This window comes from Emys orbicularis, chromosome 1 (assembly GCF_028017835.1).
Source record: "Emys orbicularis isolate rEmyOrb1 chromosome 1, rEmyOrb1.hap1, whole genome shotgun sequence".
NCBI classification, from domain to species: domain Eukaryota; kingdom Metazoa; phylum Chordata; order Testudines; family Emydidae; genus Emys; species Emys orbicularis.
In genome coordinates, this window is record NC_088683.1 from 104,774,343 (window position 1) to 104,910,112 (window position 135,770).

At 43.2% G+C, this 135,770-nt stretch overlaps 5 protein-coding genes across 8 annotated transcripts in view; 3 read left to right on the forward strand and 2 right to left on the reverse strand.

Moving 5' to 3' along the window:
- The window catches only part of LOC135879053 (natural killer cells antigen CD94-like), a 15,389-nt gene extending 10,567 nt beyond the window's left edge, over window positions 1–4,822 (forward strand). The window contains exons 5-6 of the mRNA XM_065404869.1: window positions 1,277–1,386; window positions 4,672–4,822. Coding sequence (XP_065260941.1) covers window positions 1,277–1,386; window positions 4,672–4,822 — 261 coding nt within the window. The remainder of the gene's footprint in view (window positions 1–1,276; window positions 1,387–4,671) is intronic.
- Window positions 4,823–17,664: 12,842 nt separating this feature from the next.
- Window positions 17,665–34,961, forward strand: GLT8D2 (glycosyltransferase 8 domain containing 2). The gene is made up of 9 exons (XM_065423348.1): window positions 17,665–17,683; window positions 21,205–21,300; window positions 22,676–22,844; window positions 24,115–24,232; window positions 26,858–26,942; window positions 29,228–29,340; window positions 30,056–30,222; window positions 31,805–31,917; window positions 34,789–34,961. Exons 1-9 carry the CDS (start codon window positions 17,665–17,667, stop codon window positions 34,959–34,961), a joined length of 1,053 nt encoding a protein of 350 aa, XP_065279420.1.
- Window positions 34,962–35,569: 608 nt separating this feature from the next.
- Window positions 35,570–56,287, reverse strand: TDG (thymine DNA glycosylase). Of its 4 annotated transcripts, none has more exons than XM_065402141.1 (10): window positions 56,155–56,287; window positions 50,084–50,232; window positions 45,757–45,974; window positions 45,171–45,240; window positions 41,634–41,769; window positions 41,464–41,546; window positions 41,286–41,380; window positions 39,959–40,130; window positions 39,496–39,624; window positions 35,570–37,898 (listed from the first exon to the last, which is right to left on the reverse strand). In XM_065402141.1, the coding sequence occupies exons 1-10, from the start codon at window positions 56,265–56,267 to the stop codon at window positions 37,765–37,767; spliced, it is 1,299 nt and encodes a 432-aa protein (XP_065258213.1). In that variant the 5' UTR covers window positions 56,268–56,287; the 3' UTR covers window positions 35,570–37,764. The 4 variants fall into 4 exon arrangements, with proteins under 4 accessions (XP_065258213.1, XP_065258238.1, XP_065258230.1 ...); XM_065402166.1 differs by lacking the exon at window positions 56,155–56,287 and adding an exon at window positions 56,031–56,146; XM_065402158.1 differs by lacking the exon at window positions 56,155–56,287 and adding an exon at window positions 54,411–54,461.
- Window positions 56,288–56,370: 83 nt separating this feature from the next.
- LOC135890656 (ubiquinol-cytochrome-c reductase complex assembly factor 6) lies at window positions 56,371–60,632 on the forward strand. Its single transcript, XM_065418060.1, has 3 exons — window positions 56,371–56,534; window positions 56,938–57,088; window positions 60,093–60,632. Exons 2-3 carry the CDS (start codon window positions 56,981–56,983, stop codon window positions 60,186–60,188), a joined length of 204 nt encoding a protein of 67 aa, XP_065274132.1. The 5' UTR covers window positions 56,371–56,534; window positions 56,938–56,980; the 3' UTR covers window positions 60,189–60,632.
- A 9,571-nt stretch (window positions 60,633–70,203) lies between these two features.
- HSP90B1 (heat shock protein 90 beta family member 1) lies at window positions 70,204–85,917 on the reverse strand. The gene is made up of 18 exons (XM_065421194.1): window positions 85,754–85,917; window positions 85,098–85,197; window positions 83,562–83,703; window positions 83,364–83,480; window positions 82,561–82,892; window positions 80,668–80,779; window positions 79,579–79,692; window positions 78,726–78,842; window positions 77,098–77,235; window positions 76,935–77,012; window positions 76,778–76,843; window positions 76,058–76,327; window positions 75,162–75,407; window positions 74,542–74,678; window positions 73,538–73,616; window positions 73,296–73,451; window positions 72,170–72,268; window positions 70,204–70,479 (listed from the first exon to the last, which is right to left on the reverse strand). The coding sequence occupies exons 1-18, from the start codon at window positions 85,800–85,802 to the stop codon at window positions 70,450–70,452; spliced, it is 2,382 nt and encodes a 793-aa protein (XP_065277266.1). The 5' UTR covers window positions 85,803–85,917; the 3' UTR covers window positions 70,204–70,449.
- Window positions 85,918–135,770: the final 49,853 nt, after the last annotated feature.

Genomic DNA, 135,770 nt, shown 5'->3' on the forward strand with positions numbered 1-135,770 from the left:
CTCCTCCTCATACTGTGCTGCCCAGTCCAGCAGTCTGGGAGCTGACTTTGTTTGTGAAGACAGAGGCAAAAAAAGCATTGAGTACATTAGCTTTTTCCACATCCTCTGTCACTAGGTTGCCTCCCTCATTCAGTAATGGGCCCACACTTTCCTTGACTTTCTTCTTGTTGCTAACATACCTGAAGAAACCCTTCTTGTTACTCTTAACATCTCTTGCTAGCTGCAACTCCAAGTGCGATTTGGCCTTCCTGATTTCACTCTTGCATGCCTGAGCAATATTTTTATACTCCTCCCTGGTCATTTGTCCAATCTTCCACTTCTTGTAAGCTTCTTTTTTGCGTTTAAGGTCAGCAAGGATTTCACTGTTAAGCCAAGCTGGTCGTCTGCCATATTTACTATTCTTTCTACACATCGGGATGGTTTGTTCCTGCACCCGCAATAAGGATTCTTTAAAATACAGCCAGCTCTCTTGGACCCCTTTGCCCTTCATATTATTCTCCCAGGGGATCCTGCCCATCCGTTCCCTGAGGGAGTCAAAGTCTGCTTTTCTGAAGTCCAGGATCCGTATTCTGCTGCTCTCCTTTCTTCCTTGTGTCAGGATCCTGAACTCGACCATCTCATGGTCACTGCCTCCCAGGTTCCCATCCACTTTTGCTTCCCCTACTAATTCTTCCCTGTTTGTGAGCAGCAGGTCAAGAAAAGCTCTGCCCCTAGTTGGTTCCTCCAGCACTTGCACCAGGAAATTGTCCCCTACACTTTCCAAGAGCTCTAGAACAGTGCTTCTCAAAGCCGGTCTGCCACTTGTGCAGGGAAAACCCTTGGCGGGTCGGGCTGGTTTGTTTACCTGCCGTGTTCGCAGGTTCAGCCGATCGCGGCTCCCACTGGCTGCTGTTCGCTGCTCCAGGCCAATGGGGGCTGCGGGAAGGGCGGCCAGCACATCCCTCGGCCCGTGCCGCTTCCCGCATCCCCCATTGGCCTGGAGCGGCGAACCACAGCCAGTGGGAGCCACAATCGGCCGAACCTGCCGACGCGGCAGGTAAACAAACTGACCCAGACTGCTAGGGGTTTTCCCTGCACAACCGGCGGCCCAACTTTGAGAAGCACTGCTCTAGAATGAAAGGTGTCATGAAACTGCACATTATTATTATTATATTATTTTATTTATGGATTATTTCCCATAAGAGCATTGGGACAACTGGTTACACGTTTTTCTTTCTTTTGCCTTCATTAATATTATCCTGTCAATCTGATTCAGTTTTGGTCTTGTGTCTTCCAGACCTTTATTATGAACAGGATGAAGATGGAAAAAGGCTACTACTGGCTTGGACTCAGTAAGGGGAAGGACGGATGGTTGTGGGTGACTGGTGCCGGGTTACCAGCAGAGAAGTATGTTGAATCCATTCCCTTTTATTATTATTATTATTATTTATTTATTAATTTAAAACTATTTGGATCAAATAAGGATTCTATTGTTTATGCAACGTCTTTACTGCACTAAACTAAAAGATCATAGGTCTGAAGAGACCCCGGCCCATCTAGTCTGGTATTCTGTTTGTGGCAGACAAGGCCGTCCTTAGGATTTATGGAGCCCTATGCAGTATTATTAAACTGGTGCCCCTATGCCTGATTGCAGCCTGGGCTCGCATGTGTATTTTAGATAAGGATGGTCTTTTGAAGGATTTATTTAAAAAACTATATGTCTGAAAATCGAAGCATTTAAGGCTAAAGATGAATACTCAGATTGTGCATCTAAAAATCTATGCAAGGATTTTTTAGAGATGTGATTTTATAATCTTCAGCAACACACTAATGAAATATTTTTAAAGACAATTTTAAACTAAGGTCCTGTAGACTAACATTCTGAATAAAGAACAGGAGTACTTGTGGCACCTTAGAGATTAACAAATTTATTTCAGCATAAGCTTTCGTGGGCTACAGCTCACTTCTTCAGATGCATAGAGTGAAACACACAGACAGAAGATATTTTATACATACAGAGAACATGAAAAGGTGGAAGTACGCATACCAATTGTAAGAGGCCAATCAATTGAGATGAGCTATCAGTAGCAGCAGAAGAAAAAACTTTGAAGTGATAATCGAGATGACCCATAGAAGGTGTGAATAAATATTACAGTCATGCACAACTGTTTTTTCAGTAAATTCAGAAACTGACAGTATATACCTGGGGGTTGGCAAATGCCTGTTAAATGGCATCATTACCACTTGAATGGCTCTTTAACAATTTCAGTGTTGTGCTAATAGGTCTGGCAGGCTGGAGGCTTTTTCACTTTTAAGTACTAGATCCCCGCGGAAGGAAGACTCACCAGGCTGCAGCAGCCAGCTGTGGTGGGAGCCTGCAGGAAGGGTCAAATTAGAACAGGGATAGGAAGAGGCGGGAGGGTCGACACTAAGACCCTAAGGACAGCCCTGGTGGCAGAAGGCAGTACTTGATGCTTTTGAAGAAGGTGAAAGTCCCGCAGAATGCAATCCTATGTTCAACGTTGCACAACTGGAGCAGGGGTCTGAGCATGGGAGAAATTCCTTCTGTCCCCCACAGGTGATCATTTCATGCCCTGAAACAAGATACTGAGCTACAGCTACTGTTACTGCTCATGAAATTATGCTATCTCTTTTAAAACCAGATGCATCCGACGAAGTGGGTATTCACCCACGAAAGCTCATGCTCCAATACGTCTGTTAGTCTATAAAGTGCCACAGGACTCTTTGCTGCTTTTACAGATCCAGACTAACACGGCTACCCCTCTGATACCCTATTTAATTACTTAATCTATCTGTTTTATACTGCTGCCCACCACTGTAGTATCTGGGGCCAGATTTGTAAAGGTATGTAGGTGCTTAAAGATGTAGATAGGCACCTAGTCAGAATTTCAAAAGTGCTTAGGCACCTACTTCCCATTGACGTGAATGAAATTGGGTGCATAGATGCCTAGTGGGATTTTCAGAAGCACCTATCTGCATCTTTAGGTGCCAAATACCTTTAGAAATCTGACCATCAGTGCCTTCCTTGAAAGACCTACACCAAGCGCAAAGTCCCTTGTGGACTTCATAGAGTTGTTGGCACTTCTCCCTTTTGGGAGTTAAAACTCTGCTTAGGCTTGGGGTATGGGTTTTGTTTTACATTTTGTTAATTTCCTATTTTTGGTTGGTCAGTAGGTGGAGGTTTAAGGGGTCAGTGTTTTGAGTGTTGTTCTTACTGTAGAAAGGCTTTTTCAAAGAGGAAAGTTTTGCAGCATTTCCTTAAGACAGCCAGTCTCTTGATTTGCCTGGTCTCCCCTGGAAGATTGTTCCATAGCCACATCCCGTTGGCTCAGAATACTTTGTGCCCAGCTGTCATGTGCTTTGTTCTGGGATTTGTGACCACATTGTCCCAGAGGGGGACAGCGATCTCAGCAGTTCATAGACCAAAATTTGATCTTTGATGGAAGCTAGGGCTTAATTCACTAATTGCTTTGACAAATAGTACCAAGGCCATAAACTGACAGCTGACGAGGAGCCAGGGAGGGGCTTGAATACAGGCCTGATGTACTCACAACTGCCTAAACCATGGAGAGGGGAGGCAGCCACATTCTGTACCAACTGGAGCCTGTACATTCTCTTCACATTCAGCTATAGATACAGTGAATTACAGTAACCTGGACTGGATGTGACAAATGCATGGCTCACTATTGCCAGGTCCTCATCTGGAAGGAAGGAACTAGCAAGCTAACAGTGAAAGGGGGCAGTTTCAGATACTAATGCTCCTTGGATCCAAGCTTAGTAAGGAGTCCAACTGGCCCCTGACCTTTTTTACCACTTTGAAGAATGGGGGCTGTGTGCCTTCAGTAGAAGGTGGTGACAGTGTCTCGACTAGTTCTTCAAAGCATTTTCCCTCTCCAGCCAGCATCACTTGGGTCTTGCCTGCGTTCAGCTTAAGCCAATTGTTCTTCATCCAAGAGCTGATCTCTTGTAGACATTTTGACATTTTAGGAGTGGCCGTGGTTGCATCAGTTGATATCGCATCCCCATCTTAGTCTCTTCCTTCTCAAGATTATGCCAGTTTGGATCAGTACTTTCTGCCCACTTATTATCTGTAGTATCATAGAACCTAGGAGCCCTAGTCAGGACCAGGGCCCCACAGTACAAACATTGTACAAAAAAGCGGTCCCTGCCCCAAAGAGCTTACAGTCTTAAGATTCCTCCTGTAGTTTGACTTGGAAAGAGGATTCTTCATTTCCTTTCCTAACCTGTTGTGTAGAGGTGCCTGGGTTTGTTCTAGATAACCTGCAAAGAAAACATATTGGGCCTTTGCCAAAAGTGGCCTGAAAGGGTTCTGTTTTTTGTTTTGTATTTTATTTTAAATCCCCCCCCCCCATTAGAAATTCAGGTCTTGTCTACCCTCTCTTAACGGAGAGACTCCATGGACAATGGAAGAACTAGTAGGTTTATGACATCACAAATACCAAAGTCATGCAACTTGAATAACTGAGGTGGGGGCAGGGCAGAGCAGGAAATCCTTAGCCAGACTTTTAAAAACTGTTTGCTTGCTTCTGTTAATATCTATTTAACTCAAATGGTTGGGAGGAAAACTCTCTTAGTGAAAGCTGTTATTAACATACCCAACTAGCACATCACTGGAGTAAAATCTGCTTCTTTGACACTCTCTTCCATTAGGCTTCATGTTACTGGCACCAGTGGCAGTCATAGCTGTGTTGTTTGTGGCGTGGACCAGATTCTGGCTGAGAGCTGTTTCAACCCCAACAAATGGATCTGTGAGAAAGCCACCATGGAATTTCCAACTGTGAAGAGAGCCTCACTGGACTGAAATCCCCTCCCTGGTCCCAACAAAAGCTTGGTATAAATAGGGCGAGGAGCACTGTTACACCAAACACAAATGTAATACTTTGGGCACAACGTAAGATTTGAGGCTAAAAGACTGAATAGGCCAGAGATTGAACTTCTCTTTCCCCTTGAGCTAGTCCCCCACAGGAGAATCCCTAAAGGTGTATGTAATGCAGTGATTCCCAACCAGTGTGCTGTCAGGCCCAAACAGCTGTGCTTGGAATTTTTTGAAAAACTACATAAGAACAAGGGGGGGGGAAGCCGCCTTCTGATTGGCCATCTGCCTCACTGCCCCTCCTTGTCCAGGGGTGGAGCAACCAATCAGAGCTTCCTCTCTTCCCTCCTCCTGTCTTGTGTGAGCAATGGATCAGCTCTTCTGCCCCTCCCCTTCTCTCCTGCAGCTGCCAGCCGGAGGTGAGGGAAAGAGCCCCTGGAGATCGAGGTATGCCACGGCAGAGAAAAGGTTGGGAACCACTGATGTAATGTACAAGGAAGAGGGAAAAAAAAAAGTTAAAAAATCTTGGCTGAAGATGGAACCTATGCCAAAGCCTAGCTACCCAAGCTAAGAATCTTCAGGTTAATGTCTCCTACAGCATCTTTGTAGAACTATTGGTCTAGTCAACATCACATCCTTAATACTATATTTTCCCAAGCTCCTTTCCAAGCAGCAGCAGCAGCGTCTGTAGCCGCCCAGGCACCTTCCACCTCTCTGGCTTGTACAGAAAAATTGAATTGTATATTACATAATTTTTCTTCCCCCTCAAAGCTCCTTGGGGCACTATCTGTTTCTACCCCTCCCTCCCACTGCAGGGCCTGCCAATGAACATTTCCCCTTTGTTTGAGCGTAACTCCACTTATATTTGCTGTTCGGGACCACTAACTTTTTATTTGACTGAAATAGCCAAGTACACAGGCTGTTTGTTTCAGGGAGGTCTTGTGGTGAGATCTAAGAATCAGGAGCTGGAGAGCTGGCTTCTCATCCTGGCTATGACACTGATTTCATAGAATATCAGGCTTGGAAGGGACCTCAGGAGGTCATCTAGTCCAACCCCCTGCTCAAAGCAGGACCAATTCCCAACTAAATCATCCCAGCCAGGGCTTTGTCAAGCCGGGCCTTAAAAACCTCCAAGGAAGGAGACTCCACCACCTCCCTAGGTAACGCATTCCAGTGCTTCACCACCCTCCTAGTGAAATAGTGTTTCCTATTATCCAACCTAGACCTCCCCCACTGCAACTTGAGACCATTGCTCCTTGTTCTGTCATCTGCCACCATTGAGAACAGCCGACTTCCATCCTCTTTGGAACCCCCCTTCAGGTAGTTGAAGGCTGCTATCAAATCCCCCCTCATTCTTCTCTTCTGGAGACTAAACAATCCCAGTTCCCTCAGCCTCTCCTCATAAGTCATGTGCTCCAGACCCCTAATCATTTTTGTTGCCCTCCGCTGGACTCTTTCCAATTTTTCCACATCCTTCTTGTAGTGTGGGACCCAAAACTGGACACAGTACTCCAGATGAGGCCTCACCAATGTCGAATAAAGGGGAACGATCACGTCCCTCGATCTGCTGGCAATGCCCCTACTTATACAGCCCAAAATGCCGTTAGCCTTCTTGGCAACAAGAGCACACTGTTGACTCATATCCAGCTTCTCGTCCACTGTGACCCCTAGGTCCTTTTCTGCAGAACTGCTACCTAGCCATTCGGTCCCTAGTCTGTAGCTGTGCGTGGGATTCTTCCGTCCTAAGTGCAGGACTCTGCACTTGTCCTTGTTGAACCTCATCAGGTTTCTTTTGGCCCAATCCTCTAATTTGTCTAGGTCCCTCTGTATCCGATCCCTACCCTCTAGTGTATCTACCATGCCTCCTAGTTTAGTGTCATCGGCAAACTTGCTGAGAGTGCAGTCCACACCATCCTCCAGATCATTAATAAAGATATTAAACAAAACCGGCCCCAGGACCGACCCTTGGGGCACTCCGGCATTTCCTGTATGGCCTTGGGTCTCTCTCGGCCATAGTTTCCTGATACCTGAAACTGGGATAATGATACTTCCCTACCTCACAGGAGTGTTGTGAGGCTTAAGTCAGAAATGGCTGTGAAGCACTCAGATACTACAGTGTTGAGTGCCATAGGAATGTCTATAAATAAACAGGCATCCATCTGTAATTATTTTGCTCTGGAAGGGTGGTAGCTATTATTCATACAGGGCTCTGTATAAAAATTGTGAAGTCTCATAAAACAAAATTGCTGTTCATTTCTCACGCACACACAAAGTATTCTTTGCAACCTGTAACATATGGGTTGAGATCCTTTGTATTAGACTGTGGAATCCATATCACTCAACCTACAACAACCCAAAATGAGGGACGTGAAAAAAATCATTCATGCAGGAAGTTTAGAATGCTGTGGGATTTGTTCCTTTTGGGTAAATACCGCTTTCTATAACCGCAGGGCAATGATTCTGTATTCCAGATGTAAGCAATTTTTCAACCATGAAAATGAGGAGACACCAGGTTTTGAGTTGTGCCAGAATGTTCCAGAACGCCGTTCTGTCACTTTTTTTTGTGGTGGAGTTGAGTTTGGCAGTGCACTGGGGTCGGGTGCCTCTCACTAGCTCACTCCACCCCAAGCCAGGGAAAGGTGCTTTGACGGATGCACTGGGGACTCGGCCAGAGATCCATGCTGCTGATAGATTGCCAGTGCCAGCAGGGAGCCTCTGGTGGTGTCACAGGACGGTTTTTCTACATTTTTCCCATGGCAAACAGATTTCTAGGATCCCTGCATATGACTCATACTACTTCTATAGTGCAACCATCATTTAGAACAGTGTTTGTGGGTTGGGACCCCAAAATGGGTCTGTGACAGCACCCCCCATAAGGCTTTATGGAAATATGCTTATGAATATATATGACATAACTGGAATATGTTCTGTGCTACATATGCCATGTAACATATCTATGTAAAGGTTATGATCTACTGAATCTATTAATCCTATTTGGATGCATGTATCATTTTTGTACTCAAAGTTATGAATATTGGCCATGTACTGGCTTGATTTCTAAATAACCTTAGTAGAGCATTTGGTCAGTTCCTGGAGAAAGATTTCACAAAGTTAAGTGCCCAATCAGGAAGCACTTAAGGAACAATGCATCTTGGAATGCTCCAATCCACATAAGAAGTCTTCCTGGAGACATTCAAGATACCATGTGGGCAATGGCTTCTGCCTGTAAAAACTGTGAGTCATGCATGGGCATGTGACTTGCCCAGGTGACTCCAGAACTCCATCTTGGAGCTGGACTTTGCATAGGAGAGAGGAGGGGGTCTCCACCCACAAGAGAAAGTCTATTTAAGCCCATGGGAGATCCCTCCATTTGGTCTTCAGCTGGCTAAAGAGAGAACCTCTCCACCTCCAAAGATACCTGAAAGAAACTGAAACAAAGGACAGTGACTGCAAGGGGTGTAAGTGATTGCTGGACCCAGACTAAAAGGAGCTTAGTCTGTAAAAGGAAGCATTCTGGAACTGGTGAGGATTTTATCTGTATTCAGTTGGATTAGACATAGACTGGCGTGTTTTATTTTATTTTACTTGGTAATTCACTTTGTTCTGTCTGTTACTACTTGGAACCACTTAAATTCTACTTTCTGTATTTAATAAAATCACTTTTTTACTTATTAATTAACCCAGAGTATGTATTAATACCTGGGGGTGAGGGGGCAAACAGCTGTGCATATCTCTCTATCAGTGTTATAGAGGGCGAACAATTTGAGTTTACCCTGTATAAGCTTTATACTGGGTATAACGGATTTATTTAGGTTTAGACCCCATTGGGAGTTGGGCATCTGAATGTTAAAGACAAGAACACTTCTGTAAGCTGCTTTCAGCTAAGTCTGCAGCTTTGGGGCAAGTAATTCAGACCCTGGGTCTTTGTTGGAGCAGACGGGCATGTTTGGTTCAGCATGACAGGGTGCTGGGGTCCCGCGCTGGCTGGGAAAGCAGGGGCAGAGGTGGTTTTGGCACATCAGGTGCCAGCTCCCAGGGGGTTTCTGTGATTCAATCCGTCACAGGGTCGCCACCCCATTTTAATGAGGTCGCCAGGGCTGGCATTAGACTTGCTTGGGGCCTGGGCCCGAAGCCCGAGCCCCACCGCCCTGGGCCAAAGAGCTCTGGGTTGTGGGGCTCAGGTTACAACCTCCCGCTTGGGACTTAAGCCCCTGGACTTCTGCTTTGGCCCCTCACCCTGGGCGGTGGGGCTTGGGCTTTTGCTGTGGCCCCTCACACAGGGCGGTGGGGTTCGGGCAGGTTCAGGCTTCAGTCCCCCCTCCTGGGGTCATGTAGTAATTTTTCTTGTCAGAAAGGGGTCGTGATGCAATGAAGTTTGAAAACCCCTAATTTAGAAAAAAAAAACCACAAAATAAATCCCTTATTGTCTTTTAAATCTAGTGGATTTAGTCCATACATTTTGATTGTATAAGCATTCTACCTTCTTTAAGGCTTACACTAGAAAAAGAGACTTCATTCACGTGTAGAAAGATAGTTTCTGAGTGACAAGGCACACAAATGTGCAGCTTCTAATTTGGGATAAAAAGCATATTAGATCATCTAGTCTGACCTTCTGTATATCACAGGCCACCAGCACCCATATACTAAACCCAACAACTGAAATTAGACCAAAGTATTACAGCCCACAGGAGTCTAAACTATTATGTGCCACAGGCAGAGAATAGGAGGGGCTGAGGTGCACCACTGCCCAAAGTCCCCACAATCGTAGAGAAATGATGAAATGAGATACAGTAGACTCCTGTTTATCCAAAACCCTGTTCTCCTAATCTCTGCATTATCCCAATCCCTTCCTAGTTCCTCAGCCTGAGGTATATGCTTCAGAGGGCATGCATCTCAGGCTGGGGGACAAGGAAGGGATAGGGATAATGCAGAAGTTTGGATAACAGAGGAGAGACTCCCAGCCAGGACTGCGAGGAGGAGTCCCCCGCACTGGGTGTGGGGAGTGTGTGTGTGTGTGTGTAGGTGTAGGAAGGCCACCCTGCTGCTGAATGGCACCTGTTCTCTCAATCAGGGATGGATTAGCCTTTTGTGGGCCTGGTGCCAAACATATTTGTGGGCCCCCATGGGCGAGGGGCCAGCTGAGGGCAATGGGGCATGGTGGGGGGATCAGTCCCTGGAGCAAGGGGCTGGCTGGGGGCAATGGGGCACGGGGAAGGGGGGTTATGAGGAGGTCTGTATGAGGGTGGGGACTGAGGGGGAGTCTCTTGTGTGAGGCTGGGTGCAGTGGATCTCTCTGGGCTGGGCTGAGTGATTCCAGGGAGCTGTGGGAGAGGGGCGGTCTCTCTGTGGGGCTAGGCTGGGGGGGTGCCGGGCTGGGAGGTCCCAGGGAGCTGTATGTAGGGGGAGGGGTGGGCTGGGAGCAGTGGATCTCTGTGGGACTGGGCTGGAGGGGTCAGGCTGGGGGTCCCGGGGCGGGCCAGTCTCTCTCTCTTTCTGGGGCTGGGCTGGGGTCAGTGGGTCTCTGTGGGGCCAGGCTCAGGGAGTCCTGGGGAGCTGTGGGGGATGGTGCCAGGACGGGGCCGGTCTCTCTCTCCACAGGGCTGGACTGGGGGCAATGGGTCTCGGAGGGGGCAGGCGAGGGAGGTTTCAGGGGAGCCAGGCTATGGGGTTCTGGGGAGCTCTGTGTGTGGGAGGCATCCTGCAGGGGTCTCTCTTTCTCTCTGTGGGGCCAACTGAGGCCCTGTCTGGGATGGAAGCAGCCGGGCATGGCTCTGCCTCCCGCCCGGCCAGGAGGAGGGACCCGCCACCAAGACGCTGGGGCTGGAGCCATGTCTTTATGGGCCCTTTCCAAGTGTGGGGGCCCAGCACCGTAAACCCGGTACTGCTCTCAATGATCTAAACACCATATTATCCAAATTAAATCTGTGACCCTCATGCTATTTGGATAATAAGTAGCATACTGTATACCCCGCTAACTCTGGCAAGTGACCTCTACCCACAAACTGCAGAGGAAGGTGAAAAAATGCCAGGGTCACCGCCAGTCTGACCCGGGGGGAAATTCCTTCTTGACCCCACATACGGTGATCAATTAAACCCTGAGCATGTGAGCAAGAATGAGCCAGTGAGAATTTTTGGTGTCACCTCAGAGCATTGGTCCACTCTGTCCAATGTCCCATCTTCAGCCATGGAAATTTCTAATGCCTCAGAGGAAGAAGACCAACCCCACCCCCTCCACAGAATACATTATCCCCCATCCATCATCATTTTTTACCCATGGACCAAAGGATGGGGAATGTGAGAGGTAGCAAATTGTGCCAAATGTAACCCCACCCGTTATTTTGCTAACCCTGGACTTGAGGATAGGAAAGGTGAGATGTAGCAAATTGCAACAGGCATACCCCTTCCGTCACAATATGCTACTCTTGGACTAGAGAGTGGGAAAGGTGGGAAGTAGCAAATTATGACTTTAGCAGTTTGTAACATTATACTAAACTGCTACCTGACATATTGTGCTATCAGTACGGATATTCTTTTGCTGCCCTGTCACAATCTGCTACCTCTCACCTGCTCATTGGCCGAGAGGTAGCAAATTCTGACATAGGTTTTTTTTGACTCTACACTGGCTATGACGGAACATAGGTCACGTGATCCTGGGGGCTCCTCAGCAGCCCTCTCCCCCCAAGTCAGACATCACAGGGGGGGCCTGAGCACTTGGTCATTGGGAGGAGAGGGCCTGGGACCCCCTGGCCGCCTGCTGTCCCCAGGTGAGGGGCAGAGCTCAGGCTGCTGTTCCCCTTGCAGGCAGGGTCGGGGGAGGTTTTTCCCTGTGCGCTCAGCTCCCTTGCCCCACCTGGGAAGGAGCCTGGCCACAGATCAGTGGGGGTGGGGAGGGGTGTTTTGAATCAGGGGAATATTCTGTCCCGAACTGCAAGCACTTCTGGTGAGTGGGGAAGGGGCTCAGAGACCAGCTTCTCTGTGGCCTGGACAGGTCCCCTCTGGCTCTGCCGTGCTCTGTCCTCCTGTGAGAAATGTCACTGGCCCAAATGCCTGAGCTCATGGCCCTCTGCTGTTTGGCCCAAATGGCTGAAGTTTTTCAGCCACTCTGGAGAAATTCCCCCTCCAAAACTTCCAGCTCAGGGCAAATGCTTGAAGCAGAGCAGGGCCAAGCCTTCCTGCCCTGCTGCCCCATGCGCTCACTTCATGGGCAATCAGCCACCTAGGGCTGATCTACACTAGAAATGTATATGTGCATAGTTACCTCTCTCAGGGGTATGAAAAAACCACCCCCCTGAGCGACATAAGGGTTGCAGGCATAAGCGCTCAAGTGCACAGCGGTATGTTGGCGGGAGACGCTCTCCCGCTGACAGCTACCGCTGCTCATTGAGCTGGTTTTATTATGTCGACAGGTGATTTCTCTCCCCTCAGCATAATGTGGCTACACGAGCGCTCTTAGAGCGACACAGCTGTATTGGTACAGCTGTGCCACTGTAAGATTGTAAATGTAAACATTCTCTTAGGCACCCACCTTTGAAAATGTTGACTATTCAAAGTCCTTATCTGACCCTTTCTGGAATTCACCGATCTCCACCTATCACTTTAGCAAAGAATTGTAAGGTCTTCAGGGCAGGGACTGTCTACTACTGTGTTTGTACACTGCTGAGCACAGTGGGGCCTCATTCTTGGTTTGTCCTCAGGCACTACTGCAATAAACATGATTATTATTAATAATAATATGAGAACTGACAAACCTGTGAGGGAAACAATGACTTGTAAAATATTGAGGCTTGAGAGAAGCAACCAGGCTGTTCTATTGAGCACATCTATTAAAAAGAGAACGGAAATAGAGAAAGTTTTACAAAAGGTGTTGAGACTCAGGACCCATGGAGTGGGGAGGGGATGATGAATCTCAGAATCTGCAAACAGGCCTTGATTCTGTGGGTGTGGAGTGATGGCGTGAGAGTATAAACACAAAGCAAACAGATGAGCTAGGTCCCCCTCTTGAGAGTGCTGCAGCTTGGCTGCCAATTACTCTAATCCTAGTAGTAGGAGTGAGATCTCAGGCTCCAATACTGCAATGAGCTTCACACATGCAGACTCCTGCACCCTCATGGAGCCAGAATCTCTTCAGTGGGCCTAGAGGGAAATGGAAGATAGATGGAACGAGGTGTGGGTGGGACTGAAGAGACCTGGGCTTACTACCAAAAAGTAATATTTAATCATTTTTTCCCCAGCAGTGCTAATGAGGTGCTTAGCTATATGGTCCTCTCTTCCGCTCTGGTCCTGCAAGCACCTCTTCACAAGTGGAACTTTATACCCATAAAGAGCTGCTTGTTGGCTCAGGGCATAAATCACACACAGACAATACAGTTCAGGCATTTACTTGTCTGGTGGGCTTTTTAAAAAATCTATATTCTAAATTTGGTCAGGCCAGATTTGGAATTTTGGTTTGGTCTAACTCTAGTTTCCATAGAAAAACAAAGCGGTTTTGAATGCTGATAACTGGACATGAAAAAATTCTATCTTCAGAGGCTCCCTAAAATCTTGCATTTTGTCTCAAGCTGTATTAATACTTTTAAAAGAGTTTAGAATAGTATGTACAGTATGATGCTACTGCTATAGAATGAGCTGAGGGGTGAAAACATTATCTGATACTTCTTTCAATATCTCCTCCTGAAAGCCCCATGGTTTTATTGTAAAGAAAATATTTTAATGGGGAAAGAGCATTTGACTGGTACAAGGGGAGGGAGGAAATTCCAAGCACAAGAGGTGGCATGGAAATAGACATGGAAAAAAGAATAGGAAAGGGTTCAAAGAGGGTTTCAGGAGGAAAGGTCTATCAGCATATAGTAAGAACTTCGACATTCCAAATTCCCTTTTTGTTCAAACCAAAACCCCATTCCATAATTTCCCCAAGATTTGGGAGGGACAGAATTCAAAATCACAACCCACATTCAGAGCTGAATTTTGTAAATGTCCCCTAGTTTTATAAAGGGACAAACCAACATTGTGGAGGTGAACACTTTTGAAAACATTAGCATGTTTGAAATGCACATTAAATTTTTACATCTTGAGCTTGACTGTAATGGAAACTATGATAAAACAATAGAAAAAATCTGTAATCCAAAAAATAAAAATAAATTGTTTCTGTTACAGTAGTCCAGTGGCAAAGTATCAGTACGAAAGATTCCAGCAAAATTCCAAGGGTAAAAGCCTGGCCCTGTTGAAGTCAATAAGAGTTTTGCCATTAATTTCATGCGGGGGAGGGGGATGAGAGAGATTTCACCACAAATGTTCAGGCTTTGCTGTTATTGAGATTCCAGTTACATTTAAAAAGAAAAATAAACTAACCTGCCAATAAGGATGCTAAGAAAAAAGCCAGCCTAATAACCTTTAATCCACAGCGATTGTTAAAGACACATATCATGCTGTCCTTAATTGTGAGTATTTTCTAAGAATTAATATGCTTATTGATGTCATATTAGTGTTCACAGTAGTCATGTAGTATGTTAATACATTGGATTTGTGCCCATTCTTCTTACTTGATTCTTGCTTACCAATAGTTACTCTTCATCATTACCAAAAATAACAATTACATAAAAATGTTACTCGAGACCATGCGATTGTTGAAGTTGCTTCTGGAGGTATTTGCTTTTTCCCCCATCTGGACTTTTGTTTCCTATGGGATTTATTTGCAATCTACCCGATGAGGATCTGAGGGGAGTTTGCCAGATCTGGGGCTGCATCATTCAGCACATCTGGAAGTGGTTTATGGGGCTCTTTCACTACGCCAGTGCAATGTCTGGATTCTGAGCAGCTTCTCAGAGGCAGAAAAAGGAAAGAAAAACCAGCACCGCTCCAAAGTACACTTGAAGGATTTGAAAAAGGATTCCCAATTTAAAAGCGTTACTGTGGCCCTTTAAGGCTCATGTACCTAAGATTTCCAAGGGGAGTCATGGGCAAGGCACTTTTGGCATGAGCGCTTGCAGTTTTGGGTGAGCTAGGAACCGAGTGTTGTCGCCCTGCAATTCTTCTGGAGAAAGAAGCCGTGAGTGCTGTGCTGCGTTTGAAAGGTAAAGACTAATTCAACAGGAAATATCTAAACAGTAATGTCACTGTTTCATATGCAGCTTTCCCTGCTGCCGCCCCTCATTTTGTTATATGATCTGGCAATTGTGTCTAGAGACGTCAGATTCCAGTAATCCACGTTTAGGAAAACTAGGGGTAAATGTTTGCAGAGTAACAAGTTGAGTTCCTTTCTTTCTTGAAAAGCTACAAAATGCAGATATTAAGAATCTTTTCAAATATTGAACTAAAAGTTTTGTTATATGTGAGTCTTTCCAGGTTTGGATTTTAAAGATTAAAAACTTGGAGCGATTTGGACTGTTTTAATTATGTCTGGAGCTAGTGTAGGGTTCTGACAGGCCAGCTGCACATCGCAGTGACTGCAAGTTACATTTACAGTTTGGGACAAATTCTGTAAGATCCTATTGAAATCAATGACAAAACTGCCATTGATTTCACTGAGGCCAGGATTTCACCCCAGGAGTGAGAATTTTGTCCACTTACAAAAATTACTGATTCAAATTTCCAGACTAGAAAGGAAACAATATTTGTGTTCTGTGCACAGGAGAGGAGATTTCTAAAGGCAAAGCTCTTCTCTTGACTGATCGCCTGATCTACTTACATATGTAAATCAAGGGGGTTCTGTGCATATGGAGAGAGCAGAATATTGGAGTCTAGATAAACAGTGCAGATCTGATAAGAATTTAGCCCTAAAATAACTTTTACCTTACACTATGTTTATTAATCTGTCTTTTTCAAACCAGTCGCAATATTTACATGCATACAGACTGTTCTGTTTATGTGTTCTGTTTAGAATTTAACTTGTCAATCAAAATTGGAGACTGACTCGAGATCTTTCCGTAAACTCAGAATTAACCAATAAGACATAACTGTATTTTGTGACTCAGCTTTCAAGAATTCATACCACTCTAGCCTCCTCTCCCTTCTCAATGAATCAAAATGAATTATATTTAAAAATAATAAACATAATATCTGTAGCTCCAGGCATGAAAATATGGAAAAAGGGGGTTGAGATGCCAGGAACAGCTACAGTGCTAGAGGGAGAAATGTCACACACGTACATTGTTTTCTTTTTTGCCTGTGGTGCTGTGTAGTTCTTGTTTGTTTTAATTTTTGATATCTTATCTCATGTCTTCAATAACTTGTTTCCTGAAGTTTCAGTTTGCTTTCATAGGTTTACAGGCCTCAGGCGATTGGAATGTAAAAAGAAATTCCCGTTAAACATATTGCTCCAGATTATGACTGACCCTCCATAGGTGTAGTAGAGGGGCCAGAAGGCTAGCAGTACTTGGGAGCCTGAGCAATGTGGGCTGGCTAGCATCAAAGGCAGCTCTTATTAGGGGCAGGAGAAAGGCCTTGTGCTCCCTGTACACAACTAATCATCCTTTTTGTTTCCAAATGTGTGCCTAGTGTGGTATTTTATTTTTAAAAAGAACTGTTTACAAGGGATTTTTTTAAAGGCCTATGTCCAGGGAAGAAAAAAAATAAGTAATATTTTTTTTTTTAAATGATGCAACTCAACATCTCTATGATGAGCCCATCATTAAAATCAGTGGGAGTTGTGACAGGTCTAAATTTGGACCCATAAATTTAAAAATAAATCATAATCTGCTTTTTACTATTAAGATTTTCTAAACTCATACCGCTTAAAGTACAAAGAAAAAAGTAATTTAGCTTCTAAAATACAAGGAAATGTGGGATTTTCCCATAAATGTCCATTAAGGGAATTTAATACTTTCCTCAGAGGCATCTGATCCTGGCCACTTTCAGCGCTTGACTACAATGACAATTTTAAGGAAACTTCTAGTTGCTCCAGCACTATAGATGATGTGGTTAAAATGCTAGTGGCCAGTCTTCACCAATGCTCTCCCCTTGTTGCTACAACCTGTTGAATTTAGGGTGACCAGATGTCCCGATTTTATAGGGACAGTCCTGATATTTGGGGCTTTTTCTTATATAGGCGCCTATTACCCCCCCACACACACACACACCCTGTCCCGATTTTTCACACTTGCTATCTGGTCACCCTAGTTGAATTATGCTGTCCCCTGGTTGCTGCCACCAGTGAAATTACACTGATGTTATAGCAGTGGGGGAAGAGTTCCCTACAATTGTCAGTGCAGACACAGCCCAAGCCAGAGACAGGATTCTAGGCTAGATAGCTCCTTTGTCTTATTTAGTACGGCAATATCTATGTTGCTGTGTGATTGATTATAACAAGATCTAGAAATGGCATTATGGTGTTTACATTTGTTGTTCTGCTGTACGGGGAGTCAAGGATAATTTCAATGGATTAAAATACCTACAGATGCATTTTGTAAACACATTGTATATTTGCATATGTTTTATTTTCTGTTTTACATTAAGAAAAATCTGTGTTATAAAATGTAAGTATTGCTGATATAAGTGACTGTACTGAGTTTATCGAAACATTAATTGTTTCGCTATAGTTATATAGCTTTGAAACTGGTTCATGTATTTAAAACATTTTTGCTTTATAAATTCTGGATTATATAAGGTCATAAATTATTGCCCAAAACATTGCAAATATAATATGTTTTCATGAAAAGCTTTGCAAAGTTAGGATCCAATCCTGCTTCCATTCAAGTCAAAGGCAAAACCTAATGGTGCAAAATTGGGCCCATAAAATACTAAAGAAATATTCATCACTGTGTTTATAACTTCTCTCTTTCTCTCTCTTTTTTTTTTTTTTAACTACAGATTGCAGTTCTTAACCAAAGGAACATATGGCTCTGTTAAGGAAAAGTAAGAAAGATTCAGAATATTTCAATATCAAATTGATTCACATATTTTTTTAAACAGCTAGATAAAGATCATGTAAAAATTTTACAGGAGATTGCATAGGAGGGTTGCATGCTAATTTATTACTCCAATTCTGCAAAGCACTTAAACCATTCCTAACTTTAAGTTTATGATGAGTAACCCCTTCCCTGCTCAGCAAAGCACTTAAGCGTGTGCTTAACCCCATTGAAGTCAATGGGAATACTCATGTACTTTGCTGTATTAAAGGCTATAATGACAGCATCTAATCCTGACACATGCTTAGCACCTGCAAATTCCATTGAAGTTAATAGGCCAGATTCAGAAATGACATGTATGTTGTATCCACCACGCAAGGTATTAACAAACTTTAACAGAACCTTATTTACAGTGGAAGTCTCTTTTCCAAGCTGTAACTGCACACCCTGTAACTCTCCCAGCCTCCTCAACTCCTCCCCCCTCCTTCCTGTTTCCTGTCCTTTCTGACTCCCAACAGCCAGTGCTCCCAGTTCCAATAATCACATGCAGCATCTAAACACCACAATGTAATGTGGTGTAAATTAGAAGTTAGTAAAAGTGGGTGAGTCTAAACTGTTGTAATTTATATACTGAGTGTCTGGTAATAGATCTAAGAGGGAGTAAATTAAACTGTGTGGAAGAGGCTAGTTTAACATACATCTTTCTTACATTTTCCTGTTATGTGTTTTCCTGTTACCTGCCTCTCTTCCAGTCTTCGGTGTGGAAATTATACAAATATAGACTTTCTTATATCTGCTCACCGATGTGTAACTTGCATCATCTTGCACATCACTTCTGAATTTGAATCAATGGAGAAAATCTTGAGAGGTGCCACTCTGTGTTGGCCTGATTGACACTGAGAACAGTGAGGCTGTAGAATGGCTTCTCATCAGGTTCACAGTTAGGTCCGTTGGAGTTATAGAAGCTCTTGCATGTAAGCACTTCCACCTCCTCCTATACCCGTTTGCAGATCCTGATCCTTCTGTCTTCCTCATGGAGGAGCCATGGAAGCTACTACTGCAGTGTTGAGGCAATATTAAACCGTATGAAGCACTATGTAAGAGCAATCCAGGGACTGGGGCTCACTCTGAGCCTTCCAAAAAGTGGATGGTTGGGAGTTTGAAGGGGCTATGCTAGCTCCCAAATTCCAGTTTTCTTGGAACACGGAGACCCTTATTGTGGATGAGTCCTTCGCTTTCTTGGCTAACAGTTCTGTTGTGATGCTGTCAGTTGGTTCCATAGGCCGCTTGCTTCCCTTGTTGTCAGTCAGCTGGGGAGTATCTGCTCTCCATCCCCCATGCAGGAACATCTTGAGAGGCACTGCCTCCCACTTGACATCACTTATCAATATAGCAGAGGGGATGGAGTCTTGGAATTCTGCCTCTGGGGGAATGGATGGATCTTTTTGGGTATGGAGCTGCTCCGTGGCCACTGTTGAGAAGGAGGGCTCCACACTCAAGACATGATTAATGCCTTTGGGTGCTGAGTTTAGCTTTCCTGCAGAGCTCTGGTGGATTTTATGCCTTCTCAGCACCACAGTTAGGATTTGGCCCAATGGGATTCAGGGTTCTCAATACCTCTCAGGATCAGGCTAAAGTGAGCCAGACTATGCCTTCACTAGCTCCATGCAACCCCACTGAAGTCAGTGGGTGAGATCCTCAGCTGGTGTAAACAAGCATAGCTCCACTGACATTCTTGATCTATGCTAATTTACACCAGCTGATGATCTTGCTCAAAAGATTTGTACAGGTGTAACTGAGGGCGGAATTCTGTGTTCTATGTTTTTTGTATATTTTGCCCATTCTGAGAACATTTATGATGCTACATAACTAACAAAATAGAATTGAAGATGACATTCGGCAAGTTCATTGATGATGATGATGATGATGCTTATTTACCCTTAGCGTTTCCAGTAACATCCTACTCAGTCAGGGGTGATTTATGTTAGATTGCTTAAGCATTCAGTCCAAGGCAGACTCTGGTAGAAGCTGAAAAATCCAAATATACAGTAAGGCATTTGCTTTTCACATGCTTTGATTTTGCTAAGTAAAGTACTTGAATCAAAATATTTATACCTTTGCAAATATTTTGGAACATGCAGTTTCTGTGGCATGCTGAGTTTATTTTTGTAATGCTTTTAGAGTTATCCTCAAATAGACCTTGAATAGCTGAACTATTTCATTGAAATGATCTAAAATGCTTCACTGTTTGAAGGTCTACCCAAAGGGGTTTTGGGTAAAGGAAAGGGACAGGTAGGGTTAATTCTGAAATCCTATGGCAATTGGAGGACCACAGGGTAGCCAGAAAAAAAGTTCCAAAATCACTTCACGTCTTTTTATACGTCTCTTACACATTTTAAAATCAGTACATTCAATTATACAAATAAAGAAAAACCGTGCACTTCTTCGTTACCCTCTAGATATGTGTATTAGACTTCCAAGTGACCTCAGAATCATGTTCTCTTCCTCATCCTTCCACTTTCATCCCCCTCCCTGTGTGGTCAGTTCCTCCTTAGCTTAGGACCTAATTCTGCAAAGAGTTATTACTGAATGTAGTGCTTATTACCACATATACCCCAGGCTGCATTACCTTTTCCAAGCAATGTCCGCTGGGGATAGGGTGACCAGATGTCCTGATTTTATAGGGAGAGTCCCGATTTTGGGGGCTTTTTCGTATATAGGCACCTAAAGTCCCCCACTCCCTGTCCTGATTTTTTACACTTGCTATCTGGTCACCCTAGCTGGGGATGATGGACAGCACCCTGTCCCCCGCCTGCCTGCTGCTCCCTCTGCCCACCTAGTCCCACCCATGTTTGTGCCATAAAGAGCATTTTTTGAGGGGTAGAAGAACTGTGAGGTCAGTATCACAAAGGTGGCTGAACCACTATTCTGTGTGGGATAGAGGATGCTCATAATGGTATGAAGTATATAATACCCCACTTTGGGGATGGAAACAGTTTGCAGCATCACTATAGAAAGTGTGCATAAGACCAATCCCCAACAAGCCTGTATCTTGCTGTCTGTAACTATGATGAAAATGGATTTGTCTCAAATACAAAAGCAGTTAAAATCATTTTCAACAATAGTTAAGGAGAAAATGGGGATAGAACCTATGGCTGCCAACCATTTTCAACAGGTAATTTTCCTAGGGTGAGCAGCCCTTGAATAATAGGCTTAATGATTTAACAGTTTTCCTATTTTGGAAGTACTTGCAATCAGAACATCCTTGAAAACCAAAACATCTGGAAAGAGCTCACCACAGATTACTGATTATACTGGACACGGGCTACAGTGCGAATTTCTAAATAAATCTTAAAAGCAGTTTCTGTTATTAATTCGGTCAAATAGCAAGTGAGATGAGATTTTCAAAACAAATACAGGAATACAGTAAATGGCAAATATGTAGCTGGTAAAATAAAAATACAGGTATTTGAGCAATTAGCATTAGTTTTTATATTAACTTTTAACCAGTTGTCCTCTTTATTTCAGTTAATCAGATCTTATTATTCCTACTTGTTTTGACCATCTGTGTCATTCTGTATAATAAAGTTCACAAGGTGCCATCTACATTAAATAATGAAACAAGTAAGTAGCTCATTATTTTATTCTGTTCAGATTTCATGGTAACTGAGCACTGGTTTCTGTTCCTGCTGTAGGATAAACAGGAATTTATAACAGAATCACTTGTGTTATTTTGATGTAATCTAGGACACAGAACTTTTAATTTCTAGATCAGCTGATTTGAATAATACCAGGTCAGTAGTGGCTAAGAATCTCCATTGTGATTCAGGGCCTGATCCAACTCTCCTTGAGGCCAATGAGAATTCTTCCGTTGACATCAATGGGAGCTGGGTCACATTCTCAATTTTTTGCAGAGCCTAACAGAGAAGTCAATTGGTAACAACCATGAGGATGTGTTTTAATGATGGGAATCTGCCTGCTTGGGAATAGACTGAGACCACTAGTTCATTTCCAACAGGCCATCAAACAGAGGCAGCAGGTAATAGCCAACCTGAGCCAGCCAACCACTGACTAAGGACTTGTCTATACCAGAAAGTTTTTCTGCTTTAACTGTACTGGGTGCAATTATACTGGTGTAAAATGTAGGGAATAAACTGTACCAGTATAAGCCACTTTTATATGGCATAACTGCTTTCACACTAGGGATTTTACCAGTATAACTATGTTGATTTATAAAATCCCACTCCTAAATGACACAGTTACACCAGTAAAACTTTTAAGTGCAGATCAGACGTTAGGGGTGAAAGACTTCATATCGTAGTCCAGGTCTAAACTACAGACTTCTGCTGGCATAAGTCAGGGTGTGAAGAGGTGTGATTCTTGAGCAGTGTTTCTCTAACTGGGGTCGCCGCTTGTGTAGGGAAAGCCCCTGGCGGGCCGCCCCTGCGCCACTCCCAGCAGCTCCCATTGGCCCGGAGCAGCGAACCACAGCCAGTGAGAGCCGCGATCGGACGGACATGCGGACGGAGCAGGTAAACAAACCGGCCCGGTCCACCAGGGGCTTTCCCTACACAAGCGGCGACCCCAGTTTGAGAAACACTGTTCTTGAGCAACATAGGTGTGTTGGCAGAAGCCCCTAGTGTGGACACAGTTATATTGGGAAAACCGTGTTTTTAGAAGTATAGCTTGTTTAACTGGTGGGAGGTGATTATAGTGTACAAAGCACAGCTGCATCCACACAAGGAGAGCTTTGACGGTGTAGTATATTCCTACATCAATAAAGCACTTCTAGTGAAGACTTAGTCCTAGTATTTATTTTGGTATTTATGTGCACTAGTGTCAGTACTGTTAATCGTGTTCCCCAGCTCTTCACCCCTTAGCAGCTTCCTGAGCATTGTAACACTTTTGCTCTGTTTCTAGTTTATACAATTCAGAGACTAGGTCTGTTATAAAATGGTGCTGAATTCTGTACACTAATTTGGGTTTTTGCTATATGCAGTTGATTTGGAGAGTCCTGAGGAAATGGAAGAAGAAATTCCAGTGGTGATATGTGCTGCTGCGGGTAGAATGGGTGCAGCGGTAGCAGCAATCAGTAGCATCTACAGCAACACCGATGCTAATGTTTTGTTCTACATAGTTGGCCTAAAGAACACAATTCCACATATCAGGTAATAGTATTTACCAAAAATTATTCATTCTGCTGCTTAGTTAGGGCCTAGGGTGACCAGATGTCCCGATTTTATAGGGACAGTCCCGATTTGGGTTTTTTTTTCTTATATAGGCTCCTATTACCCCCCCACCCCTGGTCCTGATTTTTCACACTTGCTGTCTGGTCACCCTAGTTAGGGCCAGATTGTTACTGGGCTTTGCATTGGTGCACAGGGATTGGGGGAGGGCCCAGGGAGTCATTCCTCCCCCCCTGTGCAAAGGCCATCACAGTCACAGATCCTGCAGTCCCCTGAGTACAGGGATTGCTGCCTGCTAGGGGCACCAGCCACCCCAGAAGGGGACTAATCTAAGCCAGGTGATGGCCACAGCCCCGCACCAACCAGCGGCGGAAGGGAGGCCATGCTGCAAGATGGTACAGTGTGTGTGTTTCTCCTGCACAATCCTTCCTGAAGCTGCCTCTGGGAAAACGTGGCTTTGCACTGCTCCATAATTCAGGGCTGTGCCTTCAACTTCAGAAGAGAAGAACAGATAGAGTGGGGCTAACATAGAAAAAAGGAGAGGTAAAGGTTATAAATATGGGGTTCAACCATGGTCATACAAAATTGTAGATATTGTTTAAAGTGGGGTGGATTGAACCCAGGTGCAGACCAAGGAGGAATGAGTCCATCAATGTAGGGGCCATCTCAATGAAGAAACAAACTCATTCAGGAGTCTCTCTCTTTAGCATATTTATATAGCCTTCATTACTTTAGTTTCTTTACAATCTTTAATGTATTTGTGCTCCCAACATATCTGTGAGGTAGAGAAGCACTGTTAACACCATTTTACACATAAGTAACTGAGATCCAGAGCCTCAAAAGTATTTGGGCTTCTAACTTCCTTTGAAATCAATGGAAGGTAGGATTCTAAGTACCTTGGAGGAACTGGGCCAGATAGAATAAGTGACTTGCTCAGGATGACACAGGAAGTCTGTAGTGGAGCAGGGATTCGAACCCAGGTCTGGTAAGATCATTAAAAGATGCAAATACCTGTCAAAATGAGGCTCAAGAAGAGAATCTCCTATAGAGCTGGTCAAAAAATGGAGTAAAAAGTTGTGAAAAAAATTATTTAAAAAAGTATTTTTTTTCATTGAAAGTTTTTTGTGTTTTGTTTTAAAACCAGTAGTCTTAAATATAGCCAGGGCATGTGTCATTAAGCACTTTGACGTTTCATACTGAAGGTCTCTGTGGTTTTCTGTAACACACTTTTATCATTTCTCTTTCATCTCAGAAAATGGATTGAAAATTCCAAACTGAAAGAAATAAAGTATAAAACTGTGGAGTTCAACCCTATGGTACTAAAAGGAAAAATAAGACCAGATGCATCACGCCCTGAGTTACTCCAGCCTGTGAGTAAGCAAATACCATATATCACCAAAACAGAGCTGTCATAGTCTCCAAGATTTTAATGCACATTGAAGACTTCAAATCTCCTCTGTGCTCTGCTCCTTCGTACAGAACCACTGGGGTATTAGAGGAGCCATACCAATTGGTAATAACGTTGGATGGTTTTCTTATTAGACTAGCACACCTCCTGTGGCAAGTGCTTCTACTCCACATTGTTGCTCTTTTGCTCTATCTCCTGAGGTACAACTCCCTTTATATGTTGTAGGAGATCCTTCCAGGTGGATGACCTGACTTGATTAAACCCTGGTCTGACCTGGTTAAATCTAGGCCAGGCCATATACTTGGGCTGGCCAGTGGAGAGACCAAACTTAACTAGCACTTTAGAGAGCCATAAAAATAACACTTCTGTAGAGATGTAATCAGAATAATTAGTGTTACTGCCTTGCCCACCAAGACTGTAACTCCTAACAGATTACATTTTTTTCTTACACATCACTCAGGCCTTGGCTACACTGGCGGTGTACAGCGCTGCAACTTGCTGCGCTCAGGGGTGTGAAAAAACACACCCCTGAGCGCAGCGAGTACAGCACTGTAAAGCGCCAGTGTAATCAGAGCCTGCAGCGCTGCACGCTCGCTCGCAGCGCTGCAAGCTATTCCCCTCGGAGAGGTGGAGTACTTACAGCGCTGCGAGAGAGCTCTCGCAGCGCTGGCGGCCAAGTGAATTGCCAAGTGTAGCCAAGGCCTCAGAAAAGGAACCAACAACTAAATGTTGAGACATCACTCATAGAGAGGAGATCGTTGCAGCAATGTCCCCGCTAATTTGCCCATCTTCCTGCATGGGACGTTATCTGTTTGGGAGCTTAACCCTGGGGTTTATTATTATAACTTTAAGAACTTAAACTCAGCTGCAACCCTGAGCTGACTGTGTTCTGGGCTAGTGACTCCCTCCCAGCGTAATTTAGAGCCTGAAGGCTACTCTAAATTACATTGGCTGCCTACAACTGCTATTGACTGATGTGGAAGACAAGGACTGCTAAAATGCAAGGACGCTGCAAACGTGTCCCCTTTCTAGGGTTGCCAACCCTCCAGGATTGTCCTGGAGTCTCCAGGAATTAAAGATTCATTTTCAATTAAAGATTATGTCGTGTGAAGAAACCTCCAGGAATACATCCAGCCAAAATTGGCAACCCTCGCTACGCTCTTTCCCTCTGCAATGCCCCCTGCTCCCGCAGAAGGAACTGTGTGTAGTGTAGGATTTGCTATGCCAAGCCTATGCCACTGGAGGTGTCCCTTATGCTGGGGTGAGTCTCCTGTGCCTAGCTATGCTGCCTTTAGGAAGGCTTTGTACTGAGAGTGCTGTGAAAAGCTGCTGCACTGCAGTGGAAGATCTGGGTAGCGTTGCCAGATGTCTGGTTTTCGACCAGAACGCCCGGTCAAAAAGGGACACTGGTGGCTCTGATTGGCACCGCCGACCAGGGCGTTAAAAGTCTGGTTGGTGGCACACCAGGGGCCCGGGGCTAAGGCAGGCTTTCTTGGAGCCATGGTAAGCGCTGCCGGGACCGCCCCTGCACCCCAACCCCCTGCCCCCAGCCCAGAGTCCCTCCTGCACCCAGATCCCTCATCCCCGGGCCCACTCCAGTGCCTGCACCCCCAGCCGGAGCCCTCACCCCCTCCCACACACACACCCCGCACCCCAACCCCTTGCTCCAGCCCAGAGCCACTTCCTGTGCCCCAAGCCCCTCATCCCCGGCCCAACCCCCAGCCAGAGCCCACACTTCCTCCCGCACTCTGAACCCCTCGGCCCAGCCTGGAGCCCCCTCCTGCACCCCAAACCCCTCATCCCCGGCCCCACCCCAGAGCCTGCACCCCCAGCCGGAGTCATCACCACCTCCCGCACCCCAACCTCCTGCCCCAGCCCAGTGAAAGTGAGTGAGGGTGGGGAAGAGCGAGCGACGGAGGGAGGGGGGATGGAGCGAGCGGGGTTGGGACCTCAGAGAAGGCATGGGGCATGAGTGGGGCCTCAGAGAAGAAGTGGGGTAGGGGCGTTTGGTTTTGTGTTATTAGAAAGTTGGCAACCCTAGATCTGGGCCATTGTGAATAAATACTGACCACCGGGCTTATTACATTTTTAAAGTTAAAGTGGCAGGATAAATCTCTGAATGTAAACACCCAAGCAGACTGAGTCTAATTCAGGGAGAAAGGTGATCTCCTGGGACTTCTCTAACATTATCTTGTGGCATTGTGGGTCAGATGCATGCATGTTGTGTCAGCATTGACTTCATCTGAGTTATACCAAGGAAGAATATGGACCCCATGTGCTTTAGAATAATCCCAACATTTGACAGAGAATCTACAGCTAATATTTACAAAGTTTTTGGGAGAAAGCCTGGCCCCTCTGAAGTCATTGGGAGGAATTTCCCATTGACTTCAGTGGGGCCAGCATGACATTGTCTTAAAGAAAATATGGAGGCAAGTTTAAAATTGTGGCAATCAGTAATGGTAGTTGGACAATGTATAGTGATGAGAGGACTAAGTCACGTTTGAATCCTGAAAAAGACATTCAAGATGACTGCATTAAGCCACTGTGCCACTTACAGTCTGTCATTTTGATTGTTTTTTTTTAACAGCTGAACTTCGTTCGATATTATCTCCCCCTGCTTATCCACAAACATGAGAAAGTCATATATTTGGATGATGATGTGATTGTGCAAGGTAAGCTGTCATCCAAAAATTCTTGGAACGTAGCAGAAGTTTGCAGCAGGAAGTTCAACTGCTTTATTGCTCACCAGGAAAGATGAGCTCTATTTAAAATTGAGGATGTGGCCTGGAGTACTACACTTATGACAGCTTCACACTCACCCTTACATAGTATTTAACAAAGGAAAATCAAAGGGACAATTTCTACTTTTGGATGTTTGATCCTGATCGTAGGTGTGTGGGTGACGTTCAGTGTTTATTGCATCTGATCAGTTGCTGTGCATGAGTGTACAAGGCAATTCCAAGAAGCGTGGTTTCACAAGAACAGGCAGCAATACTCCTCTCTAAACAGGACTTGACGTTTCCTATTTTGTTTGGTCAATGTGAAGCTGACCTTGAATCCCCACAAATGCTAGCATCCTTACCCCAAATAACTGCTTATTCTTGAGAGAGAAGAATTTACTCAGATCAGGTTGTAAAAGACCCTGGATCCTGTTGTTCTGAGCACCCTCAATTCCTATTTATATCTATGGGAGCTAAGGGCACTCAGCACCTCACAGAATCAGGCTTATTGATATTAATATCTTATGGTTAATAAAGACAAATCAGAAAACAATTCAAGTGCTGGAAAATCCCTCCATGCCCATACAGCAAAAGCTAAGTAGAGGCACAGTTATCTTTTCAGATGGATTTCTCAGTCTGTTCATTCCTTTCTTTGCCACTTTCTCTGTTCTTTCTTCCTGCTAGTGTTGATGTCTTCTCTTGCTTTATCTTTTTTTCCCCTTCAGCATTCTTCCACATCCCTGTTATTTTGATAGCACCTTTCATCCAAGGATCTCAGAAGCACTTTGCAAATGTTAATTAATTAAGCCTTATGAAACCCTTATGCAGTAGGGTGTCCAAGGACATTGGGTCAAGTTAATCCCTGGAGTAACACCTTTGAAGTCAGTGGAATTACAACAACAAAGAGTTTGGTTCATTTAGTTTTCAACAGATTTTCTGCAGTTTTTCTTGCCTTCAGATGTAGATTTCAGAGCAGCAATACTTAAAAGGGCACTGTTGACCACTTTTTAAAGTTGGATTTGTTTTCTTTGCCTTCCCTTCACTTTCAATAAGCTTGATAATGCAATTTCTTCCACATTATACTATCTGGGGAAAAAATAGATTTCCCCCCACTTACATACACCTTTCCAATGGAGTCAAAATCTCTGCCTTTTTTTATCATCAGTGATGTTAGCAGGAATATTAAACACCGTGGAACAAATTCTGAAGTCTTTGCCTAGTCAAAGCTCCCTTTGAAATGAATAGGAGTTTTGCAGAGGAAACACTGAACATGGATTTCAGGATTTAGCTCTATGGAAATAGTATTTGTTAGCTAAGTGCTTTCTGCAAAGCAACAAGAGGTGCACACACTGAATTTTGGTGTGTCACACCAAAAACACTGCTTTTGATTTTCTTGTTGTTTTGTTTTACATCTCACAAAACAGAAGCTGTTTAGAATCTAGAGGAAATTCCTTCCCAGATCATAACAATTTTAAGGTAGGTCAATTTTGAACCATAAATAGGTTAACAGTGTCCCTTTAATTCAAACACTGTACCATTGTGGGACATGAATCCTATTTCAGGTTTTCAAACAAATTGGTGAGTTGCCCCTACAAGATGATGTAGTTCCTGCTCATTTCCAGGATTTGTATTACCTCATGCTAATATTGCTTTATTCGGGTTTCCTAGCAAATGAAAACAGAATTATTTCATCATTAATATAGCCAGGAGCACTGTGAACATTTTAGCTGCTGGTGTTAGCCTATGAATATTATGAGCCCACTTTTCAAACAGCGAGGCCTAGTATCTTAATAAGATGTAGCGAAATAATGCCCTAAGGAGAAAATCTGCTCCCCTGAACAAAAACCCAGGTAAAAGGGCATTGTGCAGGGGACCAAAGTGGGATGTAAGGGGAAGGGGACACAGTCCCCCATCCAGAGGCAAGGTACAGACATGCACATCTGTGCAACCAGGCTACAGCTCATGTCTCATGTTTGGACCTTCAAATCAGCATATAGACACATAAAGTATAGATGAATACATGCAAACATAGGATTTTGACTTCCAGTTACAGGACCCATGTTTGAAACCAATGTCCGTAGAGCAAAATTCTGCCTTCCTTACGTCCAGGCCATCCCTTGAAATTGGTAGGGTTGTACCAGTGTAACGGAGAACAGAGATTGTCCTAAACAGTCTGAAAGACAGATCCATGGCAACGAAACAAACCCATTCTTAAACTCCCAATTCTGTATTCGCAGGTGACATCCAGGAACTGTACGACACAAAGCTAGCTCCAGGCCATGCTGCAGCTTTTTCAGACGACTGTGATTTGCCTTCTACTCATGAAATGGTGAGAAGTGTAGGAATGCAGGTAAGATGTTAGTTTTAAATTCAGATTGTTGATGGATTTTTACGTACAGATTTAACATGATTTTCTTCATCCCCAAATGAAAGTTTTCTCAGGGTAAAGTATAGTATTAGGACTTAGGTACATAGTTTAGTAAGGGGAATTGTTTCCTGTAATCATCTCAAGATGTGCTGTCTCCTGATTCTTTTGCAGTATGTTTTGTATTTTACTAAACTCTTCTTGTTTCGCTAGGTCACTTGTGCAACATATTTAGAAAAGAGTATTGATAGGATTGATATTAGACTTTCTGATAACTGAGAGGGAGTGAGGGTTGAACTTTGTGGGCTGCTCAAAATATATTGTTTGAAAACCAAATCCGGAGTGGTACGGAACATCTGCAACTGCCATTAAAGTCCAGTAGCCTTACGATAACCACACTGGTTTTACGCTAGATCACCTACAGTAAGGTGAAGAGGAGTGGGCCAAAAGACAAAGCCCTGTAGGACTGGCATGGAAATATTGCTAACACATAATGATTAGAATATCCTGTCCTTTAGCCTTGTGCCTCACACTGAAGGCAAGGCAGGTAATAATAATCTAGAAATCCAGTTCTCAGAGCTTATTGTTCAATGCCTATGTATTCTGCATGTGCATGAGGTAGATACAGCTGCATCTAAACATATCTAGACATAAATTAGATTTACAGTAGACATCTATATATAATTTTCCTTCTTTCTAGAACACATACATGGGATATCTGGACTACCGGAAGCAAACAATTAGAGATCTTGGCATCAGCCCCAGTACCTGCTCCTTTAATCCTGGTGTAATTGTGGCTAATATGACAGAATGGAAGCACCAGCGGATTACAAAGCAATTAGAAAAATGGATGCAAAGAAATGTAGAGTATGTACAGATATCGAAGTCTTCACTTTATCCTGACTGAATGAGCTGTTTAAAGTTGAATTTTCTGTTCATTTTTCAAAGGTCCATTACTTAAGGTGTGCTTCCCTTCACAGATCGTAATGCAAAATAACTGTTTGTTGCACAATTTCCACCTGTTCTAATCCAGCTGCAGTCACGAACAACATAAAGTGACCACTTGGGACTCTGCAGACTTGTGCTGACTCAGCAAGCCAGGCCTAATCCTGAGAGGTGCTGAGCACATGCAGTTTTCATTGTGGGTGATCAGCCCCATTCAGGATCAGGCTGTTTATGGGCAGAGCTGATCTCTCTTTCTTGCAGTGGGATCAGAGTGGAAAGAAACTCTCTGCTCTCGCTTGGGGCCCTATAAGCTGCAATGTCAGCAATACTGGAAAGGGGACACTTTTTTTACATAACCCAAGAACCATTTCTTAAACACCAACAAAAAGCCCATTTTTCTTCCTAAAAAGATAAACCATAATTTACATAAACCGCTGAAAATCAGAAAAAGACCCAACCCCAAGAAGCTGTAAAAGTGGCAACTCCACTATGAGAAGTCATGGGGATCGGGGACTTTATGGCATTCTCTTTAAAAAACAATGTATGGTCAATGACATGAGTCTATTCACAAAGTATTTGTGGTATCAATCCATTGTCAGCGAGTGTTGGTAACTTGAATATCATCTGCTGTACTCTGCACAGGGTGAGTCAAACTGCAGTAAAGCAGAGCTGAAATGAAAATGGATCATACTGTTGGTCACTTCTCAGTTTTCTGCTACCCTGGGAAAGCAAATGAGAGCCGGGGAAGGAAGCACACAGAACTAGGGGAGGAAGAATAATATCCCAGGACCAACAGCTACAACTGCATTGCATATGAACGGAAGAGGAATGCAGACAGCAGCCTTCCCCAGTTCCCTCATTTGGCCTAGCACTTGATTTTATTCCTTTTTAATGCTTAGAAGAATACCCATGAACACTACAGCAAATTGCTGCAAAGATATAGCAAAGGGGTTTTACATTTTAAAGTGCACACACTTTCTCTGTACCTGGAGTTTGTGCCCACAATAAAAACAACTCTTCCCGGTCTCATGTGGACTACCTTTTGCATCTGTAAATTCTGTGCCAGTCCTTTAGACTTTAGGCACTTCCGAACAGGGGTTGGCTTCATTTTAGGTCAGGTTCTGCCACGCTCCGACTGAGTAGCCCCTCATTCTGAGAGGAATCCCAATGATTTCTTTTCTGCCACCATGAGGCGTCCCGTTGATTTTGCTGGGACTACTTACAGAGTAAGGTACTACTCAGCATGAGTAAGAGTGGTAGACTTTGACAAGATTTCTCGTACAGCACCAAACATTGTTCACAATTAGAAGAAAAAAAAAACCTATAAGTGTTGGAATGCCAGTAAAAAGGTGCATATTTAAAATTAGGTAAAGAAGTAGCGTTTGTCTATACAAAGCAGATTTTAATAGTAAATTAGCCAGAGCATTAGTATTTATTGCTTTTGCCTTCTGGTTTTGTAGTAAAGTTCCTTTTCATTTCAGGACTCTTTTTTGCCTTTTCACAGAGAAAACCTCTACAGCAGCACCCTTGGGGGAGGTGTGGCCACCTCTCCAATGCTCATTGTATTCCATGGAAAATATTCTACTATTAATCCCTTGTGGCATGTCCGACATCTTGGTAAGTATGTTTCATTTCAAAACACTCTGGGCTGGAACAAAATACAGATAAGATTTAAGGACCCTATGGATGATTTTGCTCATCCTCAGTACATTACTTTATGCCTCAGATCCCACATCGCTGCTCTACACTTATTCCCCTTCCTTCCAGATTCAAAATTAGCCCTTTATCACTTTCCTTGTCCTACTACAGCTGTTTACTTGAAGCTTCTCCTCCCTCCCCGTCTTCAAATTAACCACATTCCTGGAAGATATGCTTTAACCACCCAAGTTATTGGGCTCAATATGGGGTGAAATGTAACAACCAATGACATGCAGGAGGTCAGGCTAGGTGATCTGATGGGTCCTTCTGGTATTAAACTCTACGAAGCCAGGGGTTGAGAAGCAGTTGCAGGCTAAATCACTGATAACAGCCCTTGGGCTGGGGTTAAAGGTGGGATAGCTATTTTACACAAAGAGCTAGCTAGATCATATTGGCCTATATACTATGATACAAATGTATAAAAGGAAAGTATTCCATACTGGAAAATGAGACCTCACTGAAGGGGTGACTGAAACTGGCTCTGGCCTGGTCCAAAACTCTGGTGCACACTGAGCATGAAGACAGCCAGAGAACATAGGAAACTTCATGTTTGGATCAGATGGGATCTACCCACAGTAAGGTGCAAAACCAGTCTATTAAAAAGAACCCTTAAGAGAAGGGTCTTTAATTTAGCTTCCAAAATCGCACTAAAGATGTATTTTTGAGACTGGTAGTTCACCTAGGAATGAAAAAAATAGGACAGGGGAATACTGGAATCAGAGAAATATTTAGCAGTTAAGGTTACTAATTGATTTATGATAAATTCCTCCTTCCAGAAGAAGGATGTAAGAGTGCATGGCTGCCTCTCCCTGTCAGTCTCAGAAGGAGGCCATGCCCCCTTGCGGTCTTATTCTGCAAAAGGCAGTCTGAAAAAGGGGGAGGAATTAGCTGTTTCTGGGGCTCAAGCCCTCCAGCAGGGCGGGGCAGTGAATAGTTTAGTGTCCTAGCTCTGGCAGATGGTTGGCTAACACAGGCCTCTTGGCCTATGGTGGGGTGGCAGGGGGTAGTGGGACACGGCCCACCCAACTCTACCATGTCCCAGACCAGGCCCCTAACAGTGGCGGAGTTTTCTGCCATTGAGTCAGCGGGGAATCCAGTCGCAACACGCCGACCTGGGCTCAGGTAGCAACGCAGCTGGACTAGAGTCGGCTGTCCCTGGGCTACTTCCTACCCTCCCTTTGGGGTGTACCTGAATCCCGGGATTGTCCGCTGTCTCCCTGGGATACACAGCCAGCAGTGGCGTGCCTAGCAGCTCTAGTGAGTCTTTGGGACAGCAGCGGCCTTCTGTGGGCTCCCGTTCCAGCAGCGGGTTGTAAGTGTCTGTCTCCCTCGGTAGCTCCAGCTCAACTGAGCTGCAGAGCCCATCTTTTGTACTTCCTGTCTTGCCCCTCTGTTTCCAGCAGGGCAGGCATGGCCTTCCTGGCTTCCCCCACCAGGGGGCTGACTGGGAGGCACCACCACCTATCTTGGAGGGAGGCCCTGCCCCCTCACAAGGGCAAACATTATATTGAGATGTACTAGTAGGAGTAACACTTGTCTATAACCCTCCACTCCACCATCATCAAAGATTTATTTAGAACAATGCAGGATTTGGGCACCATTTTTTAAAGAGGCACAAACATAGTTGAGTGTGAGCACTATGGGGTAGGGGGCCGCCTCTTGCTGTTTGTAAAGCAGCATGTACAGTACATCATTTGTAGGGCCCTACCAAATTCACGGTCCATTGTGTTGTAATTGTAGGGGTCCTGACACAAAGTTGTGATGGGGGTTGCAAGGTTAGTGTGTGTGTGTGTGTGGGGGGGGGGGGGGTTGCAGTACTGCTACCCTTACTTCTGCACTGCTGCTGGCGAGGTGCTGCCTTCAGAGCTGAGCGCCAGGCCTACAGCCACCGCTTTCTGGCCACCACTGTCACTCTCCAGCTACCCAGCTCTGAAGGCAGTGCAAAAGTAAGGGTGGCAATACCTCGCTCCCCCTAAAATAACCTTGTGACCCTCTTGCAATTCCCTTTTGGGTCAGGACCTCCAGTTTGAGAAACGCTGGTCTCTCCCGTGAAATCTGTATATTGTGTGCTTTTACCCATACAAAACCAGATTTCACAGTCCGTGACACATTTTTTCATGGCTGTGAATTTGGTAGGGTCCTAATCATTTGTGACTGACCAATACTGGAAATCAGACAGGTCAGCGGTGATGAAAATAAAAAAAAAAATAGCTTGAAGAAAGGCTAGGAACTGGGCATATTTAGTGTAAAGAAAAACTTAAAAAAATTCATAATTTTTCTGAAGTATAAGACAGACAAGCCTAGAGTGTCACTAATCAAGGACAGAAAAAGTAAGAGGCTTGAATACAGCTGCAAGAGATTTCAAATAAGGCAAATTTTTCCTAGAGGGAGAGAACAGAAGCTGCTAGGGTAGGTTGTGCAATTAGCTTCAGGGGACAGAGTCAACATTCACCTGGACAGAAGGCTGATGGTTCAGTTGTGCATAATACAAGGTAGTGGACTAGAATAGGCACCTGAGGTTCCTTATGACTCCATCTATGCTAGGATATTAGAATAGGGTAGTGCGGTTATCCAAAATGTTGTGTTAAATAGAACTAAGTATAAGGACAAATGTGAATTAAGTTTATCAAAATAGCCCATCATGTTTAGTACCAGTAAAAAGTATACTAATTAGCATATTTTTTCTTTAAATCAGTTTTATTAAAAGTTGTATTTCATTTAATTGCATAGTATCTTCCAATACTGATCTTTACGAAAGCTAGAGATTTATTTCTGTTTAAAACCCCACAGGGTGGAGTCCCGATGCCAGGTATTCAGAGCATTTTCTTCAAGAAGCTAAATTACTTCATTGGAATGGAAGGTATAAACCTTGGGATTACCCTAGTGTTCATAATGACCTATGGGAAAACTGGTTTATCCCTGACCCATCAGGGAAGTTTAAAATGATTCGTCCCAATAGCTGATACTGAAAGACGTCTAAAATGTTTATGCCTTTAAAAATAAATCAGTTTCCAGCAAGATCGTAATGGATTATTCTATTTCTATATCATACTTTGCAATACAGTTTAGCTTCTGTGTAATATATGATAACTATTGTGTTAAACTGTATGTGTAACTGATTTTACAAAACTAACCTTAAGTATTTAAGCTTTACCCTAAAAATAAACTTGTGCTGATATAGGGGGTAATACATACAAACTTCAGATTAGCTTGAGTTTCTAGTAATACTGTGAGATATTAGTTTACTTGATTAAAAACATTTTAAGATGTTTACAAAGATGAAAATCAGGACTAAACAGAATGGGTTTCAATGCAATGTCTTGTATCCTCTAAAGAAGGTTCCAGTTGCTTGCTGAATCTATACCAGCAGTACTTTGTGTTGAGTACAAGATGTTTTAGCTTTTCTAGTCCTGTTTTTTTAAGCAGCATAAACCCAAAATGAAAGAAACATTTCAATAGGTCTAATTTTCAAAATACTACAGTGAAACCATTCAGCAGGTGTTTACATGCGTCATAATCAGATCTCATCACTAGTAAGAGGGGAAAATATCACACTAACACAATAAGATATTCCAATGGAGTTCCTGATTTTATTGTGAAACATCTTTAGATTTTCAAGATGGGTTTAAAACCTCCATGTTACAGCACCAATTTGAGAGAATGCACACATGTTACTTGTCATATTTAATTAAATGGTCATTGTACATTTAACTCTACTTTATACCTACATAATCTAGTAGGCGCCTCTGTCAAAGAACAGAACTTTCCCTTCAAATTAAAAAACCACCTTTACAGAAGTTATGTACTATTGCACTATCTACTCAGCAATAGTAGTTACATGCTTCACATTCTTTTGTTGAAAAATAAATTGAATTGTTACAAATCCCTGATGCAAGGCACTTTTGAGCACCTGCAGGAACATGTCCATGTAAACAGTGATACATGATACAGTACATTTTAAATAACAAATGAACAATTTCCATAGATCTTTGACCATATAATGAACAGCTTTACACTGAGGCTAACAAACATGATCAGAACCACAATGCACATTTTGTCTTGATTTAAAAAGTTCTCTTAGGACTAAGACACACAACTGGGGAAGAGAACTGTAAACATCAGGCCTGCCTCCCACTGAGCTGGCAGTGTGCTTCCTGTGTGTGTGAGATCCAAAGTTGTTAGCAGGCTTAGGTTCTACATTACCTGGATCCACTCAATCCATGATGGCAACTGCCAAAGTGTGGAAGAAAGGATAAAATTTCTGGTAGTGTAATATCTGACCGGTTTGGATTAAGAAGATACAGTTTGTGCATATTTCAAGTATACAAAGCACCTACTCTCATAAGATCACCAAAACATTAAATGTTTTGATCAGCTTATTGCGTTTACTTCAAGCCATATCTTCCCCTTTCTATTCAAAAGAGAGAAAGACAGTGATATTTTATACCCAAGCATGGAAAACTCATTTCACTCCCTGAATATTACATTGGCCACATTAGTCAAAGTTTGTCTAGAAACACAAACTATTTAAGTACTTTAGAAGACTGTATTTTCCAGGGTTGACTTTATATTCACATAAAGCCATAGACAGCTGCTAACTTCATACCATAATTATTTTTTGGGGGAGCAAGGAGGAGAAATCCTCCTAAGCTCTTAGAGATAGTTCTCAATTCCTTCCCATTTTGGAAAGGAACTGAACATCTTCAGAATTATGCTCAGTTCTGTTCCAACCCCATGCTAGTTTTCCCTTTTGGTGACATGTGCAAATAAGTGTCTGCTCTTAGATTTTACAGGGAGTACGGCCCTCCCCATTTTCTGCAAGGATGCTCTCTAATCTGGCCAGTACTGAGGTATTCTCTCTCCCCCCATTTAGTGCTATTGCTGCACTATAAAGGAGCTGTTCAGTGTAAACCAAGTGGGAAGTCAGAGACCAGCCGTGGAGGAGAGGGAGGGCACTTCAGCTCCACAGAGCCCAACAGGCTCCACCTTATTTCTTAGAAGGCGAAGTTGATACTAGGCAGTCTTATTTCAAGACAACTAACCAGGAGCCTTCAAGCCCTGCCCCCGCTCAACAAACTGGATTCTCCTCCCCCCTTTACAAGGTGGGGGAGATGAGGTCTCAAGTCTCTTAGAGCTTCAGGTGCCAAATGGCAAATGAGCTGAATGGGGATGGAGCTTGGAAAGCAAAGTGGGAAACTCTCACTCGTGGCAGAGAACAGAAGGCAGGCCTTGAAAATGCACAATTCATGTAACTATGTTGACTTTAAAAAGCCCTATTCCCTGTGAGAGCAAGGCTACACTGTGAAGCAACAATGGTAATCTTAATCAGCAAGTGGTTTTCATGTTCCCATTTTCCTCTCTGCATATAAAAGGGTTATGAAATATCCCCCCATATGAAGGAATCAGTAAAAAGTATAATTCCACAGACTACTGCACTACAAATTACAGAATTAAAGTAACCCCAAAAGAAATCAGTCTTCACATACGAGAACGCAGTTTGTCATAAACTGCAAGAAATGGTGTAAGTTAAATATAAAACTCATATACAAAAAGGGCTACCTTTATTTTTTTTTCTTTTAAAATGTTGGACATTTCCTTAAAAATTACCTACTTCATAGGATTAAATCTACCACACAATTTGTTCGGACTATAATAAAATAACAGGTAAAATACTATTAAAATGCGTCAGTTAGAGAACTGAGGTACCATTCTTGATAACTGCATTAAAACTGCAGCATTTATGCACAGCTGCCAAAGAGGCAGCTTTTACACACTGCTTTCTTCTTGTGCCCCACTGTTACTGAATTCTGGAATCTGGTCTGTGAAGGACTGCATCATCCACTGTCCATTAGGAATGTCACCAAAGGATGACCCCCCACTGTAGCCTAGATTGTTCGCTTCTAGAAAAAACAAACAAAAGTATTACTAGTTTAGTTGGCATCATAGCTGTAGGAAAGTTTCAGAAAAGTTCATTTTGATGAAAGAATTTTCCAAGCATTCCCCCCCCGCATTTTTCAATTAGCAACTCCTTTTCAATATTTACTCTTGATCACTCTCTAGTCCATGTTAACTTCCTAAAAAATGAAGTATGTTTATTTGAATTGTGACTAAGTTTGAGCAGAAATCAGCTGTTTCACTAGCAATGAACACACAGAAAACACATTTAAAAATCCTCAGTTTCGTTTGTATCCTGCCGACCCAGTCTTCATAACCCCACACCAAACCCCATTGTGTTCCAGCTATTATATGAGAACAAGAAATGAACTTGAAAGATCATGAACAGGAAGCAATATAGGCAGCAATCTACATCAGAGCGCAAGCTTAGGACATGAAATTTAAAGACCTTTATCAGAAGTTGGTAATTATTCATTAGTTCCCCTATATAGAATTTAAACCTGTTCTTCAGTTGTGACCAATGGCACTTCCTCCATTTTTGGTTTGAAGTGAAAACCAGAATTCCTAATTATGGCTATTCTGCTACAGTCAGAGTTCCAACTCTCATTCTATTCTCCCCTTGTGTTTTTTCTGTTGCTAATAGTTTTTTCAAACTCACTTGGGGCTGAAATTGTGTATTTGTGAAAGCTCTGCAAGACAGCAGCTCTGACCCAGGTCAGGAAACATTCAGGCTCCACAGCATACATAAGCTCTACGTTTCTTTTTTTCTCCCCCACACCCAATGTCTCTTTAAAATTAGAAATCCAAGAAAAAGTTAAGTGCAAAACCTAGTTTGATGTAAGGTTAAGACAATGCTCTCAAAAGTTGGGGAATACGAAAAGTTAAGGTTTCCTACACATCATTAAATGGGATACACTATACAGTCTGTGGTTTTTTAAATTTTATTTTATTCCTCAGTCTTAACAGTGTATTAATACAAAAAAACTGCATTTACACTAGCCTTCAAATCAATTTATGAAGTTATATGGGAACCACAAACCATCCTGATACAGGAAAAATACATTTGAATACATCCTCCGTCACCAGTAGCAAGATGAACAGGATAATCTTATTTCTCTTTTTTATCACTTGTCAGGTCTTGCTATTCTTAGATTAGAAGTTCAGAGGTAATGACTATTTCTTTTGTAATGAAAAGCACTATGTAAATTTATGGCAAAAATGGTAATTATGATGCTCTTCTAGGTTGTTTCCATATATGACTTGTAAATGATTACAGTTATTTTTACACAACAGATTTGTTTAAGAATCCCTAAAATCTGATCTTGGGAAAGTTGCTGAAGTTGCAGAAAATATTTTATTTAAATGCAAGTGTGTGTCCAGGAAAAAAAAAGTCTCCCCTCTTTCCCCCAAACAGAAAAGGGGGCCCTAATGTCCAGATAAAGTGATATAGAAGAAATTATAAATTTAACAGTTTAAAGTTTTGAAGTACAACAGCATTTAAACAAAAACTGCCTGAAAACAGTAGAAATGCAGAAAAATAATCCTAGTATATTTTCACATGTAAAGACTTGGGGATTAAAAGCCACAAGTATCACTTTTTACCTGTTCCATTTGAAGCGAAGTTACACTGTTCATGCTCATAGGGGGTTTTCTCACTATAAGCACCACCATACGCTGCTTCGTAACCCGGATCATATTTTTCTTCTTTAACTGCCATCTTTTTAGCATCCTCTGGAGAAAAAGGCCTCAAATATGTTAATCTTCAGGATAATAGTAAACCATGAACATTACATCACACAACACTGTATACATGCAAGTTCTTATCCCACCTTCCATGAGATAATGGGTAATTAAGATTTTAAGAAAAGATGAAATAAGTAACATGCTTAGTTCTACACAGTCTGTTGTAAATTAGAGGGACTATAGTTACATCTTTCCTATAATACTTTATTTCCTTATACCCTGATAACTGCTGGTTCTATATATTATTATCCATCTCATATCAAACCTCATGATATGGCTACCACATAAATTTTAAGAAAAGATTACCAAAAAAGCACTATACCTTGTGCAAGCTGTAAGTCAAACGTATACTGCACCTCCTGCACCTCTGTGTTTGGCGTAATGCCTTTCAGTTGATCCCTTAAATCTTTAAGCTTTATGTAATAATGAACTTTATCCTGTGCACGTGGAAATTGAGCACATCTTGCACTGGATGATGGCATAACATAGCAGAGCTTTACGAGAGAGACAACAAAAAGGAAGCAATGCTAAATTAGAGGTCAGTAAAGCATCCAGTATGTAAAAACTCAAGAATAAGTAAGCACTTAACCACATTTATATTTGTAAGCCTTTGTACAAACATTAATTAATCCTCAGGAGATGGAGTAATACTTCCTTGTTTTCGCTTACCTGCTGAGGATCTTACCTCAGACAGAGAGGTAAGATCATCAGCTGACAGAGCTATGACAATTTATACCACCTGAGGATCTGTCCTAGAAAAACTAAGATTTAAAACTAACTCAGAAAAATTAAGTGACTTGTCCAATAAAGCACAATACTTATTTATGACTAATATAGTATTTATAAGTTTATGTATTTATTGCAATATTTATTAATTAGAACACAACCAACATGTTACATGGGGTTATTTACCTTAAAACAGATACAATATTAAAATTCAAGGTGTCCATCAAAGGGGTATTTTAAAAACGGTTTGTGGATCAAGTCTATGTATAGTCCATCCATGCTAGTACTTTATGGTCCACTCATTACTTACAGTCCATCACTAACACACTCTTCCTCAAAGAATTTTATTGAAACATCAAAATTCAACAGAGTGCAACTGCAAGTAACCTTTAGAAGGCTGCATTTAAAAGTACCGATCACCTTGCATGCCCAGATACAGCAATTTTGTTACTAGCTCTAATAGCACAGTGCCTGATGATGTGTTCCCTCCCCCATGCTTGGACTAGTGTCATGGTCATCCTTGAGTCCATAGGCGCTGACTTCCCCTCTAGCTGGGAGGGGAGGGGGGTGCTCAACCCTCCCTTTCGCCCCAGGCCCTGCTCCCACTCCACCCCCTCCCCTAAGCCCCAGCCCCGCCTCTTCCCACCCCTTCCCCCAAGTCCCCGCTCTGTCCCTTCCCTGCGTCCTCCCCCTCCTTTCAGCATGTAACTATCCTGCTGACAATAATACACCATTTCTAAAAGTAAACCTATAAACCCCTACAAAAGTCTGGCTGAGGAAAGGATTATATTTGCCCAATCCTATTCTCTTTTGTTTAAATAAGACCCCTTCACTTCCCCACACATTTTGGGCAAAAATCACCACCGGTGGTAAGTGGGTTTCATTGGTTTCACTAGTGTTGAAATAACTTTGCAAGAACTTACAGTTTCTGTGTCTGGGACTTTGTGGGGCTGTAATCCAAATTCCAATTTTTTAACTTTTACTCCAAAAACTTCTTTACTAAAAATGTCATAAATACCTAAAATGAAATGAAGGTAGATCATTATATGCCACATAGAAGGCTGCTGGAAAGAGAGAATGATTCAAAACTAAGATTCTCACATTTTCCATTAAAAACTGCTATGCGAGGTTTATACTTTTGCAATTTCTGCATCAAAATTCGTCCTCCTTCTCGAAACTCTTTGCTAAATGAGAAAAAACAATTGCATTCAAGATTAAGACCTTGGCTACTACTCATTGTTTAAATATGGTACTATCCTGCATTTTCCTACCTGGAGAGGTCTTTGCTACCTGGTGTTGTTCTTTCCACCATGTTTGTAAATCCAATACCATATTTTTGTGGTAAAGTGTGGTCATCCATATGGTTCAATTGTTCCTCACTCAGCCCAGACAAAAAGAGACACTTCCCTGTGAAGAGAGAAGATACAAGTTTACTCATATGCATTCCGAAATACTTCAAGGTGCCAAAATACTATAATGAAATATTTATTTCTAAGGAGATACTAAAATGAAGAAAAACATGAAAGCTATTTAAAAAAGGGACTGCCCAGTATATAGTATTGGAATGCTAAAGAAATACTCCATGTTAAGCAAACATCATGTATTTCAGAAGATGATTGCCTTGTCTACATTTATTTATTTTAAGACTGCTTATAGTGAGCATTGTTTCTATACCGCTTCAAGATAGAAAATCCCTGCTGAAAAATGTAATGCCACCACCCGATTCCTTGTTTCCATAAACAGGACTTTGTTCCTAAAAGTTAAATTTGGAGCTTTAATTTTATGACTGAAGTAAAAATGGAACAACTATGATCAATATCTATTTCCACATTATTCTGTTTGGTTCCTCTTGTGAAGCCCAGGACCACAAAGTTAGCATTAGAAGCATTATCCTAGGTATGGAGAATTCATTGTGGTGCTGGAGAGAACACATTTTCAGCAATTTTTTCCTTTCCTGCAAGGGCTATAAAACAAACAAAGAGGCTGCCAAAACAAAAAGCAACAACAACAACAAAAAACCAAACGACACACCACTACAGACTACCAGAGGTTCAAAACAAAGAGCAGGAAAAGAAAGCAATATTGTTCAAGCAAACAAAGTTGAAAGGTTAGTTAACTTTATAATGAAAGTCTTCAAAAAAATCTAGGCTGTTCTGATATTAAGCAAGTTGACACTGTTCATGTTAGGAACCCAAAATGGTGCAAACCCTGGCTAGATATGAGATCTCCTCAAGGCTCCTCTGAACTGCTACGCATGTTCAACACATCCCCTGACTTTTACGGATCTCGATATCATGTCTTTAGTCAGCAACCAATCATATTTTTACTATGAAAGCCACTCCCCTTGATGTTCATCTGTTATTCTCCCCCTACTTAAAAACCCACACCAATTACCACCATTTCAGAGTTGTTTTTTCCGTTATATTTTTCGGCATGCCTATTGTTAGTCTAATTTACTAACTTATCCTGCCATCACTTGTCTATTTGTATTGGCCATGGATTGTTTGAATTTTAATAAGTAGATTAACATTTTATTGTATTTGAGTCATGTTATGTGCTGTACACTGCCATGGAGCTCTTCAGCATAAAGTAAGCACACTTACTTTTTTTATACTTAAATTCTTATTTTACGTATTTCAGTACTATTTCTGCCTCTCACCAATTTTTGATGTAGCATGAAAAGTTTAAAATAACAAGTTTAGTTTGTCTCACTGTAAACAAGCATCTTCATACTACATAATGGTTTTATCAGCATGCACACATTTGGACTGATTCATGATAAAATATACATTAAGTCAAATGCTCATTGTGATGCTGGCAGATTAGATGCCAGCTCTTGCCCAGGCTGCACGCATTAGCTAAGAACTGACAACCTCATAGTTGGGGACCAGATCAGGTCCCACCTGTATGTTGGTTTTGCTCAAAACAGATATTAGTCTTATAAGAATGTATTTCGTGTTTAAACTCTATGAAATGCTTGTATGTTGCTGCATGCATTAATCTCACTTATAATATCTATAGACCATGTTATAAGGTAGTATTTAAGTGTTTGCTCTGAAACAGTAAATCTCTCCAGTCAGGAGAAAAACATTATCGAGTGTGAAATACTAGATTGTCACAGGAGGTGTTATCTCCTGCCCAACCAAAGAAGGCCCATAGACACTGACAAACCGCTGTGGAACATCAGAGGACAAAAGACTGTTTATTGCTCCCCCTCCACCTAAACTCGTCCCATCATCTTGTACTCTGGGGGAAAGGAATACAAATCCCTGTCAAGAAGAAACTGCATCTTTTTGAACTCTGAAGGGCCCAGAGACTCTAAATTGAAGCCAGACATCCCCAGAGATCCTCCAGGGTCTGCCCTGAAAGACAATTTGAATAGATAGATCACTACAATTCTGTCACGCTTAAGATTTAGATGCAAACTCATTTGTATGTATGTTTACTTGCTTTAACCTGTAAATAACACATTTCTTTTTTCTTAGTTAATAAACATTTAGACAGTTTATTACAGGACTGGCTATAGGCACTGTCTTTGGTGTAAGACCTAGGGTACCAATTGATCAGGGATAAGTGACTGGTCTCATGGGACTGGAAGCAACCTGAATGTGGTGTGATTTTTTTTATGTAAGTGACCATTTTCCATTAAGTCCAGTTTGTCTGGGTGGCAAAATAGACTGGAGAGTCTAAGGGTACTGTCTGTGACTCAGTGTTAAGATTGTTGTAATAATCCAGGAGTTCACATTTGTTACTGGCTTGGTGAAGTCTAATTATAGAACAGTAGGCCACTTTGGGGTGTCTGCCCTGAGGTAGGCACTCAAAGTTGCGAGCCACTCTAGACAGCGTGACACTCATTTCAGAGGAAAATAAATGAAAAATCCACTAACACAAAAACCCAGTACAAGATGTAGGCACCAGACTTGTGTCTCATACACAGCCTTTAATCTGGATTTATCACTCCTGTTATCATCAACAGGTGCTCACACAGATCAAGGGCAGACAGTCTTTTATAAAGAACCCTGAAAACAAGCTATGCACCTACCTACAACAGGAAGTGGTAGATAAGCCCTAGTTTGTTTACAGTGAATCACAAATTAAGTCAAATTTTGTACTTCTCCCTTCTACCCCAATAGCAACATTCAGATGAAAAATGAAAAAAAGTGTCCAGAATTATTAAAATAAATATGAGGCAGTTGTAAAGATATGGCAGTATTTTTTTTTTTTTTTTTTTTTAAACTTCAAATATGGTGTACCATTAATGTTAGAAACTACCAGTTTGGTGAATTGGAAGGGGAGGGGGAAAATGGGTTTGTGTTTTATTCAGACATCTAGGAGGTTTGTTAATAAAGAGGTAAATACAGAATTGGTAGGGCATTCAGAAAATTATATTTGGGAAAGATGGGGTTGTTTTTTTTTTCTTTTCTGTTTTTATTCTGAAAGTTGGTGACTGCTGACATAAAAAAAGCCATGAAAACTCAAATGCTTGTAATTTGATTTTGATTTAATTATATGCTGTAATAAACTAAGATTAAACAAAATTGTTTTTTCCAATTATATAATCCTGTAACTATGTTTACATAATTCTGAACCCGCATTTATAAACAAGACCAGAGGAATCATTGATGATCCATCTTTGTTTTGTTTGTGTGGCTTTATATGATAGAACATAGTAGTATGTGCCTGTCATTAAATTACAGACAATGCTGAGAGTGTTTAAAAAATTGAAAATACAAACAGCCTCATTTAAATTGTCACATTATGACAGAATTCTGCAAATCCCAATAAAAAGAAAAGAACAATAAACTTACAAAAGTGGTTTCCAGGTCCAGGGTAATGATGCCCTTTGTAGGCTGCCATTAAACCCGGGTTTATGCCAATCTACAGAGCAAAGCATTAAGTAAATTGTAGCTTCAAAAACATAACTATTAAAATAATGAAGGGAAAAGGGAATACTTTTAAACTGATCTAATTACTTGCAAATCTTGCATAATAATGCATTTGTCAAACCTATTAATCACAGCTCAATTAACAATTTTCAATTATTTCAAGATTTAAAAAATTTAAGACAAGAACTCAATTTATAGGTATAATGTTATAACATTACGGCAACATATATTTTACAACAGTTAGGTGTAGCATTTAGGGGGAAAACAATAAGGAAAGAACACTCAATAATAGTATGAACAGTTTCTGCCTTCCCTCATATTTAAATTTAAGATTTTTTCATAAACCAGAACGCTGTTACTATAATCCTTGACAGAGAGTACACAAACAACAACTTGGATGTTACTTTATCCTGTGAAGCCTCATCATGAAAATGCTAGATAAACAGTAAAGTAAATCATAATTCATGAGTTACAGACTTCAAAATGTTACTTAAAATGTATGACTTACAATTACAATATCCAGATTGAAGGTCAAAATATCAGGAAGAGTCTTGGTCAAAAGTTCAGCTTCAGACACACCATTAAAACGATCCACTTTTCTTTTGACTTTGAATGTATCTGTGATCTTCTCTTGTTTGCCTTTTGATTTAGTTGATTTAGCTGCTTTAGCAGCTGGTTTTTTTGGCTCTGTTGATTTGGTTTTTCTCTTCCTTCCCTTTGTAACTTCTGAAACACAAAGTAATAGATTCCTTTTTGCATGGCTTTTCTAAAAGTGTAGTAGAACTGTTTTTAATAATATTGAGGTCAAACATTAATACAAAAATATGCTGCTCAAATTTTAACTTGTCTACTAAAAACTGTTCTCATCTTCATAATATTTATGCAAAATAATCCTTACATAAAACAGCCTTCAGCTGAAATTCTGTATTCCAGGTTCGGTCTGAGAACAGCACTAGCCCATGTCAGAAAGTGAAGTTGTGGAGGTTTAGGTTCATGCTGACCGACAGTACTGGCATATTTTGCTTTGACAGTTGCTGGACATGTAAAAGGGGAGCATTTGGTTTCATTTGCTAGGGATGAAAATTAGACTCATTGTCCAATGGAGTGCTACTTTATCTCATTGGGAATATCACTTGACAGGATCCCCTAAATCAAAACCATGGTTCTGGCTTAATGAGTATCACACACAAAAATGGTTACTTTATAGAAAATGTAACATGTTCTCAAGAAAAGTCCACATACAAGTTTCCTACCATACCGCCTTATTAACTATGCCTATTGCTAATTATTTGGCCATCTGGGACTTTACTAGAGAATTTAAGTTTTACGGATAACCCTTTATAGACACACATCATAGTTCAGCTATAAATTATAACTGACTTGAAGAGTTACACGCTTGATAGCCACAGTAAATACTGAGAGTTTCTCATATTTTCTTATATGCTTAGCTGCCCCTATCTTATCTCACTATTTGAGAATTGTTCAGAAAACAAACAAAACCTTTAAAAGTTCTTCCATGTTGAAAATACATGCAGAGCAAAAACTACATGCACATATAATCAGAGTAGCCACTATGAATGCATAGTAAAATTTATTTAAAAAACAAAAAAGGCCACCAGCTCATATTGCTTAGATAGCAGAGCAGACAGCCTCCACGGGGAAGCTTGGCACAACTACTTTGCTGACCAGCAGCTAAAGAGCAGGTAATATTTCAGAGAAGAGGGATCTCAAATAAATTTGAAAATATTTGGTCTGACTTTCTAAAAATCTTTAGTAATTCCAAGCAGATGGAAACTGAGATGTTGCTCTCCTTTCCCCTCCATGCCCCCCTTCCTTTCCTGTTCTTTTTGTCTCCCTCCCCTTATTTTTGGGACAAAAGTCAATATAAATTGGAAAAAAAAAAAAAAAAAAAAATCAACCCTGACCAAACTACCACTACTTCAGTTCTCACGGTGGAAGAAAGTACAATGTTGTGGCTACAGAATACAAATCAAGATAGCAGTAGCCACGCAGATAATTTAGGCTAATATGCCATATACACCAGTCCCTTGGAAACACTTCAAGAGGTAAGAAAATTTCAGAAGCTTTTCTTTTGTTTTGTGGGTGGAGGCAGAAGCAGTGCTAAGTTCTACTCTGCTATAGGGGACCTCAGCTTATATATACACACAAAGGCTGATGACTAGAGATCACAGTTTCTCAGCACCTAGCATACTTCAGGGTGCTGGGTGAATAGTATATCAAAAGAAAGAGGGAAGATAAATAAAGATAACATACAAGATATAAGCTTGCCTCTACCACAAAACCAGCCCTACAGCATATAGAGGAAATCTAAATAAAATTGCACAATCTGTTTAGAGTTTATCCTTCTCTGAACAGACATCCCCCAGTGAGGCATAACTTTAAACTTGAGTGCACCATTATCCTTTCCATTTGACAAAGTGAGACCAGAGGGGAATTTGTTATCTAGGATATATATGAACAGAAAGTAATTCATGCAGTTGAGAAAAATCTTTATAAACATATAACCTAGAATTTCTATATTTACTATCAGTTCGGACACTACCTTGGTCATGACATGTGATCCTAGTGATGACTTTCTGCCCACCATCCTAACATTGAGAAGTCCGGTGGCACCTTAAAGACTAACAAATTTAGTTGGGCATAAGCTTTCGTGGGTAAAAACCCCCACTTCTCTGAAGAATCTGTTAGTCTTTAAGCTGCCACTCTGATACTTGACATCCTAACATGGTGACTCTAATGAACAGGGCTTGAAAAACTCAAATGCCCATTTAACAGTGGCAAGTGGTAAGTCTAACCCCATCAATGAATGCAAAATTTAGGATATTTTATTTTATTTTTTAAAAACTTTCAGCATGAGGATAATCTTTGAGATGAGAAAAATATAATGGAGACACACTGCCTTCCTGAGTCTGCAGACATCCCTGGTGCATCTGTGGCAGAACTGCAGTGGGCAGCTTGATGTCAAGAATCATGTTAATTTCACACTCTTGTTGCTGCTATTTAGGAAAGCTATAAGCAACAGCAGTCAGGCACCGAGTTATTCACAAGGAAGTAGGACCCAAAAAATTGAAGTCTGTGGGAGCAGTAGAACAACCGATTTCCCTCCCTCTTCCTCTCCTTTGCCAGTAGTCACAGAATAGAAGAGACCCACCCCTACTCCCAGTAGCCAGACTCTCAAGGGAGAAGAGCAATGTCTTCCTCAATCCCAGCAGCTAAAACAGGGTTGAATTTCAAATTTATCAGACACTTACTACCCAGACTATCACTACAGATGGCGCTCCCAAGAAGGGTCCAAGGACAGCATCCTAACAGGAAATCCCAAAAACCTCTCCCTTCTCAAGGCTGGCAGTTGATGGGCTTCTCACCGGAGAAGTCACACCACCCTGGTCTTTCATATCTATCTCGGGAGAGTAGGTTTAGTCCTCTTGTTAGTAGGTGTCTAGTTAGTTTTTCAAGCCCTGCTAATGAGCCTGTGGAGACTTAACCTAATTCTCAGTGTTCACAGCAAGACCTGGAATAGCTCAATAACAGAACACTATTGGAATACCTAAAGCAAAATGGAAGTGTAATTAAAAGACACTGTTTCCTCATCACAACATGTAACTCTCCCCATGCAAGAGAGGCCTAACTGTACTAAATACAATATTATAGTTGTGCACTAACTGTAGTGAATAATATAGTGTCTCTGTTAGAGTGACCAGAGCATTTACTGCTTGAACTAGAAGATGAAGATTCACTATACAATTTCATCTTGCCAAGGGTTACAGCAACTATTGTGAAAGTAAATATTTATGTAGATGTGGCACACAATTAGGCCTGGGATGCCATCATCCCAGATTTAACATTCTTGCATTATGTTAGCATTATTCAAGTATGGCAGATATTACAAGTAGTAAGCAATACGGTGACACTATTACACAGGCTCCCATTCTGGCATACTTATCACCAAAACTAATAAATAGAAAATATACACCTCTACCCCGATATAACGTGACCCGATATAACATGAATTCAAATATAACGCGGTAAAGCAGTGCTCCGGGGGGGCGGGGCTGCGCACTCCGGTGGATCAAAGCAAGTTCGATATAACGTGGTTTCACCTATAACGCGGTAAGATTTTTTGGCTCCTGAGGACAGCGTTATATCGGGGTAGAGGTGTATATGAAGGTTAAAGAAAGAAGATAATAGGGGCTACCTAGAAATGCCCAGAGCACAGAACTGAAATGTATCTCAAGAAATGGTTTCTAGCCTTCTCATATTTGTAGGTGGGTTAAAGTTAGTTTTTAAAATAGTAATTACAAATTCAGATGATTATAATGCACCACAAAAACACTAATTAAATATGTAACCCTAATAAAGACTTGCAGTAAAACAAGATCCTACTATGCTAAATTTTACAAAATTGCTATGAGCATTTACTAGCTGAAGCAAAAAGTCTAGCTGCCGGCCTTTTACCATGATGACTGATTTAGAAAAACCACAACACAAAAATCAACTAATCGTAGTTTACTCGCCTATGAAAATTATCACTCATCATGAAAGATCAGAATTTGGCAAGCCTGAGCAATGTCAAAACTACAACCAGGGTTTGCTTTGTATTTTCCTATACACATGCAGCATGTTACAAAAAACAAGTTTCTGAACACTTGTTCAAAAAGTGCCAAAAAGAGAAAAACCAGGAGATTAGAGAAGCAAATTATTAAGACAAATCATCCTTGAAAATCAACTACTAAGTATCAATTTCATTTTCAGCCTCGTTAATCAAGATTTTAACTTTATAAAATATATAATTTATATTAATTTGGTCACACTACCTTGAATAGGTTCTTGAGTAAAGTTTGGATCTGGAATGCCCTCTACAGTCTGTTGTTCATTCATAATTTCCATGTTAGGAGCTGCAGTCATCATTTGATGGAATGGAAAAGTATAAAATGCTTGAGCTTGCTGAAGAGGAGAATAATATCTTTAAAAAAAATAATTAATTGTTAGCCATATAACATTAATCTCTCAGAACTGTCTTAAGTTTATAACCTGTTCAGTACATTACTTAATCAAAATAAAATCATGGCATTCTTAACCAGGGTTGGCATACACTGCATGTTATATTCTCCAGTTACAGTCTATTACAGCAACATGTAGAATATCCAATTCCATTAAATGGCCAATGCTTCTGATCACATAGTGGGAATCAAACATTGCTGAACACCCCATCTCCCTTTTAATTAATTTAATATTAAGCATACAAGAATCAGAATATTCCAGTCACATTAAATATACGCCTTATTTTCTCCCACTTTCCTATAACTCAATTATAACTAAAGGTTGCGATTCTTTCACGGAGGTCACGGAAGTCACAGATTCTGTGACTTTCCACGACTTCCGCAGCAGCTGGACCAGCTGCTCAGGTACCCCACAGCCAGTCGCACTGGCCACTGCTGGAGCGACCCAGGGCCAGCTGCTCCATCGGTCCCCGGGGCCAGCCGCACTGGCTGCTGCTCGGGTGGCCCTCGACATCTGGCTCTGGGGTGCCCTGGGGACCACCTGAGCAGCAGCCGTCTGGAGAGCGGTCCCCGGGAGCAGCAGCCGGCGGGGGGGTGGGGGGGGGAAAAGGAGGAGAGAGTCAACCCCCAGCACTGGAGCAGAGCCCCCCGGGCAGTGGGTCCCCAGAAGTAGAGATTTAGGGGTATTTTTGGTAAAAGTCATACTTTGTTGAGGAAGAGTCAACATGGTTTTAGTAAAGGGAAATCATGCCTCACTAATCTACTAGAATTCTTTGAGGGGGTCAACAAGCATGTGGACCAAGGGATCCAGTGGATATAGTGTATCAAGATTTTCAGAAAGCCTCTGACAAGGTCCCTCACCAAAGGCTCTTACGCAAAGGAAGCTGCCACGGGATAAGAGGGAAGGTGCTCTCATGGATTGGTAACTGGTTAAAAGATAGGAAACAAAGGGTAGGTATAAATGGTCAATTTCAGAGTGAAGAGAGGTAAATAGTGGTGTCCCCCAGGGGTCTGTTCTGGGACCAGTCCTATTCAACATATTCATAAAAGATCTGGAAAAAGGGGTAAACTGTGAGGTGGTAAAATTTGCAGATGATACAAAATTACTAAAGATAGTTAAGATACAGGCAGACTGTAAAGAGCTATAAAAGGATCTCCCAAAACTGGGTGACTGGGCAACAAAATGGCAGATGAAATTTAATATTGATAAATGCAAAGTAATGCACACTGAAAAGCATAATCCCAACTATACATATAAAATGATGGCATCTAAATTAGCTGTTACCACTCAAGAAAGATCTTGGGAGTCATTGTGGATAGTTCTCTGAAAACATCCACTCAATGTGCAGTGGCAGTCAAAAAAGCGAACAGAATGCTGGGAATAATTAAGAAATGGATAGATAGTAGGACAGAAAATATCATGTTGCCTCTATATAAATCCATGGTACGCCTACATCTTGAATACTGTGTGCAGGTGTGGTCGCCCCATCTCAAAAAAAGATATATTGGAATTGGAAAATGTTCAGAAAAGAGCAACAAAAATGATTAGGAGTATGGAATGGCTTCCGTATGAGGAGAGATTAATAAAACTGGGACTTTTCAGCTTGGAAAAGAGATGGCTAAGGGGAGGTCTATAAAATCATGACTGGTATAGAGAAAGTAGATAAGGAAGTGTTGTTTACTACTTTGGCCTTGCCTACGCTACCAAAATAAGTCGACCTAAGTCAGTAGTTACTGCAGTGGTTCGTGGCCATACTATGCCCCCTATGTCTGTGGTGTGCATCCTCACCAGGAGCGCTTCCACCAACTTAACTGTGGGGGGCACTGACAGTGGTGAGTCCTGTGCAGAGCTGACAACCAACAGGAAATTTAAATAACGCAGCGCCTACACAGACACTATGTCACCATAACTACATCAAGCAAAGTGCTACACCTCTCGCGGAGGTGGAATTATTAGGTCGGTGTAGTGGGGGACCCACATCAGTGGAAGCAGTGGTTCCCAAACTTTAACAACCCATGAACCCCTTTCACTAAAATGTCAAGTCTTGTGAACCCCCCTCCTAAAAATGAATATTTCCAGGGATTTTCTCCCATACCTCAGCATAAATTATAAAAGCAGTGATCTTGGAAATATAAAATTTGTTTTTATGACATGCTTATTACACACTATTTATTATTATTTATCATTACAGTATTTTTAGTACATTATGAAAACAGCAACACTCTTCCAAGATCTCACTTTTGTAGCTTGTATCACTTTTGATTAAGCCTGTTATAAGACAAGGCTCCTATCAGAGGTGCCAGTGGGAAAAAGGGGTACGGGGCAAAGCCCCCACACACCCCAGGAACTGGGGAGCACCGCTGGAAAAGTGTGGGGCACCGCCAGAAAAAAAGGGGAGGGACCCATGGGGGGGGCACGCCGACGTGGGGGCAGCACATGACCCTCGTCACCCCCCCCTGCACTGGCGCCTCTGGCTCCTATGTTTCATCAAGGAGTATCAGATGTGAAACAGCATGAAGGTATTTAAGAAGCCAACTTAAAGAGGTCTTCTTACACAAGCATTCAGGTCTTGAGCAGTCCAGGCAAACAACGTACGTTACAACAGAGCTTAAACTTGTTCTTCATAATAATTTAAGAACAATGCTAGCAGCCTATTTAATTTTAAAAACAGCAAAAAATATCCACCTCCCTTTCTATTTCGTATAAGGAGTCTTGAAGTTTAAATCTCCTCAGTGTGATAGATATGCTTGCTTTGATCTGCTTAGTTCTTGGAAGTCCCCAAGGCTCTGGGCTGCTGGCCCCGTGCTCCCTACGGATAGCTCTGTCCGCCATTAAGGATTCCCTCCCCCCCCCCCAAGAACTCCCTGTAACATTTCATGAACCCCCAGGAGTTCACAAACCCCAGTTTGGGAACCACTGAGTGGGAGCAACATTGTAGTGTAGACACTTACAGAGTTAGCTTGATGTAAGCTGCCATACAACGACCTAACTCTGTAGTGTAGACCAAGCCTTAGAATTAATTGATACAAGGTGGGTGAGATAACATGTGTTATTGGACCAATTTCTGTTGGAGAGAGAGACAAGCTTTTGAGCTTATACAAAACTCTGACCTGAACTCGAAAGCTTGTCTCTCTCACCAACTTGGTTGAGTAAAAGATATTACCTTACTACCTTATATCCTGGGACCGACATGGCTAGAATAACACTACATACAGACACCCCCTGGGTTACGCAAATCCACACTTACGGAAAAAGTTCCATAAGCTAGAAATAGGGTTTTTTTTGGGGCGTAATGGTCAGATATACGTTTCCGAATTACGCAAAATTCAGGGAGCGTCTGTACAACAATTAGAATTACCTGACTTTTGCCCACTTTGAATGTACTTAATCTTCCATCAAATTATTTTATCTAACACATGCCGAGTGCGTGAAGCACTCTGGGTTGCAAGATGGTATAGGTTCCTAGGTGATTTGAGGCAATTAGCCACAGCTCACACTGTTTAGCATCTTTAAGCAATATTGTACCAAGCACTGGCCAGTGACATCAGTGACACTCCTGCAACCTGTACACAGAGACTCCTACTCCAGATATGCCTCCCCATATATACTCATAGACCTGCCCAACATAGAGTCCCTGCTCAATACATCCCCCACATATGGGCACAAACTCCCACTCACAGACACAGGTCCCTGCTCTGCGCCATAAACCCTTAGTCTATACAGAGACATCCCCCCCATCCACAGCTCATTGCTCCATACACCCTTAGTATCCATACACCCCCACACACACACATCCATCCACAATCACCTCCCGCTCTACCCCCTTCACCCCCCGCGGACAGACGAGCCGAGCGCCCGCTGGACACCATCCCTGCGGCTGTCCAGCCCCCGCCCCGCCTACGTCACCATGCGCGGGGCCCGGCCGTTGGGAGCCGGGCAGCCGGCTCGGGGGGCTGAGCAGCGGCAGGGGCCTCCCCGCGCCAGGTCTAGGCCCGGCTGCCCCGTGTACCTGCCCGGCTCCTCGGCTTCCATCCCCGGGCGCTGGTGCGTCCGGCCTAGCGGGCTGCCGTGAGCACCAGCAGCAGAACCCGTCCGCTGCCCCCTCCCCGCGCAACCCCCCCGGCCCCTTCCGCCTCTTACACACAGCGCCGCCGACCTGCCAGCCGAGCGAGCGGTCACGTGGGGCAGGGCAGCCAATCCGGATCAGGCACCCGCCGGGCCATGATCACGAGGCTTGCGGGGGTGGGGAGAAGGCAGAAGAGGCGAAATAGGGTGAAAGGAGACGGGAAAGGGGGCGGGGTCAAGGACCGGAACGTACCACAGCAGCCTGTTGGATGACTGATTTCCCCCCGCCCCGCAGCCTGTTAAATGACAGACCCAGAACGCTTGACATGCGCCGGGATTGTGTCATGGCTCCAGTTTTCTCTGACTCCCTCCCACTTTCAGGCCTTTTCTCTTGGCAGCACAAGGGGGGCGGGGGTGGTCACCGGGCTACATTCGCGACTGGGTCCACACTAGACATGATCACAGACTCGAATGCGAAACGCTCTGAGATTCTTGGGGCTAGAGAGAGGGGATCCGTAATCTATTGACATTCCTAGTACATGGGGCTCTCAAACGGAGCCACAGTGAAGTAGGATTCACAGTTAAGGCATCGCTGACCATAAGACGTTAAAAAGCGCCTGTGTACTTCTTATTTGGGAGAATAAAGACAGAATGTGATCAGTGTTTGCCAGACAGTCCATCTAACCTGCCCATACTACTGGTTGCTCTGTGCACATCAATGCAAGTGCATGCCCCAAAAGTAAAATCACACAAGGCAAGAGAAGAAATCCAATAAGCAGTCTATAGTAACTGTTAAAGGACATGCCAAAGCCTTTAAAAGAAAATACCACTGTATTCCACAGTAACAGTTCTTAACACTGCAGCTTATAGAGTTACGATAGAGGACTAGTATATTTCCATATGGCTACTTAAAGACTAACAAATTTATTTGGGCATAAACTTTCATGGGTAAAACCCTCACTTCTTCATGCATCGGAAGAAGTGGATTTTTTACCCACGAAAGCTTATGCCCAAATAAATCTGTTAGTCTTTAAGGTGCCACCGGACTCCTTGTTGTTTTTGTGGATACAGACTAACACGGCTACCTCCTGATACTTGACATATGGCTACTGTGGCTCTGATCATGCAAACATTTGTACCTATGCTTTCCTGTATGCATGTGACTAGGCCCATTGAAGCCAACAGGGCTATTTATGCTTAAAGGTAAGCACATGCAAAAGTGCTTTGCTAGATCATGGTTCACACAAATAAAGTTAAGATGGCAGGTAAATGTTTGCAGGACTAGGGCCTATATTGTTGTAACAAGACAACTAGTGTTACCATAGAACTACAGTTCTGCTATCACAAAGCATAAAAAATCCCCAATCAGGCCCCAAATATGAGACTGACATAAAAATATTTGCCTTCTTATCTTTGAGCCTTTAGTAATCATATTTCCAAGCTTTCTCCCCACAATCACCAGGGTTAGAAACTTTAAAAAATAAAATAAATAAATAAATAAACCAAAAGCGGAGATTCTCTCATAATTACACAACGCCAAGAACTCGGGACAACTAATGAAAAACACCAAACGTTCTGAACCTTGGCAATTCCTATACTGTTCCTGGATTGTTAACATAACTACAATTACTAGTAGTATCCTATTACTACAGTATTTTATTGTTAATGTAATCACTCAGTTAATGCTAATCTTACCTCAGGGGGGTGGGTTGCTACAGTGGGCTAAGCCTTTAGGCCACTGTCGTGTATTAAGGATAGAGCAGAGAGTCTCTGAGGGATGCGTTAGACCACTCAGGGATATGAATGAACACAGACTTACGGAGCCAAACAAGGGACCAGTGAGGGTGCCTCCCTAATCACCGCAGCATCCTCTCTCCCCAGCCAGTTTGGAAGGGGGCCTTGCAGCAGCGGCTCCCTATGGGGATCTCCCATTTGCGGGGAAGCGAGGACAGACTGGCAATGGACGTAGTTCCGTAGCAGCTGCTAGAGTCACGTGAGAGATGACATGCATGCCCTGAGTCACATGATTTGATGAGATTTGCTCGGCTCCTCCTGCAGAAGGACGGGCCGGCTAGCTTGTCTCTGGGGCCTTGGTTGTGTTCTGAGCGGAGAGCCTGTCATCCGGGACCTCCTCCTAATGTGTCCTGGGCAGAGAACAAGTGCTGTCAGACCAGTGTAGTAGAGTTTTGCTGCATGCAAGTAGGTGCATTTTCCATGCCTCAATCACCGGCAAAGGATGGTGTGTGTAGCATGGTTGGGTAGTGGGGTTGTCTCCAGAGTTTGTGGAGTTGCCTTTGGGGTAAGGACAAAGAATCCTACCGGCTGATGTCCACGGGGGGGAGTGGTTACTTCTGTAGTGTGTTGCAGAGATTTGAACATTTTAAAAGCACTGTTTCTTCTTTACCTGCTTTAAAACTTTTTAAGTGAGGCTCCATTGCAAAAGGCCTCCCCTCCCCATCTCTATTTCCTACCGAAGGTGGATGTGATTTAACCAAACGCGGTTTCTTGTTAACAAATTCTAATAGGGCGAATTGTATTTCAGAATGGGCTAGTTGGCATACTAATTATTACAACTTTTCCCCCCCTCCAATTCTTCACTCAGTCAATTGGAGTACTCAAATCTCAAGTGCTGTCTGCTCTTCATCATGCCTGCTGGGGTATCTTGGCCTCGCTACTTGAAAATGCTCAGTGCAAGTACATTGGCTATGTTTGCAGGTGCAGAAGTTGTGCATAGATATTACAGACCTGATCTTGTAAGTGATTTAAAGTTTTGATTTTCATTTAATTTATAACAGCTAAGTAATATGTGTTTTGAAATTTCTCCTATAGGAATGCTGTTCAGTGGACATTGTTAAGGTCACTGTGGCAAAAATACCAAAACACTTCTATTTCAAAATGTTAATATGCTTGTTTTTCAGTCCAATAATAAGGAAAAAGAGACAAATATGTGAAGCTGCTAGAAAGTCATGTCTCAGGATTTTCCCTCAGTTTTGAAGAGCAATGTGCATCAGACATTAAAAGAAATTATGTAGTTTACCCAGAATGTAAAACATTCTGCACGTGCAATGAAAATTGGCACTCTTCTTAGCGTATTTTTTTCAGAGTAAAGTTACCTTTTCTATGGGGTTATAAGATTCTTTTCCGCTCTAGACTAGAAGAGCTAGAATCCCAAGTCAGCAATACCTACAAGATTATTTTTTTTCTTAAATCCGAGTCAGCAGTTAGTTGCTTTCACAACTTGGTTGGGAAGCAGATTGTAGTAGTAACACAACACCACATGCAGAGGTAGTAGTTTTTCCAGGACCTGAAAGTACACCTCTACCCCGATATAACGCTGTCCTCGGGAGCCAAAAAATCTTACCGCGTTATAGGTGAAACTGCGTTATATCGAACTTGCTTTGATCTGCCGGAGCGCGCAGCCCTGCCCCCCCGGAGCACTGCTTTTCCACGTTATATCCGAATTCGTGTTATATCGGGTCGTGTTATATCGGGGTAAAGGTGTATATAATAAACCTTCATTTTTAAAGGCATTAGACACAGAACCAGGAAAAAGTAAACTTGTTTTATTAAGACCTAAAGCTCAGAAGTGAACTTTTGGGCAAAGTTGGATCTACTTACGATTTGGGTGGAAAGCATGTGAAATTTTTGTGAATTCAATTCTAAACCAGGTGAAATGCTACAGTTTTGGTAGAGATTTGTAGTTTGCTTTGTCTAGAAATTCAAGGGGTGAAAAATCTATGCAAATCAAATGTTGGAAAAAAGTATTGCAATTGTTTGACATCTGATTCTTACAGCTTGCTTTTTACCTTCTATATTTTTCCAAGCTCTTGACTCTTGCAACCTTTTTCTTCCTTTGTCCCTTTTACATTAGGAAAACATTCCCTCTTCCCACAATATTCCTTTGCTTCAAAAAATGGAGCTGAAATTAACATGGCTTTGTTGCCTTGTTTATACACTAGCATAATCTACTATTACCACAGCTGTGCAGATGCAAAGTGTGGCTGCATAAAGCGTAAAGTATCTTATGTGGCTCCCATGTAAACAGTTGCTGTCTTATTCACGCAGTGGTAACCGAGCCTTTATTATCTTCTCAGATGGATCTATTTATGCTCGCACTGTAATATCACACACTCTTTCTATTTAGTCTTCCATCTTTCCCACAAAAGGAGAGGAAATAGAATTAACATTTTGCTGTTCAAAGCAAATATATTAAAAATAAACTGAATTTAATACTTAAAATCTGCAGTCCTGGAGAGTGATGTTCTGGCATATTATGATATTATGGCAATATCAGCACAGGGTACTCCACAGTGTCCCACCAGTATGCCTTCTCCCTGATCTGGAGGCAATCCTTCGAGGGTTTCCATGCCTATTAGATCTGTTTCTATGCCTATTAGATCTTTGGCTTCTCTCATAAGGCTGCTGACAAAAGTACCAGTTGTGGTGATAGTAGATGTGTCCACATTGCAATTACTAGGTACAGGGTGGTTTCATTTGAACCAATTGTCTTAATCCAACAGCCATCAGATGGTAACTGGTGACCTGGTTTAAACTTGAACCAATGCCCTACAGCTTCTGCAATCTATAAGCCATCCCACTCTGTAGAGCTTTTGTTGTTTAAACTTGTGTAACTTTATTTCAAAAAGTGGTGGGGTACCTCTGCCTTCTAGTAGAGGAAACAAAAGACCAGTTTCAAAATAGGAATTATTTAAAAAGAAAAATTATACTTGAAGAATCTTCCCACAGTTTTAGAGTGATACTTTTCCTACCAGTAGATTAGTAATTAGGAAGTATATAGTAATTTTATGAAATGGTTTCTTTGACATATAATGACAAAACAAAATGTATAGCTGTACAAAATGCTCATCTGTAGTTATTTAAACTAATGAAGACTCTAAAAGCTTATAGCTTTAAAAGCAGCAAAGGTTAAATAATGTGAAGGGTTTTTTTCACCCCCAGTGTAGGTGTTTCATCTTCAAGACCAGTGTGAGGGCTGGTGAGGATGTGAATTTCCACTATCACCCCTGTTTGGCGTGAAATCTGAAGCTCCCTTTGGCAAATTAAATGTATACTGGCCACATAATACAGCTACTTTCCTCTTCTGAGGAGTAGAAGAGGCTCTTGTTCCTGTAGCCAAGCACTTACCATATTCTCCCACCATTTTCAAATTGTATCTTTGGGAGTCCTTATGCACGTGCACCCTGACCAGGTTAACTGGAATGACGGTTACAAAGGTGGATGACTTAACTGAAGTGAGACAGCTGCTTATCAGGAAACCATGTGGCAATACATGATTAAGGGAAGGATACATCAGTTTGAGCTATATTCTTAAGGGAGATGGTGGAAAAACAGTTCACTCCAGATCTCTAGTAACTAAAATGCCAGCCACACTTATAATGTCCTATAAAATAACCAGGTTTCAGTGGCTCTTTTCCATCCCTGGAATGGAATTTAGTACTGTGGGAAGGGTTCCTTAGAAAAGGTATTCCCCACCTCCCCCAAGATCAAGTTGTTCCAAAGGACTAAAGTCAAATTGCCAGATGCAAGAAGTTGAAGTTGAATTAGAAAGAAATTTGGTTGATGCTAGAGATCAGTCTACAATTAGCTCAAGAAAGAGGGAGACAGAATTGTAACTTGAATGTAGTGTTCTTTTCTGCCTCTCATGGGATGTCTAATTTTCTGTAAATTAGCTCCGTTTTCTATATCTCAGTCACAGATTTTGAGCACTGACATCTCTTTGTTTTATTTATTTTATAGACTATACCTGAAATTCCGCCTAAGCCTGGAGAATTGAAAACGGAACTCTTGGGTCTAAAACAAAAACCAAGCGAAGTTCATACTTCACAACAATGACCACAGAATATTGAAGTCATGAAGGGTAGAATTTTCAGAAGTGCCTAAATAACTTAGGGTCCCGAGTCTCATTTTCCTACGTGATTTAGGAACCAAAGTCATTGGGACTTATGCACTTCTGAAAATTGTACCCAAAGTCCATGTATGAAATGCTGTAGTCCTGTAAATCTATATTTCTATTTATTTAAAACAAAAAAAAACTTGTATGTAAGAAATAATTGAGGAATCCTGTTTATCAGAAATCCAGCCAGTTGTTCATTAAAACTCCTTGTATTTTTGTTTTCAGAAGAATATAATTTTTTTGTCCTGATTACTCTGTAACAATTTTTAAAATCTATTGAAAGTATAATTCATATTGGCTCCTAGTCTAAATAAATGTTATTAGGAATTTGAAAATTAACAAGATTTTATTAGGATTAATGTAATAAAAATTATTATAATTACAGAATGCTCTGCAGACTCAGAAGTCATCTTCTTTAGTACAGATCACTAGAGGTAGTGGCTTGACATTTTCTGTAGCACCACCACATTGAATTGATTAGCCTTTTTTTAAAAAAGTTTAATTTTATATAAGTGGACATTTAATACTATAGTGTCATGCTTTAAATATTTTCTCTAGTTGTACGTGCATATATACATGGTATCTGAAGACGAGGTTAAATAGAACTTTGCTTACTATTGCTTTTATAAGCAGTTATGCTAGATTTCTCATCAGAAATTTTGTCAGCAAATCCAGCTTTTTTCATAATACTGTTTATGTATATGTATAATTCAGTGTAGCTGCTGTTCTTGTATGGAGGGGAAAGGCAGAAACAGTGGATTTGAGTGTCCTGCTAGTGTGTGTGCTTGGTTTTTTGTTTCTGTTTTTAAAACGAGCAAATGAACTTCCAGTTCTGAGAGGGAGAGATGGCTTTTTTTTTTTTTTTTTTTGGCTGAACATTGGAACATCTCGGTATGGGCTGCTTTAAGAAATCTATCACAAAATTTAAAGAAGGGAAGAGAGTAGAAATAAAAGCACTACGGAAGATTTAATGATAAGTATAAAAGACAGAATGAAAAACTTACTTTAATGAAGGTTTCCCCCAAAGTTGTACATCTTACTGTTGTGAACGTCCAGAACAAACATCACTTCTAGCCAAATTTACACTGTCATATATATTTAATTATAACAAACGGTATCATGGATGTGATTTCTTACCCCCATCTGACAATTCCTATGAAGCATGGAGATCATGCCTGAAAGCTGTGTGACCCTCTGCAAAATCTCTTACTGCTACTGACTTCTATTCCTTCAGGAGGTAAATGAATCAATGGGTGTACACTGTCCTAAAGTTGGTAGTAATACTAGGCCCTGATGGCCGCTAATAAGGAATCACAATGTATACTAGTCCTCCTTTCATGCTTACATAATTTGGCAGAAAGGAGATCAATTTTTATAAATTTGCTGAAATCTAACAAACTATGTTTGTCAATTGAATAAGTGTTATAGCCAATATAGAATGGAATGTAATAGAATAACCCCTTTTTACTGAGTCCTGGGAGTGTTAGCTGACTAATATTAATGCTGGGTTTCTTTTCAGGTCAACTTTTAACTTGAATAGTATTCTCAAATCAGGACACTTGCTTATTCTTATCTAATCTATAATTTATTAATCCACCCAGAACCACATTAGTATACAATCAACAGTTGACCACTCATGTGTAACCAAACGAATGTTGTAGGTGTGTACTACACATACACAATACAGTCTTGCAAGCAATTATCAGACATGAGGCTCAACAGTTATGTCAAGGAATAATGCAAATTATCAAGGTTTCTTACTATGTTTACTTACGATCATCAATTCGTAATTCTTTAGTATCTAACTCATTTATCACACTTTCAAGGATGCACTTGTTTTTAAGGCACTTTAAGAGTTTGGTTACTCTTGTTCGAATGAATTGGTTCAAAAGGGACAATTTTAGACTATTAAAAACAATTGCTTAAAGGTATTATTTTCAATTTCTCTTAGGTTAATTTGCTTGGATTTATAAAGGAGTTACAATCTAAAATATGGTTACTTGAGGTCTCACTAGAATGTGTAGATTTAGCAAGAAAACCTACAGTTACTATATTAAAGAAATAGAAGTGGAAATAGAATCTTGGTGAGATTTATTTTCAATTTCTTCTTATCTTCTTAACCTTGGGATGGGGAGGATCCTTTCCACATGGTTGGTCTGAGTGTCGGTCACACTTAGGATTGTGCAGTTTCTTGTTGGGTTCAATTAACGCTCCAGTTGCACATGGTGACCTCAGTTTTAATACCTAATCTTTCTGACATCTGTCAGAGGGAGTAGAGTGGGATTCTTGGATATGTAAATGGGAACATCAAGTAGGAGTAGGAAGGTGATATTTCTGCTGTATAAAGCATAGTGAGACCATTATTGGAATACTGTGTTCAGTTCTGAGGTCCACACTAAAAAAATAAAAAAGTTGAAAAATTAGAAGTGGTTCAGCAAAGAGCTACAAGGATGAGTTGAGGTCTGCAAAACATGCCTTCTATACCGAGAGGTTTAAGAATTTCCATCCATTTTGTTCATTCAAAAGATGGCTAAGAGGTATCCTGATCAGTCTACAAGTTCCTATATGGGAAAGTGATTTCTAATAGTAGAGAGTTCTTTAATCTAGCAGAAAAAGACATGAGATCCAATGGCTGGAAAATAGAGGTTACTTACCATATAGTAACTAGAGTTCTTTGAGATGTGTCGTCCTCAGGGGTATTCACTGTGGGTGTACATGTGCTCCCTGTTCCTGAGATTGGATGCTTTTTCAATAGCAGTGTTTGTTGGTCTGTACCTGTGCCTCCACTGAACTGAGGGTATAAGGGGTGCTGTGGACTGACTGCCTCTCCAGTTCCTGCTCCACTGTGAACTGGGAGATGGTCTGAACAGCAGGGAAGGAGGACACGTCATGGAATGTACCCATGGGGACTACACATCTCTAAGATCTCCAGTTGCTATAAGGTAAGTAACCTCCATTTCTTTGAGTGCTGGTCCTTATGCATATTCACAGTGGGTGACTCCCAAGTAGTACTCATTGTGGAGAAGGGTGTGAGGAAGCTGCATCTTAGATTGCAAGATCACTGAACCAAAGGAGGCATTCAGATGAAGTTTAAACATGGGCGTAATGCCTAGTAATGATGCAAATAAAACCCCAAGTTGTCATGCTACAAAATTCAAAGAGGACAGCACAAGCTGTCACCACCAAGACAGCTTGTGCTCTAGTAGTGTGTGCCTTGAAGCTGGAAGGGAAGGGGCTTCATAATCTCACAAAAGAGAATAGACCCTGAAATCCATCTCAAGAGTCTATGGGGAGAGCTTCTTCCTTCAAGACTATTTGTTTCCATTGCTGAGAACAGAGACTTCCTAAAGGGCTTAGTCCTCTGCAAGTAGAAGGCTAAAGCTCTGTGGACATCCGAAGAGTGGAGCTTCTTGTCCTCCCTGTTTATTATGAGGTTTTAAATAGAAAATGGGCAAATGAACAGTCTGATTCAGGTGAAATTCAGAGGGAACCTTCGAGATGAACTCGGGATGCAATCTCAAGGACACTTTATCCCTGTGAAACACGGTGTAGGGAGGATCCGCCAGGAGGGCCTCGAACTCACCCACTCCTCTAGCAGAGGTGATAGCCATTAGAAAAGCTGTTTTCACAGAGAGGTACAAAAAAGGTCAGAGGCTCGAATGGTGGGTTCAAAAGTGCCAAGAGTACCAAGTTCATGTCCCTGGCACAGTGCAGGTTGTAATACTGGTGGAAAGGCTCTGATGATGCCTTTCAGGAACTTCACATTGTTGTGGGATGGGTAAAGATGGAGGAGTTCTCCATTGGAGAAGGAAGGCATTGATAGCTGCCAGATGCACATGCAGCAAACTGACAGGTGAGCCTGATGTCTTCAAGGAAAGAACATAGTCCAGAATAAAAGGGATCCCAGACTTTTCTAGAGAGGTTATGCTGTTGACACCAGGGGTAGAACAACTTCCATTTGACTACACAGTACTTTCTTGTAGAGGGTCTCCTGCTGTTTGTTGAGGATGGATTGGACCTGCTCAGAGCATGATCTCTAAATCTGTTGATCATCCAAAAAACAGGCTGCCAGATAGAGGCCAGGTTGGGATGGTTAGTTCTGCCCCTGTTCTGAGATAGTAGCTGCAGGAGTGGTTGTAGATGTATACATGGGTGAGAGGCTATCTGCAGGGTGGTGGTGAACCAAAATTGTCTCAGCCACAAAGGTACTACCAGGATTACTTTCGCCTTGTCCTGCCTGACATTTCTGAGGATGCAAAATAATAGAGGAATGGAAGGAAAGGCGTACGTGAGTGGATCTGACCATAGTACCAGAATGCATAGTCCCCCTTTGTAGTTGTGCCACTGGGCGGCTCAGGAGAAGTTGTCTGGGCATTCCTTGTTTGGGTTACAAAGAGGTCCCAGGATGGGAAACCCCACTGCCAGATAATGCTGTGCCACTAAAGAGGGGAGCTCCCATTCGTGATCCAGATGGAAATGCGTCCTCAGGCTGTCTGTTAAGGTGTTCACTACTCTTGGTAGGTGAACTGTTGAGAGGGTGATTTGATGCCAGATGCACCAGTTCCAGAGTCTGATCGCACCATGCGGAGTAGGGAAGACTTTGCTCCTTCCTGCTTATTTATATAATGATGTTGTCTGACATGATTTGGACGTGTGCACTGGATGAAAGGGTAAAAACCTCTTGCAGGCTTCACAAAGTGCCTGAAGCTCAAGAAGATAGATGTGCAGTTTGGATTCTGGTGGAGTCCAAGCACGCTTAGCTATATAGTCACCCAGGTCTCCCTAGGCTAGTAGGGAGGTATCCATAAGTATCTTTGTGGATGGTAGAGGGATGAAGGGAATCCCTACATAGACACTTTGTTTTCCCACCAAGTGAGGGATGTGAGGACACTCTGAGGGAGCAAAACTTGTTTTGTACAGGGTGTGCCTGCTTGGGATGTAGACTGTCTGCAGCCATGCCTGGAGGCAACAGAGGTGAAGTCTCACAAAAGGTATCACATAGGCATGGGGGTGGGGAGGAAGGGGCACATCCACAGCAATTGGCATGAGCATAGAACTCCTCTGCCGCGGCCCCCAGGCTAGAGCTAACAGCTCCTCTAGCTCTGGGGCCACAGCAGGGAGAGTGAGCTCCTCCGGCCCTGGTGGGAGCTGACAGTTCCTCCAGCCCTGAAGCTGTGGTGGGGACACAGAACTTGACCCACCAAAAGCGGTCAAATTTAAATTTCTGCATATGCCCCTGCATAGGTACAGGCAGCCATATGACCTAGAAGGACCAGGCAGAACCAGACTGTTGTCTGGGGGCTGAGTCAGAGCTGGGCATTGAGATTCCTCATCATGAGGAATCTGTCTAATGGTAAGTATGCTTTGGCTGAAATTGAATTCAGATTCACTCAGATAAAATCTGTAACTGTATATGTGTCAAAGTGGAATTTTCTAGATTTGCTTGAAGCCCCAACAAGTGAAAGAGATCGAGTGAAGAGAGGACTGCCATCTGCACCTCCTGGTATGGCTGTCCCTTGAGCAGCCAATTGTTGAGGAAATACTGTGCTGCCTTGGTGCTGCAGATACACTGCTACCACAGAGAGAAACTTTGTAAAAACTCACAGTGCTGCCAATAAGCTGAAGTGAAGAGCCCTGTATTGAAAGTATTCCTGGACCATTGTGAAGTTCAGGAATCTCCTGTGTGCTGGATGAATGTCTATATGAAAGTAGGCTTCCTTCTAATTGAGGGCCGCAAACAAGTTGCCTTCATTTTGAGAGGATCTCCAAAAGCTTATGGATTGAACATCCTCCAGAGGGATCTGGAGAATATCTGCAATTTTCCTAAAGAGGTCCTGATACTGTTTATAGTCGTCTAGTGGTGAAGGTGAGGCTGGTGCCACTGCCTCATCTGGGAAGAAGAAAGTGCTGCCAGTAGATCCGGTGGTAGTGGTGGTTGTTCTTCCTCAAAACCTTCTGGGGGCAGAGGGGCCTGAAACTCCTCTCCGGGTGGTGATCTCTGTCTAAAGCATTGCCCAGGGTCTTTGTAATTCAGCACTCTAAAATATGGATTTAAGGATTTATAATATGACCAGTGAGTGGGATCATATGGATTAGGAGAACCCCATGGGGGAATCACTAGTCATTAGGCCAATAATGTTCTGTGTGGGGATGTGGTGGCATTGGGAAGGCTCTGGAAGCCCGATTAGGGTCCACTTCTCACCTCAGGACTGTTAGTGGAACTTCTGGTATCACTTCCTGTTCATTGGAGGAATAGGAGTTGCCTGACTCCACTGGTGGAACCGATGGTACCAGCTGCCTTGTGACACTCTAAAGGAAGGAACCAGTAAGTGGTGAACTGTTGTGGTCGGAGCCTCAGCAGTGTGACTGGTATTCAGAATTGGCATCTGACACAACATTGGTGTAGGAATATCCCTGGGTGATACTGGGACTGAAAGGACTGGCAACTCTGTAGATAGCCAGGTCCTCAAGAATATGCTAGTCTGGCAGATGGAGTGGGAAGGACTCCTGACTCTAGGCCAGGGGTCTCAAACATGCAGAGTTGTTTGCTGCAGCCCACCATAGCTCCTCTCACCCCGCTGCCCCCCAAGTGGGCCATATCTCTGTTCCTCCACCTACCTCCCAGCACTTCCTGCTGCCAAACAGCTGTTTGGTGGTGCTTAGAACTTTCCAGGATGAGGAGGAGGGATATGGCACACTGAGCAGAGGATGTGGAGAAGAGGTGGGGCTGGGGTGGGAATAGGGGTAGGGACTTTGGGGAAGGGGTGGAGTGGGGGTGGTCTTTTGTATCTTTGTATGAAAAGGTGTCAGTGATGTGGCCCTTGGGCCAATGTACTAGTCCTCATGGTGATTTGAGTTTGAGATCCCTGCTCTAGGCTATCTGGTAGTGCAGGTTTGTGTGAGGCAGTCTTCCTGTGATGCAGTACTTCCAGTGCAGGAAGTGAAAGGTTCCTTCTCTTCTTGCAGGGTTCAGACCCACCCCTTGCATCAACAGCTTCAGTGTGCACTTAGCTGTCACTGCTGTTGATGCCAACAGACATTACCCATGAACTCCAGACACACTTGCACTGGGGGTATGGAGTCTCTCCTGGTACTGAGGGTAGGCTGTCCTCTTTATAAAAGAAAGGTGAGGTAATTTATCCCTCTTCTTAAGGGAGTGTTTACCTTTACACTCCTCATGCCTGTTTAGAGAGGTCCTTGGGCTTATCTGGAGCTATGCTGTGTTAGTGCTGGAGGGGAGCAGGGGCTGTCTCAACTTGCTGATCTACTTAAAAAAGGCCATATACTTAGAGCAGGGGTAGGCAACCTTTCAGAAGTGGTGTGCTGAGTCTTCATTTATTCTCTTTAATTTAAGGTTTCGCGTGCCGGTAATACATGTTAACGTTTTTTAGAAGGTCTCTCTCTATAAGTCTATATTATATAACTAAGCTATTGTTGTATGTAAAGTAAACAAGGTTTTCAAAATGTTTAAGAAGCTTCATTTAAAATTAAATTAAAATGCTGATCTTACGCTGCCAGCCTGCTCAGCCTGCTTCCAGCCTGGGGTTCTGTTCACCTAGGCCTGCAGTGGGCTGAGCGGGGCGACTCGAGGTCAGGGCAGAGGGCTGGGGTGTGTGTGGAGGTGCAGGGCAGAAGGCTGGGTGTTGGGGGTTCAGGGCAGAGGGCTGGGGGTGGGTGTGGAGGTGCAGGGCAGAAGGCTGGGTGTTGGGGGGGACTCGAGGTCAGGGCAGAGGGTTGGGGTGTGTGTGGAAGTGCAGGGCAGAAGGCTGGGTGTTGGGGGCAACTCGAGGTCAGGGCAGAGGGCTGTGTCTGTGGAGGTGCAGGGCAGAAGGCTAGGTGTTGGGGGGCGGTCAGGGCAGAGGGCTGGAGGGCAATTCAAGGTCAGGGCAGAGGGCTGGGGGAGTGTGGAGGTGCAGGGCAAAAGGCTGGGTGTGGGGGGGTGCAGGGCAGAGGGCTGGGGGTGTGTGGAGGTGCAGGGCAGAAGGCTGGGTGTTGGAGGCAACTTGAGGTCAGGGCAGAGGGCTGGGAGGTATGGGGGGTGCAGGGTAGAAGGCTGGGGTGCTCCCAGCCCCCTGCCCTGAGCAGCTTATGGCAGGGGGCTGGGAGGGATATGCCCTGTTCCACCCCCTTCCCCCAGGCCCATCCCTACCTCTCTCTGCCTCCTCTATGGAGCTGTGTGCATGTTGCTGCTCTTCCCCCCTCCCCCTCGCAAGGGCCATCACAGGCAGGGAAAGGGAGGAGGGGCCAGAATGGACCAAGCTGTGGGAAGAAGCAGGGGAGTAGGGAAGCTTGGCTGCCACAGGAGTGGTGGGCAGGGGACCAGGACACTGCCCCCGCCCCCCACACTGCTCTCCCCTACCGGGGCAGGAGGCAGAAGCTTGGTCCTGTGGCAGCCAAGCTTCCCTCCCCCCCAGCATGGTGCTTTCTGGCCCCTCCTCCTCTCAGTGGACAGGCAGCATGCCACTCAAAATCAGCTTGTATGCCATGTTTGGCACGTGTGCTGTAGGTTGCTGACCCCTGACTTAGTGAGGTCAGTGTACTTAAAGGGGCAATGTGCATCTCACACAAACAGGTGAGAGTGTCTGCCATGCTGTCTCCCCTCCCTCCATTTGTGCTGCTTTGTAAAGTGTGAGGCTACATTAACAACACTGTGTTAACCTTGAGGGATCAGCTGTTCATCATTTAGCAGTAAATCATTCCCTGAGAAATATCCCATGCTCTGACTTTACCACCTCACCCAAGCTTCACAATGATCATTGCTGTGTACAGTATTAAATTGTTTGTTTAAAACACACACTAATAAAATCTCTGGAACCTAATCCACCTTACATTAATTTCACTTAAAGGTGCATTTTTCAGGACCGTAACTACAACATTAAGCAAGGAGTTACTGTACACTTTGAAGTTGGGGTTTAGCACAGTAATCAAGTCAGACTCCCTGGCTTCTTACTTCATCATAGCTCTTCTGAATCTTAAGATTAGTATGAGCAACAGCCCCAACTATATTTGGCCCAACACGAGTTTTTGGGAGACCTACAGCCCATGTGAATTCTGAACTTAATACATTGTGTAGTAAGGAAGAGACCTATTTTATTTGGATTTGTTAAGTGTTTACTATATGCAGTCAGCAGTTTGAGAAATTACAAGAAGATAAACTGACTTACCACCTTTAAGTGACCAGAAAAACATTCAACTATTTAACTTTTACACCAATTCCTCCAGCTCCTGCTGTTTTTGGATATGAAGACAAAGGTTGCGTTCTACTCCCATCCATGCCACCAATTTGCTATGTGGCCTTAGGCAAGCCACCTCACCTTTCTGGTTCAGCAACCGCACCTGTCTCACTCACAGATATGTTTGAGGATTAGTCTACTTCTTCAAAGTCCAAGTGTTCTAACTTGTACTTAAGAGCCATAAATGTGGATGGATGGTGCACTAGACTACTGAGCAGATTGTAGAAACAAGTTTAACTTACTCTAACTACTTTAGTCTTTGAACCTCAGTAACTTCTACATCCTACCATTTAGTATGGCAATAGTCTATTCATCTTGTACAGCAGAGGTGGAAGACATTTATACAATCAATGAACATTTTAATGCAGTTTGCAGTTAAAATCATTTGTATTTGCTATACCCAGTCCCCTTTGAAGCAAGCTCTGAAGCTGACCCTTCAAACCCTGAGTGGTAAGATGCTCCAGTGCATTTAGAAGCCTGCTTTGCATTTTCAGCCTTGACAATAAGATGTAGTAGTTCTGTACTTGAAGTGATACTTGTACAGCTTCTCCTAGTCTCCTCACTGCCCAAATGTATGATCTTTAAAAGGTTAATCCTATGTCTCTCCACAAGAGAAGTGAATAGTCTCGCTTTGACAGCGGAAAAGATATTCCCCACAGCTATTAAACATGGAACAAAGTAGTGCTAGCTTCTATGCCAGATGACAGTGGCCCTTTAGTGTAGTGTTTACACATAGTGTTTGGGAACATTTTTATTTTGTACACGTGACAAGATTTTACATCAAGAATAGTCAGTTAAATAGTACAAATTTACATTCATGAGGAATGTTTTAAAAAAATGCAACTTAAAAAATCCTCCTCTGCCCATAACCCCCACAACACCCCCCCTCAACATTTTACAGTGAAAAACTGAACAATCTAATTCACATTCCCTCCTCACCCCAGACAGGATGCTAGTTGAGTGCAGCTTACAGTTCATCTTTTACATCTGTGGAGTCCTGCAAAGATGAGAGAGAGTTAAGTTTATGGTCTCAAAACAGTTTAAAAAGCTACTTAGAATCATCTCAATTTATAGATCTTTGTATACTGAAAACAATGGCTTCCATGCATTATATGATGCTTCCAAAGGCCAGTTTCTGCAGTGCCACGTTTGCTGCATTTCTCATTTTCACAGCACTTGTAATGCCTGTGACAAAGGATTTTTAGTCCCTTTTAAGAAGGGATTTTGTATCTGTTCACACCCATTTAACAACTGAAAGTGATCTTAAAGATCTGTCAATTGTCTAAGACCACCCTGTCTCTACAGGGGCTCCAGTTGTAAGCTTGTCCAACTGGAGGGGAAGATATGATCTGCTATTTAATCTAGAACAATTAATTTTTAAAAAAGCCTTCCAGGCCCTTTATATCAGAGCAGCAAAAAGGGCAAACCCCAACTTCTCCACTGTAGGCCACCTTTGGAATGCAATTAGGACTGTGGTCCATCTCTGCTCAGTTTGTAAGTCCCCCCCCTTACCAACACTACCAATGCTGAGAAGTCTACTAGCTTTTCTGGTCATGACTGTTGAGATCTTAACAGGAATTCAATAGTGTGGACTAGCAAGCCAAAACAGAATAGAGTTCCCTCCCAGAGCATTATTACTTCAGCAGCTCAGAGTAGGTGTGGCAGGTAAATTTAAGCAGCTATGAGTCCAGATACAGGGAGCAGTTCTAAGTCATTTTTACCCCCTCACTAACCTACTCCTGGGCAAGGACTTCATTAAAAGCAGCCTTAGATTCTTGGGTACAAATTAAGCAAAGCACCACCATGCAAACTCCAGCTTTACAGGCAAGAGATACAGGCTATAGGAGCCAACCACTTCAGGTAGGTGACTGAACACCAGGACCAATCTCCACAAGATCAGAACAGATTTATTTAAATAGAAGAGGCCCTTCCCCAACCTAAACTCCTGGGAACCAATAATTTAGTCTGTTTGGTTCAATAACCCTTCCAGCTGGTCCTCAGAATTGGGAATGAAGCAGTAGGGAACTGCAGTACTGAAAGGAGAAGAGTCCCAGAGCATCACAGCTTGTGACTCTCTGCATTAAAATAGTTGCCGACATCTAAAAAAAACTAGGGTTACTTTAAATTCCATTTGTGGGTGTTCAGTAATCAACTTTAACCTTGAAACATGATCAACTGGAAATACAAACAGTTCCCAGTTTTATTAGAAAGTATAGCATTCTAATAAAAAATAACTTATTTCTGACCACAGATTCAGCAAAGTTCAGCCACTAGCTAAATAGTCCATCTCCAACAACAAGTTATACTTCCCAATCTGCTCTTCTGCACTTAAAGAAGTTGGTAGTTTCCTATCTACTAGAATCAGGACAGGCATATACCAAGTGCCTTAGGGAAGTAGTCTTGCCTAAATCCCAGTTTAGATCGAGTTTTAGACTACAAAATGAAGCGATTTATCTCAGTCTTCTTTGACAAGTTCAGCAAGTAGCAGCTTGCTTGATGTCAAAGCATATCGTAAGTCTTTGCTATACAATGGAGTTCCACAAGTTTTATCTACACTATGCCTCAATGAAGCCATGTTTTGTTTGCTCCATGAAAACAAACTGTTCACTTTGAAATGTTACTTTCATTAGGTTTAGAAAAATCTGAATTAGAGACTGTAGTAATGAAGAGTTATTCTGAGAACTGACCTTCTCTGTTTCGCTCTCATCACCTTCAGCTTCTACTTCTTCCTCATCATCTTGCTCTACTTCAGCTGTGTCTTCAGGTTCTTCTGGCTCCTCTTCCACCTTAGATAACATGAAATAAAGCTATTTGTTATTCCACCCTCAATAGATCAATTTGCTTATCTGTCTTAATGGTACACAGGATATATGCAAGATTCAGTTGGAAGTTACTGTATGAACGGAGAATGAATGTGTTTTAGTGAAGCAAGGCAACAGATTTAATCACTTGCTTGATACATCTAGCTATTGGATGTTAAATGAAGTTGTACATAAAATGCAATGAACTGAACTGTTTTGGAATATCTTTTAGTTTTAAGATTCACTAGAGATAGTGTAGTCTGGTAGATAGGACTGAAAGTGGCCCAGAGGCTCACCTTTCTGGCCCATTCACCTGCCTTTGCACCACTCAGGTAGCAAGACCTGCCCATATACCCTGATGTGGATTTCTTTAAGTGTGGCAATTCCCCAGTGGGCACATCTAGTATAGCTATCTCCATATAGCCACAAATTTGGGGGAAGACGAGTGTGGAGGTAAAGCATACAAGCACACTGCACTGTCTTCAGCTGGTGCTGAGTCACATGGGGGGAAAAGTGCCAAAATGACAGAACTTAAGAGCAGCTTTGGAAGGTGGCCAGTAAATCAGAACTGGGTCATTAATGACCCACCTTTGTGTGCAGAGAAGCTGGATATACTGCAAGTTGATCTAGATGCTATTAACTAGGTCCCCAAACTGTTACTTGGAAAACATCTACACAGTATTTTGGAGTGATCTTTCCAAGCCCAGGTTGACAGACTTGGGCTTGTGCTTTAAAAACAGCTGTATAGCCCCAACTTCAAAGCACCGTCTAACTTCAATCTGTAGCTTATACAGCTTTTTTTAAAAACTAGCTGAAGCCCTGCTGGCCCAGGTCTATTGACCTGGGCCAGGAACACTCACTCCAGAATGCTGTGTAGACATACACATATTCCCCATACATGCACACACCCCTTAAGTTGTCTTAAGCGGAAGTTTTGATTTTATTTTTTAAAGTGCTTTGAAAATTAAGACCACTGAGCACCAAACATTACCCAAAAGTGAAGGAAGCTCACCTTTGCATCAAGGTCAATGTTTAAACTTAAACGAAGCATTCTTTCTATTCTCTCTCCATATTCCTTCGTGTCTGGTAACATATAGCCTGATCTTATGGTCGCCGTTTCGAACAGAACTACTGCAAGATCTGCAACAGTTTTATCATCTTCATTTTCCTGATTTGGAAAATTAAGGAAGAGCCATTAATCAGGGTTCATGCAGCCAAACAGTTAATATATCACTGCTTTGTAACTTCTTTTACCTTGATGCGCCTGAGCATGTCCTTGATCAGCGGATGTCTAGGGTTAATTTCAAAGGTCTTCTTCTGACTAGCATAGTAACTACAAGAAGAAAATTACATTAGTAGCTAGCTTTTTAAAAACAGTAGTACCACTTTAGTTTGCCCTCTAATGTTTAAGGCTTGGCTTACTTCAGAATAGTACATAAGTTCAAGTTCTGGAAGACAACTAAGGTGCAGAAAGTCAGCTTTACATGTAATACTTAGTTTACACTGCTGTTCTGCTCTTTGATATGTGCAGATGCTTATCAATTCATTTGGTTATACTGAAGCATTCAACTGATGCTTCAGTAGCATCAGTTTGTGAAGCTACAAGAGGGTTACAAACCAAACACTTTCAATGCTTAGACACTAGATGGATTCAGGTAAGAGTCTGTTGTAGGCTTCCCTTTCTAAAACAGTTTAATGTAACACTGTTGGATGCATTTATAAATATTTTCTGAATAACCTACAGTCACCACTGTTGTGACAGACCACCTATTTACACTATTACTCCAATGCACAGAAAGTTCTGATTTGTCAAACAATTTAAACACTTAAGGTATTCAAGACAGGTTAACTTAAAGATTAGGCCTGAGTTTTCAGAATCTGATCAGCTTGCTTTTACCATTAGTAAAAGCCTATCTGGTCTAGAGCCTCACTATTGTTAACACTGCAGGGGAATGTCTGCATACAAAAGACTTACACTGAAAGTTTCAGTGTATGTATATATACACTGACATGATTTTGTAGTTTGGGCTATTAACTATGTGACTGGACCCCTTTAAATCAAGTCCTGTAAATATGTATAAAATTCAGTGATGAGTGTATACTTAAGTCCTTGTGAGATGAAAAATAGTTATGAGGATTATTTCTCTTATAGGTCCATCATCAATATGGAGCACTGTTAGGCAAGTCATAAATGCATACTAACTGTGGCTCATATTTGTGGTGTTGGTAGACCATGATATACAGGTATGAAAGCTTACTTTGTGGAGATATCTTTCCCAGTCTGGTATGCCTGAGCCTTCATAATTCTTTCCATGTTGCCAGACCATCCATACTGACTAGCCACCAGTGCACATGGAGACTGAGTTAAGCGTTGAGACAACACTGCTTTTTCAATCTAGGGGGAAAAAAAGAAGAGATTGAGGGAACCGCTAATGAACAAGAGAAGTGTTTACCTATTTCATTATCTCTTCATTACTGCAATAATTTGAGAGATCAAATTTGCAGTTCTCATCTTTGAGATCAAGTTAGTTTTTACTAAAGTCTGTAAAATTCAAATACAGTCCTATAATATATTTGTTATAAATACTTCAGAGGTGGCTTTGAGAGCTTTTCATTGGAAATCAGAGTCCTAATATCCCATTAGTATTTTTGTCTTCTAAAAGCCATTGAGAGGTGAGCAAAGTGCTTTTTAGAAAGTTATGTACATTCATATAGAAATGAAGTTTATGTCCCCAAGGGGACAAATAAATGAATGAAGTCTACTGCAAGGATGAGGGTGTAAAATTAAAAATTAAAGGATTGTGTCTGTGTGTGTCTGTGCGCGCACACAAAAAAAGACAGATGCAAAATAATGCTCCTGCGAACATAGAATTTGTACCTTGTCCTTTAACGCCTTGTCTTTCATCCAGGTTAAGAGTGGCTCAAATTCTTTTTCCAAAGCTTCCCGACTCTCCTTGGATTTGTCACTTTCATCAAATTTCACTCCTTCCTTAGCAACATTCTGGAATCTCTTGCCATCAAATTCTGGTAGAGCTTGAATGCAGTATTCATCTACAGGTTCCGTCAAATAGATCACTTCATAACCCTTTTTCAGAAGGCGTTCAACAAATGGTGAAGATTCAGCCTACAAAGACAAGTTAATTAGAAACAATTTTAATATTGCTTGACACTAAATTATTGAATTCCATTGCTGTATAATTCAGCCAGCTAACTGCTGGGGGCTTGGAACCAGGGTGGACCGGCAGCTGTCCCCATCAGCTCCCTACTCTCCTAAGTTCCCTGTGGGGCAGCTGCCCAGCAGGCTATCAATTGCTGGCAGTTCAGCTGTCCCTCCCTCCACTGCCATGTGCGGTTCCTGCCCTCTGCCTTGGAGCTGCTCCTGGGAGCCCCTCCCTCCCTTGGTGCTGCCTCGTTGTTAATGTAGCCTCACACTATGTGTTAACCCTTGAGGGCTCAGACGAATACTAGGTCATTTAGCAGTAACGCATTCCCTGGGAAACTTCACCACCTCAACCAAGCTTCACAATCATCATTGCTGTGTACAGTATTAAGTTGTTTGTTTAGATCAATCTCTCTTTTATATATAGTTTTATCTGGTGAAAAAAATTTCCCTTGAACCTAACACCTAACACCCCCCCCCCCACCCCATTTACATTAATTCTTATGGGGAAATTGGATTTGCTTATCATCGTTTTGCTTAAAGTTGCATTTTTCAGGAACATAACTACAATGTTAAGCGAGGAGTTACTGTATAACAAAGATTTTTATTCTTACCTCTTTTCTGTTGGACCCTGCCATGAAATAGATTTTGTCTTGTTTCTCCTTCATTCTCTCCACATACTGGTCCAGACTAGTAGTGTTACTTTCATGATGAGACGATTGGAAACGAAGAAGTTTAGCTAGACGGGTACGGTTGGAATGATCCTCAATCACTCCAAGTTTTATGTTAGTACCAAATTCTTTCCAAAATGTATCATTGTATTTTTCTTCAGCAATCTTCTTGATCATGTCAAGAGTTTTACGAACCAGCTTCTTCCTAATAACCTAAGAATTCCAGAGACAAAATAGCAAGTTCACCCATACGGTTACATAATCAGCGAGAACAACCAATCTTAAAGCTACTACAAAGAATGCTCCAACAGAATCTGTCAAGTACTCCTCGGTTCTCACATTACTCTTCTGTAGCCATCTCCTTTTCATTTTCTTCCAATGAAGATCTAAAACTTTGAATTTGCAGCAAGAGTTTTCATGAATCATCCCACTTTGTATCTTCACTTTTAATTAAGAGAAATCAAGTTAAGCTTGATGTCTTGCTTTTTTACTTTATTCCTAATTTAGATACAATAGGGCTAGAAAGAATCTAGGCTAACTATGGCTAGTAGGGTATTTTGTGTTTCCCCATACTTGCTACAATCCTGTTACTTAACCAGGGAAGTAGATTTATCCACTCCTTGTGGTTAAGTAGCTTGTTAAATTATGTCTAAATAACGATACCTTTAGCAATTTATGCTGCTGGAGGGTTTCACGGGATACATTCAGAGGAAGATCATCAGAGTCCACCTAATTGGGGGGGAGGGGAAAAAAGGTGAATTTATGAAGTAGAAGCAACAGTAACTTAAGCCAACTCAGTTAAAAACTTCAAGATACTTACAACACCCTTGACAAAATTAAGATATTTAGGCATCATGTCATGGAAGTCATCAGTGATGAACACTCTCCGGACATACAACTGCATGATTAAAAAAATAAAAGAATTAGGAATGTTTGAAGGATGTTTAAGTTTATTCCAGCTTTCGGCATACTTATGTTTTTACCTTAATGTAATCACTCTTTTTGGATCCATATTCATCAAATAAGCCCCGTGGAGCTGTGGTGGGAATAAACAAGATAGACTTGAATGTTACTTCTCCTTCAGCAGTGAAGTGAATATAAGCCATAGGATCATCGTGTTCCTGTGGAAGGAAAGTTACTATTTAGTCAAGCTCTGGAAAGAAACACTGTGAGAAAGCTATTCTTGTGAGTTTGCACTTGTGGAAGGAACAGCTGGATCAGTGATCTAGAAATAATTCATGGGATAAATAAGTGCTGGTAACCTCTGCATAACTACCACTGATTTATTTATCCTTTAGAAAATTTTATTTAACATCTTCCTTTCATTCTAGATTGCCAACTAAATATTGAGACCGAAGTCTTAAACCCCAGATTATGGTAGTTTACTTCCATGTTAACTAGCATGTAAACTGTAGTTCACTAATACATTAGTGAGCAGCCTGGTTCTACCAAAAATGAGGAAAGATAATTGAAATTGAAAAATTAAGCAATATACTAGTGTAAAGTAATAAGAGCCATTACACAACCACTAACATTTTCACTGGTATTTGCAAGGGGATGACGAAAGTAGGAGGTCTAATTTGCAAAGATTAATTCTGCACCATCATGCAATGCAGAATTAATGTTCCCTGCAGAATTCCCCCCGAATTTGATTTCCACCAAGATGCTTCTCTTCCAGTTGTGTTTCAAATAGATTAGTTAGGTGTACACAATGTCTTTGCGTGCACATGACCCTAGTGGCACCACCCTCCATCTTATATTCCTTGCCAGCCTGAATCCACATCCCCTCTGCGCCCATCACTAAATCCCTACCCAGCACTCCTACCCATACCTGGCATGGGGGCATCACTTCTGCAGATGAAAGGGTGTTGGCTGGCAAGCCATGTGCATGACGGAACACACAAACAAACCCCTGCGTGCACACACTCACTGACTATCCTGGGTCTCCCTTCCCCATGCTGGCACCTGCTATCTTACAACTACTGCTAACTCACCAACCCTCCCATCCCACTACGATGGCGTGACCCAAAAAACATACTATACACATGGAAGCTTGAACTTGAGACTAGACATGACAGACACACAAAGCAGTCCTTAAGGACACTATTGCCCTCTTAGGCCAGGTCATTACAATACTCTTGTATAATGACTGTTTAAAAGAAATATTTAATTTCGCTGAAACAGAACTGTCAAAGATGCATAAAGTTATTTATTAATATGCCTAGAAACCTATTGCTCAAAAAACATTTCCTGAATCTGTTGTCTATTGTTACAGGCATACTTGCTGACCAGTATTTTGAAATAAATTGCCAAAATAAATTGAAAATGGCATGACTATATATTGTGTTATTTTGACAAAACGTACAATATATTTTAAAATTGTGTAGAAATTAATATTTTGGTGCAGCATTTCCCCAAAAGTAAGAGATCATACCAACTATCCTCCCCACTACTCCTCTCACATTCCCTTCCCCATCCCCCTCAATCAGAACAAGGACCTTTACTAAAGGTAAGTTTAGTGGTAGGTTTAAGGGTCTGGCCTTCCACATTGTCACCTCCCATACATTGCTTTAGACTGAGATTGTACTGTACCAGAAGTGTACTATATTACCTTAGAAAATGATTTGTAAAAAGCTTTGTATTCATCTTCTTCGACCTCCTTAGATGGTCTCTGCCAAATTGGCTTGATATCATTCATAAGCTCCCAATCCCAGACAGTTTTTTCAACCTGTGCATTAAAAAAAAACCACACCACAATTCTACATTGTTCAACTCTTTTGCACATGCCTGAGATTGCTGCTATTGATGTATAAGTTACGGAAGAAAGTCACTGCTTCACTGAGGCATCTCAAATTAAAAAGTTTACTTCTGTATTGTCAACCTTTGTAGTGTTCTGCCTGCAGAGTATTACTTCACCAAGTACTCAGTAGTGTACTAGGAGCATAGAGTTTGCATTTGGCAGAGTTTGCATTATCTAGTGGCTAGCTGTTGATAAACTCTAACAGCTCAAGACTCTTGATCCGCCCTCAGAAGCTTACTTGCAAATATAAGAAATACATTACAGTACACCTAGCCCTGGTCTCAAAGCCTCTTGTAGAGAAATCCTGACGGAACTACCATTCACAAGGTACTACCAGTATTTCTGAACAGGAAGACATTTTCTGCTGTTTTGGCAATTGTTAGGATCAAAATATTGTGTATTAGAATTTTATTTTACTGTCTTGCTAACAGCAGATTTCTACTAACACCATACAGATGGTAAACTTACTAGAAGGCACCATTGTTGCTAAAAATATATCATTCACATCTGGAAGATAAAGGAACATGGGTCTGTAAACCAAGTTGTCTAGTGCTTTGAAGTGTATTAACGCCTCCTTCCCCCCCCCCAAAACCAAGTCAAAAAAACAAAACAAAACCACACAAAAAACCCCAAAAACCAAACCACCACACACACACCCCTGTACCTTTTTAGTTTTTGGCTTTTTCTCCTCTTCCTCCTCCTCAACAGCAGCTTCATCATCGGTTTCCTCTTTTTCTTTTTCTTCCTCCTCTTCAATGGGCTCTTCTACAGTCTCAGTCTGTGGAAACACTTAGCTGTAAGTCTACTTTGCTTCAGAAGGACCTGGTCAAACAGCCTTTCCTTGGTTGGCACTCATGAAACAGTGACTTATGATTGATAGTTAAGGGGCTTAGATTTTCAAATCTAGTCACCATTTGACTACAAAAAGCTGTTATTTTAAATGAATGAGTAACTCTAGAACAGGTCAACTGCCATGCTTTAAGATAAACCATGTAGCATTCTGATTATTAGTAGTATGTAATAATTCACTCTGAATAGCAACAGATGTGAGTGGGGCTGCAGCAGAAACAAGCTTACTTAAGTTGATTTTCAACCACTAGTCTGAATTTTGTACTAACACTAAAGACTAAACAGAGGCATACACAACATCAGAATGTGAACCTCCAGTGAGGCCCCAAAACAATACCCTGGTGAGAAGCCCCAGAAACTACAGGCAGCAGGTACTTATTTCCACCATGATGAATTCTCTGCTTGAGGCTTCCACCTTTGGGTTTTGCTTCTTGCTATTAGATATGCAGGGCCACCCTGTAGCTTCTTGAAAGAAGTAGCAGCAGTTATTTCTCCCCCCACCCCCAGTTGTGGAGGTGGAGGGATAGGTCCCTGACTTATCCCTTCACCTGTCTCTTGAGTCATCTTCATATGGATTCCAATTTCCTCAGCTACTGCTCAGCTTTTACAAATAGTGTGAAGTTGCCATAAGTTCTCCCATTCCCCAGGTTTGAAGAGCAGTGAAGCTGACCAGCATCTTGTCAGTTCTGCTGCTTTGGAAAAGTCTATTTGGAGAAACACTACCAGCCAAACAAAAACCAAGAGGATAAGTGCTTTCATAGAATGCTTAAGCGCTGTAGAACAGCCAGCTCAGGAAATTTTGTGATGAACGAGGGCCCCCTATTGGGAAATGGATTTTTCAAGCCTTTGAAACTTGTGCTGTATATATAATGAATGTAATTAGTTAAGAGTTAGAGCTATTTACCTTGCTGCTCCACACATATATGGGGAAGTTAATGAACTGTGAATATTTCTTGACTAGATTTTTAATTGTATCCAGCTCAAGATAGTCAGATGCCTCCTCCTTCAAGACAAGGCTGAAGAAGACAGTACAAGCATTAGACAGGCTAGTATTTCAATGCAGTTTTACTTATTTGAATCTATTCATAAGTATTTTGAAAAAATATAGTGCATCAGAACACAAATAGTGGACAGCCTTGGGAAAGTGTCCCAATTTTGTTGGAAGTCTACTCTGCTCCTTTACTGTCCTGTCTTTTTCCAGAGGAAAAGCAGTACCTTTACAGGTGTTCCGATTATGGAAGCCCAACAAAGCAGACCACAACAGGTTTAGAAAACTGCACTTAAAGACAAATCAGATTAGCACAATCTAAATCATTGTTTGAAACCAATTCTACATCATTTACTAGACACCAAGCTAGTCCCAGAGCATAACTGAAATTGGCTGCTCAGAGGGATTTTTATTGTCAGGTAGTTTGGCCTCATTTAAGAGGAACTACTACATTTAGCACTGGTTTCATTTTTTTCCATCACATTAAGTTGTAGAAAGTCTTCCTAGCAGTACATGCAACTCAAGCCATCAGGACTAGAAAGGTGTTTCTCTTAGTGAAATCTGAAATGTACTAAGTGAACAGCAAAAAAGGTAGAGACATTAATCATGCAGTTTCAATTTTTATAAGTCAGTAGCAGACAAATTTAAGATTTAACTTGTCTACAGCACTTCAAGTTAATGGAAAGTTTGAAAAAACTGAGAATGGCATGTTTCTCTTTGAGGCTTATCAAACTTGAGTAGCAAGGACCACAGATAGGAAAAACAAGCCAACTGCATTAGCAGAAAGGACAGCCAACACAGTAGCCAGCTATGTCAGAGCAGTACAAGTTCAGAGATCAGCTCTAAAGGGATCATTTGTTATTCTCTACACTGTGCATTAACCTATATTAGAGCTTAACACAAAGTTTTGTCAATGTGGCCCACAGAAATTGACTGCAGCTATTAAAGTATTTAAGTTTGCAGGCAGTTCATTTGTTTCTTCCAGTCCACTCTTCTCCATCATTAAGTCCACTTAAGAAAAAACACTAGCAGTTTAGCTAGAGTACTGAAGTATGTACTTTTTCAGGTAATGTAGCTGAACTAAAACAAATTCCAACTTTGTAAAACTAGAAATCAAGCATATCTGTTAATATCTTGTCACATCCTTAAGCGATGCAAGAAAGTGAAAAATTGGCAAAAAACCTGAACACCTTTAGTCAGTAGTTGTTTTCAAGTCCCTATACCACGGCTTTGATTCAGGAAGTCATTCCTATTCAGGAAAAGCACTTATTCCAGGCTAAGGACACTATAAATGAAGAGTTGCATGCACAGGATTCATAGTTAGTGTCCTACCACATTCACGGCCATGAAGTCTGCTCTTGTGTGCTTTTACCCTATATACTGTACTGATTTCACAGGGGAGACCCAAGTTTCTCAACAAGGAGTTGCAAGGTTATTTTAGCAGGGGGAATCATGGTATTGCCACCCTTACTTCTGCACTGCCTTCAAAGCTGGGCTCCCGGCCAGCAGCCGCTGCTCTCCAGCTGCCCAGCTCTGGTACTGCTACCCTCCTACAGTAACTTTGCAACCTCCCCACAACTCCTTGTTGAATCAGGAGCCCTACAATTACAACAATGACATTTCAGATTTAAATAGCTGAAATCATAAAATTTATGATTTTAAAAATCCTATGACTGTGAAATTGACCAAAATGGACCATGAATTTGGTAGGGCCCTATTCATAATGCAGAGAACAGATAACATGCTAATGAGCAAGGTATACATCAACAGTTTAATAAGCTTTTTTGGGGGATCAGCTGCAATACTTACGTTATGGTGGTGCCTCTGCCTAAGGAGTTTCCTCTGGGGTCATCAATCACTGAGAATTCATTTGAATCAGATTCCCAAATGTGTTGAGTATCATTGTTGTGCTTTGATGTAACAATAACTCTGTCTGCTACAAGGAAGGCAGAATAGAAGCCAACACCAAACTGGCCAATCAACTCAGATGTTGACTGACTATCTTCTGGCATTTCAGTAATCTTGTTTAAGAATTCACTTGTACCAGACTTGGCAATGGTACCCAAGTTTTTAATTAATTCTTCCTTGGTCATGCCAATACCTGTGTCTGTAACATGAAGCATGTTCTTCTCTTTATCGCACTAGAAAATGAATGAGGTAAATTCAGTTAAATGTCACTTGAGGACAGCATGCATTGCATCTTGTTAAAGTTGAAAGTTACAGGTGAGATGTTACAGTAACTGAAGATTCTTCATGAAGAAAGTCTGCTATGCAAAAGTCTGACTAGAGTATGTATTCACATTAATGCAATAAGGGAAGACACTCTTGCTGAAGCAATGCAGTGGTTCAGCCACTCTCCACAGAAAGACGAACACTTCAGAGGCAGCCATAAATGCTTGCTACAACACTAAGACAAGGCATTTGAGGATTTTATGGTCAAACCAACGGTAGGGTACCAAGGTTTTAGTCTAAGTTTACAGACTGGGATAGGCAGAATGTTAAATACAAATTTGAGGCTTGGGCAAGGAAAAGTGAAAAAGTATTTTCCAATGGAGGGGCATGGGGTGGGTGGAAGAATCAGCAGATTACTGTTAGTAGCTAGCAGCTCTTACCTTTATTTTAATAGTGAGTTCTTCATTACCAGCAAGGGCATTTTCATCAGTCAGTGATAATAGCCTTATCTTATCTAGAGCATCAGAAGCATTTGAAATCAATTCTCTCAGGAAAATCTGAAATGAAATGTATAGGGATGATAAACTTTATGCTAGAACTATACATGTTGACATGGTCTAGATAAACATACTGCTTACCTCCTTGTTTTTGTATAAAGAATTGATAATGAGTTTCATCATTCTGTTAACTTCAGCTTGGAATGCAAACTTCTCAGATTTCTCTCTGATTTCTTTTATCTGGGACGCATTTAAGCCATCTAATTGAATAGCTTCCTCCTCTCTGTGGAGACAAAGTTAGATCTTTTATTAGGCCTTATTCAGTTAATATGTAGTTAGTCCAGTGGCAGGAACAAGTGAATTTGTGGTTATAGCAACAGACAGATCTTAGGTTACTATGACATTCCACAAACCATGACATCAGGATGACAGTTTAGAACTGCAAGATTTGATTCTGACTATGGAACACTAAGTGTGAAAACTACTGGGAAAGTCTGATAACAGGTGAGTGCACTAGATGTTTTAAAAGCTAGACCTCTCTACTATTCAGCAAAAATCCTACCACAGTCCCCGGTCTAAAGGCTCCACTCTGAAGTTACAATATACAATAACCTCTATGCTACAGAAGGGAAGGCATACAACTGAGTTATTTTATAACATTAGAGAGGTTATTTCAAGTGTACTGCATGTGTTTGCCACAAGCCAGTGTACTTGTACTGGTGACCCCTTTCACACTGCAAGTGCGACTCCCCCCCTTATAAATTAAAAACACTTGTTTGTATATTTTACACCATTATAAATGCTGGAGGCAAAGCGGTGTTTGGGGTGGAGGCTGACAGCTCGTGACCCCCCATGTAATAACCTCGTGACCACCTGTGGGGTCCTGACCCTCAGTTTGAGAACCCCTGCCCTATGGAGTATCAGCAAAAAGAAGGAAGCTGACTGGTACCAAAGGAAGTAAATGACAGATGTCAATCTGTGTGACTTCAAACATGTAACAAGGCAATCTGGCTACCATTTCACTCAGCTATTATGTTTTACTTACCATTTATCTGCTTTTAAGGGGAGTTAATATAAAACCACAAAACATAGGCAATTTGCTTTTTTAAAAAAGTAAAGGGACTGAAGAGCCCAGAGCTCTTTTTTCCCTGAAACAGTGGCTCTCTACCTTTCCAGACTACTGTACCCCTTTCAGGAGTCTGATTGGTCTTGCATTCCTCCAGCTTTCACCTCACTTAAAAATTAATTGCTTACAAAAAATCAGACATTGAAAGACAAAAGTGTCACAGCCACTATTACTGAAAAATTGCTCACTTTCTCACTTACCATATAATTATAAAATAAATCAATTGGAATATAAATATTGTACTTGCATTTCAGTGTATACTATCTAGAGTCATTGTATGAAATTTTAGTTTGTATGGACTTTGCTGGGGCTTTTTATGTAGCCTGTTGTAAAACTGGGCAAATAGCTAGAGGATTCGATGTACCCCCTGTACCTCTGTTTCCCCCCAAGGGTACATGTACCCCTGGTTGAGAACCACTGCCCTGAAAGACTCTACATTAGAAACACAAACCTCTCCCCCATCACAATACTGACGCCTTGGCCAGCGAGAAGGAGGAGGCAGTCACCAGCACGTGGAGTTCACAGCTCTTTCCAGCATTATAGGTACAAACCTCTGAACAACTTCGTCATCGGTCCGAGAGCCCTCTCGGCTTTTACCCAGGTCATCTTCTACTGTGCCGTCCACGTCCAGCTCCTCCGCTCTAGCCGATGCTGGGGGAGGAGGCAGGGGGCGTTAGAGAACTGACCCACCGCGCGGAGCCGCCTCCCCCCCTCCGGGGGGCTTCCGCGCCGTGCACTGCGAAGGAGGCGCGTGTCAGGACCCCGCCGCGGGCGACACGGGGAGGGGGGAGGGAAGGTTTCCGAGCTGCAGCCCCAGCGCCATGACGGGTCGGGCAGTGCAGGGAGCTCCGGCCAGCGCGCCCTGGAAGGGGAACCCCCCCGTGATAACGCCGCTGCGGGAGGCGGCCCCGCCCCCACCACGGGGCGCAGCGCGAGGCAGCGCCTGGAGGCTCAGGCCCCTGAGGGGAAGAGCCAGCGCGGACCCCGCCAGCCTCCGGGGAGGCTGAGCTGGACTCCGAGCGGTTCTCTCCGCTCGCCCCAGAGCAGATCCCCTCCCCTTCCCCGGGCTCAAACAGCCCCGCGCCCCTACTCCCGAGGGTCCCGGCCCCGCCCTCTTATTCACCGGGCGGAGGCCGCGCAGGCCCAGGCCACCTGCCCCAACCGCTCCTCGCCAGAAGCTTCTAGAACCCGCGGGCGGGCGACTCACAGGCTAGCACCAGGACACACAGAAGACCGAGTCCCCACAGCGGCTTCATGGCGGTGTCAGTGCAGACCCAGGAGAGAACAATCGAGCCCCTGCCCCGCGACTCGAGCTCAGCGGAACGGCGCTATCGCTGAATCGTCCAAACTACCAGCCAGGTAAGCCCGCCTCCCCCCAGCCTTATCACTGTCCGGCACGCGGGGCGGGGAAAGGCGCTCAGCAAGCCACCAATCAGAGCGCACCACGCCAAACACAAAGCCAATGAAGAGCCCCGAGGGGTGGGGCGGAGTCCGGTCCTTGCCAATCAGAGCCTTCCATGTGCGGCTTCCTGCGGCCAGAGCGTGGCTGCCTCTGATTGGTCATTGGTAGGAAGAGTCGGCCAATCATTTTTAATAGCTAGTTTAATCTGCCTGCTTTTATTTATTTATTTAAATTACATACTCGGAAATGTTTGACTCCGCGGCCATGTGACTTACCCACGAGTGAGATCCGTGTCTAAAGCGATAAAAGTCTCCACATGGCCGGATCAATCCAAACCATTTCCGGGGCGCCCAGAATGTTTGCCCAGAGACAGTTACTACGGCAACGTTTACTTCCGGCAGGTACAAGCAGCTACAGAGGAGTGGGTGAGAAGTGAGTGACGGAGGCCAATCCGATCTCCGGAATCGCGCGGGGCTGCTGGCAAACAGCGCTGCCGCGGGATGAGGGCAGGGCAAGGGAAGGTGCTCCCGCCACAGGGAATGTGGGCTGGGGAGCGGGCTTCCCCCATACCTCTTAGACCACAACTCCCAGCATGCAGCGCTCCGCGGTATTGCGTGCCGGGACTTGCGTACTGGCGCCGCATTGGTTGAGGGAAATCGTAGTTCTTACGTTTTCAGTGATCTGAGGGCGCGCTGCATGCTGGGAGTTGTGGCCTAAGAGGTATTTGCATGCGGGGAGTTGTAGTTCTACGTCATAGTGCCTGCGTGTCTTCCCCATGGGCCGGCACCACGCCCCTGGCTTGCTGGTAGCTGTAGCCTCTGACTTGACTGTGGGACGTGCCTGGAGGGCGAGGGCCGATCCGCAGCGCTGGTTGCTCTGGCTGGGCCATAGTGGCCACGCCCCCAACCTCTGCAGTAGTTTAGGGCCAGATTTTTAAAGGTATTTAGGCACCTAAAGATGGTAAAAGTGCCCCTAGGCACCAGCTGCATCATTGGGCTCCTAGATCCCTTTGAAAACGTGCTCCTGACATCTGCCATCCCAAAGCAGTGACGGTCCCGCAGCCACCACTGTAGCCCCTGCCTTTTTCACCCTATGTGTCTAGGGTTACCAATTTTGGTGGGACATATTCCTGGAGGTTTCATCACATGACATAAGCTTTAATATTAATATTTAATTTCTGGAGATTCCAGGACAATCCTGGAGGGTGGCCCACTCTACCTGTGCACTGGGTGTAGCAGCTGGCTCCATGTGACAGGAGTCATCATCATAGTAGGAGTCTCACATGAGCTTGAATGCGTGTGAACCCTGTACACCCCCTCCCCACTGTAATCCTGCTCTGGGCCGGCAAGTGCTAGACAACACTGCAGGGTTGCCAGCTGTCTAATTGTGCAAACCCAAAGACGCTTGCCCTACCCCTTCTCCAAGGCCAAGCCCCTGTCCTGCCCCTTCTCTGAGGCCCCTCCCCCAGTCACTCCATCCCCCCTCCCTCCATCACTTGCTCTCTCCCACCCTCACTCACTTTCATCAGGCTGGGCCAGAGGGTTGGGGTACGGGAAGTGGTGCAGCAGGGGCTGTGGGGTCAGGCTCTGGGAGGGAGTTTGGGTGCAGGTTCTGGGCTGGGGCAGGAGGTTGAGGTGTGGGAGGGGGTGCGGTCTCTGGCCAGGATGGTGCTGACTGCTTCTGGGAGCGGAGCCGTTGCAGGTAAGAGAGCCTGCCTTAGCTCCATTGCAACGCTGGACCGCTAGCGCCCAAAATCTCCCAGTTTGGCTGAAGTAGCCTCCGGGAGATAGAGCCCGATTCCAGGAGACTCCTGGCGAAAGCGGGAGGGTTGGCAATCCTACAGCACTGTCACTAACAGAAACTGCAGGGTGTTTTGGGGGGCAGAGTACACACAAATTGCAATTAGTCATAACACAGGGGTTAATGTGTTAAAAGTGTCACAGGATCTTTAATGACTGTGACAGATAGGACAACATCATGCAATATTCTGTACAAATCCTTTTGAATTAAGTTCAAGTATTTTAGGAGTTCACTGTATTAAAAATAAAAAATGGGGGAGGGGACCATAGACCTCCAGGAACTAAGAACAGTGAGGGAGGGGGGGTGGTTAGGCAAATTTACTCAGGTTGTAACATCTTATAGGAGCTACCACCACCTGGACAGAGGCTTGCATATATTGGTTCATAGTAGTTTATTCAGGAACTAACACATAAAGAGAGGACTCTTGGTTAAATAGTCTGAGTTAAAAACTGGCTCAGGATTTACTTACTGATCCAAGAAATGGACAGCACCATCTGTGGACATGGGGCCAAATGGGTTGGAAGGACTTGGCCCATTCTGTATTATTGATCTGAGTGAAAGCTGTTATGAATGTGGGACCACAAAAAAATCCTCAGGTGAGGTTTGAAGGATTATACACCGTCCGGAACCCTTTCTGGAGGTGGGGTTATTGCTGGTAATCTTATTAGCATGCATGTAGGTTCTTTTATTGTTTTAATGTGTTTTCTCTGTCATGCTTTTACCTTGAGAATAAATATAGTTGCTTAGAAAGAGCTGTGTGGTAGCTTAACTGGCAATAAATTCTCTGAGAGAAGCGAAGCAGGCCTGGTTAGGCAGGCTGCCGGGTGGGGTGAATGGGGCAGATGCCCAGGGCGCAAAGCCACATGAGTGGAAAAATGGGGTAAAGAATTGCTGAAAAAAACCCAGCGGGGGGGAGCAAATATGCTTGCTCATCCCGGGGTGTTAAAATGTCTAGTTACAGCTCCGGCAGTCTGTCTTTTGCTGGGGGTATCAAAGTGTAGTCTGGGAACGGTGCAGCCTGGAAATACTCCAATCAGGACAAGGAAGAGAAACATGTGTCTTTACACAAGAGAGCTGGGGAAGCCTGGAGCCTAGAGTGGGTGCCCTTGCTGGACCATGAAGGAAAAATGCACATGCAGTTGTCCCATATATGCGTAACCTGAAAGTTGGATCTGTCTGCACTAGAGTGTCCCCTGAACCCATGGTGGGATACTGGCTCAGTACTGACTCGGAGCAAAGAAAGGGAGACACTTAGGCTGCCAGCCTGTTTCCCTGCTTTAATGTTTTAGAAGCACTGGAAGTTGAAAAGTGTAGAACTACAATGTACCTGAAGTTCTTTTTTGCGTATGAATAAGACGTTGGATATGTCCCATACTCCAGCGTGCTTAAGCAAAAAAAGAGAAGACCACTGTTTTCATTTCACACACTGGTCATCTATTCAGCCTTATACATGTTCAACGTTAAAGGACTTCCAAGAAGAAAGATTACTTGGCAAACAACATTTTCCCTTGACTTAATAAACTCTGCACTTTACAAATGACATATTTCAAAGCGATTGATCTGAGATGGTCAACAGAAGAGGTACAAAATCCATCCTGCTCAAGACTTCACAAACAACATTCCAGTCTACAGCTAAAGCTTTGTCTGGACTACATAACAAGCTCATCACTCTTCTTTCTTTGCATGCTGGGCCAGACATGTGGCATGTTTCACCCTGAAAACTCATTGTCCTTACCTCTTTGTTCACCGGACATTCAAAGTTTATCCAAAATAGAAAACAACCATTCTTTGCTGCAAAATAGAGTATCCTTGGGTTCTTCATGAAGGAAACCAACACTGCAGCCTGAGATGGAAATAATCCATGCAGTTTTTCTGAATGATTTGCAGTATCAATATTTTTACTTCGGAGATTATTGCTACACTGATGACAAACTATTGAATGCTGCAGACGGAGAAGAGTGAAGAATATTTTTCTAGCAGGCATGTGACCGTGACTATGAAGAATTAAGATTAAGAGAGTTCAAAGGACTACCTGTCAGATGTTCCAGAGATCTGTGTGAATTTGGAGAGAGAGTTTTCAAAGACTGGTCAGATGTAATTGAAAAACTTTTTCCTGCTTTGAAGCCTGAAAATACAGGTTAGTAATTCAGAAATTTGAACAAAAGCAGCACAATATTCCTAGAACTCTGTTAAAAAACACATTTTCAGGATTGAGTTCTTTCTAAATGTTTCCTAAATAAAGAGTACAAATGCTGTGGGAGTACATACAGGCATCTGGAGGAGATGGGAACTCAGAGCAGAATAAAGTGGCACCTATATACCTGTGAATAAAATTTTATTTGTAACAAGCTTTATGGGTGTTTTGCAGCTCATTCTTCTGAGATATGGGAAATTAGAATCATTCATCTCAATCCCTCTGATTTTCGGGGGTTGAGATAAAATGGAACCCAGATCCAAACCAACTCTGTTATTGGATTTTCTAAACCAAGAAACCACAGATGAAGTTTGCAAAAACTTGGGTTTTGCAAAAAAGTGGGTTTACCCAACTCTGATAATTACACAAAAGTGGAATTATTGTTTGTTAGAAAACATTTGAAAGAGTTAGGAAATAAAAAAAGCTAGGCCTTGTCCTGGTTATGACATAATCTGAAGTACAGTATAACTAAATGTTGATTACTTTACTTAGATTATATTGTTTGCATATTGAAGTTCACTTTCATTAACGTTCTGTTGTAGTGTACAGTACAAAGACAATATATAAGAAAGTCCAAAGGAAGTTTGATCTCTTAAAAATAAATTAAGAGATTTTGCTTAACTAGTCTTCACCAAAGTTTAGCAAACCTTTTCTAATGGTTTCTTTTATTCCTTAAGTCATGAACACAGTCTTGAACACTCTTATCATGAAGCTTTTGCTGCAAAGCGGTACAAGTTATCTTTGCCCTCTGACGAATCAAAGGCAGTTTGAGATCTTGGCTACATTTGCCACTAGTGACATTCAAAATGAGCATGAACATTCTCTCAGGTGGTGACTCAATCACTTTCCAGGCATTAACACCAAGGTAAAGTGTATTGAAATGTTATAGTCTTCAGTTTGAAGATTTATTTAAATTATTTCTGAAAAAGCAAGTATTCTTTTGACAATTGTACGTGCAGTGATTGTATAAGACATAGGCAGTGCTGAATTTGTGCCAGGGCTTGCTGGGGATCAGGGTTGGCAGTTCATAGCCCCGGCACCTCTGGGCTTGGTACAGTAATTACGAAAGTAAAAAAAACAAAACAAAAAAAACACACCTATATTTTTTGCTCTGAAATGTGTTTTTCTTAAAATTCTCAATACAGTTGTATCCATCAGGGGCGTAACCAGGACGGGATGAGCAGGGCAGCTGCCCAGGGTGCAAAGCAAGGGAGGGCAGAAAAATGGGGTGGATGAAAAAGAAAATGATAGGTGTAGAGCACTGTTGCAGGACTGGGATCCCACGGGTCTCATTACCATACCATGCCACCCTTACTTCTGCGCTGCTGCTGGTGGGGGTGGTGCCTACAGAGCTGGGCACCCGGCCTGGTATGGTAACAGGACATGCGGAATCCCAGTCCCATTGCAGGGCTCTACCCCCTATTGTTTCCCCCCCCCCCCCCATCTGCCCCATTTTTCCACCCCTCCCACCCTGCTTTGCAGCTTGGGCAGCTGCTCCGCTCACCCTGCCCTGGTTAAGAGGAACGTCCCCTGGAGCGTTGTGCTGCTGCTTATGTGATGCTTGAGCCCTGCATGGCACCCGAAACAGAAGTCTGGTTACCACAGGGTGGGAGGAGGTCCCAGGTCATTTAACCTGTGCCAGCCCCTGCTCAGCCAAGACCACCTCCTACCTGCAGGCAGGCTCCTTGAGACGATCCAGTGAGCAACGGTGGGAGGAGGAAGAGAAGCAAGCAATGGGGATGGGGTCTTGGGGGGAGGGGGGGGAGAAGAGGTGGAGCAGTGGGGCCTTGAGGCGGGGAAGGCAGAGCAGGGGCAGGGCCTCGGGGACCAGTTACCAGCAATTAGAAAGGTGGTAACCCTAGTTATTGCTGAAGTCTTCATGGCATCTATCAGCTTAATGCCATGTGTACTTGTAATAGATGGAATAGATTGGGGTGGCCAAACTTACTGACCCTCTGAGCCGCATACAACAATTTTCAGATTTTCGAGAGTCAGGGCGTGCCTGCCAATGCTTGGGACTTCAGCCCTGTGGGGAGGGGGGCCTCGGGGCTTCAGCCCTGTGGGAGTTGCCTGCTAGGGTTCAGGGCTAAAGCCCCGCTCCTGCTGAAATCCTGAGCCCCAGCAGGCACACCCGGGGGGCTAAAGCCCTGAGACCAACCTCCCTGCCAGGCCGAAGCCAGAAGCAACATGTTGGGGCGGGCACGTCCCCCCCCCCCGATTTTTGCCAGGGTTTGCTGGCCCCGCTCGGTCACATGGTGCTGCTGGGCCCTTTCCCTGCACGGCAACTGCAGAAGCTAGCAAGCTAAGAGCTGCAGCCATGGGGAGAGGCCATAGCAAACAGCTGGGAGCTGAGGGACAGCTGCTGCTTTTGCTGCAACTTGTCTCTGGGAGCTAAAGCAGCGGCCCCTCCCTTCAGAGCTAACATCTGGGAGCTGCAGGGGGGGGGAGGGCTGCTGAGGGTAAGAAGGGAGCGTGCCTGATGTGTGTGACTCAAGCTTTTGGGGGGGGCTGAACCTCTAAATTGTGCCTCCCCAACACTCTCAGCAGGCACCAGTCATCTCTGGCAGAAGCCCCTAGCCCCACCACCCCACCGCAGGGTTGAAGTCCCAGGTTCTCCTCCCCAGTCTGGTAGGCAGAGAATAGGGGGCTCTGCGAACCGTACTTTAACTGTAAAGGAGCCACATGCAGCTTGCAAGTCAGTTTGGTCACCCCTGAAATAAATGAACTGACTGGAATGAATGGTCTTTCAGAAGTCTCAATGCAGAAGGTAAAATCTGTGAGGTTTAGATAAATTATACCTAGGGGAATAACTGTAGTACAGATACATTAACTGCACAATGCAAAGTTTAAACAAACAAACAAAAACCAGTCTTTACATTTTGGTATTGCTGGTTATCTACACCTGCAGCAATATGTTACAGTCATGCTGTAGTGCAAGAGAGTGAGAACACACGTAACAAAGAATATCATTTCTCTCAAATGAGAGAAGAGTTATCAGATTTTCTATCCTTCTCTACAACTGAAAGATTTTAGGTCAAACTGGACAACCATGGCAAACACACAAGATGTAGCATCTGCTGCAAAGTCATTTTGGCTCCACAACAGCTTTGGCCATGTTTTTTTATTAATTTCTTTAGGGCCTCGCACCAGCAAAGCGCTTAGGTGCATGCTTAACATAGAAGTCAGTGAGACCATTGACATACCTAAAGTAAAGCATGTACCTAAGTGCTTTGCTGGATTGCGGCTTTAGTTCAGAAGGAGACAGAAAAGAAAAATAGCCACGATCGCTGCTCGTGTAAATCAGCACAGCTCCATTGACTTAAATGAAGTTTGGCCCATTTGCACTAGCAGAGAATTTGGCTCAAAGAGGGCTTCATATTGCTTGATAGTATCACTTCTGTTTTTGTTTTTCCAGATGGGCAACTGCAGCTATTGCAACGGAAGCACTATTTCTACATGGTATCTACACAAACTTGGTCAGACCCTCAGCTGGTATAAATCAGCAGAGCTCAGTTGGAGTCAGTGGAACTACGCCAATTTACACTAGCTGAGGAGCTAGCTTATTGTTCGGATAGCACAACAGAGATGTGGCATTACATAGTTGCCCCTTTAATTATAAATATAGCAAATATTCTTTCCTATATTACTGAGTGAAGGTTAAAATGTCACCTGCAAGACAGTTTGGGATAGAAAGACCCTGCCCCAGAGAGCTCACAGTCTAGGTGGTAAACAGGATATAACAGGTGGACAAACAGAGACAACTGAGGGTTAGGAGGGGTGTTGGGATAATGAAGTAACAATAAAACAAACTCAATTTAGCAGAGTCATTATGAAGTTCTTCAAAAGTTTTCATTTGATGGAAAGCTCTTAAATGCTAGAAACTCACAACAGCATTAGAACCTTTATCGTGTCTCTTTTATTCTGTTGTGTTTGCTGCTGCACAACCACCCAAGGCTGTGAAGACAGGACTCCTAGTGGGGACTGTTACCAATGTGATCATGTGTGATTTATCCATTTTCATTATTACTGAGACCTGAATCCCTGAACTGCTTTCCCATATTTGAATTCTAAAGTCTCTCCCTGTCACGGGTTAGGTACACCCCACTATGAGGTATTGGGTTACATGTGGTCCAAAAGAAGGGAAAAGGCTGTACTGCAGCCAGTTAGTTCTTATGCAGATGACCTCTACTATAAACATGGTAGCATGGCCTAGTGGCTGGCATCAATAAGGTCACCTTTCCACTCAAGGCAGCATGGCCCAATGGCCAGAGTCCATAAAGCAGCCCACCTCTGTGGGATTGCATGGCCTGATGGGGGATTGGGGGCACCACTCAGGGTGTGTGGCACCCCAAGTAAGGGAATTCAGGCCCTCCCTGCTCCTCCAAGTCCCAGCCAGGGCCCTGGTGGTAGTGGGGGTGCTCACCACCAAGTCAGTAGGGATCCTCCCAAAACATGCTGATTGGTTCCCCAGTTCACTCACCAGCAAAAAGTTTAAGTCCCCATGGCTGCTTCTTACCCTTTCCCCCTCATCGAAGCTCCCTGGTTCCTCTGGGGTCTTCAAATGGCCAGGCTCCCATTGGTGTGGTCCCTTCTCGGGGCTCATCAGGCAGCCTGGAGTCTGTCTGGAACGCTGCAAGCCGTGGTCCTACAGTCACAGCCTGTAGCAACTCCTTGGAGAGAACCTGCATCCTTCCCCTCCAGCAGCCTACCCAGACTGACCTGGGCTGCTACCTTTTATATGCTGCCTCCGGGCTGAGCATGCCCAGCAGGGTCAGAGGGGCGGGGCTTCCTCAGCCTGCAAAGCAGAGTTATCCCTCTCGGGGCTGGTGTGGGGTAGGTATGCCTCGTGACACTCCCACATTGTTCTCTTATTGACCAGGCTCACATATATTACATAAGAATATGTATTACATATGTGGTGGTAATAGTCATGAGATAGACAAATTACATTTATCCTGGTCCTTTGATCAGCTCATCTGCAGCTCTGCTTATTACACCCTTTACACCAGAATTTATTCTAACATTTTAAAACCTTGAACAGCTTAAAAAGGCTGCCATTTAAAAAAGTCCTTCTCCTCCTCCCCACAGAAAAATCTTTGGCCTAAGAGCTAGGATGGGCTATATATACAGTCCTGAGCCAGTGATAGGTTTAAAGTCTGATATTCTCACAAACTACAAAGGCTAAAAATAGGGGGCTTAATTCTCCTCTCATTTACACTAGTTTTAGACCAGTGTAGCTCCATTGACTTCCTGTAAGGTTACTCCAGATTTACATTAGTGTAAATGATTGGAAAAATTAGCCACAGGCCCTGGAGAGTGAAATCTATAGCTTTCCAGTGAGACACAAAGCACTTGCTCTTAGAACTAGAAGGGCCCGAGAGCACATACTTGACTTTTACAGGCTTGATTTTACGTTTAATTTCAGCTGTCTCTTTTCAAGAGCAATTAACTCAGAGATTAATTGCCTTTTTTATTGCATCAGTAGTTTGGTGTGGGAATAATGGAGTAATTATGACTTTGGAAGAAAGATTTCTTTTCACCCCCATCCATTTACAGTACCAAAATGCTGCTTGTTGAAAGTATTGCTAGTGGAGAATTCTTACATTTTAGTTCTGAAGCATCTCTAGCTAGAAATAACCACAAGTCCATTTTTAGGCTTCCGTTGTCCTTTAGCCCCAATCTTTACTTCTCTAACAAAAAGCCTACACGTGATTTGAACTCTTGAGCATAGAATATGCTGTGAAATCAACTGTGAGGTATTTGTGGGATGGTAGCACACCCTAGTGGACTGTAAGATTGCTCTCCCATTAGTAAACCACGGGTATTGTGCCTTTTAATTCTGGCAATGAAGACTGAGGCAAATTGATTGTAGCCTATTACTTCTAAGGAGTATTTTTTATTATATTTGCCATAACTCTCTTAAGAAAATATGAGAAAGTTGCATGAGAAGGGGCTAAATAACCAGCAGAATGCATTGCATCATCTGCACCTCACTGTGAGGATGTATTAAGCTAAGTTTGCAAAGAGCCAGTTCATCGGTATAGCTTTGCAGTTATTGTTTAAATATATATTTCTTTCTCTAAATCTTTTTACTAGGTAAAAGATTATTCCTGATTATCCACTACATTACCACCTCACTGCAAATTTATCATGACTTCTCTCTGTTCTGATCTGTCCCACAAAGCACTCAGTGCACGTTCAGATGTCCAAATGGTGAATCTTTGTAATGCTCCCAATGAAGATACACAAATAAGAATCGTTCAGCAACATTTATCAGTGCCAGACAAGGAAATCCTGCCTCCTCAAGTCAGAGACATCATGAGTAAAACATGAGGCCATTACAACTAGCAATCTTGGCCACTGAGCTTTGTGTATGTGGAATATACAGAAATCAGCATCAATGTCTTAATGAATATTTGGAAACACTTTCTATTCAGGAACTATGGCTATTAGTTCTTACATGTTGGATCAAAGACTATAGCTGGAGAATAGACTCAAAAAAGAGCATCAAAAGAAAAGAAGTATCTTCAGGTTTTCAGGCTTCTCACAAAAGTAAGTGTCCTCAGAATATCTTATTCATAATGCTCTTTTTTTGAGACTGAAAAGTTTATTAAAGGAACACTAGTACCATTATTTGCATAGCCAACTAGTCCAAAAGGAAAAGAACCACTTTTCAGTGGGAATACACTGCAAAATGTATATTAAAATGAAATGTCAACTTTTTCTGTCTACTGCACATGCCAGCAAACCAGCCGGTGGATGGGGAAAATGGGAAGAGTCCTGCTTCTACCAAAAACTCCAGAGAAACCACCTCATAGGCCCTCAGTGAGTAGTAACAAAAGGGTATTTCAGGGCAGGGCCAATGGGTTAAGGGGAGTGGCCTGCACTTAAGTCTGCTTAAGCCCCTTGACCCACAGTGGCGATTGCACAGCCTCACAACTATCCATGCAGATAAATTTTATTCCTAGAATAATAACTAACTTCCATGTCTGGGTAATGCATATAGCTGCTTGTAGAAGGTGAGCAACCACCAACAGTGCCACCTAGTGGTCAGGTTGGGGTGTGGCAGGTGGTCTCCCTGTTAAAAATACAGTCCTGTCCTTCACAGCCCCCTGTCCCCCACAGCTCCCAGAGTTTTCCGTCCTTCCCTTTAACAGGGGCACTTTGAGGTCTGAGTCCTTGAATGATCAAGGTCTTCACCAGCTGGGCTCTTCCCTGAGGGGAAGGCTCCTGTTGTTGTCACATCTTTTTGGAATGGAGTATGGGAGCCTGGACCTATTCTCTACTGGGCTCCAGTCCAGTCCAGGGCTCCAGTCCAATGGTGGGGAGTTATGCTCTGCACCTTGGGGTATGAACAGGGGCGGCTCTATGTTTTTTGCCGTCCCAAGCATGGCAGTCAGGCGGCCTTCGGCGGGACGCCTGCGGGTGGTTCGCTGATCACGCGGATTCGGCGGCGTTTCTGTGGGTGATCTGCCAGTCCCGTGACTTTGGCGTACCCGCCGCCGAATTGCCGCCGAAGCCGCGGGACCGGCGGACCTCCCGCAGGCATGTCACCAAAGGCTGCCTGAATGCCGCCCTCATGGCGACCGGCACGCCACCCCCCGCGGCTTGCCGCCCCAGGCACGCGCTTGCTGCGCTGGTGCCTGGAGCCGCCCCTGGGTATGAAGCAGCCACCCTCTGGATGACTTCCTATCCATGTCTCCTTCTCTCCACAGAGTGAATCAAATAATCTCAAATAAAGTCTATGACCTGCACAATCAATCAGTCACCTGCCTCTCCTTTGTAGGTTTGCTCAGGTCTGCATTGTCAGGTCTCAGGCAATGATCTCCTGGGCAGTACTTGCTCTCAGAGCAGCCGTCTGCTCCCTTCAGTTGCCTGCCTCTGAGCTGCTCTGCTTCCCATTTTAAGCCCCACTTTCAGCTTGTGGAGGCTTTGTAGCCAGTGTGGCTGAGTGGGGCTGCCTGGGCCCAGAACTGTTCCTTAATCCTTGCTTTCCAGTGTGGGATTTATACACCCCATCACACAGCTACATGCTGTTATTTGGACATATAATATTGCTGCATTTGCAGTATGTCACCGTGCCTGTCTTTATGGCCAAGTGGTTCAACAACAGAATTTGGCTTACAATTTTAGTTACAATTGACATTTCTGATCCTATTTCTGGTTGTTGGTGTCCTGCTGAAATGTGACATATGTGGCACTGGGAACCTTATGGAAGAGACAGAGCCAGTTTCCAATCTGCTGCAATAGTGGTTTCAAAATTAAGTCTTTAAACAAAAAAGTAATTAAAAAGTGAAGGGGCTGATTCTTGATGGGCTTGCACTTGCACAGTCCTTAACATATGCAAAGTGGATATAAAAAGCTACCATACTGATTTCCACAGAATTTATATGGGTGTAAATGACTCCACAAAGTGCAAGGCAGTGGAGAATCAAGCCTGAAAGCTGATTATTCATATAGCCATTGCATAAATAGATCTTATCATTCCACGAAAGCCTCATTAACCACATGATTGCCAGTGGTGTAGCAGCATTCCTTTGCAAACACACTTTGGAATTTGTTGGTCTTCCCTCCTAATATGTCCATACAAAGCTGCTGAAATCGAATCAGCGCTGATAGAGGTGGTTGCTGGTTTGGCTTTGAATATCCTCACTTCTGATCTTGTCCTGCCACTTAATGTTGATGAAGATGACAAGAATAAAAATAATAAATTTAGTGCTCTTCAGCCTTTCTTAGCCCCCACAATTCATTGTCATACAACAGAGTTGCTAAACAACGGTTCTGTAGATCTGCAGCTTTGTAGCAAGCTTCATGTCCTGATCCTACTTTTTTAATACAACAAAATTCAAGAAAACACATTCACAAAGAGATTTTAGAACAATTACCAGTGCTTAAGTTGTACTAAATAGTATTTTAAATGCTGTCCAGGTTAACTAAATTTCTTTTTGTCCTTTTTAGGAATAAAAGGCTGCGTGGCAGATGCTTTGTGCTTACTAGGTGCTTCTTGTTGTGGGCTGGCTGACAATGAGATCCTGCACCTTTTGAACATTCTGGGCTGTGCAGATGAATATAAAGTAACTCTATGTCACTGGGCAGCATTTCGTAATTCTACCTCAAAGTAGATCCAGGAAAAACCTGATGGCCTATTGCACTTAAGTCACAGGCCTTACAAGAAGCCAGAGAGCATCAGCTGCTTGGTAAGTAAGATCAGGTGTAGTAAGATGTAGTGGGCAAATTGTTCAAGAAAAAACAGACTGCATCCAGGGAATCTGAGTTTCTCAAACTGTGATGTTTGGTGTTTTTTTAAAGCTTTGGACTGTCATACAATACTTTTATAGTAAGTGCTTTCCCTAGATGTTCTCACTTAAAAATCATTTAAAACATGAATGTACCAATTTTAGTTTATGATTTACTTCAACTAGAACTTCTGTGTTTTGGCTGAAATGCCTGTCTTTAATTTCCCTACCTTTATTGGGATCTGCAAGCTGGAGGAGGCCAAACTGGCCATATGTATTAAAGGGATGCAATGTTTACAGGGCAAGATCAGGTTGGAGTTTCAGCAGAATGTGTTGTTGCTTAAACAGGATCAGAGTCTGCAAATCTTATTTAGGCAAAACTCCTTCAACCTTCTCCTTTTGGGATGGTTAGAGCCAGTCCTGAGGTGACCAGGAGCAGTCCTTGTACTCAGGACTGTCTCAACACAATGATTCCTGGAGTTCCTGCTGGGGCTTGGCAAATCTGCAGTGCTTTAAAGGCAGGCCAATCCCTTCAAGGTACAACTGAGTGTTATATGATCACTTGCATTTAAATTACTGTAAACTAGTCAGCACACGTGCATTTGAAAATGCTAACTAAATGGAACAAGAGTGTTATCTTGAAAGAATCTTTAAACTAAAAAATGAAGTTGTATATATTTGACTGTATCCTTTTCCTCAGAAGTAGTCCGTGTAGAAAAGGGGAAGAATAATAGAAAGACTTATCTTTCAAGCTAAGTGGCACTGCAAAGGAAAAGGGTACTGCAACTGCGGGATTATGCACATATCTCTAGTGTAAAAGACTAATAAAGGGTTAAAATGTGATTATTTTTGTAACCAGGTATGCTCACGCCCATCAGAGAAAGCACCCTAAATTCTTTTCAGAACTCCCTGAACAAAAAGACACATTTACATTGAGTCTTTACTCACTACTTCCAACAGCAAAGCAATTTTTGGAGAGTGTATCAAGAGTTACCATGGCATATGACAATGAGTGGCAACTGGAAAGATTTGTGTGACTTTCTCTCAAATCCTAGGTAATCTTTGTGACATTACACTCCATATTCTTTATGGAAATATGCTTATGATATGGATATGACATAACTGAGATGTACTTTATGCAAGATGACTCGTGTAAGGAATCATTGGAAAGGTTATGATTTACTGAATGTGTTTATCCAATTTGTATGCATATATCATTTTTTATCTGAAGATGGGAATATTGACCATGTCTCTGTATTTCAAATGTTCTACATTGCATGAGGCCAAACAATGTTAGTGTCTTATTGAAGAAATGCACATAAGCATAAGGATTACCCCAGGAACTGTGTGCAATAGAAACCTCTCAGAAATAGCTCTATACAATGGAAACTGTTTGACCCAGGTCACAGCAAAAAAGCTTTCCAGCAAGTGGAGGGAAGATATAAAAGAGGGACAATGACAACATGAGGCTCCTCACTCTCCCTACAACAACACACCTGAAAACACCTGGGGAACAAAAACTGAACTGTGAGAAGTGATGGTCCCACGCTAAGATCTTTAGCCTGTGTATGAAAACCTGGGAAAGCCAAGGCAACCTGTGCCTTAAGAATCTGCCAGCCTGTTTATCACTCAGGGTAAGAATTTGCTAATTTGTATCCTACCTATGTAGTGTGTTAAGCTCAGTTTGCGCCTTCTGTTTGTTTACTAAGGTAATCTGCTTTGTTCAGTTTGTTATCCCTTTAACCACTTAAAATCTACCTTTTATTGTTAATAAATTTATTTTATTATTAAACCCAGTTTATGTAAGAAGTCATGCACATCTCTCTTCACATTGGGGAAGAGGGCAGATTTTTATGAGCTTGCGCTGTGCAGATTTTGCTATACAGTGCAAGACAGTATTATTTTGGGTTTATCTCCCCAAAAGGGGTGTGCATGTGAGTGCTGGGGGAGTCCCCTCACACAGAGCTGACTTCAGTCTGTGGCTGCAGCTGGGTGTGGCCCTATCTGTGTGTGTGTTCTGCAAGAGGCTGGGGAGCCTAATTCAGCAAAACAGGGAGAGGGATCCCAGGCTGGTGGAGCAGGAGAGGCTCAGTGAAATCCCAGTACATCAGGTGGCATCCCAGAAGGGGGTCCAACTCGTCACAGTGGCGCAGCGAGCAGGGTCATGGGCACAGCTTTTTGCCCTTAAGACATTGGTGGTGATTTTAAGTGAGTTTTAAGTGTGTTGGCTAGATAACATACAAAGTAGTTACTGGTTTGTTATTTTCTGTTTGCTTATTTCGGCAAAGGGAAGTAAGGACAGGAAAAGCAGGAAAATGAGCAAAAGTGAAGCAACCAAAAAGTTGGAGCTCTACCGGTTGCAAGTAGAAGAAAATGAAAAGATGCATAAGAGACAAATAGAATTGGAACAGATGGAAATGGATGAGCAGAAGGCTGCACATCAGAGGGCCATGGAACTGAGACAGCTAGAGGCCGAGGAAACCCGAGAATGGATAAAACTGAAGGCTGACAAAGAAATGGAAGCAGAAGCAGCCAGCCAGATTTCACGATGCATGACAGAAAGGGGCCATGACCGGGACACACTGCAGTGTGAAGGAGTGAAGTGAAGTGAAGGAGCTGCGGAACTCCTACCACAAGGCGCAGGAGGCAAACCGCCGTTCTGGTGCTGCGCCCATGAGCTGCTGGTTCTACAAAGAGCTGGACGTGATACTCCTCCACTGCGAAGGCCACTGTGGATACTTTGGTGGCCAGTCGAGAATGGACCGAGCCAGGAGGAGGAAATCTTGGATGAAGATGTGGAGGGGGAGGGGGACCCAGAGGCAGAGGACGACTCAGAGGTCAGAGATGCATGCAGTCAGGAGCTCTTCTGGAGGAGGCTAGCCAGTCACAGCTGTCGGAGCTTGGCAAAGCGCAAGCAGGAGAGGAGGCCCATGGTAAGTGGATTTGAATTTGGGAATCGCTGAAGCGAGTCGTTGGGGGCAGGAGGGTTGCAGAAAGCAGGCTTGTGTCTGTATGATGCATGTACCACCACATGCCTAGTCTGAGCGGTGGAACAGGGTGTTGATTGACTCCCTCACATCACGGGAATCTGCCTCAGAGATCTCCAGGAAACTCTCATGGAGATACTGGGCAATCTGCTGCCGCAGGTTCTTTGGCAGAGCTGCTTTGTTTCTTGCCCCATTAAGGGTAACTTTCCCATGCCATTCTGCCATCATGGAGGGGAGGGAGGGACCATTGCTGCACACAAGTAAGCTGCATAAGGGCCAGGGTGGAAGCCGCAGTCTTGGAGCAGACCCTCCCTTGATTCCCTGCTTACCCTCAGCAGCGAGATATCTTCCATAATGAACACAACCCGTGGAAAATGTGGGGACAGTAATGGTTATAAGCCCCTCCCCCCCAGTACTGGCTCTCCCTAAGAGCCATGTGCCCAGTGTGTACAGTAGGGTCCGGGAAGAGTGATTTACCCTGCCCCTGTGGCTACTCACCATTTTGGGGGTCTTGTGGCTCATGTGTGCTTGCCTGGGGTCAGCCAGTTAGTGACAGGTATGTGAACAGTGGCTGTGTTTTAAATAACTGAATCAGTGGTCTGGGTGTTGCAAACAATACTGCTTCTGTAAAATGTTGCATTTTGGCTTCACAGATATGACCTTGGGAGCCCAGCCTCCCTCTTTGTTATCACCAGCTGAATGGCTGTGCAGAATTAGAAAGTGGCCACAAAGAACTAAGGAGGACTTTCTGCGTGAAATCATGATGCACTCCGCGGCTGAAAAACAAGAATAGAAGGAGTGGCGGGACAGCGAGAAGAGGGACCAAAAGGCGAATGTGGCATGCCAGAACGAAGCCACGGAGTGGCTCTTAAACGTTATGGAGTGCCAAGTGGACATGCTCCAGGCGATACTAGCACTGCAAACCAAGCAGCTCCGTGTCCACCCTCCCCTGCAGCCGCTGTCGCAAAACTCTTTCCCATGCGCCCCCCAGACACCGCCAACACACTCTTATCAACCTCCTGGCTCCAGTCTGTACCCACTGCATTCCACTCCTGCCCCATCACAGTCCAACCCTGCAGACTCCCAGTACCCACTGCACTCAACACCTGTCCCTCTGCAGTTCAATCCTGCTGAAGTACACTACAGTACCCGCTGCACTATACTCCAAAGGAGAAGGTTGGATATGATATCTGGATATACATAAATCTTTAACCATCCCGGGACCCCACCTCCTCCTGGGACCCTCCCTTCCCCCATCCCCCACAGTGCTGATGTGTTTTTTGTCTCTCTTCTCTGGTTGTTGTTTTTTAATAAAAGAATTGGTTTGGTTTGAAAGCAATCTTTATTCCATTAATTGAAAGCAAACAGAGCCCTGCAAAGCAACAGGCAATTTTCTTAAACCTTCATAGTGCATCGTCTGTACCAATCACAATCACCTCCTAGCATTACAAGCACTGCACTCCCGAGCATAGCAACAAATATTAGTGGCTTTCAGCTTCAAATTGCTGCTTCAAGGCATCCCTGATCCTTATGGCCCCGCGCTGCGCCCCTATAATAGCCCTGGTCTCTGGCTGTTCAAACTCAGCCTCCAGGTGCTGAGCCTCAGCGGTCCAGCCCTGAGTGAAGCTTTTACCCTTCCCTTCACAAATATTATGGAGTGTACAGCACGCGGTTATAAGCATAGGAATATTGTCATCGGCCAGGTCCAGCCTCCCATATAGGCAGCGCCAGTGGGCCTTTAAACAGCCAAAAGCACACTCAACAGTCATTCTGCACTTGCTCAGCCTGTTGCTGAACTACTCCTTGCTGCTGTCAAGGTGCCCCAGGATGCCCTGCAACCCCCTCCACCTTCCCACAACTCTTAGCGGAGAAGAGGAAGAGATGCTCTGTGGGATAGCTGCCCAGAGTGCGCCACTCCGAATACCGCTGCAAGTGCCGCAAGTGTGAACACACTATTGCGCAGGCAGCTGACAGTGTGAACACACAACAGTGGTTTCCCTTCAGTGCTCTCTGAGCGGCGCTGTAGCTGCTGGTGCTGTAACTCTGCTAGTGTAGACATACCCATATAGCAAAGAATCTTTCCAGGAAGGAACTATACCATCAGGGTGAGGCACTGCTTGATTCAAATCCTGTCTAGTTTATAGAACTCAAATTGTGATTTTACTTTTATTTCTTGGGTAATCAACTTTGATCTGTATATTTACCACTTATAATCACTTAAAATCTGTCTTCCTGTAGTTGATAAATCTGTTTTATATTTTACCTAAAACAGAGTGTTTTGCTTGGGGAATCTGCTCAGGAACAAAAACTGGGGCATGTCCTCTCCACATTGAGGGAGGGGCGGACTGGGTAATAAACTTACACTGGTCATGCGTCTGACCAGGGCAAGATGGTAGAGCTGTGGGATCCTAGGCTGGGGAGCTGTGGGGAATTGGCTGGAGCCTCTCTATTGTTGGTTTGTGACTGGCTTGCAAGAGCATTCATGTAACACAGTTGGGTGTGTCCCTGACTGTGGAGGTCTCTGTTACGTGCAGTACCTGGAGAGGTTTGTGTAGTTTGTCACAGCATCACAGTGTGAGAGGGACCCCAGGTTGGTAAGCCAGCGGGCTCAATGGTATCCCAGTTTCAGGTTGCACCCCGGGGAGTCCATCACAAATATGCTATGCTGCTAATTTTCTGAAGGATACAGGCAAGACCAGCGAATCTGAAGAGCTGTTTCTGACAGCTAAAGATTTTCTCTTAAAGGTATATTAAGAAACATTTCAAAGCAACAATAGCTAATATATGTTCACTCAGATTAAATCAGAATTTTGCCAATAGATTATTAGCTTGTATTTTAAATGATTTTTACTGCAAATCCTGTATCCTTTACCAATGTTTAATGGTGAGAGGGAAAACTGTTTGTTCTAAACCTACAACTCTCTTCCAGGGTGATGGCAAATGGTTTGCTGCCTGTAGCCAGCACGAGCAAGGCCATGCAGTTGAACACTAAGGCTTTCATCAGTATGTGTCACTTTAAGCAAAGGGAGTAATAAATGTATGAAAGAAATTATGGTGTATATTATACAACCAATGCCACAAGTCTTAGCAAAAACTGGTCAGTAATGATTTTTGTTGTTGTAACTTTTAATCATATAATCGAGCACACATTGTACAATATGTATTATTGCTTCACCCTTGAAATCCTGATAAATGGAGTGAAAAATGGTGTGGCTTCACTGTTGCTCTTATACGTACTTCTGTGGTGCCCTGAGTTTTAAAGAAAAATCTGCTCAGCTGTAAGAGTTGTTTTTATAATTCTTACCTTTAGTTTGGTATATTCTTTCTATTTCTGCCTTCCTTCTTATCCTATCAAGAAAATGTCCCTTTTACTAGACAAGCATGTCTCTTTATCTTTGTTGTACTTAAAGTACTGCACAGAATCTTTTCAGGGGGAATAAGGCAAAACACCACATTTATTAGTAATACATATATTAATTAACACTGTATCATATGCATATGATATATATATATTACACTCAGAGAGTCCTGTGGCACCTTTAAGACTAACAGATGTATTGGAGCATAAGCTTTCATGGGTGAATACCCGCTTCGTCAGACGTATTCACCCACGAAAGCTTATGCTCCAATACATCTGTTAGTCTTAAAGGTGCCACAGGACTCTCTGTTGCTTTTTACAGATCCAGACTAACACGGCTACCCCTCTGATATATTACACTCATGCACTCACATACACACACACAAGCACACTCCATCTTGTTGTTGTTACCAATTAGTTGCTCCCCTTAACTTCACTGGCCAGGTGAGTTAGATGGGGGAGGGGGTGGAGCCGGGCTTCTGCCGATCCGGATCGATGCTCCCATGTTGACAAGACGAGACCCGGGGTCCTCTGCAAGACACCTCACATTTATAGCAGCTTCCCTCTCATGCAAATCTGTACCAGATTCAAAATCTGTGTCTGAGTCCTTTGGTCCTTTGTGCTGCTTCCTCTGGGTGTTGTCCCAATGCTGTTCAAAGAGGGTATTTTCAAAAGAAGGTGCTTGCTTCTAACCCCCGAGGCCGTCAATATGTTTGATCTTCTCTAGTCAGTCCACTTGACACGTTTTATTGTCCTTGGGTCTGGCTCCCAGCCCCTCTCCAACTGTTGCAGCTGTCTGGAGGTGCTGCCTTCCATGCCTTGCTCATTCACACCTCATTCATTCAACAGGGCAATTGATTAAGGGAGTTGGGAGGAAGATCTTATTCTTCTCCTAGCAAAAAGACATTTTTCTTCTACTTTAACTATCCTTAGGGGCTATAACATTATACCAAGTCTTAACACAAAGTTTCTACATGAGGCTTTGATATAAAGTTTCCATATACCAAGGCTCATCAGTACAAGGTTTCTATATTAGGCCTTGATACAAAGTTTAATGAAAACAGAGGTCACACGTGGGTAGACCCACTACAAGGTTATATGAAGAGGCACAATGTAAAGTCATATGAAAATTATCAGAGATTTATCTACAGCTTTGCTTGTAATATTTATCACTTTTGACCCTCTTGTTGGCAGATGGCAAAAGCATTTGTAAAGTAAATTGTTTGTAGCACCAGTCAGTCAGAAGGTGCTAATCAGTGGGACCATTTCAGCTATTTGCCAGTTTACTCCCTTCCTGGAGCAGGTGGGAAGGGAGTGAACAGGGAGGGGTGGGGCATGGATAAGCCTTAGCTCCACCCCTCACTCACTGACTAGACTATTTGAGCCAGCATGGATCGTGGGAGGGAAGGGCTGAATTTACTGGTGGTAGTATAAGCCAGCAGTAAATTACTATCTGAAGGAGCAAGGAGGAAACGGGAGCAACTATGACTCAAAAGTGTTTCTCTGAGTCATAATGCCTCCTGCTATGCTTGCCACCACAAACTAGCCCAGAGTATAGGGTTTTTTTTATTGCAGCCAGAAGAATGTTTTCACTTTGTTTTGTTAAATATAAATGTTTGAAAAAACATTTTAAAGCTTAGAATGTGTTACTTCCTTTTCTGTGAAATGCAGCTATTTTAAAAAGAGTGTACCAGGTGTGAATGTGGATGCGGATGTGTATCCTTTGGACTGATTGCAGCATGAACTTGAAAAATCTATAGCAACAGAAATGCTTTTCGGAATGCAGAACAGCATTGGAGAACTGTATCTTGAAACAGGACTGATGCCAAAAGGATTCTATTATGTCCAGAAGTCATGGGATACCCTGGGATGTCTGCCATCAGATGACTTACAAAAGAATACAGATAGAGTAAAGCAAAAGGTAACTGCAGGGTATAAACAAGAGAGAGAACTAGTAAACAAGTACATTAAACTAACTTAACAATTTCAGGTTAACCACATGGAAATCTTATAGGGTGACCAGACAGCAAATGTGAAAAATCGGGACAGGGAGTGGGGGGTAATAGGAGCCTATATAAGAAAAAGCCCCAAATACTGGGACTGTCCCTATAAAATCGGGACATCTGGTCACCCTAAAATCTTAGCAGTGAGCAATATGTGTTATGCCCCACAACATTAAATAAGTTTAGGCAATATAGATTGAAATGCAAATACTTTGCAGGTGGTTGCTGTGAGGGCTGTTTGGGAGGTGAAAACCCTGTTCTTTGTAAAGTGGTCTTTACAATGTCAGATGTTCAGTGTCATCACTGTCATCATCACATCACTAGCTCTGCTAGGTACCAACATCCTGATCCAGCTCCACTGAATTCAGTGGAAAGGCTTCCATTGACTAAATGGGAGATCTGTGGTGCTTCAAATGAGCTCTGCTCAACAGCACCAGTAGCTCTGCTACTAGGTGTTTGCCTTCTCAGGCTTTGACATCCCATTGTTTGACACACTAGACTAGATGCTCAGATCATTAGATAACAATTTCATTTCCTGATCAAAGCTCTAAGGCAGGATCCAGGCATAGCCAATAACCCTCTAAAATGACTATTGTTGCTTCAGCAGTACAAGCACAATAGTGTTTTTTCTATTTTTTTCCATTGGTATTCATGCTTGTTAACTTCTGATGCTTTCCCAGATTGTTGATGGAAAGCCACCTACTGAGATCCCCGTGTCTGGGCTCAACTCTGAGGGGTGTGAGTGTTGCAACTGCACATACTATAGCAAAGCCATAAGAGATCAAAGTGCTAATTGTACAGAAAATGTTGGTAATGTGACCTGCATAGTTCTGAGCTCCAGTTTTTAGCAGATTTCTACAGCATTCTAGCCTTCTACTGAATCAGTGGGAATTCATGACCATTTTATAATCTCATTTCACCATCTGCAAAAAGACATGAGTCTTACCTGATGTCCCTCATTTCCACAACCACATATTCCTGAGTTAATAGGTGGTAACATGAAATTATGTAAAGGACAGTAAATGATATTAGAGATGAGTCAAAAGGATTCTGTTCCATTCAAGTACTTCCAAATCTGAGATGTATTGTTAGGCCAGAGGTAGGGCAGAAATGTGAATTTATTTTATCTGCTTTTGAACAAGTGAATACTAACGTCCTGTTTTTGCTGAATTCTGGAACCACTACTGTATCTTAAAACAACACGTCAGCACATGACATCAATGTTGTACAACACCAATTGAATAATTAATGTTCTCATATAATTCCTGGAAGAACCCAGGAGTAGTTTAGTAGTACTTCCAAGGAGGATATAGTTGCCTTCTGGTTTAAGAAGTTGGGAGTCATTTTGATTTTAGGAGGAAGGTAAACTCAAAGATCCATGGGTACTAGATTTCTCAAACTCTAAACACAGCCTTAGTTTGGTATCCAAAAAAACATACAGAGTAACAAAATATCCCTGGCCAAACATGACTGGCTAACTGACTCCCACAAGCTGGCCCCAGGTTTCTAAGGTTTTATAGTTGGATCTGTGTAGTTTAATTTTTTGAGGGCCTGATTCTGAGAGATGTTGAGTAGCTCTGTGGAGGCTCTCAACTCATATTGTCTTCAGTGAATGTTCAGCATGCTTAGTGCCTCCCAGGAGGTGAACAGCACCTTATGGGATTGAGCCCTCAGTCCTTTAACATGCAATTTCCTTTCACATTTTTAGGGTACAAATTTAGAGAATAAATCTGGTTGTTCATTAGCTGATTATGCATATTACTTAATATTTATTACTAATCTAGTGCACTGCATGTTCAAAGGGCTGTGCAAATGTTAACTAATTAATTCCTAAAATACTTCTGCGATGTAGTTAAATAAATAATCCCCATTTCACAGAGGGAGAAACTGAGGCAGAGGGATGACTTGACTTGTCCCTGACCACACATCTGGTCTTTATTAACAGTTGATAGTCATCACTTCTCCTGTCTGAGAAAATTCAGAACAAAAGTCATGTTTCTTATCAGAAAGAGGCTATATCCAAAAGCTTGTTTTTTCATTCCACAAGGTACTAGTAACAAGGAAAACACTGTAAATTCTTGTGAGTGCATTGCTGTGGTTGCTATTAAAAACTCAGAGCTTATTGAGAGTTACCATACAATAATATCTGAGATCCTGAAGTTATTTCCTATTCTAAGTATAAAAAGAAAACTGGACAAAAAAACATAGACACTACTTTGTGGTAACTGTTGACAAATAACTTTTAACTGCTATTTCTATTACATTCAGACAGGTTACTAAAAAATAATGGGAGGTGAGCAGACAGAGCCTCAGCTGCTGTAAGTTAGCAAAGCTCAAGAGCTGAGAAGCTGACACAAGATTTGTATATTTTTAAAGGTTGTATATTTTCGGTGTCTAATATTCCAATAGTACCTTCTGAGAAATGTTGAAAGCTTAAATTTTACAAAATTTGTCACAGACTACTTTGAATTTCCAGGCCTATACTTCCAACAGAAATGTACAAACCTGCAATAAGTCTTTTTGTTTTAGTTTCCACAGGAGACAAACAATTCAATATTCTAGAGAAGTGATAAAATAAAAGATGACATGCAACTTTTGACTAAATCTTTACAAGTCAGAAAGCAGCATAATTACAGCCTGAGCTGTACCTGGTCTAAATTAGGTAATATTTACAAATTATATTTATCACTACTAGGTTAAGCTCTATTTACAGAATTATTCCACAAAGGTATCTATTTCAAAAACTGAATATTTATAGACTCATAGACTCATAGGTCAGAAGGGACCATTATGATCATCTAGTCTGACCTCCTGCACAACGCAGGCCACAGAATCTCACCCACCCACTCCTGTAACAAACCCCTAACCTATGTCTGAGTTATTGAAATCCTCAAATCGTGGTTTAAAGACCTCAAGGTGCAGAGAATCATCCAGAGGTGTTTTCTTTTAAACTTCTAGTGCCATATTTCCCACAAGTGTTATCCATTTAAATAAATATTAAATAGACCATCAAATCCACTGAAAATTGGGTGTGAAAGTAAAATAACAGTATTTTTTAAAACACTATTTTTGTTCATTTTAAAAATAGTATTTATACATACAGCAGAACTCACATGGTATTTCACATACACAACCTCTAACCTGAGAGAGACAAGTAATGTCTGTTATTAGCCAACTTTTGCTGGTGAAATAGATAAGCTTTCAAGCACCACAGAGCTCTTCTACAGCTCTGTGGAGCTTGAAAGCTTCTCTCTTTCACCAACAGAAGTTGGTCTAAGAAAAGGTATTACCTCACTCATGTTGTCTCTCATATCCTGGAACCAACGTGGTTACAACAACAGTGCAAACAAACTCTGTCAGTCAGGTACAGCACCATAAGTTGAATGGATATAAGGACTCAATTCATAGTTGACCTTTGGCTCCTTTACACTGGCTAAGCCTTTATAATATTCCACTAACATTAGTGCAATATATTTTAGGATTTATAGAATGGCTTCCCCTGGAGTTTGTTTGTCCCAAAGAGTACAAAGACTGTCTGTTTCTGATTTTGACTTTCTTTTCATGCTCAGAGTTGAATAAAGATATTAAAATATGTATATATTCCTGCTCTTCCACATTCAGCAAAGCAGATCACTTCAAAGAGGTATATACATAGTGGTGACAGAAGTGGGGGAATCAAATAGGGAGAGAGATTAAAAAACAAATAGCAGACTTCTTTTTAGATTTCTTTTCAAATAATTGTAGTGATTCTTAAAAGCTAGTATCAAAATTTAAAACTGTTAAAAAAAAGACTTTTCAAGCCAATTATTTTGTGCCATTTTAATAAAATGATTGTTTGAAATGTTTTAATAACTTCATTTTCCTTGTAACTTATCTTTTCCCTGAAGATTTTATATCAGATTTCTATATATTTTCTGTATAATGAAGAAACTGAATAATATTTTAAAATATATTATGTTTGTTTTACACATCTTTCAGGACAACTACTACATAGTCAATCTGGCTTTCAAGTCAAACAAGAAGCAATAGGAGTTTTGAAGAGATCATTAGATTTGAGGGTTAGTTTTCTTGGTCCTGCTCACCCTCACATCTTTGAAATCCAGTGGCAAGTTTATATTTAATTTCCAATCCATAGAGTAATTCATACAGATACAATTACTTCTTGGAAAATCTTGACTTTTTTTTCAGTCTACTGAAGGAAGTTGAAAAAAATTACCATGGTAGTGGACCAAGATTTGGATATAGAAGTCAGATGGAAGAAAGTCCCCATGGTGCCTTACATTTGCAGAAGAAACCTTCTCAGGCCAAGCTTAAGAACAAACCTCAGAGTTGCTTTACTGTGAGATCTCCAGTTAGCAGTTTTACTAAACTTCAGAGGACCATAAGCATGGAATCACTTCAGTCCAGAAATTCAACTGAAGATGCACTGAAAAATATCTCAAGAAAAAGTGAAAGCATTTTTAAAGTTGTTCATTGCAGTACTAAATGTGATGATATTAAAATATATCTCTCTGACAATGTCACATTATCAAATCAACAAGAGAGCCTCAGTTCATCAACACTAGCAAATGACAACTTCGCTAACCATTTAGCTTTGTCCAAAGTAAATAAAGTCTCATGGTCTCCAGGCCAAAGACCTGTTTCATTGCGAAGCCATGATAAAAGTTGTATTGTCTGTTGACCTATTACTATCTGTCAAACATCCATATCAGGCCCTTATAGTACAATTAGTTCCCTGAATTCCTCATTCAGACCAGACACCAGGTCAGAAAAATGTCTGCTCTTTCATAAAGCAGCATAGTGCCATGTGCCCAGGAGATACCCAACTCCTCAAAACCCCCTTCCACCTAAAAGACATCAAATTAGGAAAAAATGTTCATAAAACTGAATTATCAAGTAGGGAGGGAGGTTCTGAAATATAAGTAAAAAAAATCTGGAAAACCAATTATATGTATTTACACAATAAGGCCCTATTTCAGGAAAGCGTCACTTGACTTTAAATGTGCTTAAAGCTAAACACATGCTTTAGTGCTGTCCTGAGTCAGAGCCTAAACTTCTGTGGACACTTGAGAATATAAGATTAAGAAAAAATGTTCACAAATTTCAGTACTGAAACCTTATTTGAGGGGAGATGTACTGGATGATTCAGGAGATTTGTACCAGGATTCAGTTTCAAAGAGGCCCCCCCCCCCGAGCTCTCAGCCACCGTGGCCAGTGGGGGGACCCTGGAGCTCACAGCCTCCGGCCCCAGAGCTCCGAGCCACCACAAAGGACAGGGGCCCGTGCAGCTCCAAGCTGCCATGGACAGCTAGGGGACCCCGGAGCTTCAAGCCACTACAGGTAGTGGGGGACCCCGGAGCTGTCAGCCACAGTGACGGCAGGTGCTGGACCCCCTCATACCGACCCGCAACAGGGCTCAGTCTCAGCCCTATTTTGTCACGTTATTTTTAGTACTGTAAAAGTCAGGGACAGGTCACAGGCTTCTGTGAAATTTTGTTTATTGCCTGTGACCTGTCCCTGACTTTTACAGTACTAAAAATAACCATGACAAAATCTTAGCCTTAATAATGATTAAAAGTGTTTACCATCTTATGGTTGTTCTGTGGTATGTGTGTTTAAAAGGTTCTTATTATCTTAATTTATGAAAGATCTTTATGCAGATAGAAAAGATACAAAATTAGAGAAAATGAATAAGAACCTTCAGACTGGATTAAGGAAAGCAGACTTTCCACAACAGATTGCTTCTACATAACCTTTGTTCAATCTTTTCTCAGTCCAATGTCATTTGCAGCTGTAATAAATCACTGTGATACAATCTGTCAGCTAGCTTTTTTGCTTAAAATGTTGCTTTATTTGGAATATTGTAGCATAGCAGTTGCATAACACATTTTCAGTTTTCCTATCATTGCACTTCACCTACTGTTCCCTTGTGGGAGTTTAATTAATTACAGTGTCTGCATCAGCTCAATCTTAGCTCTCATTTAAAGGCTCATCTATTATGAATTCCTTTAACTGGTTAGGGGCTGATCTGTAAACACTTAAACATATGAGTAGCTTTACTTACATGCACAGTTTCTGAGGTGCTGAGTTGCCTCAACAATTACTGAAATTGATGGTAACCGAGGGTGCTCAGCAAACTGCAGTAATTTCGATAATTTGAAGGATCATATCCCATATGATCAAAACTATGAAAAACAAAGAATTTAGATAGTGATATGACTGCATATGTAATTTGTACTGCATATTTCTGTTTATATATAAAGTATGTTAAAAGATCACAAAGATGTTTTTATGTTTGGACATGCAGATCACATGGTACACCTCTACCCCGCTATAAAGCGGTCGTGGGGAGCCAAAAATCCCTACCGCGTTATAGCTGAAACCCCGTTATATCGGGATAGGGGCGGCAGGGCTCCGGCGGTGATTTAAAGAGCTCCGGGCTCCGGCCACTGCGGGGAGCCCCAGGCCCTTTAAATCGCCGGCAAGCCCCGCTGCCACAGCCCCGGGGTAGGGGTGGCAGGGCTCTGGCGGTGATTTAAAGGGCCCGGGGCTCCCCGCAGCAGCCGGAGCCCTGGACCCTTTAAAGCGCCGCCGGAGCGCCGCTACTACCACGCTATACGCAAACCCGTGTTATATCGGGTCGCATTATAGTGGGGTAGAGGTGTATCTATATACTAAACCTTCAGTGATGGCAACAGAAACTGCATGTGTAGATCAAGTGTAGTATATGTCCCTCTGTTTGATTTATTTCTGTTCACAAAACTACTGAATCAGCACTAAATACATGTGCATAATACTGAACTGCATTTGCAGCCATTCTATCTCTGTATGTTTTTACAAAACCAACATTTTGCCCACACTTACATCCCATATAACTCCACTGACTTCAGTGAGGTTACACAGGGTAAAAGTTAGGGAAGAATTTGGCACAAAATAAATACTGCTTCATGGCATCTTTAAGGCCAGACTTTATGCTTGCCTCTTATTCTCTTTCTACCAAGCAGCCTCCTTGAGATCCTTCCTCGAAGAATATGTCTTGTGTGAAACTTCTGGTGCTGATTTTTCTCACCAATCATGTCTAAATGTCTCTCTCTCTCTCTCTCTCTCTCCTAATTTTAAAAGTAATGCTATTGCAAGTTCATTTTTCCTTATTTTTATTTAACTACACCTCTACCCCGATATAACGCGACCCAATATAACAAGAATTCGGATATAAGGCAGTAAAGCAGTGCTCCGGGGGGCGGGGGCGGGGCTGCGCACTCCGGTGGATCAAAGCAAGTTCGATATAACGCAGTTTCACCTATAACGCGGTAAGATTTTTTGGCTCCCGAGGACAGCGTTATATCGAGGTGGAGGTGTATTATATGCTGTTTAAAAATAAATTACACTCTTTGCCCCCCAAATTGGTTATCCTTGTGTTCAGGTTAAAGAAAATGAAATAATAACAATTCATGTTGCTACACTTTCTCCAATATTTGTCTTTTGAGTCATAAATTGGGCCTACTATGGAAGAGGAGACATTTGTCTAATATGGTAATTTTAAATAATGATGCCTCACATGGTAATACAGGTTCTTATTCTGCAAGCATGAAAAAATTTGTTCATGTGAATAACCCATTGACTTAAAAAAGCCTTCTGCAGCAAGCTTATGCCAAATATATAAAAGGAGGCTGTAGCTAGCAGAATACGAGACAAAGGTTTTTTGCACAGTGAAAATTAGGATGATCAGATAGCAAGTGTGAAAAATTGGGACAGGGATGGGGGATAATAGACACCTATATAAGGCAAAACCCTGAATATCAGGTCTGTCCCTATAAAATTGGGACATCTGGTCACCCTAGTCAAAATACGTTATTGTTAGGCAAATATTACAAAAGCAAATTATCTGAACCACAGTGGGAACAATTCTGCAAACACTTTCATGTAAGTTGTCCCAGCGACCAAGAGGCCATTCAGGCTAACAGCAGACTCTCAGAAGCATGCAAAGAGAATTTCAAATTTTGGGTCTGATTATCCACTGCCTTCATCTTGTACAGTCATTATATGGGTGCAAAGTGAGCATAGAATGCCAGCATTCTGATTTGGTAATGTGCACAGGGGTAAATGACTACACGAGGTGCAAGACAGAGGAGAAATAGGCCCTTCGAGTCTAACTGGGCTGTTGACATCTTATGTTACATTCTCATGTTTTATTATCTTTATCCAAACTTGTAATAGGAATAAACTTTATAAAACATGATACTGGAATATTTCTCAGGACATATACTACTTGACCCCTAATTCTCCCAGACTGACCACCTCACAGTGTCAACACTCCATGCCTAGTAGAAGCAAAGAAAAATACTAACTTCTCTATTCCTACTCCTTTTTACTTTATGTTGCATTAGTTTTCCTTTGGGGATTACTATTTGAGATTGTGCTGGTCACACCTTGACCTGATTATTGTTCTCAGTATTTGTATATTTAGGACTTGGAGACATCCTGGGCTGACTTATTGTCTGCAGTAAAAGAACAATGTGCCGATTTCTATTGATTTTAGTTGAATTTAGGGATGAATGTGGTCCATCCTTTGCAGTAAGGTGGCTGTCCACTCCTATTCTAAGGTCTTTTTATTTTGTTGCAGGTGATTAATTAGTGGTTGGGGACAGGTCTACAATACACAAAGCTGAAATTAGGGCTTCAGAATGATCTTCAGTGACTTTTCATGCCCCTGACTGCTGTAGCTATGCTGACCTAATCCCCAGCATAGACAGCAATATCAATAGACAAATGTTCCATCAAAGTAGCTAACTTTGTCTGGATAGGTGGTGTTCCTACACTGATGGGAAAAAACCCTTCCATCTACACTATGATGTTAGCTTGGCAAAGTTGTGCCGACACAGCTATGCTGGTATAGTCTGTGTAGTGTGGATACAGCTGAAGAGGGTTTTCTTTATCATTTATGTTTTTATGTGGGGGCCCTGATAGTGATAGTTCATGTGGATGGTTCTTATCTCTGTGTCAGAGAGCTGTTACAGCAAGAAAGAGCAGGATAGCACTTCTCTCTCAGCAGAAGGAAGATCAGTAATGCAAGCAAGTACCCAGGGCCAGGAAATGCTCAATTATAAGCTTTTCTTTCTTCTTGCTTTGTGTCTTCTTTATGTTTGTGTTTTTTCTGTTTCCTTATCTCTCCTTCAGAGGGTTGTAATAATGTACTAACCAGAATCCCTTATCACAATATCAACCTAAAGGAGAACAGAAGAGCAAAAGGTGAGAGTTTCCTTTGTCTGTTTCTTTTGGTGAAGGCCATATCTGGTCTTCATGTGTAACAAGAGGACTTATGATTCCCTAGGACAGTGGTTCCCAAACTTGTTCCGCCGCTTGTGCAGGGAAAGCCCCTGGCGGGCCGGGCCGGTTTGTTTACCTGCCGCGTCCGCAGGTTCGGCTGATCGCGGCTCCCACTGGCCGCAGTTCACTGCTCCAGGCCAATGGGAGCTGCTGGAAGCGGCGGCCAGTACATCCCTCGGCCCGTGCCACTTCCAGCAGCTCCCATTGGCCTGGAGCAACGAACCGCGGCCAGTGGGAGCCGCGATCAGCCGAACCTGTGGACGCGGCAGGTAAACAAACCGGCCCGGCCACCAGGGGCTTTCCCTGCACAAGCGACGGAACAAGTTTGGCAACCAATGCCCTAGGATATCAGAACGCTTCTACAAGGAAGAACTTCTTCTTCTACCTAATAAGAAGAACTGCAAAATTTTAGGCAGCCACGGCTCGAGCGTGATGGGTCTCAAAAGCCAGACCTGACTGGGGATGACACAGCAAGAGTCCACCCATTCATGTAGGCCTTCACATCAAAGGTGAATTTTTTTTTCTTTTGGTGTTCTGTTTTTGCATAGGGAAAATAATGTGCATGGTCACTTTAAAAGAGGGAATTCTGGGAGTCGCCTTGTGTCTTGAAACCTCATAGGCTATGTTTACACTACTGCAGTAAGTCGACCTACGCTATGCAACTCCAGCTACGTGAATAACGTAGTCAACGTATCTTAGGTCGAGTTACCGTGGGGTCTACACCCCGGGGGGTCGATGGGAGAAACTCTCCCATCGACTTATCTGACTCTTCTCATTAGGGGTAGAGTACAGGGGTCGACTGGAGAGCGATCTGCTGTCGATTTGGTGGGTCTTCACCAGACCCGCTAAATTGACCGTTGGTAGATCGATCTCAGAGCGTGGATCCCAGCTGTAGAGTAGATGTAGCCTTTGTCGGAGAAAAACAGAGTTCTCACTTTTTGTTTGGGTACAGCAAATCAGATACTTTATTTTCTTTCTCTCTATCAATTGCATAGAGGGAGAGAGCTAAGCAGGTCTCTCAACAGGTAAACAATTACAGCAAGCATTTATACCTTTTGTTACAGACAATAATGAGCAACAACTGCATTTTGTTTATACATAGGTCATTCTGATATCTTGTTTTGCTCACTAATGTAGACTCTTAGTCTACATTCCATATTATCTACACAAGGTCGCAACAACTTCTCACACAGTTCTTTCCCACTCGCCTCATACATTCCTCGCTTCTACAAATCTCGCGTTATTAGGGTTACAGTTAGCCTAACTCTTGCTAACGAACTGTCATGCATTGCATCCCCTTCCTGTCAGTTCTTTCTCTGCTTCCACAACCCCCCCTTTTGTATTACTAGTACAACAAACATTTTCAAATCTCTATTTGCATTAAATCTCGGAATTCAGATTCTACATCAGATGCTTCAACCTTAGGGGTTTTGATTGGATGTAATGACAATGCATGATGAGCATGGACATGAAAGGTATTACTATTATTACGGCCTTTACAACAACAATAACATACTCCTACACTAGCTAACAACAACACCACAAGCAATAACATTCCCATAGCGATAATATGATGGGGTTGTTGTACAATCTTAGTCATATAACACAATACATCATACTTAGTACATAAGGTGGATACTCTATAAGCTGTCTGAAAGGCATACTTTTTCAACTTGATATATATTTTGAAGCATGTGAATTTGCCCTTGTACTTCAGAGATTTTCTGAACCTCTGGTAACAGTGAAAGCAAATTTTGAAATCGATCAGGTACTAAACTAGTCCAATTAAAGGGTATCTGGAACCTAAGGACTACTTGCAAAATTCTATCTGCAGGCCAGTAAATAATATGATTGCCTGCAGTGGTAATGAGATTAAAATGTATGTCTTGCAATGTGGTGGCTTTAAAATACACACAGCTATCATTAGCTTGAAAAAATAAGTGTCCTGTCAGGGTAGTTCCTTGTCCCCTACCCTCCCAGCAAACGTAGTCATGAAGAGTAACAACTTCTCCTGGCTTCAGTTTACGGATACACTGAAGCTGTGGGGGTTGTAACGGCCAAAATGTCCATTGACTCCCTAATTCCATTCAAATGTCAGGTGTAATCCCAGGAGCACTGACTAAAAATCAATTGGGGATACCAGGAGGTCTAATTTCCCAGATGTCGCGGTGAATTACCCAATCCCACATGCATCCTCCCCAAGGACCCGGCAGGATTCGGTATGTGGGAGCCCACACCCCCCCAACCGGTCCATATGCTTGGAAGGAGCACTGAGAACGTCTGCACTTCCACCCAGAAAGTTTCCAAGTATGTCTCCATGGCCTCAGATCAGATGGTACTCCTGATGTGTCTGTAAGGGCAGTGGGCCAAGCCTGATGCTCTAGATCATTCCGAATGGCCATTAGCTGGTCATTCAGGAAATCCTGAATTTCTGAACATGCTAGATCCCACTGCAATGCCTTCCCAGCCTCAGTGATATTCAATACCATCTCTCTTTGGTGTAGTATTATACCACATCTGTTGGTTGAACACCTTTATGTACTTCCGGGAGGCATTGATATTAATTGCAATAAGGTACAGGTCACATTATTAGTCACTGGAATAATTTCTATGCAGGTAAAATTTCCAGTGGCAAAACAAACTCTGGGTATTCGTTTAATTGTTCACTAATTGGGTGACCAAATAACAATAAGGGCCTCTCTCATTTAACACAGTGCAAATTCCAGGAACATTCGCTATAGAACCCATCAATTGTAATTACAGATTCTTGGGGTTCACTGGTAGTGATATCATATACTTTTATCTCCACTGATCCATTCAATTGTTCGCTTATATGGGATATCCTGAACCTTAAAAATATATTTTTTCAAACAATATTTAAATAAATCACTAAAGTGTGAAGGCCTTAGTCATTGGTTTTATCAAATATATGGCATTGTCTGTATTTGGATGTGTTACAGGGGTAATAATGTAATGGAGGAGATGGCAGGGGCAATGGCAACAAAGTGCCTTTGGTACTTATCATTTAAAATCCAATTAGGGAGGGCAAAAAAAGGCTGAAGGACTTATCCAAAACACAGGGCGCAGCCTGTAGAATAAACCCCAAAATCCAATCAATACCACGTTCCCAAGGATGGGTCCCACAAGTTTCTTCCTGCCAGTGTATAATTCTTTGTTTCTTCACCAGGGTCAGTTCTTAATGTCTCTTGTAGTCAGGAATCCCTGGACTTTGTGTTTTCAATGAAGCAAGTGTTCCTTCTTCTCTTTTCCTGAAACAGTGTGGTTTAGCATCATACAGGGGAGAGGTTACTAGCACATCACCCTGTAATGGTTTTGCTTCTTCTAGGAAAATCCAAAGGCACAGTAGGTCTGTCAGTGGACAAGGGAGAGGTTACTAGCACTTCACCTTGTCTTTTTTTTCCCTTTTTTCTTTTTTCTTTTTCCTGCTGTCCAGAAGACACAGCAGAGCTAGAAGGAGAAATAGGCTTATCATCAGTCGGAGAGTCCTCCCGAGGTGCAGGGGTCTTTTTACAGTGAGAAGCATGGGTCCAGGCAGGTAGTCCTTGGCACTTCACAGCAGTGTTGGTGGTTAACAGGACTTGGAAAGGGCCTTTCCAGTGTGGAGCCAAAGCAGTCTTTCGTTGATGGACTTTACATAGACTCAGTCTCCTTGTTTCAATGAATGGCAGGGCTGCTAGGGTCTTTGGGTAGCACTTCTTTTATCTGTGAGAAAAGAAACCTAACACATTTCATTAATGCCTGGCAGTGTTTTGCAGACCTCATAGTTGTTTGGGCACATTCAGGCCCCCCTTTTCTTGGCTGTCAGCCAAGTCTTAGCTGTGGGTAGTATCCTTGGATGGGGCCAGCGTCTTATCTTTGGACTGAGCTTGCTAGCTATTTTTTTCCCCTCAGTTAACTCATTCTGTTCTTTTTCCTTCTCCCCTTCTTGGCTTCTTTTAACCTACAAAGGAAACTTCCACTCTTCACTCATACACCTTTTCCCAACAATGAACACATACACATTGCCATTATACAGTACATTAGTCTTATTATTCAATGTATGCCATGTACACCCTTCCAGTAAAATAACTTTATTACAGAGCTTTGGAGCAACAAACCAGGACAAGCACACCCACTTTTGAGGAATCCACTCGGTACAACCTCTGGTGTCCAATAGCTTTCCTCCCTCCCCAGCCCTCTGGCTAGAAATCTGAGGTAGCCAGAAGGATCCCATGGGCAATATGGGGAGTGGGTTAACCTTCCATGTCCTTGCTTCCAAAGACTGTTGGTATGCAAATTTTAACAACAATTTTTTTCAATTAAAAAAATCTGGCCAATGAAGTTTCTTTTTCTTACTTAAGCAACTGTATTAGACTTTAGTATATCACATTTTCCTGATTTATCCAAACACTTTGTATTCCAAGTTGAATAAAACAAGTATCTGCTTTTTGATTTAACCCTTCTATTTAATTTTGAACTAGACTGTCTTATGAAAATATTAAACCCATCAATTCTGGCCACAAGACAAACACCACAAGACAGGACAAAGAACACAAAAATAATTCCTATTGTACCAGTAAATGCATGGTACATTGAATGCTGTTCAGCTGGCATCCGTTTTCTCTGATGATCTGAAAGACAAAAGAACAGAGGTCTACCCCTTCTGGGTAGTCAGTCATTGCTTAATATATTTCCTTTATATACACATACTCTTGTTGATTTTAGACAAAACAGAGGAATTACCCCATATTTCCTTGTATTTGTTTCATAGGCAGCCCAGGTTTCAGTGGCTTCTACCTTATTAGTTAGAAAATTGCATTAATACAGATGCTTTCTGGCTTGCTTCCAGATCCAAAGCTATCCACAGCTTAAAGATTCTTACTTAAAAAGGGACACAATTAACTTTCCCAGACTTTTGATTGCCTTTTACTTCTAACTCCTGCTTTCAAACACCCAGTGATCTGAAAGAGACAACACAACCTATATTGGTAGGTTTGCATTTCTTTTACCTCTGCTACAATATACACTGCACATGTTCTGGGGAAAATGCACATCCTATCCACAATTCAATTTCCACAACACTAGCCACATCAATTTCTACACGAGGTGTAACTGTTTCTTTTGTGCTTACAAAATCTCTATGCACCCCTAGTAAAGTGACAGCTCGATCACACAGAGCCAGGGGCACTGTCCTTCTCTCTCTTTTTACCAGATCTTTTATCTGCTATTTTGTTACCCAAAAACAAATTCAAATCTTGTAAAGCATTAAGTCACCTTAAGGATTAAATGCTAAATACCATATTAAACAACACTAGTTTCCTGTGTCTGGCAAAAGTATTCTCGGTTTTTGCAACTTTAAACAATACCAATTCATCTTAAACTTATAAAACACAGATCCCACAAAAACCAATAATCTATTTGTCCCGGTGTCTGGTTTTCCAGTACCAGGCGCAAGGGAGTTAAGTAAATCGGAATGTCAAAAGATCCGGATTCGGGCCAATCAGTGCCCAGGGCTGGCCAATCCTGGGTGCAAAGCTGCAACAAGCGTCTCTTCCACATTCTTTCCTGAACACCGGGTAAAGGCCATTTACTTAACATATAATTCAAAGGGCTATCCTTAAAGGGTTTTACCAGAGACCCACCCATCTGCCTGCTGACACTCTAACAGAGAATTACACAGAGAACAGAGGGAATTATGGCCTAATAGGATCCTATTACAGGAATTTCTACTAATACTGACCGCTACAGGGGACGGGACAGAAGGATCCCAATTCGACCTCAGAGCTTCATCGCACGCGATGGCTTCCACTCTGAGGAATTACGAATGAGAGGCTCAGTTCCGTCCACAGACCTAACGCCCAAATGTATAAGACAGAAATTCATTAACCGGAGTCGCCAGTAACTGTCACCGAAATATCGGGTCCACCTAGCTGAGAGCCAATAACAGCCAGACAGGGATAAGGAAGAGTTGCTTTATTCAGCAGAAGAAAGGAGAGCCTTGCACCTTGGTACAAAGACTCTGTCTTACACACATTTTACCATTCCAATCTCTCTATCTGTTGCCTGCCCGCTTGGGCCCGATCCTGCTTTTCTCGCTGAACCGTCCCTTCCATGGGCACCGGCTTTTTCACTACCAATTTAGATAGGAGGGTGGGCTTCTCAACTAGCCCCCACCCTTCCTGGTCTCTTCTCTTAAACATTCTTACTCACAAGGCTACCCGAGTCCTCCCTCGTGAGGCTTGCCACTTGGGCAAACGCATGGCCCATTGGCGTTTAACTATTCAATTTTCTCTTGTGGCAAACACACTGCTCTTACAGCATATGCAAACACAAATGGTTAAATTCTGACAAGTCCCTAAAGGACCGGTACTTGCTTAGCCAGTGCTTCCTTTTCTGCCTGGAAGTCCTGTCTCAAGGCTTGCAACTTGCCCTGGGCTTAGGTTTGAGTTGCTGCCTGGTTCATGATCTATGCTCTTAATTGCTCAATTCTAGTTATCAAGTACACAACTCTTCCCTTTTCTCCAACTTCTCTATTGCCCAGTCCTGCTACGACTGGGGTAGATCCACCTGACACCCTTCCCAGTCAACCAGGGTGGAGAGAGGAATGCTAAATCCCTCTCCGGTTCTCAGACTTACTGCGGCTGAGAGTAGGCACACTTTCATACTCACACACGTATGTCCAGACTGGCCACATCTGTGTATAACGTTCAGAGAAGGTGCTGTGCAATTTCCAACTTGCTTCCTCTCTTGGGAGGGCAGTTCTTTTACACCCTGAGGTCTCCTGGGGCGTCTTTTCAGTGATTCCAGTCCAGGCCGGCTGCCTGTGGCTTCTTCAGCGTCCCCAAACCACGCCGGCTCCAGAGTCGCAAAGGCAGACTGTTGGATCTCACTGGACAGTTAAGCTTTGCAAATGTAATCTCAGCACTGTAACTTGTATTGCCTTTGGTTTGACTATGTCTATATTTTTTTCACAGCCAGCTGGGGCTGAAAGCAGTTTTTCTTTGTACTTAGCCTGGTCTGCATTGATTCTTGACCTTGAACGCAGATTAACTTTCTCTTTATCTCTGGACCAAGCTGAATTTCAAATTAACCCGTTCCTTTCCTCAATAGACAAATTGCTCCCATTGTGTCAGAGGCTTTTTGGTGATTAAAAGCTCCTCTGAGATGTATGATCTTATCTAGATGGAAGGTACCTTCTAGTGGGCATTGTTTAGATGAATTTTCACGCGTGTAATGATTCCAATTCTCTAAATACCTGCAGGTTTTAGTACCATAATGTACGTACATGAAATAAGCTGGGGTACCCTTAGGGGGTGAGAGGGAATCCTTAGACTGTCCCCCACCCATTTTCCAATCACACACACAGGGAGGATGCCCTGTCCGCTCTAGCGGCACATAAACTAAGGATCTCTCCCTACAGGGTACTCACACAGGAGAGGCTAACGAGGATGGCCACGACCCTCCTACACCTCCCTTCAGCAAAGAGCGTCGGCTAGTCTCAGAGAGACGGCGCCGCTTACTCTGTTGCATCCAGTGAGATGATCAGACTGTCAGTGGCTCACACAGAGAGGAAAAGGGGAGGGAAGATGGGTTCACACACTCCTAGACCCAGGTAGCCTCCTCGCCGGACGATGCCAGGCCGAGTTAGCCCACCGTGGGTCGGATCTCCTAAAAGATCCTCTAGTTACCGGGCTTGCGTTAGAGTAGTTCTGGTCACGAGCCAAAAGACTTCGCAGAGTACTCTGGGCGTCTTCCGGTAACACTCAATTCACACTGGTGTACACACACACACACACACACACACACACACACACACACCCCAAGGCCTTATTCCAGGTACTATTCCCAAGTACCTCGATGCATCACTCGAGGCGGTAAAAACCCCTCCTGAGGCGGTAACAACCCCTCAACACCGGTGCATACCTATGCACTTCGCATATGCATACAGGGGGCGGCAAACAATTCCCCTAAGCCGCTCTGCATCTGACCTTGCTGCACAGTCAATAAGTTCGGATGGCGTGAGCCCAACAGGGACAGACGGCTCCACGGACAGTCCTCCTCCGACACCCCAATAGAGATTTCAAAAGGTCTCCTACCTCTATTGTGGCGCCATGGGGTTCGAAGGGGAACGATCCGTAGCAGCTGCCGGTGCCTCTGCGGGCGTTGCCATCCCGGACGAGCCCCCAAATTGTCGGAGAAAAACAGAGTTCTCACTTTTTGTTTGGGTACAGCAAATCAGATACTTTATTTTCTTTCTCTCTATCAATTGCATAGAGGGAGAGAGCTAAGCAGGTCTCTCAACAGGTAAACAATTACAGCAAGCATTTATACCTTTTGTTACAGACAATAATGAGCAACAACTGCATTTTGTTTATACATAGGTCATTCTGATATCTTGTTTTGCTCACTAATGTAGACTCTTAGTCTACATTCCATATTATCTACACAAGGTCGCAACAACTTCTCACACAGTTCTTTCCCACTCGCCTCATACATTCCTCGCTTCTACAAATCTCGCGTTATTAGGGTTACAGTTAGCCTAACTCTTGCTAACGAACTGTCATGCATTGCATCCCCTTCCTGTCAGTTCTTTCTCTGCTTCCACACCTTCAACTTGCATGAAAAATTCACTGAAGCTCAGAGGGTCAGGAAGAAGAGACACCTGGAGAGGGCTCAGCAACTCTAGGTCATGCTGAGTGTCAAAAGTCATCTGGAACTGTATCTGAACAAGCTTGATTTTGATGTTTTACTTTATTAGAGGGGACTATGTTTCTTTTTCTTTGTTTAAATAATTTGTTAATAAAGGTTCTGAGAACACTTTAAATCCTGCATCTGGAATTTTGAACTTCTTTCTCCCAAGTGCCCAAGCCCCTGCTCTCCCTTCTCCACATGTAGTTTTTTACCTTTTTGTATTACGTGTTAATCTATTTGAGTAGTACTCATTAAACTTTTAAAATTCCACTGTATAGTTTTGAGGTCTACAGATGTGAGTGAAAAATGCTATAGGAGCTAAGTATCATAATGGAGAAGGAGATTTTAAAGCAGTATCTAGATTTTTTTATGGAATTGTTTTATTTCTGTTACATATTGACATGATGCTTATATTTTAAGCTTCATACATTTGGTGATCAGTATGAGCAGGTGTGAGTGGAAGCCTGAGAAATACTAAGTTGGCTGAAAAAAATTACCTTTACATTGTTAACGTGGTTTTTGGCATTATGTCAAAAAGAGGCCTTAGCCAGCACATGGCATGATGGGAGGTCTGACTAACAATGAAAGTATGAAGTTTATGTGTGTTCCAGTAGCTTAGTCCCCACACTTAGTGTTCCACTTGTTTTTACACAAAGAAACTAAACTGACACAGTTGAAGATAAAATTTTATTGGACGTCAGAAATCACTGCAAAGTTACTCTGTCTCAGTTTGGGTAGAACAAATCTGACTGCCATTACTTCAAACAAAACTCAGACTTGCTTCCAAGTCTTTTCGAATTGGAGAGAGACACTTTGTTCCGATGAGACTAAATTTGAGTTTAGACATGAAGAGAAAGAAAGAGGGCGTACAGTTAACATGAATACAAAAATGCAATTCTCCAAGTATTTAATGTCATAGCAGCTGCATTAAATGAAACAGACATCAGAAGGCTGGAAGCAGTAGAGATGAGAGTTCGTCGGAAGATGGCAGGTGTACAGTAGAATGATTTTAAGACACATGAAGAAGTTAGAAGAAAAGTAGGATGTAAAGTCACGTTATGGGATTGGCTGCACTCGAAAAGATTACAGTGCACACTGTAGAAGACAAACAGGTGATAGGAGGCCAAAGAAAATAATGCAAATGTAACCAAGATCTGCTGGCCACTGACTAGATGGCAGGACATGGTATAGAATCATAGAGTATCAGGGTTGGAAGGGACCTCAGGAGGGCATCTAGTCCAACACCCTGCTCAAAGCAGGACCAATCCCCTGCTGGGCTTGGAGGAACAAGTCATGGAGAGGAATGAATGGCAATGTTGTACTGCTCCCCATGTCTGTAAAGATGCTTTGGGATGAGAAGAGGAAGAAGCTGGAGAAAAAGTGCTTTGCTTTGGCACTGAAAAATGAACCTGTGTTTTCACTTTGACACTAAAAATGATTTATTTATTTTTACATTGCCTATATTCAAATCCTCCTAAGCAGCTTTGGCCTGCCTTCCAATACACTGCTGTATAAAATCCTTTTCTGTGCATGCTTCACTTGGTATGAATGATGGGTAAAAAACCTAGAACTATTCCACTGAACTTCAGTAGAATCTCTGACCTGAACCATCTGTAATAAACCACTAGATGGCACCTAAGTGCAAGCATCCAACTGGGAGGGTTAACGGCCTAGAGCAGTGGTTCTCAACCAGGGGTACACCAGGGGCATGCAGAGGTCTTCCAGGGGGTACATCAGCTCATCTAGATCAGTGTTTCTAAACCTGGGGGGCATGGGATGGGTTTAGAGGGGTTGAAAGTTCAGGGTCGGCATTAGGGGATGGCAAGCAAGGTAATTCCCTGGGGCCGCATGCCAGAGGGGCCCCATGAAGCTAAGTTACATGCTTCAGCCCCAGGTGGCAGGGCTTGGGGTTGAGCCCTGGCAGTGAGGCTCAAGCTTCAGACTCTTGAAAGGGGTACTGTAGTCTGGAAAGGTTGACAACCACTGTCCTAGAGGGGCAAGAAACCAGAAGATTCCAGGACAATTGGGAGGAGCTATCATGGTAGGAATTTATGCATGTGGGTGCCTTGGTGGAAAGGAAGAAAGACTGTGTTTCCCTGGTTGCACACGAGCCCGGAGAATGGAACATGTGATGGACACTCCTGGATTTACCTCGGTGCTGAGCACTTTTGACTGAGACTTGTGTGTCCTAATGGAAGGTGAAAGCTGAGTAACTGAGGAGCAATGTACCCCATCAGGCTGGAGGTCCAGTTTGAGCAGTCACCGGGCAGTGTATTACACTAGGCTAGTGCATCTCAGCTTTATATGCACCACCGGTGGGATTAGAAGCCTCATCTAGGGAGTAAAGGTTCCCAGAAGTGGGGGAAGAGATTGTTCTATTGTTTATTTTACTGTTTTACTGTTGCTGTTGAATTCCCTTATATCCCCATCCCCGTTAAGCCCATTGGTCTGTACCCATTTCCTTGCAAAATATTTGTTTATATAAATGGTCTCAGAACTCCTTTGTGTGCAATTGGGTTTTTGTGCCAGTGGCTTCTGGATCCACATAAGCAAAGGGGGTCTGTGCCCAACCCAGAGAGAAATGGGTGCAGGAAAGTAACCTTAGGACATCTACTAGCACCTATGTCCAGTGCAGAGAAGCAGGGAGGGTTTGGTACAAATTGGTGGCAATGATGGGATTGCGGGGGTTATCCCTCAACTGAGCTAAGTGGACGTCTGTGGTCCAGACCATAAGATGAAAGATAAACTGCTTTCTTAATTGTAGAGATGTTTTACCTGTGTGTGTTTGTCATTAGACATTTGAAAGGAAGAAAATGAGTGATGAAGAAGAACGGGTACCCCTTGGAAGGGTCCGATATGTCACCTCCACGTAGGATTCCAGAGCCCATATTTAACCTGGCACTTTATAGTGCGGTGCAATAGGAGTGATTGGCATGATCAGTTTGAAATGGCAGCTGAGCTGACTGGGTGATTTGAGTCTACTAAGCTGAAGTTTTTGAGTCTATTGCTCATAGGGGAAGCCTATCAGAGACTTAGCAGTGAGGTTTGGCAAGACTATAAGCACCTAACAGATGCCCTCAAGTATTCTTTGGAGCTTGCAGTGGGATCCCTGCAGCTAATCAGAGCCCAGCAGGCTCAGATAAAAGGAGTTCAGGGCCTTAGCAAGTCAGTTCCTGGCCAGAACCAGAGGGCCGAGGAAGGGAATCCTCTCTGACCAAAGGAGCTTGAGGGATAACCGGAGTTTGGTTCTGGCTGCATTTGCTTAAGCTGGGACAAGAGAGAACCTGAGGACTTTAACCCTAAGGTAAGGGGTGATGATAAAGGGGCCAGGTGGGAAGAGGCCCAGGGAAACAGCAGCCGAGGATTGCAGTAAGTGGTACATGGCTGCTGTTGGAACTCGGAGCAGTGGGCGGGCCCAAGTTCTCCCACCAGCCACAGGTGAAGTGGTGTGGAGACCAAGCTTGTTTAGAAGCATGAGCAAAGGACTGAATTTAAGGGCCCAGAGCTGGGGCTGAAGACCATGGTGAGGGCAGACAGACAATTTTGTTGGACTTTCGTTACCCCAGAAGGGGTTCATTTTGATGCTGTGACCAGGCTGGAGGGCCGAGGCACTGAACACCCACCAAACAAGGTCCACAACTTATGGGGGCACCAGGATCAGGAAAAGGACTGCAGTACCACACGCAGCAGCAGGAGGTGCTCAAGAGATGAGTGTCCCCGTTACAGAACCCTGGTTCATTGTTGGAACAGTTTCTCTCAGCTTTGTGTATGTAGTCTAGTTGTAGTCAGTAGTTGTTATAGTTAGCCAGTTTTAGTAATTTTTCTCATTTAAAAACAAAAAAGAGAGTTTTGATTTTATTGTTGTTCCCTGTTTTGAGGTTCTGTTGCTGTCACCAAGGCATGCCCCGGTTACCGGGCTTCAAGCCATGTGCTTCCTGCTCAAAAATCTATGCCTGTGAGCAACCCACACCACAGTTGTCTTAAGTGCCTGGGCAAAGCGCACATGAAGGACTGGTGCCAAATATGCTGGGAATTCAAGAGAAGGATGCAAAAAGATAGGGAGGCTAAGCTGAAGTTCCCGCTAATTGAGTGCTGCTGAGACCACCCTCAGAGCTGTCCTGTCAGTGCCGAGTGCTGCTACTTCAGTCAGAAGCACACCACCAAGATTGTTGGAGTCCTGGCCTGTGCCTAGGAAGAAGCAAAAGTCTTCCAGAGAGGCTCCAACCAGGGGAAGCCCCTCCATGGTCAGTGGAAGGGAAGTCTTCTCCATCAGATGCTGAGGTGGGATTATATATCTCTCAGCCTTGGAGCAGGCCCTGCAGGTCCCCACATAGATCCTTCTTCTCTGAATACCCTCGTGACCCCACAATAGGAACTATTACGGTAATGTGGCCAGGAGGTCACTGGGGTGCCGTCCTTTATCAGAGGCCTTTTGGAACACTAGGGTTTTTCCCTAGTTTCTAGATCTGGGTGGGCAAACTATGGCCCGGGGGGCTGCATCCGGCCCTACAGATGTTTTAATCCAGCCCTCGAGCTCCTGCTGGGGCTCCAGCCAGGGAGAGGGGTCAGGTCTTGCCCCGCTCCTGCCATGGCTCTGCGTGGCTCCCAGAAGCAGCAGTATGTCCCCCCTCTGGGTCCTACACGCAGAGGCAGCCAAGGGGCTCCGCACGCTGCCCCCACCCCAAGTGCCACCCCCGCAGCTCCTATTGGCCGGGAACCACGGGCAGGGTGCAGAGCCACCTAGCCTCCGCGTAGGAGCCAGAGGGGGGACATGCCGCTGCTTCCGGGAGCTCCTTGAGGTAAGCGCTGCCTGGAGCCTGCACCCCTGACCCCCTTCTGCGCCCCAACCCCCTACCCCAGCCCTGATCCCCCTCCCATCCTACAAACCCCTTCTTCCGAGCCCGGAGCACCCTCCTGTACCTCCAACCCCTCATCCCCAGCCCCACCCCAGAGCCTGCACCCCCAGCTGGAGCCATCACCCCCCCCTGAACCGCAATCCCCAATTTCGTGAGCATTCATGGCCCGCCATATAATTTCCATACCTAGATGTGGCCCTCGGGCCAAAAAGTTTGCCCACCCCTGTTCTAGATCCTCCCCTGGTCGTGCCTACTTAGTGCCCTTGCCCAGGTTGAGTGAGTCCTGGCACCGAACCAACCCAGTTCTGTCCAGTACTGGGACTGGTGCCAAACATCAACAAGAGGCACTTGAGGAGCCAGAAGAGCATCCTATGCAAGAAGTTCAACCACTTCCAGACTTGGCTTCATCCTCATTCTCTCCGGACAAGGCGGTTTCCTTGGAGGCAACATCACCCCCTTCGGCCAACTACAAGACTTATCAGGAATTGTTAAAGAGGGTGGCTTCAGACTTAGGCATTCAGGTCAAGGAGGTCAGGAAGTCTTCTCATTGCCTGTGTGATGGATAGCAGCTCATGCTGCACCTCCTTAACTTCTGTCACTGCTGTTTCAGTTCCTTGGGCCAAAGATCTGCTCCCTGAGAATGCTAGACAGTTCTCTTCCCTAGTGAACGAGGGCAGATTAATAGCAAGAACTTCACTGCAGGCTGGGCTGGATGCAGCAGATTCAGCAGCTAGGACCATAGCTCCTGTGGTATCCATACAGAGGTCCTCATGGCTGCAGTCTTCTGGTCTCCCCTATAAAGTCCAGAATATTATTCAGGACTTGCCTTTTGAAGGTCCTTCTCTTTTCTCAGACCAGACAGTCAGGAAGCTCCATAGCATTAAGGATTCAAGGGTCATCTTGAAGTCGGGTTTGTACACACCTGCCCTTGTGAGAAAGCACTATTGGCCTCAGCAGACACATTGTTATCCTGCTCTGCCTCCTCATCAAGACCTGTCAAAAAAGAAAATTAGGGGTTATAGGCACAGGCCTCCCACTCCTTCGACTTCAGCTCCAGCTCCTGGCCCTTCTAGATACCTTGGAAGTGTGAAGCAACCATTTTGATGGGTCAGTCGAGGACACCATACCAGTCTCCATATTTCCAGACCCTATCTCCCTGCATTTGCAAACTGTCTTTCCCACCTCCTCTGTGCTTGATTCTGAATTACTACAGACCAGTGGAGCTTGAGCTCTGTAGAGGTGGGATATATCCTCCAATTTGTTTCCATCTTTCTCTCCCTCCCTCTCTCCCTGTCCCTCTTCAGGGACCACTCTCACAAGCAGCTCCTTCTCCAGGAGGTACAGTCTTTCCTTCAGACAGGTGCCACGGAGGAGGTTCCACAGTGTCACAGAGAGAAGGGGTTTTACTCCTGCTATTTCCTAATTCTGAAAGCAAAGAGCAGTCTCAGACCAATTTTAGACCTGCGTCAACTCAACAAATTCTGAAAAAAGATAAAGTTTCACATAGTCACCCTGGCTTCTATTGTCCTTTCCCTGGATCCTGGAGACTGGTATACCACCCTCGACTTATAAGATGCCTACTTCCATGTGTTGATCAATCATGCTCACAGGAAGTACATTAGATTTCTTGTCAATTGAAATCATTACCAGTTTACCATACCACCATTAGGCCCATCAGCAGCTCCCAAGGTTTTTATGAAAGTTCTACAAGTAGTAGCTGCCTTCCTCAGAAGATTGTGAGTAGAAGTTTATCCCTACCAGATTGACTGGCTTGTCAAGGGCTGATCCAGGGTGCAGGAACTGTTAAGTGTGTTTCTGATCCGGTCAACATTCAATTCTCTGGGACTATTAGTCAATACAGAGAAGTCTCTCCTGTCTCCAGTCCAGAGAACAGAGTTGATAGTGGCTGTAGTGGACTCCTCTCAAGCCAGAACTTTTCTTCCAGACTTGAGTTTTCCGTCAATATGATCAGTTGTTGTAGATCTCAAAGCTCACCTGGTCACAATGACACAAAACTGTTTCAAGTTCCTGGGGCATTTGGTTCAGTATACCAGATTGTGCCTCAGAATTCTACAAGGTTGGCTAGCCTCAGTCTACTCACCAAGCTGTCATCATCTAGACTAGACTCAGTGGGGAGGGTGCCCTTTCACATCCTCGCCTCCCTAGATTGGTGGACAAGTCTGGCCAATGTATGTGTGTTCCCTTTGCCCGCCCGGAACCAACACTCACATTAGTAATGGACACTTCTGCCTTGGGGTGATTGGGCCCATCTGGATTGTGTACAGACTCAGGGTCTATGGTCTGCAGAAGACTGAACTTTATACATCAGCGTCCATGGGCTGAGAGCTGTCAGGTTGGTGTGCCAAGTTTTTCTGCCGCACATCAAGAGAAACAGCTTGTTAGTCGTCACAGACAACACAGCAGCAACATTCTACCTCAAAAAGCAGGGAGAAGCCCCACTCTTCTCTGCTCTGTCAAGAGGCAACTCTGCTTTGGGAGATCTGCATTGCCAATTTGATAGATCTAGAAGCTTCTTACCTACTGGGGTCCAAAACAATCTGGCAGAATACCTGAGTAGATCATTTACGAATCACCAGAGTGGTCTCTTCATCCCGATGTCACCAGATGTGGACATCTTCCAATGGTGGGAGTCTGCCCAGGAAGACCTATTTGTGACAGGGATCATCAGAAAGCATCAGCATTTCTTTTCCCTGCAAGGTTACAGCCCCCGTTCCCTGATAGATATATTCTTACTACCATCGTCAGACAGGTTCCTCTTTGCTTTCCCACCAATCCCACTCATTCAAAAAGTATTACTGAAAATAAGACGGGATCAGGCCAGAGTCAAACTCATAGCCCCAGTACGGACTTATTAGCACTGTTTCTCCACTCTCCTGGTGCTTTCATTTAAACCTCCAGTTTCACTTCCACTAGACTTGGATCTTATCTCCCAAGATCATAGTCTGCAATCTCTTCATTTAATGGATGCTCCTTGGCTAGATATTAGGGAGCAATCTTGCTTGAAAGATGTTCAAGATATCCTTCTAAATAATAAAAAGCCATCTACTAGGGCTACTTACCTTTCAAAGTGGAGACGTTTTTCCATCTGGTCGTGCCTTTCTGGAGTATAGTCATCCTGTTCTTCAATTCAACACATACTAAATTACTTATTGTACCTGAAACAGCAAGGATTGGCTGTTACTTTTATCAAGGTACATCTGGCAGCTATTTCAGCTTTCCACCCTAAGGTGGATAATTGGTTAAGACGATCGAAGTGAGTGGAATGAGCTACTCCCCTATATTATGATGGTCTTTTGGAGCAGTGTCCAGTAATGTAGGGGCTATACATTCTATGTGGTGTTATTTGGTCAGGAGACCTGCCTGCCAATTGAACTTATATCTGGGATAGATGTATCAGAAGAGTTTGGCAATCCATCTGAGTATGTCCTACAGGTAGCCAGGTGCTTGAGTTCTGTGAGCCAGACTGTTAAGAGGCATCAGGGTAGAGCCACACAAAGAAAGAAGGAATACTATGATCTCAAGGTCACCAGACAGATGTCTGAGCCTGGAGAGTTGGTGTGGGTGTGAGAACAGACTAGAAGGAAGGGGCAGTGTCAAGTTTATTTATCTGTTTACAGTCATCAGGAAACTATATGGGGTGCTATATAAGCTGTCCTCAGAGATGTGTGGACAATCTTTCATGGTTCATTACAATCATCTGAAGCCCTCTGTGAATTCATGGCACAAGGACACTGATCATGCACAGGAGCACTGGGTGAGATACTCTTGGGGTCCCCTATTACAGCCCCGGCAATTCCAACGTGCAACCCCAAGGAATGTTCCTGAGTCAGAAAGCCTAGAGTAGGTACCCCGGCTCAGTGAAGATAGGGATAACGAGGGCGTGCAAACGCTCAAGGTGATTTCAGGCCAGGGCTCAGCAGGAGAGCATTCCTGAGACCCTGCCACCCCCCGGCTCCAGTCTCAGAACTCCAGAGCAGACCGCCCAAGTAGCTTAAAGAGTATTTGAAGTAGCTTCAGCTGGATTGGGGGCGGGGGCAGGAGGAATGGACAGACGCATCCTTTTAAAAGCAGGGGTAATGTAATACGTCAGCACATGGCACCTCAGTGCGAGCAGCCAAGTGCTGGAGGATCAATGGCCTAGAGGGGCAAGAAGTGGGAGGATTCCAGGACAGTTAGGAGGAGTCAGGGAGGGGGGTGAGAGTGCCATCTTGGCAGGAGTGTGGGCGTGGGGGCCATGTTGGAAAGGAAGGACTGTGTTTCCCTAGATGTAGCTGTATGTGAGCCTGGGAAACAGGACAGGGGATGGGCACTGCTAGACTGGGCCTGATGGTGCAAAGTTATACTCGTGTATGTCCTGGTGGAAGGGGGAATGCTGAGTAGCCGAGAAGCAACATACCCCACCACGCTAGAGGTCCAGACTGAGCAGCCCCTGAGCTGCTACCACAACTGGCGAGGGCATCTCAGTTTTATGTGCACCACTGGTGGGATTAGGTTTTGTGCCCCTCTGAAGGTGGGGGAAGGAATTATTTGGGGTTATTTTTACTGTTTTACTGTAGCTGTTGAAGTCCCTTAAGTCTCCCATCCCCTTTCAGCCCATTGGTCTGTACCCATATCCTACCCTAATATTCTTATATAGAGAGAGATAAGATGAGTGAGGTAGTGTCTTTTATTGGACCAACTTCTGTTGGTGAGAGAGACAAGCTTTTGAGCCACACCAGTCATGAAGTCCTGAAGAAGAGCTCTGTGTAGCTCAAAAGCTTGTCTCTCTCACCAACAGAAGCTGGTCCAATAAAAGCTATCATCTCACCCACCTTGTCTCTCTAATATCCGGGGATTGACACGGCTACAACTACACTGCATACATTCTTTTATAGAAACAGGCTCTGAACTCCACTGTGTGCAGTTGGGTTTTTGTGTCTGGGCTTCCAGATTCAGATAATTCTCAACCTTTTTGTGCTGGTGACCCCGCGACCGCCCCCCCCCTCCCACTAGAAAAAAAATTGTAAACCTCTACCTTAACTCCGGGCTTCCACAACCCTCTGGGGCTTGGAGCTTCAGTTTAAGATCGTCATGACCCCCAGGTTGAGAAACACTGCTTGAGGACATCTACCACTACTAGCGTCTGTGCCCAGCATTGGGGGTAAGGGAGGAGTTGATACACATCCCTGGCTTCTGGTTATGCAAAGCACTCTCTTTGCTCAGCTAGTTTTGGGAACGCCCCTGCTTGCTCTGGATTCTGGCCCATTGCACGGGATGGGGCTGCCCGGGGAGTGCCTTTACCCAACTCTCCTTAAGGGCTTGGAGAGAGCTGAAGCCAAACCACTTGTGGATCATGTGCAATACCTAAGC

What these genes read in the sequence shown, in the direction of transcription:
- GLT8D2 (XM_065423348.1), top strand. An exon ending in TGAGAAGTGTAGGAATGCAG is followed by an intron (nt 29,341 to 30,055) that starts GTAAGATGTTAG and finishes CCTTCTTTCTAG; the next exon opens with AACACATACATGGGATATCT. An exon ending in GTGGCATGTCCGACATCTTG is followed by an intron (nt 31,918 to 34,788) that starts GTAAGTATGTTT and finishes AAAACCCCACAG; the next exon opens with GGTGGAGTCCCGATGCCAGG.
- TDG (XM_065402141.1), bottom strand. Translation starts at nt 56,267, where the DNA reads ATGGGAGATCCCCATAGGGAGCCGCTGCTGCAAGGCCCCCTTCCAAAC. An exon ending in AAGTCCCAGACACAGAAACT is followed by an intron (nt 40,131 to 41,285) that starts GTAAGTTCTTGC and finishes TCTCTCGTAAAG; the next exon opens with CTCTGCTATGTTATGCCATC. An exon ending in CTTCGCTTCAAATGGAACAG is followed by an intron (nt 37,899 to 39,495) that starts GTAAAAAGTGAT and finishes TGTTTTTTCTAG; the next exon opens with AAGCGAACAATCTAGGCTAC.
- LOC135890656 (XM_065418060.1), top strand. Translation starts at nt 56,981, where the DNA reads ATGCCTGCTGGGGTATCTTGGCCTCGCTACTTGAAAATGCTCAGTGCA. An exon ending in GATATTACAGACCTGATCTT is followed by an intron (nt 57,089 to 60,092) that starts GTAAGTGATTTA and finishes TTTATTTTATAG; the next exon opens with ACTATACCTGAAATTCCGCC.
- HSP90B1 (XM_065421194.1), bottom strand. Translation starts at nt 85,802, where the DNA reads ATGAAGCCGCTGTGGGGACTCGGTCTTCTGTGTGTCCTGGTGCTAGCC. An exon ending in AAAAGCCAAAAACTAAAAAG is followed by an intron (nt 78,843 to 79,578) that starts GTACAGGGGTGT and finishes TTTAATGCACAG; the next exon opens with GTTGAAAAAACTGTCTGGGA. An exon ending in ACAAGGCGTTAAAGGACAAG is followed by an intron (nt 74,679 to 75,161) that starts GTACAAATTCTA and finishes TTTTCCCCCTAG; the next exon opens with ATTGAAAAAGCAGTGTTGTC.